At 35.5% G+C, this 135,849-nt stretch overlaps 1 protein-coding gene across 3 annotated transcripts; it reads left to right on the top strand.

Annotated features, from left to right (window-relative positions):
* Nucleotides 1-12,708: 12,708 nt before the first annotated feature.
* Nucleotides 12,709-71,950, top strand: LOC143230534 (uncharacterized). Of its 3 annotated transcripts, XM_076464276.1 has the most exons (3): nt 12,710-13,251; nt 59,541-59,677; nt 64,996-71,950. In XM_076464276.1, exon 3 carries the CDS (start codon nt 65,957-65,959, stop codon nt 69,221-69,223), a length of 3,267 nt encoding a protein of 1,088 aa, XP_076320391.1. In that variant the 5' UTR covers nt 12,710-13,251; nt 59,541-59,677; nt 64,996-65,956; the 3' UTR covers nt 69,224-71,950. The 3 variants fall into 3 exon arrangements, with proteins under 3 accessions (XP_076320392.1, XP_076320391.1, XP_076320388.1); XM_076464277.1 differs by lacking the exon at nt 59,541-59,677 and having other exon boundaries at nt 12,709-13,251; XM_076464273.1 differs by lacking the exons at nt 12,710-13,251; nt 59,541-59,677 and adding an exon at nt 39,412-40,379.
* Nucleotides 71,951-135,849: the final 63,899 nt, after the last annotated feature.

Genomic DNA, 135,849 nt, shown 5'->3' on the forward strand with positions numbered 1-135,849 from the left:
GGAATTGGAAGACAAATACTGGAAGCTAATCTCAAAACATTATGTTTCAAAATCATGAGACGATTATACTAAGTAGAGAAATTGATACTAATGCAGTACTACCATAAGTAAGACATAGCTGTACAAGGGATTTAATAGCATAGAGTAAAAGTGGATAATTCGATCCCCAGTAGGTCCCAAGGAGTCGTCACATGAGATTAAATCTTTTAAAAACCTCAAAGTAGATGACAATAAAGTTGGCTTTTCAAGTGTGATGTTTATCAAAGGTAAAGCTAGATATTTGACAGAATCAGAAAACGTAACGGGAACATTATCACGATGGAAGTTGAAGAGTCGAACATCACGACAAAGACTAAACTTCAGATAGTTTAGACCAGACAGTATAGCTTTACTTTAGAGCCGTTAGTTAAGATGTCAGAGCTTACATCATTGGAAAAAACGATCCATAGCCTGTTGAGAATAGTACTGATAAGACAAGTGGCAAGTAGAGTTGCGTTATTCATATACTGATAAAGATAGACGAGATAGGACGATTGGTGATAAAACAGAATCTTGTAGTACTCTTGCGGAAACGTATAAAAGTCAAGATACAGTTCTTCAGCCAGCCTTTAGGCCCTGATGTTCATAAAGAAAAGAAGTTACAAGCTAAATACGTAGTTTCATGGGTCAAAGTTCATTGATCATTCCACGATGTCAAACGTCATCAAATTTCTTTTTATAGTAAAAATAGCAGAAGATAGATGATTGGTATTATAACAAAGTTGCCACCTAATGGCACAGCGGAATAACTGCCAACTCATATCGCTAGAAACCGAGTTTAGATACCTGTGGGGGCGAAGCACAGATAGCCCATTGTCTAGCTTTGTGCTTAATTCCAAACACTCACACTCAGTATGACGAAGCGAAGCAAAAAAATTAAGTAGTTTCCACAAGTAAACATTTTATATGCAAAAACGGCTCGTTTGGGTTGAGAAAATATTTTACATAGAAGAGCGAACAACGTTTCGACTTTCTTTGGTCATCGTCAGGAAGAAGGTCGAAACGTTGTTTGCTCTTATATGTAAAATATTTTCTCAACCCAAACGAGCCGTTTTTGCATATATATTTCTCTACAAGTGGGTTTTCTCGACATCACTGAAGTAAACATTTTGTTTGAATTCGATTCATAGATGTTTACTCAGCACTAACAGTATAAAATGCTTTAGAAATTCAGATAACACGTGACACCCCGTTAGAGCTAGTAATTCGTTATTATTCAGCTGATTACTTACTTATTTATTTAGTTGGAAATTTATATCGTCAACGTAATTTGAATCTCAGTGATGAAAAACGTTGACAGGTCGTGGCTACACGTGGGCTTCAATTTTCGACATTAAACCATGGTTAAACGGTAAACATTGGTTTCAGTTTTTAATATCAGACCATCGTTAAACAGGGGTTTAAGCTTGCGATATCAGGCCGTGATTAAAGATGGGTGTTAATTTGAGAGCATATCAGATGCGATTGTTACAGAAAACAAAACAGAATAAAAATCTGTGCTTACTGAGTGACGCAAGAAATGGCTCCTCTCCCATTTTTCAACCTACTCTAGTAAAACTCTGTTCTGGCCGTAATGGGCGCGCACAAATTCCATCGTTTCGCTCATTGAAATAAACGTTGCTTCTGCACTTTTAATTTGCCCCCCATGACTCTGTTGGGGGAAAACTAGATATACCCACTGATAAAAAATACCCACAATTATCTCAGTTGATTCTTCTTTAAATTTACTAACTGTTAAATAAACAGTCATATAGGGTGTTCATAGGTGCAAAAGTATTAGTATTATGTGTTTGTTTGTTTGTTTTGAATTTCGCGAAAAGCTACACAAAGGCTATCTGCGTAAGCCGTCCCTAATTTCGCAGTGTAAGACCAGAGGGAAGGCAGCCAGTCATACCACCCACCGCTGACTCTTGGGATACTCTTTTATGCCAACGAATAGTGGAATTTATCGTGACATTATAACGTCCCCACAGCTGAGAGGACGAGCATTTTTGGTGTGATTGGGATAGTACTATGTGTTTGAGTTGTGGTGATCTGTTTTGGTAAATGTTTTTGTCATACCGTCGAATGCATCATTGAAAGATTCACTACAGTAACCGTTACATAACATGTAATTTCGTGTGTTACCTAATTATCAATACATAGAAACGTTTCACAGGTATGTCAATTATAAAGAGAGCTCTTCCATATGTCAATCGAAAATTTCAATAGACCTTACACACAGAAAACTAATATACATTTTAATATTGGTTGACAAACTAAATCAAATTATTAGTTAACAATATAAAATAAGTCTTAGTTTCTAGAATTGAAAACAGGATTAATTATTATTACAAATGAAGATTTAGAGCATAAATAAATTAGGTCACCTGGTGAACATATTGCAGTAAATGTACTAATTCATCATATCTTCTTCTTTACTCTTTCACATACTGCGGGAACATATTGGGGTATACAGACCATGTCCTCCACCTTTCATATTAATATAACTTTAATTAAATTATTGATAATTTACATTTATATTTTGTTTCTTTAAGAGCAAAGCGACTTTGGATTATCTTTTACGTCCATCATGGGAAATCGAACACCAAACTTTACGGTCACTTAGTTTCCACACTGTCATGGCGGACAACAGTTGTTCCAAGATGTCAAATATTATATTGTTCTAGTCACTTCAACTCTCTGTTCTTTTGTTAGATACCATCTTCTGCGCACAAGGATATTTCAGTTTATTTGGAGTCTGCACTAAAGGTACTTAGAACTGGTGTATAGTGTGATGTCAACCGCATCTGATAGTTGACCGATGCTTTCAGGGAACTGAGATCACGAGGTGACGCAGTTCGTTATACAAAGAAACCTAGCTGATATATGAAATCTAAGCGTTTTCTTTTTATCGGGCTACTAATGGTATTGATCGTTGGTGGCAGAGGTTTGTACTAGAAACACCTGCTGTTCTTGTTACACGTTTCAGTTGTCAATTATATGGACACGTGGCAACAGCTTGAAATCTATCCCACAGTTTGTGGGTTGTGGTGCAGAACATAACAATTCATAATTTCCTAGATAACAACTGTAAGCAAGAACAATCAGCAAAGTACAAAGCATGCCAAAAATATAAGGACATCAAAACACGAACATACAACGAACAAAATAATAAGCACAACGTAGAAACAAACATACAACAGACAAAAGACGTAATACCAAAAATCTAGTAAAGGAGGGACGAAAAGGTTTAAATTAAACCTGGTAAACGAGATAATAAAAGGTCTAAATTAAACCTGCTATAGGAGGGAAGAAAAGGTTTAGATTAAACCTGGTAAATGAGGAAAGAAAAGTTTAGATTAAACCTGGTAAAGGAGGAAAAAAAAGGTTCAGATTGAATTTGGAAAGGAGGAAAGAAAATGTTTAAATTGAATGTAGTAAAGGAGGGAAGAAAAGGTTTAGATTAAACCTGGTAAGTGAGGGAAGAAAAGGTCTAAATTAAACCCGGTATAAAGAAGGGAAGAAAAGGTTTAGATTGAATGTAGTAAAGGAGGGAAGAAAAGGTTTAGATTAAACCTGGAAAGTGAGGGAGGGAAGAAAAAATTTAGATTAAACCTGATAAAGGAAGAAAGAAAAGCTTTAAATTGAATGTAGTAAAGGAGAGAAGAAAAGCTTTAGATTGAATGTAGTAAAGGAGGAAAGAAAAGGTCTAGATTAAACCTGGTAAAGGAGGAAAGAAGAGGTCTAGATTAAACCCGGTATAAAGGAGGGAAGAAAAGCTTTAGATTGAATGTAGTAAAGAAGGGAAGAAAAGCTTTAGATTGAATGTAGTAAAGGAGAAAAGAAAAGGTCTAGATTAAACCCGGTAAAGGAAGAAAGAAGAGATCTAGCTTAAACCTAGTAAGGGAGGAAATAAAAGATCTAGATTAAACCCGGTAAAAGAGGGAAGAAAAGGTCTAGATTAAACCTAGTAAAGGAGGGAAGAAAAGGTTTAGATTAAACCTGATAAACGAGGGAAGAAAAGGTCTATATCAGACCTGGTAAAGGAGCGAAGAAAAGGTTTAGATTGAATATAGTAAAGGAAGGAGAAAAAGGTCTAAACTGAACCTAATCCTTCTAGGTCAACAAAACCCAAAATACAAACTTACACCAAACAATCACACTACTTCCAAAAATTTCGAATAAAAATACCTTACTAAGTGCACAGACATGATGAAGATAGACCTAAGTACCTCTCACCACTGAATTTAGTAGATTCGTCACGTAATTAATGGTCACCTACTTCTGGGCAAACCTGCCGCTAGATATAGTATTAATTGTATTTAAAATAATTTTTTTGTAAAAATAACGTTAATGCTCTATATTTTTCTATCAGTATCTAAGGAACAGTTTGTATGAGCAGGACTGAATGTTTATAACGAACGAAAGAAAGCAAAATATTTATCAGAAAATAAGAAAATGTACTTTTATTTATCCACAGACATGGCCTGAAAAGAGCCATTCGCGTGTGCGATAACTTACATGCAGTGGCTACACGTTGATAAAACGGAATTTCCTAGCTATCAGACAAAAACATATTGAAGAATTGGTTTGTTTTGAAATTCGCGCAAAGCTACACGAGGGCTAGCTACGATAGCCGTCCCTAATTTAGCAGTGTAAGATTAGAGGGATGGCAGCTAGCCATTACCACCCACCGCCAACTCTTGGACTAAGCTTTTACCAACGAATAGTGGGATTGATCGTAACATTATAACAACCCCACGGCTGAAAGGGTGGGCATGTTTGGTGTGACAGGGATTCGAACTCGCGACCTTCGAATTACGAGTCGAATGCCTTAACCACCTGACCATGCCGGGCCTATTGGAGAATTAACGTGGGCTTCATATACTACTCTAGTAACAAAACAACTGTCAATGAAGGGGGTAGAGAACCAGAATCACGTGATCAAAGAACGATCAAAGAATCAGCTTAGCTGAAGTAAATCCCTTTCAAAGTCTACATAGTATTTTGGTGTTAAGTAGTCGAACTCGTAGAAAGAAAAACCTTCAGTGCTAATAGTTGACTAACTCGAATTGACTACTGTCTCAGCTTTTAGCTTTTTTGTATTTATAATACATAATAATTTTGATCATTTTATCTCACTTGTCCAAACTCTATCGCTTCCACCATTTTCGCACCAACTCCAAAACACTCAATCGGACATTTTTATATGGAAAGTTTACTTCAATTAATGGGTCGAACCTGCAGTTACACACAACTATTTCTATAGGAAAAGTTTGTCGAGAAATCAGTCTGAATTGAAATTACCACAATATGTCACTTCTGTACGCACATACATTGAGCACACCATAACCTTTGATTCACCCTAGAAAAGTACGACACCAAGTAAATGTTATGAGAAACAGATATGCAATGAAATTAATGTTTCATATTGATTCACGCATAGCTGAACAAAAATGCAAGAACATATAAGTTACTTACCATCAGTTCAGCACCCAGTGACACAGCGGTACATCTGTGGACTTACAACGCTAGAAACCGGATTTCGTTACCCGTGGTGGACGAAGCACAGACAGCCCTTCGTTTACCTCTGTGCTTAATTACAAACAAACAAAATCATCAGTTAGATATTTCAAATAATTGTCTGTAAAAATCATGTTGGTATGACAAGTAATAATCGAGATATAAATAATAATAAAAATACCACACGTGTTTTCAGCGTATATCTCAAAAATACGCCTGTCACTCAGAGAGTTTGAATCTCTGTGTCTAGCAGTGAGAGATTTAGTGATATTCTAAATTGGAAAGTTTCTGACATACAATTTATTGATGACAATACATCAGCCGAAAGGTTGGCTACACTCGTGTCTGCAAAGTAGGCAGATTGTTTGTTTAGAATAAAGCACAAAGCTTTATAATGGGCTGTCTGTGCTCTGCCCACCGCGGGTATCGAAACCTGGTTTCTAACGTTTATGAGTCCACTGAGGGGCAAAATAAGCAGTTTGCGCAGTATACACCGAATGGATCAAACCCCGAATTTTTGCATTATAAGCCCTCACGCTTACCTCTCACTCAGCTTTAAGTTTCTCTAACAGTTTGTAATTACTGAGCACTGTAGTACTTAGTACGTAGGGATGGGTCTGAAAAAAAATGGCTGACGCATAACGTGTATTACTCATCATAGCCTCAAATCTCTCTTATAAAAATCTTAGAGATTTTATAAACACCTGGTTTAAGTTTTCGAACTTTTATATAGCTGTTAAAACCATAGCTAAACTAGAGCACCGGAGAGTGGAGTAACATTCAGATGTTCTACTGGTTATTCTGGTTCAGACGTCAGAAGATTTGGATATTTATATAGATATTTTTGTATGGTTTTGTGTATTGATTCCTACCACGTTTCTAAACTTTTTGACATACTCATTCTTATTTTTTAAAAAAGGTTATTACTTTGTTTTTATATTACCACACTGTTTTTAAGAGACATAACGCAGATAAACCACTATGTATAATAACACATGGACTGTTCTCCACGTTAAAATTTTTTTTTTTTAGATGCAAGCTTTTGGCCCTTTTCCCGCAGCTGATATACGTCAACAATATTCTCTAATTTTGCCTGATGTGGCTTAAGTCTCTTTATTAGAGTAGTTAAACAGCGTGAGTGTTTTACAGTGTGGACAATACGATAGTTACATTTTAAAAATTACAGTGTATTATTTCCTGGATGCTTTGTATTTGATCTTTGGCGCTAAGCCTTACTTTGGTCTTTATGTTTTGACTCGTGTTTGCAATTCTGTTGAATTTGAAAAGAAATTAATTATAACTTTGACCGAAAATAAACTACCACTAAACGATCAAACTGAATGTATTTTATTTTAGTGTCATGGGCTGATAATGGTTTATAAAACGAGAAACTCTGGATTGCAGTCATAACTGAAGTTCAAGTTGGAAAAGTTTAAGCAGGAAGTATCAGTCTGAACGTTGTTATTCAAGTTGGCAGTTGTAAAGTGGATGAAACTTTTTATGTCTTCCAAATGTATCATGTTACGATATTTTAAGGTCATATTCTTAGGTGAAGGCTTCCTTTCTCTGCATTTTTTATACACATCTATACATATATATAAAATCATAATAAGTACTTTTTATGATTTTGGTTGACAAACATTCTGCAAGTCTTTCGGTGTTGAAGCGACACCTAGCGATAAAATGCATTTACCTAATTCAACCTATACGTTTCCACTAACACAAGTAAACTTGTCAACTCGATATTAACGGCTGCACTTACTACAAACAACTATAATTTACGATATATTAATGAATTCTGCTTTACTTATCTAACATTATATCAGTCGACCAGCTGTTTAGAGTTTTATATTATTCTGCCTATTATATAAGTCAGTTTATTTTAAACCAATATGGCTGTAAGTTCAATTACTAGACAACGATATCTGGGAACACATAAAAGCGTAACAAATGAACGGCGACGAAAATGGGACAGACTAAATAGTTTATTGTAAAGTTAAATAGAGTCGGAAAAAATATTGAATCCCGTGTGAATTACAAATAACATTTTTGTTGTTACTCGTTTAGTGTCTATTTCAGTTACACTACTGTCGTTTAAAACTCTATTCCATTGATGAGAGTATTGTTTGTAAATACCAGTTACAAGTTTCCCTCATTCACATATTTTAACCAGACCTGTAATGATCCATAAAACGAATGAGGGCGTGAAAAATATTTGACACTTGGTTTCGCCACCCATCATTCAAAGGCTACACTCGTGTGTTGTATTGTTACACGAAAGGAAGGGTTAGTCACTTGTTTAGTACAGTAACAAAATAAACACGAGGAAAATTGTCGAGGTTGGATTTTCACGTGACAGGATGGGCGAGTTTTGTGTTTTAATCTTTTTTTTATTTTAAATTTTCTGTGTTTGGTGCTATTCCTCAGTCAAAACTTTTAAAGTTTCTTTGTTCTTGGAGTAAAACCGCATTAAGCTATCTGCTGTTTTACATTGCGGGGAATCGAACATCGGATTCCAGCATTGTCAGTCCGCAGGTTTACCGCTGTCTAATCGGGGAACAAAACTATAAAGATATACACAAATCTTATTACAATACGAGGATAATGGTGCTTCGTAATATTATCAATCGATTTAATCCTGTTGACATATGTACTTTATAAGATATGTTCTAATTATTTTCGATGTATAATTTATCGAATCCTAATTATTTTTTATCACAAAAAATTGTTCATGTTTTCCACTAGTCTTTAATCTATACTTCAAAATATTAACTTGTATATTGTAAGATAATTAGCTTTTACGTAATTATAATCAATACCTTTTATCATTTTAACTTCTTTCTCACCTTCTTTGTGGTCAGTAGTACCGAGCGGTTATCATTTTTGCAGTTATATTATCAATTATTCTACTTTGTTAATTTTTTAAAACAAAATATGAGTACTAAAACTCTGAACACATGTAATCTAACATTTTGACATGTTTCAGCTCTTAGCGGGCTCGGCATGGCCAGATGGTTACAGCGCTCGAGTCGTAATCCGAAGGTCGCGGGTTTGAGTCCCTGTCACACCAAACATGCTCGCCCTTTCAGCCGTGGAGGTGGTATAATGTAACGGTAAATCCTACTATTCGTTGGCAAAAGAAAAACCCAAGAGTTGGCGGTGGGTGATGATGACTAGCTGCCTTCCCTCTAGCCTTACAATGCTAAATTAGGGATTACTAGCGCAGATTTGGATGAAATTCAAAAACAAACAAATAAACAGTTCTTGAAACAAGTTTTCATGGAGAAATACTCTCATACGGTCCCTTGCGCCACGCCCTCTATTCGGGACTTGTTTTATTACTAAATTTAAAATACTAATCTGTTATTTCCCTCGTTTTTGCTGACTAGAAACGAATATTCAGCTGCGCTTGTGAAAGCGATGTCACGTTGTTTATAACAAACAACTACCGTTACAAAACTGAGATAAATTTTGACAGATGCATTTACATGACTCTGTGCTTCAGTTGCTTCAAGGTATCTATAGAACTATATATTCCAGAATGTTCTGACGGACAAGAACTTGCAGTTCTTATCCATTTATGTAGGTTAAACTAACACACTGATATTTATCTGTTTTCGAATTTCGCGCAAAGCTACACGAGAGCTGTCTGCGCTAGCCGTCCCTAATTTAGCAGTGTAAGACCAGAGGAAAGACAGCTAGTCATCACCACCAACTCTTCAGCTACTCTTTAACCACCGAATACTGGGATTGACCGTCACTTATAACGCCCCCAAGGCTTAAAGGGCGAGCGTGTGTAGTGTGAGACGGGGACTCGGACCCGCGACCCTGAGACTGCGAGTCGAGCGACCTAATTACCTGGTCGTGCCGGGGCCAACCCACTGATATTTTTAAAACAAATACAACCAATAAAAGAATACTACACCGAAATTTGCAAATGCAATGTATTTATTTAGCGTTTTTTTCTCTTTTTTTTAATACACAGTACAGTATCGAGAGTGAAGGAAATGCTTCTTTGCTTTTTGTTCTGTAAGTCTTGTAGATGCGGAATAAGATAACAACGAGAGAAGTAGATTGGACATTGTAAATGGACGCACACAGACAGTGCTCTGTCCTAATGTACTGATCAAATTGAAATGTAGGATAAGATAATCGTATAAATTCAGTGTTTCAATAATCGATTAATCGCTCAGCGATAGTTGTTAATATGCAGGCGATCAATCAGAGAGTCTAACGTTTGAATTCGGTTTGTTTTGAATTTCGGACAAAGCTACATGAGAACTAGCCGTCTGTAATTTAGCAGTGGTAGACTAGAGGAAGGGTAACTAGTTAACAATACCCACCGCCAACCCTTGGGTTATTTTTTATGAACAAATAGTGGGATTGATCGTAACGTTATAACGTTCCCATGGCTGAAAAGTCGAACATGTTCGGTGACAAGGATTTTAACCTGCCACCCTCAAATCGCGTGGCGAGTGACCTAAGCATTGGGTCATGCCGGACATATGAAAAAAAAACTGTGCCATGGTTGACTTAACCATTACAAAATTTTAAAGATGTCTGTCCTGATCATTTAATCCTCGTGCGCATAACGTGGCTTTCAGGTTGAAATTTCCAATCTACGTTTTGTTTTCATATCAGAGCCGACTGGATAATTAAATTATGATATTTAGAAATGATTAAAAGAAATAAGTAAACATAGATATTAAAACACATTCAGTATTACAAATGAGTGCGAATTTATAAGGGGTGTGTACCATAATTTTAATACAATCACGTCGAACTTACCTGTGCTCTAATATATCAGCCACGTTGTAAATGTTAATTGGAACATTGATCAGGCTTTTCGTCCTATTTAGAAAAACACTCCGATGCAAATCGGTCGCACGCGTTTCGTTGATTCGCCTTTGGCAAGGAGTATGTATTATTATACAGTAAAAAATAGATCTGGTAAACTTTGTAAATGCTACATTTATATTTATTTTCAATAACGTTTTTAACTTTAATCATCGTTGTCCGATGAAGGCCTGTAAGGAAGCTGATAGCTCGTAATAAATGTATTTTAATATCTACAAAAGTTCGTTTAAAATTCTAGATAATATTTTAAGATTGTTTCTTTGAATCTCGCGCAATGCTCCACGAGAGCTATCTGCGCTAGCCGTCCCTAATTTAGCAATGATAGACTAGAGGGAAGGCAGCTAGCCATCACCATCCACCGCCAACTCCTGGGCTACTTTTTTATCAACGAAAGTGTGATTCGTCGTCACGTTATAAAGCCCCGAGGCTGAAAGGGCTAGCATGTTTAGTGTGACGGAGGTTCGAACCTACAACCCTCAGATTGCCCTAACCACTTGGCCATGCAGAAGTCACTAATTTATGTACGTTATTAGTCTCAAACAACAACGAAAATATTTACGTTATGAAAACTGGAAGTAGCCAATGGTTTAAAGCTATTTATGTAAGTACTTATCTTATCGTCTCTGATATAAACAATTTTGCCCAGTATGACCAGAAGACGCTTGACTTGTACTCTGAGGGTCGCGGGTTCGAATCCCCGTCACACCATATATGCTCACCCTTTCAGCCATGGAGGCGTTATAATAATGACGATCAATCCCACTATTCGTTGGTAAAAGAGCAGCCCAAGAGTTGGCAGTGGATGGTAATAACTAGCTACCTTCCCACTAGTCTTAAAATGCTAAATTAGGGACGGCTAGTGCAAATAGCCCTCGTGTAGCTTTGCGCGCAGTTAAAAAAAGTAATGAGTATTTTGAATGTTTTTACAACTGCTAAGTTTGGTATAGAGGTTCATTGATTCATAAGGACATACAGACAAATTATCAGTCTTGCATTTGCGTTTTGCGGTGTTTTTGGGTATTTTCGTGACCTTTAATCACTATTTCGTCTGTTGTCGATGGATCTTCACAAAATTAGGCATGAAGATTTATTGGGCATATGGAGATACATGCAAATGTGGGGTTTTACATTTTGTGTTTTCCAGTTTTTAAGGGAAGCAACTTTTCATGTCCTGAGATAACATTTAAGTAATCAGGAATTTACAGAACTTCTGTCCAGGAAACTGTTACTCCATCTAGTGATAAATAATTTTGTATAAACAGATTTATTTGTTGTAATTAAGCGCAAAGCTACACAATGAGTTATCTGTACTCTTCTCACCACGGGTATCGAAATTCGCATTTTTTCGTTTTTAATCCCTAGACTGTTCAGTGAGCTACGGGTGTACGTTTGACGGGAATGAACGGGAATTGTTAAGTTGGGAGAAAACGTAATAAATATTAATTTCGTATTCAAGAACTGTTCATCTTAGCACGAAAGTTAAAAAAAAAAAAACATGACATTTTGTAAATAAACGAATATAATACCGTCTGTATTTTTAAATCAATAATTGAGGCATTGGAATAGTTCGATAAAGGAAAGATAAACAGTTATATGACAAAGTCGAAGTTTTATCATCTCATGGAATCTGAGTCGGTAACAGAATTATAATAAGTCTGCAGTAAGTTCATTACAACTGATAATCTATTTCAATATTAATCTCTATACGCAAGTAATAACTCAGTATTCCATACTGAGGTTCAAAAATGTCTAAACTCCTGTTATATTTTACTTTAAGTTATGATGTACTTGTTGTAATGGTGTTGTATGTTCTATTCCAAGATTTTGAGGCCCGACATGGCCAGGTGGTTAGGGCGCTTGATGCGTTATCTGAGAGGCACAATTTCGAATCCCCTTCCCAACAAATGTACGCGACATTTTTAGCCGTAGAGGCGTTATAATGGACGGCCAATCCCACTATTCGTTGGTAATAGAGTAACCCAAGAATTGGCGGTAGGAGGTGATGACTTCCCTCTAGTTTTACACTGCTAAATTACTGACAATTATCTGCACGAAATTAAAAAAAAAAAAAACAAAGCAAAAATCAAGTCTTTACTTTACCTCAGTCATTGAGTGTGAAGTATGTATGGTCCTTTATTCCAGAACTGACTGATGGATTACTTTTTTATCGGAATTAGTCCTTTATCGTCTTAATTACGTGAGCGTGAACGTGAAAGGTTGCCAACAAGAAACACGATATTTCAAGCCATATTGTACATTGGTGAGTCAACACCAAACACAAATAAGGGTCACGTGACAAAATGCTGTTTCTACGAGAGCACATGTAACACACACACTGATCACTCAACCACCGCCTGCAAGGTAGACGCCATATAATAGGCTAGGCATTCACATGCATACTTTTACAGCAGTTTACCTACTCTACGCACGTATTCGCCTGAGGCTACCCTACCGTACGAACTCACACCCTCCAGCTAGCTCGTCAGTAGAAGCTTGAACTATTCCCACCTATTTCTCGCGTTTTCAAACTACCAACACCAGACACCATAAATGTGAATTCGTTTTGTCTCAGTCAAAGTTTAAAACCCAAAAAGTTGTTTTATCGTTATTTTGGTTTTTGTCACTGTGTCGTTCAGAGGGTGAAACAATTTTTGTATTTACAAATGTCATGTGTGTAAGTGGTCTGAATATAGGCGTCAGTATAACTGTGTTGTTGCCTCTTCAAGACACGAACACCTGTGTCAGTGGCAGCGTTTCAAACCCCACCAGGCTACAAGAGCCGGCGCAGCCAGTCCATCTTTCACGGAGCCCTGGTGTTTTCAACTTCAGTGGATTTTATAAAATAATTAGGTAAGTATTGACATCAAAAGTTACGCACGCGCGCAAAGTTCTTCCCACCAACCAAAATATTTCATATATGTTTATGTGAAATTATTTTACTTTCAAGACTTACTTATCAGCTATAGGAGAAAGCAAGTCTCATTGGTTGGGTTAAACGTAAAGCTGCACAATAAGCTAACTGCGCTGTGACCACAACGGGTATCGAAACCTGATTTGTAGCGTTGTACGCCTGCAGGTTTATCATTAAATTATGAGGTTATATATTTTTTCATTATTGCTCTGTTTTTCGGTTTGATTGACTTTTAAAACGTTTTCTAAGATATCATGACCTTATTACCCCTCTTTTACCAGATTTATAGTCCTTTTGTGTCAATAAACTTAGTAAGGTTCGACTTGAACTCAAACAAAATACAAACTCGGTTTCATCGTCATTATTTTGTGTAGATTTCCTTACATAATAGGGAACGTTATAACGTTTTAAATACGTAAAAACGAACTGGAGAATGTCCATTTTAATTAGCGATGGAATTATATCAGTACTTCCAGTTAAATGTAAACAGTGATTAGGTTCTACTAGTTTACTTCAGACCGCTAGGGCGCAGATACCGTAAATGATACCTGAACATAATCATATCCAAGTTTAAATTGTAAGTGAAACAAACTAAAACTTCTGTATAAACTGAATCCTTCTAGGCTTCCATTCAAATAATCTTACCTTTCTGGATTCAAACTTGTAATCGGTTGAGCACTCTTGCGATATTTTAAGTAAATTGTACAAAATTGCACATTTTACGGACTTACAACGATAAAATCCGGGTTTCGATTCCCCGCAGTTGACGCATCAGATAGCCTCGTTTAGCTTTTCTTCTAAACCAATCAAACAATCAGAATTGTACCAATAAATACGTAGTCTGTAACAGTGGTGTAACTAGGTCCAATTGAATCGCAAGTTGAATTTTCTATTCATCGTGACTATCCATTATTTATTGTACTTTATACACATGAGTGGCCCAGCATGGTCAGGTGTGTTAAGGCGTTTGATTCGTAATCTGAGGATCGTGGGTTCGCATCCCCGTCGCGCCAAACATGCTCGCTCTTTCAGCTGTGGAGGGTAATAAAGTTACGATCAATCCCACTATTCGTTGGTAAAAGAGTAGCCGAAGAGTTGGGGGTGAGTAGTGATGACTAGCTGCCTTCCCTCTACTCTTACACTGCTAAATTAGGGACGGCTAGTGCAGATAGCCCTCGTGTAGCTTTGCGCAAAAGCTACACACCAAAACAAAAAAACTTATAAACTCGAATATATCTATATACACATAGCAAGTCTTTAACAACATAAAGATTGAACAATGTAAAAGTAACTTGCGACACAGTCACCAACGAATCACATTATTTGAACACACATATGCAATATTAATACTGAACAGTCAAGTAAAATGAAACAAAATCAAAGGAAGGACTGCATTAAAAACAGTAAATCCAAACCTCTGACAAATGATAATTTGTTATAAACTAAAACGAGCCTCAATGACACTTAACTGCATAAACACTAGGCAATGTAATGGAAAACATGAGCTCCTGAGAGGTTTGGTTTCGCTGTTTTTAACGCAGTCCTTCATTCTGATTTAAGCCCAGCATGGTCAAGTGGGTTAAGGCGTTCGACTTGTTATCTGAGAGTCGCGGGTTCGAATCCCCGTCGCATCAAACATGTTTGCTCTTTCAGCCGTGGGAGCGTTATAATGTGACGGTCAATCCAACTATTCATTGGTAAAAGAGTAGCCCAAGAGTTGACAGTTGGTGGTGATGACTAGCTGCCTTCCCTGTAGTCTTACACTGCTAAATTAGGGACGGCTAGCGCAGATATCCCTCGTATAGCTTTGCGCGAAATTCCGAAAAAAAAAACTTGACTGTTTAGAGTTAATATTCTGTATATATATACACACACACAATGCATTCTAATTCACAAGACCTAAATGATTTTAAGTATCAAATTCTGAGCTCATAAAAGTTATTTTAATGTTCAACGAAACGTTACTGAATTTTTTGATACACAAGTGGTTCGAAGTTAAGGATAGAAATGTACATGCAAAGAAGAGAAAAGATCGCGGATATTTTAGTTCCACATGCACGTGCTGGTTTAAACAAAATACGAGAGTCGCAACCGGAATAACTTGTCTACACCACAAATCCACGCAACTGTTTAGAGTTGTTACGGATTTATTTGTCTATTTAACATAGATTACGAGATAGTTATTGATTATTTTTCCTGTGACATTTCGGTTCACATACGTCTGATTTTATTCAAATACTGCAAGGTTCTAGCTGTGACAATACCGTTAGCCTTATATAATGAAGATATAGCACGTTATATTTTTTAATATCTTTTTTATAATAGCGAAGTTAATACAGGAGATAGCTTGAAAAAGCAGAATTATATAAATTATGATAACTAAAATTTCTACAGTTTGAAAGGCGAATAATAATTTTTGCGTGTTTCGACGTGGTAAAGTTCATGTTATCGAGAGTTTTTGTTGAGTTTTTCTGTTGTTTTTTTAAGGTGAAATAAACTAATTAATTTTAACAATTACGTGCACAAAAAAGTTTATTTTAATTTCTAAGTTTACAGAGTAAAGAGAATCCACAACCAGTTCCTCGCTTTATGGAAGAAATATTAACCATTTCACATATAAAGTCTGTGGAGATTATTTGGTGATCCCAACAATGGGAGCCCCAGTGCTAGGATTTGGCCTAAATTCCAACGTATACAACATGAAACGTGTTTCTCATAATAAATAAATAAAAATCGTGTAATATCATTACCATTATTCATTGTATGCAAGCAACATTTCGGACAGCATTTAAAACTATTTAAACAGCAAAATGTTGTTTTTTAAAAGGTTATTATTATATTAGTTATTATTTATTAATTTATTTCATTTATCGCTGATGCATACATAATTATAACCTGAAACTGAAAACCATAGCGCATAAAACCTGCTTGGAATTACATGATTTTTATTTATTTATTATGAGAAACACAAGCCATTTGTCATAAACTTAGCGCCCTCTAGTGGTACAGTTGTATGTCTGCAGACTTATACCGCTAAAAATCAGGTTTCGATACCCACAGTTGGCTTAGCACAAATAGCCCTTTGTGTAGCTTTATGCTTGTACCAAACAACAACGAACAACATAAACTTAGCTGTTTTATCCCAGGCGGCCTGATCAGTCCTGGTGTTGGGCAAAAATATGGTCAATATGGAATGCGGCAAATGTAGTAAGCTGACATATTACCGAATATTCTTCTTTTCTTTTACTCATAACTATTGTTTCTTCATGGCCTGGTACTGGTAATTATGGCGCTCGACTCACAATCTGAGGGTTACGGGTTCGAATCCCCGTCACCTACCATGTTTACACTTTTTCAGCCGTGAGGGAGTTATAAGGTGTCGGTCAATCCGACTTTTCGTTGGTGAAAGAGTAGCCGAAAAGTTGACAGTAGGTGGTGTTGATTAGCTGCCTTCCCTCTAGCCTATCACTGCTAAATTAGGGTCAACAAGCTCAGATAGTCCTTGTATAGCTTTGTGTGAAATTTAAAGTTAGCCTACAAAAAAAAAAAACTCATAATTTCTTAGAATTTGTCTTACGCGAACTAACATCCAATCGACTAAAAATTAAAACTGCACTGCCCTGGTATGAGAAAGCTAGAGATACTGATTTTCTGGGTTTTTAGTGTACTTACTTATTTATATTCAGTTTTGTTTCCTTGTCTGTTTATATAACTTATATATATATATTTCTTTCTTTCAAAATTATCAGAATGGCTACGTTCAATGTAGAATACGAAGTAGGAAGTAACGAAAAAACAAATTCTTATTATATACCGAAACAAAACACGCTTTACCTTAAATAAAAATATAATTGTTTTTTTTAGAAAAGCAAAAGCTATTAGAAATACTTTAAGCGCGTGTTAGCAATTGGTATAAGTGTTTGGCAGGTTAGTTCACGTTATAGGCACAAGTTGGTCTACGAGAAGATGCAAATTATTTATTTGTTTTATTGAATTTCGCGCAAAGCTTTGCGAGGGCTATCTGTGCTAACCATCCCTAATTTAGCAGCGTAAGACTTGAGGGAAGGCAGCTAGTCGTCACGACTCACTGAATCCCCGTCACACCAAACATGCTCGCCCTTTCATCAATGGGGGCGTTATAATTTAACAATTAATCCCACTATTCGTTGGTAAAAGAGTAGCCGAAGAGTTGGGGGTGAGTAGTGATGACTAGTTGCCTTTCTTCTAGCCTTACACTGCTAAATTAGGGACGGCTAGCAAAATAGCCCTCGTGTAGATTTGCACAAACTTTAAAACAAGCAAACAAACCAAGAGTGCGGAGAAGCGCGTGCTTCAATAATTAAAGTGGGGACTCGAATATCATTACTTATACCGATAATTTTGCTGACATGAATTTTTTAACATCTTTTTCCTGTGCAATCGGTTGATCTCTCCAGCCAAAATGAAAAGAGACTTCAGCTCTTGGGTGAATTCCAAATATTACGTTATTAGCAACTATTTTAGTATGCATATAGTACATATGCTAGTTAATATCTGAAACATTATTTGTAAGCACTAATGAATCCAGATATTTCCATGGAGGGGATTTGAAGATGGGGTTGAATTAAAATTAAAATCCAATAACATAGAAAATACTTGAATTAAAGTATTCGACTCATACTATCTACACTGATATGTTTTATATTATTAAATTACTTATGCATAGCAATTATAAGGTAATTCGAGAACGTGCATATCCAAGCTTTGTGACGTCACACGTCAATCTATCTGTGCACATCAAATAATGTGATAATTTCTTCTCTCTGTTTACAGTATAACTAACCCTAAATCTTTGTTTGGTAGGTCTAATAAGATAAGTTTAGCATGTCAGCAGTGCAAACAAAAGTAACAAAACAAGAGACATGACGAATAACTCAAGGTGTAACTAAATTTTAAAGTTTTTAGAAAAATATTTAATATATGCTTTAAATTGTAATGTATAATAAGTGTTTCCCAGTGTGTTTGTATGGTGCTTGTGTTTAGAATGTTAAAAGTAACCTGCTTACTGGTTAAGTAAGACAGCAACTTGGAATGATAGCAAAGGTTGATAGATCCAGTAGTAGGTCAGTAGAACAAGAAACAAGTGATGGTTTTAGTCTATCTGTTTATAACTGAAACTGTTTCATTTGTTTGTGGTTTTATTTTTTATACCAAGTTCGTATAGTATTTTGAGTTCTGTCCTAGAGGACGAACACTAATTGTAATAACATATGTAAAAATGCTGAGGTACCCGTCCTTCATTTGGGTCGTGAGCTTTTAAACAAATGTGGGGATTGGGGGTGAATGCCGTGATAAATAGCATACAAATCATAACTTTCACACAATTTATTTATGACATAACATGTTATTACAATAATTATTGTTACCTCACCAAACGTTTTGGTATGCTTTAAGAACTCACTACTTATCTGCTTAAAAAATGGTATATACACTGTGTGATGGTTAATGTACTTCCACTCTGTTATTAATTGGTTAGGTCCCCGCCGGTACAGCGGTAAGTCTTCGAATTTACAACGTTAAAATCATGGGCTCGATTCCCCCCAGTGCACTCAGCATATAACCTAATGTGGCTTTGCTGTAAGAAAACACACACATTAATTGATTAACAATCATTGGCCGCAGAAGTGAGTTACAGGGTGAAATTGTAAGGTCATGGATCAAAGTAGGAACTCAAGAAATGGCTCTTCGTGTCAGTGTTATGGTGGTTGTTGTAGTATAAAACTTCATCTGAGTTTGTGTATTATTACAATAGTGGCTGCCATTTGTTGTCATTTCACTCCTTCATAAAGAATACTATCACACTCCGAGATATATAAGACGTTTGTATTCAGTCCCTCCACTTCATGTTTATTATAGTAAATTTAAAGTGCATTTCTATTTTTATATCAAAGCCACATCAAACTATTTGCTGTGTCAATCGAGGGGAATCTAACTCCTGGTTTTAGCGTATAAATCTGAGGACTTACCGCTATCCCACTGGAGGTAAAAAAAAAAATAAAGTTTTTGTAAGAACATGGCGCTATACACGAATGAATTTATCATTAACTTACGTCAAAGATAATTAATGCTCAATAATAGCAATAATGGGAGTGGAAGGGATTGTAAACCCCATATTAATATGTCCTTTATTCCAAACTATCACTTCTCGAAGTTTGGTTGAAGTTGGTCCAGTGATCTAGGAATAGTTAGATAAAGGACAAATAGACTTATACACAGATGGCATGGCTCTATTCACGTTTATTAGTATTAGACACCAAAGAAATACAGTGATAGTTAACAAAAGTTAAGCAACTGAAAATAGAAGGTTCTAAAAATAAGCTATAAATTTAGCTTCATTTATATTTGCTTATTTTTTTAATTTTTTGCCAGGTAGCAAGCCGTTAGGAGCCGCCTCGCGTGGCGTAGCAGGCAACAAGTTAGATAACCAAGTTGCATTTAAATGATGGCTTAAAATAATAAACGGGAAAGCGTTTTTGTTTTCCAAATTATGCTAAAATAGTTGTTTGATAAGCCTTATCCACCAAAATATAAAATAATAATAATAATCAAAACAGAATATCGGCTTAAATAAATCAAAGAATGAACATCACGCAGGAGTTTGTGCCAAGGTGAGGCCTTAAAGCAACGCAGGATTTAGGTTCCTTACGTGTACACGTTCCTGTTATGTAGTGTTATTCTATATCTTGGTAGACTTTGGAACACTAAGTAAATTAAGAGTGCATTAAAGTTTAGAGACGGCTTGAATGGGTAATGAACAAAAAGTTTATTATAAATGTACAACATTTTGACAATATGTTACCATAAGTTACAAACAATTTATGCAGACACTTATATTTACAGAATGGAAGAAAGAGGTCAAATGACCGAAGATTGCTTACGAACGTAATAAAGGTATTTTGGTTTCATCGGGATTTGGTTTAGGCTGTTTTCTTGAATTAAGATAACTTTCCATATTTTGCGTTTTTTGATGTTTTGTTCTTTGTTTAAAATTATACTGTTTTGTACAGATATGCTGTGGCTTTTAGAGTTGTAATGGTGGTAAACATAGAATAGGTTTCTTTTTCTATTATGTTTGGCTAATCTGGTTTCCATTTTTTCGGTTTCTTCGATGTAGGATTCTTGGCAATTACTGCACGTTATTTTATAAATGGTATTGTAAGATTCTACATAATTTTCATTCAGTAGTGATATTAGTTTAGGGCCACGTTTTGGGTGAATTTCTAGTCAACAGGAATTCTGTGTTTAATGGCAAGTCTTCTAGAAGTGTTGATTAGTTTTGTTAAATACTGTATGTATGTATAAGCATTCCTGTGTCTGTGTCAACTAATTATGCCGGATAATGACATAATCTTGGCAAAACGTTATGCATTTATAATAAATCTTTCTTCACTACCCGTTCAAGCCGTCTTCAAACTTTTATTTTTTTGGAAAATGATTTCTTCGTTATCAAAGGTGTAAGTGCCATTATTACTGCCCACCTCAACCTCCAAGATGTTAAAGTAAGAATGTTCAATTTTTAGCCGCGGCTCATCAGCTCATAGAACGGCTGAGTTTTTTAAATACAAACTTTTAGTTCATATCTCCTTCATCTCTTGACCGATTTTGGACTCGTGAGGTCAAACCTTGTTGATTGATGTGTTAAGCATGTCCAAGGTTTTATAAATTAATTTACTATAATACTGCTTAAAAAATTTCAATTTAAGAATAGGCTGGTAAAGATCCTGATGAGTAATAAGCTCGAATCGGGAAAACGCGCACCCCACGCTTGGTATTGCAAGCACAAACATATAGCCAATAAAATCGAGGAACACTCTCATATATTAATTTACTCTAATCCTGCCTCAAAGAATTTCGAGTGTCATAGCTGTAGAGGAGTTTCTATTGTTTTACTACTTTTTATAACCATTCCTCAATTTTGTTTGTTTTTTATGACGTGATAAACTAATTGTTGCTGTTGTTGAAGTTCGGTACAAGTGAGAATTTCAATGTATCTGTTTTCACCTATAGTCTGAGATAATCAAGAATAGTTCTGAAGTGAAATCATTGAATTACTTTTATTTCTTCTGAAGTTTGCTCTTTAGTTACCTTCTGCTGTGTTTAGGGACATCCATCTTTATTTTCAAGTAGTCATACTTTACTTTAGTTGTTTGTTTTTGATAGTGGATATATTATCATCCTCATCTATCATTAACAGGTAAGTCTTAACCATGAAGTAAGTTACGTCTTATAATTGTATGCAAACATTTATTTCAAGAAATACAGTTTACATGTAACAAGTGGTCAAGAAAGTCATTAAATTAGTTTTGCTCAAACTATGTATTGTTCCGTGTGATTTCATTGAGATAATAACTTATCTGGCACCTTGTGCATAAAAGAATTGTTTGTTTTTTTGGAATTTCGCACAAAGCTACTCGAGGGCTATCTGTGCTAGCCGTCCCTAATTTAGCAGTGTAAGACTAGAGGGAAGGCAGCTAGTCATCAACACCCACCGCCAACTCTTGGGCTACTCTTTACCAATGAATAGTGGGATTGACCGTCACATTTTAACGCCCCCACGGCTGGGAGGGTGAGCATGTTTGGCGCGACTCGGGCGCGAACCCGCGACCCTCAGATTACGAAGCGCACGCCTTAACGCGCTAGGCAATGCCAGGCCCCAAAAAAACAAACAAACAATCATACAGAACCTATTAAATATACAAGAAATAAAGCTCGTTCGCTGCAACACGGAGATAGGAAAACATAACGAACTTAAAAGGAAAACAACACGACTAGATGCCTTATAATAAACATATATTTAAGAAACGAAAAGAAAGAAAATTAAATATAGCTAGAAAACATGCAGGTAGATATAAAACATGATAATATATATATTAAAGAAAGAAATAAGCCAATAGAAACCCAAAAAGCAGGAAATGACTGAAGTTAGAACAGCAAGAAAGAAACCAATATGAACGTCTGTTGTTTGTTTTTTTTTAAGTACAAAGTTAGAAAATGGGCTGTCTCTGCTGTGCCCATCAATAGTATGAAACTCAGCTTTCAGCGTTATAAGTCTTCAGATTTGTCACTGAGCCACTAGGGGTGGAGGTGGCTGTATGGAAATCGAAAAAACAAATACTTCATAAATAAAAATATAATTATAGAACAATAAACAATTAAAACAATAATAGAAAGACGTAGCAGGAAAAAGACATTGTTCATCGTACAGTTTTGTTTGTTTGTAATTAAGCACGAAGCTACACAAAGGACTACGTGTGTTCTGCCAACAACGGGTATCGAAACCTGGCTTTTAGTATTACAATTCCGCAGACATATCACTATGTTAGTGGGGGCGACAAGTGTATCGAAAACAGATTACTTGAGTTATAAGCCAACAAACTTACCACTGTGTCAGTGGCGACTTATCCTACAATACGAACATATATAAGCAATTATTTTAAACAGCTTTAAATGTGTTAAATAACTGGTGCAAATATCGTTAAAAAATACAAGTAGCTTTCTACACTAATTGAAATGACTAAATTAGTAAAACGTAATTTGAGGGGATATAAAGATAGGTAGATCATAAGTACTTTTAAGTTAATACATAATGATTAAACATGTTTTGGTGAGCTATCACCTTAATAATTGCAGTTATGAAACTTAAGATTCGTTATAACGAAAGTATTAACGATGAAGCCTAATAAAGCGATCTTTAAAAGTTTTGAAAATCCTGAAAGATTTAGCATAAATGTTACAAAACATCATTATATCTAGAATTGTTTGTTTGTTTTGAATTTTGCACAAAGTTATTCGCGAGCCGTCCCTAATTTAGCAGTGTAAGACTAGAGGGAAGGTAGCTAGTTATCACCACCCACTGCCCACTCTTGGGCTACTTTTTTACCGTCACATTATAACGTCCCCACGGCTGAAAAGGCGAGCATGTTTGGTGCGACCGGGATTCGAACTCGCGATTACGAGTCAAACGCCTTAACACACTTGGCCATGCCGGGCACATCTATAATTGTCAAATGTCACATATGGACGAAGTTTATACCGAAATTTATTTAATTTTTAATCGTTACTTCTGGTTCAAGCAAATAGAGAGCGCAAACAAAATCAAATTGATGTACCTATTTAAGTTATTAATTTAAGTTTAATTTTGATTTAAGTTATTAAATAAAAGAAAAAAAATGTTTGGGGTTTTTCAATAAATACTACCATGTTAATTCTTTGGGAGTTTGAAATAAGAAAAGAATAAAAATAATAGATGATATATGTTTGCCAAACTATATAAAAACGCAATATTAAATAAATAATATTTGAATAAATTATCTAACTGAAAGGTCGAGCATGTTTGGGTGCTTTAACCACTTGACCATGCCGGGCACACAGCTGATGAAGAAGAAGAAAAGATAGATGTTTTCTGTGGCCCATGTTTTTAAACATCAAGAAAAGTTAGCCAACCTTTAGACGCAGTTTTGTACTTTATTAGTGAAGGACTTTAGTGTCTATTTCCCTGACTGAGTTTTGTCGAAGACCTGGCATATGAACAGCCACACGCAGTGCACATACCGCCCGATTTAAGCGGACCCATTCCTACACAGAGGCGCTACCGTACACCCTGAAAAAAGCTTCTCAGAATTTAAAAAAAACTATCTGTTTATTTCATCTGTAAATGTACATAGTAATATAAAATCGTATCATTTGTCTTCTCACCAATAGAAATAGTATTGAACGCAAAAATTTGTAAAAAACCAAAAACAAACCAAATAGCCACCTACTAAAAAGTTTGTATTATCCTTCGTGTTTTGGCGCACGTGATACGTTGTAAGTAGATCATGCGTGATAATAATCGACCAAATTACCATCCAAGTTTGGTCCGGAATCCATATCTAAACAGAATTTTATAAATATACTTTTAATTTCATTACTGACAAGAAACTAGGTTCCCACGGCAACACGTATAAGCTCCAAATGTATGGTGAACAGTTGAATACCAGTTCGCGAATTGAGTGATTGACTCCTGAAGGGTAAGGAGAAATAAGAATTATGTATCTATCTAGGCTTAGTTTATTTAATACGTCGTCTATGCCCAGAAACTGTTTGTTGTAGAGCCATATCTCTAATGTGTGAGATTACATTTTAATTCGATCACTTTGATATATATTACTATTCCCACCAGCTGTAAAAATAATTTAATTTTTGTGGTTTTTAAATGTGTAACCGTAATTAAATTTCACCTTAATACGCTGTACTGCTGTTCAATTATTACTTTAAAATAGTTTAGGTATAAGGTAGAATCTTGTATGATTGAAGGTTGTCACACAAACATCGAAACGTTTTAAGCTTCTTTAGATTTCTAGACAGACGAGTTTCATACAAAATTTAACAGAGGTTCTATAGGACGAACACTTACTTTACAACCAGCTAGGCCTTACTTTACTGGACACTAGAGTTTCAGAATATCGTATATCCATGATAAAACCTAAATAGTATAGTTGATTTAAAACCAGTTCATTCAGTTGGCCTGGCATGATTAGGTGGTTAAGGTACTCGACTGATAATCTGAGGGTCTCAGATTCGAAACCCCGTCACATGAAACATGCTCGTCCTTTCAGCCCTGGGGGTGTTATAACGTGACGATAAATCCCACTATTCATTAGTAAAAGAGTAGCCTGAGAGTTAGCTGTGAGTGGTGATTACTAGTTACCTTTCCTTTAGTATTACACTGCTAAATTAGGGACGGCTAGTGTAGATAGCCCTCGTGTAGCTTTGCGCGAAATTCAGAAACAAACAATACCCATACCAGCCGTCTGAAGGAAGAGGTCAAAGCGCACCTGACCCTCCAGAGTACATAAGATCACCCAAATTCCGAGAGAGAGAGAGAGCCGTTCTGTGATTCGCTGAAAAGTTTAGTCACGTTATGTCATACGCATGCGCAGTGTTGCCAAAGTAATGGAATTTGGTAGTACAGCGTCATTCGTCGTATTTTCGCACAAAAGTCTTTGAAAGATGTACCTCTGTGTAGGTTCAGTAAGGTAACTGCAAGTTCTGCGGTAATCACGTACTTTACACTTCTTTTTCTGCTCATCCGGTTCTATAGAATGATCTATTGTATAATTTCAAAACACCTACGGAGCAGCGAGGTGTGCTTTATGAAATACGAAATATTCCTTTGCGAAATTAGGTGTTTTTTGCGACCGGTTTGTAAGTTGCATAATGAAAACAAAAATGAAAACTCTTTTCATTAAACACTAATATAAACTTGAGATCCAATCATCCCAATTTTATTCTTTTGTGCTTCTTCTTTGGGATCCTGAACTAACCGAAGAGATCAAAATTCTTTTCGTGAACGATACTGTACGCGAACCGCTCGTCCTGTTTATTCCTGGCAAACATATACGCATAAATTTATATTTCAGTGCTTATGAACAAAAGGACCTCTTCCAATTTCCGAAAAACTGGAATTGCTTAGACCTAATCTAGAAGGGTTTATTGTTCGTTGTTCAGAAGTTTGATTGTTCGCTGATGATATATCCGGCGTGGCCACGTGGTTATGGCACGGGTTCGAGTCCCTGTCACACCATCAGCTGTGGGGGCATTATACTGTAACGCTCAATCCTATTATTCGATGATAAAAGAGTAGCCCCAGAGGTGGTGGTGGATGGTGATGACTAGCTGTCTTCCCTCTAGTATTACACGGCTAAATTAAAATTAGAGACGGCGAGAGCAGATAGCCCTCGTACAACTCTACTCAAAATCCAAAAAGACAAAAGTATATCCTGTTATCCTGTGTATATACTGTTACTTGGTAAATTGTTTATATGTATCACAGAATAGACCGGGCACGATCAGGTGGTTAAACCACTTCAATCGCAATCCGAGGGTTCGAATCCCCGTTACACCAAACATGCTGCCTCTTTCAGCCGTGGTGACGATCAATTCCACTATTCGTTGGTAAAAAATAGCGAAAGATTTGGCAGTTGGTGTTGATGACTAGCTGTTTTCCCTCTAGTCTTACACTGCTAAATTAGGGACGGCTAGCGCAGATAGCACTCGTGTAGCTTAGCGCGAAATTCAAAACAAACTAAACCAAATAGTTGAAGAGCGTGCAAAGCTGCGCTAGACTGGAGGAAACGTAGCGAGAAAACAACACTTAGTAATAACTAATAGTCTACTCTTCTTGGACTAAATAGTGGGATCTGACCGTTACTCTTTTAACGCGTTCACGGCCTCCAAGTGCGGACCGTGAACCAAATAATCTTAGCTCCACAGTCTAGCACGCTAACTACTGGCACGCCCTTCTAAGTTGAGGTAGAGAAAATAGTAACTTTGAAGGATTTAATAAAGTGTCTCCTGGTCAGATGTTAAATAAAAACATAAACTCTGTCGACAGAGAGGACTAGAAATAATATATTTTTTTAACAGTTAAAAATCAGTTATATTCGAGAATGTTCATTTTACAGATGTCAAGGTTCGGTATTTTGAACATTTCATGTACAAAACAAAATATATTCAATTGTTGCTAAAGAAAATGTAACTTTTTGCGAATGAAAATAATTACATTTTCAGCATGAAATGTAAACAGAGTTACTGGGTGCTTTACTGAACTGTATTTACATCAACCATTTTATTATTTTTTGTTTTTTGTTTTTATTTGTCTGTTTGTTCAGAAACCCTGATTCTAGCGTCGTAAGTCCGCAAGTGGAGAGCATTTTATAATAGACTACGTGAAAAGAGTAAGGCTTAAATTATAATGCTTACTGTGTACAATGACATTATAAAGAAGTCAGCGAATGTATTTTATTCTAATTTTTTTTATATGTGGTTCGATATCTGGAAGTGGCTTCTCCCCCTCCTTTTGATACGTTATAAAGTACAGTATTATATTTTGTTTGTAGTATATTTCACACATCAATGTCATAATGTGCATATGACATCACCTCCATAAAGAAAAAGATTAAATTTACATTAAAGCAAATTCAGCATAATATCTCATACATATTTAAGTTTTGAAATTTTAATATTTGAGGTGGGATGACAGGGGATTGGGGGGGAAATAAGAGTTAGCGTATTCTATTTGCCAGAACTGGTTCTCATAAGAAAATCTAAATATTTATTCTCTATAAGTGTCTATTTATCCTTGTCAGTTAAAGAAAAATAAAACATCATTCAGGTTTGTAGTTTAAATTCAAAAATCAAACTCAAGGTTGTTTTTTCTCTATCATAAATTCACAAAATATATTTTACTTATCGAAATATGGAACAATGAAAATAAAAAGAGAAGGGCTTTTGGTTGTTGTTTGTTTTGTTTTCCGAAACCCAGGCAACGTCAAGTAACTCTGCTAGTAATTAAATACTTGCAACTAAAACTTTGAATTTTCGGCACAGTTTAATGTTGGAAAATCTGCGAATCTGTTTGTCTGTCTATGTACCAAAACAATTTTCTTTATAGATAAACATTTTGATAAGTAACACTTTTAGAGACTATTACATTGAAGCCTTAAGACATCTTCAGCGAAAATCGAAATATTACATTATTGCATCGCCGAAGGCGTTGGCTTTGCTTGAGGAATTTAATCTTTTTTTAATTCGCTTACCTGGTAAGGCATGCATGGTCTATCTCTGTTCCTTTAGTTATGACCACTGAAAGTGATTACGTCGCATGGATTAAATAAAATACACAATTTGTGAGGAAATACAGCTTTATACAAGGGAATGTAATCTTCCTGACAGCTTTGCCAAGAGTGACTGTAACCTGATTTTATTATTCATATCCCTGTTCAGCGTGATGAAGAAACTAACTCTATTAGCTGTAATTTGTTATGATCTTTCACGTACTGGTGAAACTGGATGCACCAATGTTGAAAACCATGTAACTTTTGTTGTACTGGTGAAACTGGATACACCAATGTTGAAAATATTGTGACTTTTGTTGTACTAGTGAAACTGGATATATAAATGTGAAATCCTTATGATCTTCACTGTTGTGCTGAAACCGAATACATCAATGTTGAAACCGTTATGATCTTTACAGTACTGCTGAAACTGAGTACATTGACACTGAAATCCTTGTGTATCCTTGTTTAGGAGCGATAGTAAATTAACACTTTCTAAGTTTTATTACTTCACCTTCTGTGTCATTGGACATAGCTTTCAAAATCCTAATCCCATATTATATTACTTTAATTAAACTTATTATAATTCGATCTAATGTATTAGTGACTATTTCTAACGATCTTTATTTTAGTTTATTTAATTGATAAGTTCAACCAATTGAGGGAGCCACTTGTGCGAAATTTAAATGTGTGTGTTTTTTTTGTAGTCTTGTTTTTTGTTTGTTCTCATTTTGTAATATTCCTGAACAAAATAAATATTATTTTCAGAGTTTTTTGTATTATTCATTAATGTGTTGCTATTTATTTCATTTTTCAAACATTGGAATCATACTTGTATATGAATAGAAGAGTGCTCAATACAAATGTGTAAGCATTTCCGGGGCGCTTCACTCGCAATCTACTATCGCGGGTTCAAATCCTACCATCAGTTATACCCGCCCTACCAGTCATAGACGGAGAGGTAAAACGTAAAAGTCAATCGCACGACTGGTTGATAAAAAAAAAGAGCTCAAGAGTTGGTGGTAACTGGTGTTGATTAGTTGTCTTCTGTTAAAGCACTTCAAATTTAGGGACGGCTAGCTGAGATAGTCCTAGTGTAGTTTTGTGCGAAATTCAAAAAACAAAAGTCGGATTTCAATATCCGTAGTGGGCACAGCGCAGATAGCCATTGTGTAACTTAGTATAAAATTAAATACATAAATAACCATTCTTTCAGGAAGTTATAGAAGTAATAACTGTAGTATTTAAAAAGACGTTACGCAAAATTAACTGATTGTTAGAATACCTCACCTCGTGCGTTATCCTTTACGAACGACTAGTGTGGTAGATCTTCGCCTTATAATGTCCCCAAGCCTGAAAGTCAAATATATTTCATAGCTGGGTTCAAACCCGCGACCCACAGATTTCAAGTCGAATGTCCTTACTACCAGAATGTGACGGACGGATTAATAAAAAAAGCAAAATTTAGAATTGTTATAGGTTACAAAGCAATACACTTGTTTATTTGTGTTTTGCAGTTCGCGCAACAAGGGCTATCTGCGGTACCCGTCCCTAATTTAACAGTGTAAGACTAGATGAAAGGCATCTAGTAATCATCACCCACCACCAACTCTTGAGTTACTATTTTCCCAACGAATAGTAGGATTGGCCGTTACATCACAACGCTCCCACGGCTGAAATGGCGAGAAAGTTTAGTGTGAAGGGGATTCGAACCCATGATCCTCAGATTACGAGTCGAGTGTCCTTACTACCTGGCCATGCTAGGCCTATAGCAATAAAAAGAAGGACACTTGCAAGTTGAGTTGAAGTGTCGCGCGAACCGAAACTCTTTAAATAATTTCCGGACTTTTGTTCGCGTTCCACTATTACAAGACATATTCCACACTTAGTAAACTTGGTGTGTTATAAGAGTAATAGTAAAGCACCACTATTCGATTGAAGTATCCCAAGAGTTGCTCTTGGCTAGCTGACTTTCGTCTAGCATATCAGTTCAAAATTAAGTTTTGCTTCTGGAGATAACCCTTGTGTACTTCCGTGTAAATATCAGAAACAAACAAGATTACCAGTTGAGTTCATTTTACAAAATTCAAGATCGACACACACCTATCAACTAGTACGTTTTGTTGTTCTAGAAGTTGAGTAGTGGTTATTACTTTAAGTGTCGCATTTATCTGAGATATTTCGCAGCATGTTATTTTTTCTCTTCGGTGAATGTTTGACATTTTTCCTAGAGAATCACCAGATATTAAAGACAACTTGTACATGTAGACATGTTTAATGTTGCTAGTTGCTTACTGTCACTATTATAACGTTGAGAATGTTTGCCATATTTCTTCTTAGCGACCTGTCTGAAAATGGAGATTTGTTTGGTTTGTTTTCAATTTCGCGCTATCTGCGCTAGCCGTCCCTAATTTAGCGGTGTAAGACCAGAGGAAAGGCAGCTAGTCATCACTACCCATCGCCAACTCTTGGGTTACTCTTTTACCAACGAATAGCAGGGTTGACCGGACATTATAACGCCCCCACGGCTGAAAGGGCGAACATGTTTGGTGTGACGGGGATTTATTATCATGCTGATGGGATAAACACGAGGAGCTCTGAGATCATGCCCCAAGCAACGAAACAACAACAACGCGACGAAATTTTCCCCAACTTAACTGAAATCCACCCACCCTGGTCACGAAAAAACACGTTTCTGAGGTCAGTGTACTATTATTTCCCAACAAAGTTAAGGAAAAATCAAATTTGAATATCAGTTCTGACTGTTTCTCTCTCTCTGTTGTTGTTAGATGCAAAGCTGCCCCAAGGGCTGTCTTTGATTTTCTTACTGCGAGATTCGAATCACCGAGTCACCGGAGGGGCAACACTAGAACTGATGAAAGATGATTGAAATGTTTCGTTCCTCGTATTAATATATGGAATTCCTTTGTTTTACGAACTTTGTGAACTACATTATGTGAATGGGTGTTAATTTACAGTTGGTATATACACCGACGAGTTTCTTCCATTGAGTGTAGCTCGGCATGGTCGTTGGTTTAGGACGTTCGACTTGCAACCTGATGAACGCGGAAAATACTCGTTCCACCAAATATGTTCGCTCTTTCAGCCGCGAGGACTTTAAAAATCTCAGTCAATCCCACTATTCGTTGGTAAAAGAGTAGTCCAAAAATGGTCGGTGGGTGGTGATGATTAGCTATCTTCCTTCTAGTCTTTCTCTGATAAATTACGGCCACTACGAGGAATCGAAACGCAGATTTTATCACCAGGGGCTCTGTTTTTTTGAATTTCGCACAAAGCTACTCGAGGGCTATCTGTGCTAGCCGTCCCTAATTTAACAGTGTAAGACTAGAGGGAAGGCAGCTAGTCATCACCACCCACCGCCAACTCTTGGGCTACTCTTTTACCAACAAATAGTGGGATTGACCGTCACATAATAACGCCCCCACGGCTGAAAGGGCGGGCATGTTTGGTGCGATCGGGATTTGAACCCGCGACCCTCGGATTACGAGTCGAACGCCTTAACACGTTTGGCCATGCCGAACCCGCCAGGGGACTCTGAAGAAGTAATAAACGGAATGAAACATTCACGTGTGGGAATCAGCGTGAGTACCTCGAATTTTTTTTTATTTTAACATGGTATCCTGAAGTTTAGCGTTATAAGAATTTTTAAGAACATGCGCACAAAGTGGATATAAAATGCCCCTCCCGCAGTAGCACAACGGTATATCTGCGGTCTTACAATGCTAGAATCGGGGTTTTGATGGTCATGGTTGGCAAGGCAAAAATAGCCCATTGTGTAACTGTGTGCTTAACTTCAAACAACAATGGCCTGACATGGTTTGACTCGCAATCTGAGGGTTGCGGGTTCGAATCCCCATCGTACCAAATATGCTCGCCCCTTTCAGCCGTGGGGGCGTTATAAAGTGACTATCAATTCCACTATTCGTTGGTAAAAAGTAGTCCAAAGTTATCAGTGAGTTTGTTTGTTTGTTTGTTCGTTTGGAAATTTCGCACAAAGCTACTCGAGGGCTATCTGTGCTAGCCGTCCCTAATTTAGCAGTGTAAGACTAGAGGGAAGGCAGCTAGTCATCACCACCCACCGCCAACTCTTGGGCTACTCTTTTACCAACAAATAGTGGGATTGACCGTCACATAATAACGCCCCCACGGCTGAAAAGGCGGGCATGTTTGGTGCGATCGGGATTTGAACCCGCGACCCTCGGATTACGAGTCGCACGCCTTACGCGCTAGGCCATGCCGGGCCTATCAGTGAGAGGTTAGCTAGCTGGCTTCTTTTTAGTCTTTCTCTGCTTAAATGAGGCACGGTTAACGTAAATTGCGACTGAGTAGATTTGCGTGAAATTCAAACAGAACCAACAGAAATTTAAAAACATTTTTTCCCTTTTTTTAAAAATTATTCACCAAGATCACAAGTTTATTCGTTTTGACCTTGGTAGAACAGGACTGGACGACACCATCTATCGGATAACAATCTCCACAGTCACAATTATGACTTGTTATTAACTCACTACAACTTCCTTAACACAATTATTTTCCCTTTAAGATTTACGAGCTTTTCCATTGAGTTATTTTAATTTTACGAGTGTTTGCTGGAGGGGTGGAATGGGCTAAGGTATAATACTTTTCTTTTAGACGTTTTGGTGTGCATGTACTAGAATTGTCATTGAAGGTTTGGAACACGATCGATTATTAGGAATTATGAAATCCTCATGTTGACAAAAAAGACGTAATTCTTACGTATCACTAGACCAATTTATAAAATGAAAGCAGTTGATAACGTTTGACTTAATGTTTGTTTGTTTGTTTTTCTGTGCTGTCCGTATAGAAATATCCAATATACATATTGTTAAGATGAAATAGTCGTATTTATTCATGCGAAGAAATAAGAACTTTATAGGACAGGAGCTTCATTAATGTTCCAGAAATTTCTCTCACCTTACTCGAGAACCTATCACTTGTCCACTGAAAGCAGTTCAAAAAGTTTAAAATGGATAGAATTGTTTATGATAGATCTAACTTTTTTTTTTTCAATACTGTTCATCTCTAGTTTTGTTTAGATATTATGGGCATTACAGGAACTCGGAGAAAGTCATGTTTTTTTGTTTGTGTGAAAGGTATTCGGAAAGAAACAGGACTTTTTTTCCATGCGCTAAGTTAGTGGTCAGTATCCATCTGCTGGTAAGATACTTATTAATACAGGTCTTATACTGCCCAGAAAAGCATATTTTATGTATATGAGACGAATGTTTAAAACGTAAGGTTTGTGGAAATTGCGGCTAATAAGTAGTCACAAGAGATCAGCATCCATCCGGTTTGGTATTCCTTTTCTACTGTGCATTGTTTAGACCCTGTGATTTTATTCGTGTTATTAATTTTGAGAACAGTTTAGATGGACAACACTTCTACCCAACTGATGTTCATTAAAACAGTTATATTGCAGCTAATAGATAGTTTAGGCCCGGCATGGCCAGGTAGGTTAAGGTGTTCGACTCGTTATCTGAGGGTCGCGGGTTCGAATCCCTGTTGCACCAAACATGCTCGCCCTTTCAGCCGTGGTGGCGTTATAATATGACGGTCAATCCCACTATTCTTTGGTAAAAGAGTAGCTCAAGAGTTGGCGGTGGGTGGTGATGACTAGCTGCCTTCCCTCTAGTCTTACACTGCTAAATTAGGGACGGCTAGCACAGATAGCCCTTGAGTAGCTTTGTGCGAAATTCCAAAAAACAAACAAAACAAACTTACACTGCAAAATTAGGGACGGCTATCGCAGGTGGACCTCGTGTAGCTTTGCGCAAAATTCAAAAAACAAACCATCTGGTTTGACATTTCTTTTCTCTTCTGCATTGTTTAGACTCTGTGATTTTATTTTTGTTACCAATTTTGAGAACAGAGTAGAATGGACAACACTTCTACCCAATTGATGCTCATTAAAACAGTTGTATTTGTAACACCATGCTCATATTTTATCAAACTAGTGTAGTGAAGTTTACAAAACTATGAAAACAAATTTGTGTTGAGAAGAGTTGCCCAGTTAACATTTGTTTTATAGTATGGTTGGCATGCGGAAATTGAAACCTCGTTTCGATTGTTTGTAGTTAAGCACAAAGCTACATAAAGGTTCCCTGCCTATCACGTGTATCGAAACCTGATTTCAAGTGTTGTTAGTCTACGAACATACCATTAGAGGGCCCACGTTTTAAATCATACTTTTTTATTTAGCTAGAGAGTTATATATATATATATCTTTTACTCTTAGAGTATGTGTTTTCTTATAGCAAAGCCACATCTAGCTATCTGCTGAGTCCACCGAGGTGAATAGAACCGCTGATTTTACCCTTGTAACACCTTGCAGACTTACTGCTGTACCAGCGGGATCTTTAGCCTAAGAAAGATAGAGATTTTCAAATAATTCCCGATTCACTCGTGACATATTTAGATTGTGCGATAAAGTTTTTTTTGTTAATAACTTTTCTTTTTCACTTTAGTCATACAATGTTAAATTAGTGTAAATCAGAAATAACTTTAAGTACTACCCGATGATACGCGAAAAACAATTTAAACACAAGAGTTAACAATGTAGTTATATGTATTTCCTAGCTTCTTTGTATGCTGGAAATTGCAAATCGTTTTTATTTACTGCGTTGCTTTACGTTGTTCTGTCCTTTGTGTAACATTACGGTCTAATTCATAAACAAATAAAATAATAAAATTAATATAGTTAGGAATTTCGAACACAGAAAATTGACTCGAGGTCAATTTACGCATGTGGAAAATTATCAGGGTGTTTTTGTTAAAGGTGTAATGACAAAATAACTGGATCAATAGTTTCTTTGACCTTTGTGTCAACTCAAACAGATAACGATTAGTGATGGCTGACTGTTGATTCTGTTGACGTCAAGTGGGTCTCTCATCATCACGAATGACTGTTTTCAACCTCACCTGGGGCAAATATTCAAATAATTTTACTGCCAAATAAGCCTTCTTTACTGGAGGCTGTTGGCTGTGTGCCAAACTACCTGCTTTTTTTTTTTCGGCAACTTGCCAAGAAGCTGGTTCGTTATGTATACAATTCTGATATTCTATGACGTATTCATTACTGCAAAAATCGTAAATGTATACATACAAGTATTTCCAACATATATTGTGTGGTTTCACTAAACTTCGCTCGACACAGATTCGTCGCCAACATTCATTTCAACTTTAAAGTGGTTGTTTCTTTTCACTTGTAGGCTTAATTTCATACGTAAACTTCGTAACTAAATGTAGGCCTCACTTCAAAGACAAAAGTTTCGATGTAAACTACTATACGTACACCTATCTTTCATAGATAAACAGCATATAACCCACCGAGTCTCTGAGTATCAGAATAGGCATAATAATTAACCCCGAGTAACTAACTGCTCATTAACAACCAACTCGCAGGATAATTAGTAGAATACTTATTCACAACGTATTAACTTCTGATTGTGTCGTACTTATATCTTGCATTCTCTTGTCTAAATAATAGACAAAATTATCGTTTGGTACATCATCAGGGTTAACAAATCTTTCCAACAAACAACTAAATTATGACATCGAAAATATAGGTTACAAATATACTCTTCAAAAAAAGAAACGCAAAAGGGATATTTTTGTTATTTTAAAGAGAAATATATGTAATAACGTTACAAGCTCAGAGTATGTGATGTTACACGTATTAAGGCACTGATTGTCAGACCAAAATGACAATAAAAGTTGTGCACTTTGAAAACGGAGGAAAACATCGGAATTTTCGCCAAAACACATTCTTGTCCAATAAATTTGTTTCAGAGATCTGCATGTTCTGCAAGTGCAACATGTGCAAAATCCCTATACAAGTGACGGGTTCTCAGTTTCCATAGCTCAGTGTTAAGCCACCGACACGCAATACAGTTACGCCAAGACTGACTGAAGCACAACGCAACCACGCCATTAGTCGCTTGGAAGCAGGCGAATGTCAATCAGATGTTGCCAGAGCTGTGAATGTCCACCCAAACATCATCACAAGGCTATGGAATCGTCACCAACAACATGGATCAACTCGAGACCGTCCACGATCTGGCAGACTTCGTGTGACCACGCCCGCACAAGATCGCTACATCCGGTTACGTCACCTTCGGGATAGGACCACCACTGCGACGTCTACTGCCTCAACCATACCAGGACTGCGTAGGATTTCAGATCAGACCGTACGCAACAGTCGACGAGATTCTTAGGCCCCATGTGCAACCCATCATGGTGAACGTCAACGACGTTTTTCAACATGACAACGCCCGTCCTCACACAGCCCGACTCACCACTGTCTTCTTGAGACACCACAACATCAACGTTCTTCCCTGGCCCTCCAGATCACCAGATTTAAACCCCATCGAACATCTTTGGGACGAGTTGGACCGACGTCTGCGACAACCTCAACCGCAGACTCTACCTCAGCTAGCAGCAGCTTTGCAGGCTTAGTGAGCAGCCATTCCACAGGATGTGATTCGTCATCTCATCGCTTCCATGGGCAGGAGATGCCAAGCAGTTATTGATGCTCACGGGGGGCATACTCGTTATTGACGTTGAGTAACGTTAAACTTCAACTAGTGAGCGTGGACTTCGCCTTTGCAAAGTTTGGATGTTCAGCAGTGAATGTGCAAAGTTTCACACATGTCATATGAAACTACCCGGAATAAACTTGTTAACAATGTGTTTCAAACTTTGCCTTTTGCGTTTCTTTTTTTGAAGAGTATATATATGTGTGTGTGTATGTGTGTATTAGATAAAAATAAAATTGCCACAGCATAGAACCGTCTATGATCCTGGAATTAGGCCAGTCACTTTTAGTAATCATAGAATTACAATAATGAGCTTTCACAAGTACACCCGAGTTAGTTAAATTGTAGCTTTATACTTAAACAATTTAACTTTAAATGTCAAATTCGATTCTGTATACTCGGACTTAGTTTTCATATTATTTCCTCGTCAGTAATTAATGTCAGATTGTCACTATTCTATAAAATCGAGCACTTAACTCGAAGCCCTTAAGTAACCCTTCATAACTCGTAAGAGGGCTTTGTTGTAGGTCGTACTGGCATCTTTACCTTCAACATTGTTTTGATGGTAGGCATATCTCTTGAATATCTGATTGCCTGAAAAAAGTGACTGTTACATCAGTATACGTTTTACTTGTTTATGAAGAATCATCTGAAGTCAGTCACGTTGTTGTACCGTGAATCTGAAGTTCTATCAATCAATTTCCCATGGTGAAAGGAAATGCAGTTACAGGAAAACAGTCACAATTTTGGCGAGGAAAAAGTGTCATTTTATTTAAATACCATAAATAATTAGAGTAATAAAACAAAAATATTTTAAATCGTTTATTTACTGATAATACATGACTTCTACACTTTGACAACACAAATTGTGTGATGGCATCAGACATACACAATTGTGCAAAAAAATGGAACATTTAAAAAACGTATTTTAATAATAAAAATTGGTTTGTTTGAATAATATTAAAGTTGTTTTATCACTATGACATTAACAATATTATGTTCTTTATTTTCGATACAGTACTAGTTTGCAGTCATTGTAGATTTAATGTACAAATTCTAGTTGTGCAAAGCAATGGAACAAAAATTAATTATAATTACAATCATGTTTTCACGAAATTTCCCGCCTTTTTTTAAATATACCTGTAAATTTCTTTCTTGTTACTTATTTCCTGGGTTTTCCGCTAGTACAGCAGTAAGTCTACGGATTTATAATGCTAAAATCAGACGTTCGATTCCCCTAGGTGGACTCAGTAGATAGCCCGAGGTGGCTTTGCCCTAAGAAAACACACACACACACACACACACACACAGTTTTTCCTGGATTCATTGCCGTATGCTGTCTGTTATTGTGTTTACAACGTGTCTAGCTAGCTTGTTTGCTGTGTCCTTCAGTCTATGTGCTTCACTTTTAAAAGAAAACAATATTTAAACACCAGATGGCATTAAAATCCACGTGACTTTGAAAGCCACAATATCAAACTAAATTTTAAAATGTATAAATTTAAGTGATGTTTCGAGCCGATCTTAGTTCCGCTAACTTACACAAACAAGTTTCAGAAAGCACGTGCACCAATAACGTAACTTGTCATCAAACAATACCATTACACAAGTCAAGATTAAATAAGATATTAAAATAAGTAGTTGAATTCCTACTTCTTGTCACCCAAACCCAATTATCTTCATTATCGAACGTGATTAAATAATAACAGTTATCTTTTAATGTTTCCTTACTATCACTAATCATGTAGTTAAATGTTAACTCACGTTAGTAATGCTTATAATATTATCGAATTTCGCCCAAGGCTACTTCGAGTGCTGCCTACGTCAGATATCCCTAATTTTGAACCAAAGCAGCTTTCTCAGCCGGATTTGTCAGACGACTCCACTGTCTCTACAAGGATGAAAAACTACGGCACGTTTATTTATTTAAATAAAATGTTTTAGAAACACTGCACTAGCAGGAAAGTAACTAATGAACACCACCCACATCTTTGTATAAAAGAACTATGTATCATTTTACACGTTATTGGCTAATATTACAGTAGGTCAAACGTTTTAACTGTGTATTTATTTATTTTGTGTCTATTTCTGTGTGATCGTATGTGACATTTATGCCTATAAATTAAAATGTTTTAGAGAATGTAGTGTTATATTGTGTTAGTGGAAGTAGTATTGTATTCTTACAGAATGCTATTTCACAATTCTCAAATTGGGTAAAATATGAAAAATTAATAACATTTAAGCTAGCTATGCTCTGCCCATTGCAGGAATCTTAACCCCATTCTTAGTGTTATTACCTCTCAATCTTGCCGTTTAACCACCAGGAGACGCTGAATTAGTGAACCTTTTGATGTAATATAAAAACGCTAGCTGTACAAAATGAAGCGAAAGGAAAAACATTCAGTTTCTAAAATATTATTGGAAAAATAAACATAATAGTATTATTACTCGCTAAGCACAGAAATATGAAGAGTTTGCACAGTTTTCCGTCTTATTTTAACTTTTATTAATTACTGTACCAAGTGTCACAGTGGTATATTTACTGAATTACAGTTTTGTATAGTAACTGTGTGTTGGCCAGAACTATGTGTATTAATGTTCCATCGACTGAATTGCATCTATTTCTAGTCGAAACAAAAACAAACAGCAACAAAACCAAGAAATAACCTGTTACTTCATTCAGATAAAAGTTAGCTCGCTATCCACCCAATGAAATATGTGACCCAGTTTGATGTCACGTGCGTATTTGATATAGCTGTTAACCTATCATCCGTGGCATTGCGTTTCCGACCCGAGCGCCATCTGTAGACAAACTTCGATCTTGACTATATTTGCCATTTTTTGAATGTGTAATTTGCTGCCGCTTGGATCAGTAGATGGAGAAATATTTATATTTTGTTGTTGCTTATTTTCATTTATGTTGGTTAACAGCTTTATTGAATATTTAAAAAGCAAATATTTCAGTGTATAAGTTAAGTTGTCCATAAAAGTCGTCATGGACTACTGCCTGGTTCTGTCAAACCCTAGGGTCACCAACCATATAATTAGTCAAGATACAAATCAGTAATATTTGATGCAGAAGTGCTACAGTAGAGTTGGGGAAGAACGTTTCGTTTGAATGATTTCATAACGCTGGCAAGACTTTTAAGTATAAGGCTAAAGAACGCATTATTTCTGAACGTTACGTGCCTAATGACGTATGTTTTGTTCAGATGTGCTCAGTACAACAAAGCGTTTTTTTTCCTACGAGTTGTAGAAGTGTTTTAAATAATATTACAAAACAACCGTAGTTGTTGTTACGCGTAAAGATTCAAAGTGCGTCATATGTACTGTGCCTACTGCAAAGATACAACCCAGGATTTTAACGTTATAAGTTCTCAAATTTACGGCTAAGCAGTTTAGTGGTTGGCAATAACAAGTTAATAAATCGTTAAATAACAATTCGAAAATTTAGTTTAATTATTTTCAATAGAGCAGCCAGCGTATTAATCCTCAGTACCATAATCCACTTGGGAAAAGATGGTATTAAGTTTTTGCAAATATGTCAGTTACAATTGTAATGAAAGCACGTGCCGAATGAGCCTCGGGAAAAAGACTATATAATACGACCTACTGAAGTAAGCTGTTACTTGCCTACAGATCTGTGTAATCGATTGAATATAGAATCCTAGTGTGTGATACTTCGAACAAGCACGAGACATAAGTTAGGTGCGCACTCTCCTTAATATCACCTGTGAAGTACAAGTGACGGGAACTGTCCAAACCTCCGGTTCCCATGGGTTTTGTATGGAAGCCAGATAACTCTCGTTCCCAGGCACTAAAGCAACCGTAGCGTGAAAACGAAGGGACGACAGCGTAAGTAGTTTGTTAATGTGTCCTAGGTGTAAGGTACTGTTGGGTAATAACTTCCCCCAAGGCTCATCTAATCATTAAACTATGAGTATCCTCTTGAACCCTAAGAACTTTGCATGGTATTGTTATAGATCACGTGAAAGGATTACATAAAATAAATAATAAAAAATAGTTTATTTTCTCATTACCTAGGGTATAATATAAAATATCGTCTGCAGTATTATAAATCCAGCGTTTCATTTTTCAGTTTCACTGTTTTTAAAGCATGCATATATGTATATGTATATAAAGATACAATGAATACATTTAATGGAGTTAAATAAGCAACATATTAATTGTTCCTAGGCGATTAAACTCAGCACTATAAACCAAAAATGAACTTAATACAATACAGAAACTTTACTAGAATTGTATCTCGGGAGATTTTAACTTCAAGTGGAGCTCTCGTCATCACGAAGGTCGAAACGTTCTTCAGTACTTTATTTTAATTAAAGTGTTATTACCCATACGAGCGCACGGTATGGCCAGGTGGTTAAGATACTCGACTCGTAATTCGAGGGTCTTGGGATCAAATCTCCATCACAACAAATATGCTTGCTCTTTCAGCCGTGGGGGCGTTATAATGTCACGCTCAATCCCGCTATTCGTTGATAAAAGAGTAGCTCAAGAACTGGCGGTGGGTGGTGGTGACTAGCTGCCTTCCCTCTAGTCTTACACTGCTAAATTAGGACGGTATTCAAAACCAAACCAGACTTCAAGTATTTTTCGTCATCACAAATATAGAAAAATTGAAATTCCAAATTATACCTCCATTATCGCACTTTGTAATTCTCAAGACATTACTCATCATTACTTAAAGTTTACTTACAGAAAGACCAATAGTTTTCTATACAGATTTTCCATTTATAGTTTTAACATCATATTGTGTTAGTGCTTTTTAAACTGTAATTACTTTCAGAAGAACAAAAAAAAAAAGCTACACACAAATAGCCACTAGCAACGTTCAATTGTCCCCCGCTAGTATAGCTGTAAGTCTATGGATTTACAATGCTAAAATCAGCCATTCGATTCCCTTCAGTGGACTCAGCAGATCGCTCGATGTGGCTTTGCTATAAGAAAACACAAACACAAGTTCAACTTGTTTTACTCGCGTGCAAGACAATTTATATTTCACAGTGTAGGGCCAGCAAAAAGGGAGGCATCGAAACGAGATTACGCGAAATTTAATTTGAAAATAAAATAATCGATTTTTCACAGTCTCGTTAGGAATACGGATTTAATCTTTACGTAGTTTATCAGAGTGATATCTTTTTAAATCGCATAAAAAGAAACTTTACACCCTTAGATCTTAAACTGTTTAATTGTTTAAACTTTAACCACGAAAAAATAAAAGGTCAAATTGCATTAAACCAGTTAATTTATTTTATGTGTTCAGGTTTCTAACGATCTTGTAAAAATTTATAACATCTGACATATAAAGGTTAAGATTTACCTTTCTCTAAGATAATCTCATATCCTTGATTTCTCCGTCAGATATTTTGGAAATAAAGAATTTTATAGTTGTGGCATGAACAGATGTCGCTCGTGTAATCTTCCTTCGATTGCGCTACGTGTAGTTGTTGAAATACTTACTTTAATAGTCTATTTCTTACGCGGTTCTTGTAGCGCTATAAAATCGCATCTGTGTAGTCATTCTAATGGTTGGGTGTTTGAAGACCAACCAGAAGCGAGGTGTATTTAATAGATGAGCTTTTCTCATTTCACCAGGCTTCACTGCTCTGCTTTTTATTGCTTGTTCATTTCACGATCTTTCCTTGATTAATATATGAGACAAAGATAGATAAGTAATCTCTAACCAGTGTTTTTTATAACCACTTTCCTTTTTCTGATACTAAAGTACATGATGGTCAATACGACATTAACTTTATGGCATGAGGGATAGAGAGGTACCTGATATTTTAGCTGTTGAAAGGGCTTCAGTTTCGTTTGATACACAAACTTTCCTTTGCTGGCCCGACATGGCCAGGTGGGCTAAGGCGTTCAATTCGTAATCTTAGGGCGTGGGTTCGAATCTCGGTCGCACCAATCATGCTCGCCCTTTCAGCCGTGGGGGCGTTATAATGTGACGGTCAAACCCATTATTCGATGGTAAAAGAGTAGCTCAAGAGTTGGCGGTGGATGGTGATGAGTAGCTGCTTTCCTCTAGTCTTATACTGCTAAATTAGGGACAGCTAGCGCAGGTATCCCTCGTGTAACTTTGCGCGAAATTCAAAACAAACAAACTAATTTTAATTGTACCATACTTACTCCTTTCTGCTAGTTTTTGACGAACCAACTCAGATGCTTCTCTCATGATGCTTTTTTCTATACGAGAGAACAGACCGAAAATCTGAAAAATTCCCATCAGTAGTACTGAAATCTGCTCTATTCGTCTTACTGGTATTCCACTTTTTCATTCTGTTTCTATAATAATAATAATATTGTTATTATCCTTATGATAATTTTGACATAATTTTTCAAAAGATCAGATAGCTTTAATAACAGGTTACAATAATATAGATCTCCGGAATGATTACATGTACACCAAAAAATGTTAATGGATCGTGTCCCTAATATAACATTGTATACATACTATTGTTTATGTAATATAACATATACCGAATGAATATTAGGCTTACCTGTATAATAACTTTTTCATTCAATTTTTTGAATATCGGCTCTTCGGATCATTGAGTTGTTGTTTTCCTCTTTTCCTCTTGTATGTTTTAAAATGCAAGGTTTATCACAAAAACAAAATATCTCTAGGAAAAGATGAATGCATCCTGCCATCTCTCCTATACTGGTTCTTTCTGTACTAATTTTAGATTTTGCCTCACTATCCAGCAATTTTGACAATTCGCGGCGCTGCAATCGGTTTTAGTAAGATTTCACTCAGATTTCACGTTGTTTATTTGTTTTAAAACAGAGCTACATTGGACTATCTACTGTGTTCACTGCGGAGAATCGAACCTTGGATTTTAGCGTTGTGAATCCGTAGACTTACCACTGTTTCTGTAGAATATTCTAACGCACTGATCCTAAATTTGATATGCTCGTATATTTCTTATCTCCAGTTTTTACCAAATCATTACAGTAGGTGACAACACATGAGGATATGGAAGGTACAATACGATTTTTATTATTACGTGTTTTAAGGAAATAGTGAACATGAAATTAATGATTTATATATTGTTGTATGTTTTTTCTTGTAACTGGCTGTTATCTTGAGCTCTCGCGATATGTTACACGAAATACAGAAAATAGATGGCGATGGAATTCCAATTATGAGCATGGTTCTGGTTATTTTATAAAATTCTCTCAAACAAGAGTGATGTTCGGAAGATTATGGGTTATTTCATCATCTTTTGCACTTATTTTTAACTTTCTAAAAGCTTTTTCCCCTTGGAGAGAAACATTAACAAATGGATCCGCACCTCGTACAACGTTTATTTTATTGGCTTGACTTGAGTTGCCTGCATTTGTAGTATTCGCTGCCAGACTCAATGCGTCGGGCAATCAACAACGGTATACAAACACGTATAACACTATAAATGTTTTTGTTTCTATGGAGTTTTGAGTCCGTTTCGTATGTATGCCAAATACGCATTGGTAGCTGCTATATCATGTAAAGCAAGCGACAAATGAAGCGAAATTTTCGAGTATGAACTGTTTGTGAGTCTGTATGATAAAAATACACTATCGTTTTGCTTTGTGGCCAAAAAACAACCTGCAGGACAAACCGTGTTTTATTAACAGGAGTGATGGGTTAGCGATTTTCCAACTTCTATAGTGGCCATCGCACTAAACATGCTCGCCCACCCAGCCGTGGGGGCGTTATAATGTGACGATCAATCCCACTATTTGTTGGTAAAAGAGTAGCCCAAGAGTTGGCGGTGGGTGGTAATAGCTAGCTGCCTTCCCTCTAGTCTTACACTTCTAAATTAGCATGTTTAGCGCGACGGGGATGCGAACCCGCGACCCTCAGATTACGAGTCGCACGCCTTAACACGCTTGGTCATGCCGGGCCCAGTACTGTTAGACAAAACAAATTAGATTAACAGTTTCTAGCTGAAGTTTTCAAAAAAATCATATGAGTGAACGATTAATATTGATCATTAAGTGTCAACTTCTCAGCACAATTTACAAGTGGATAAATTTTATTAAATTATCCTAATTAAAATGCGTCTAGCATCATGTGATATTAGCTTAAGCAATTAACATAAATAATGATGCTTAATAAGGTTGTACCAATTGCATAGGAGAGATGGCAAGAAACTGTTAACCTTAATTCCATGGCGTTACTAGAAAGGAGGATATTAACACTGTTTTATAGAGGAAAACTACCACCGTATATTTTAAAGAATCTGATTGGTTCTGTAAAGTAAATTATGTTCCGAATAATAGGTTGCGATCCTAAAGCTAATGTTGGTTACTATCTAGTGTCATTTCTTTATTTGGTGTATTTGTTGATGTGTTTCCACAAAAAGTCATAATATCTAATAACAAAATACCGTAAGTGTGAAAAAAGGTACCGCCAAAAAGGATTGATTGTGCGACTTCAAGGAATGAAATCTAAATTGATGTGAAAATTGGTAGCTACACTTAAGTGTTTATTACTTAGCTAGGACTCGTATTTTGTTTTATCCACCATCCTGCCCAAATTGAACAAAATGTGTGGCCTGGCCGATCAATGAATGATTATTTGCTGTAAATGTTTTATCAATGGTGTAAGTGTAGTTACCAGTTCGGCCGCCAGTTTTAATTTCATTCCTTTAAGCTGCACACTAAATCCTAGTTGGTCCTCTAGTGGCACATCGGTATTTCTGGAGATTTATAACTCTAGAATCTAGCATTCGATACCCGTTGTGAGGAGAGCACTAATATCTCATTGTCTAGCTTTGTGCTGAATTACAAACAAAAGAAACCTAGCGGAATTCTTTTTAACAGCACCTTTTCTCGACAACTAAGGTGTTTTTGATTAGATTAAGAGAAGAGCAAGGTTGCACTGAACGCTACAACAATACTATTCAAGTTCATGACCCTGAAAATATCAAGAAAAATCAGTGTTTATACAGTGTAATACGCCATATAAACCTTATCCAAGAGTACTATCTATAGCATTTGATAAAGTATTAGTAATAGTCATGGAGGGAGGAAGAGATTTGCTAAGAACCTGACCCATCCACCCCCAACGACTGAACATCATGCCAGCATAGACGATAAATAAAACGTTCTGATATGGTATGAGGCAGTTACATTAGTTCTAGGGTGTGAAAGGTGTGTTTTTTCTTGTTTTTAGAGCAAAAAATGTCAGAGTTTGAAGTAGTGCGTTTCGTTTCGACATGATGGTGATGTTTTTATTGAACTTCGCGCATAGCTTCTCCTTAATTATGAACTGATAGACTAGAAGGAAGGTAGCTAGTCGACACCACCCACCGCCAACTTTTGGATTACTATTTTGTTTTCTATCAGCGAAAAAGTGAGATTTTCCATCACATTAAAATGCCCCATGGCTGAAAGGGCGGAAATGCTCGCTTACGGGATTCTAACACGCAGCCCGCTGATTGCAAATCGAGTGTCCTAACTACCAGGCGAAATATAAAATGGTTTATGGAAATATTACTACATTGCTCCTCCCCCTCTCTATTGTATGAGAATGTACTGCACCAAAGTACAGTGACGTGTTCATATAAGGTATAATATGGTTGTCGACTATTCAACCAGTCAGATACAGCTACGTCCCTATAATGCCTATAAAAGTACTCTTCCCAGTAGTAGTGTGGTCAATGCACTCTTGAGTCTCAGTACTGAAACCAAAGTTTTGGTTGATGTAGGATACTTCATGCGACTTATTGTATGGAAACTGCATGATTCAGCTGCAGCTGTATGGAAATTTTGATAAATTGCGTGAATTTAGTTAGAGTGGTTGATATTACAAAAAAGGTGAAAGTATAAAAGGTGCAACACTTCAACCGTGGTGTCAATTAATTCGAGGTTTGTTCACTATGTTATACACAACAATCCAGTGGAGAATCTTGTTAGCATCTCTTTTAACATTTCTCATCCCATATCCCAGGATATGGTAAATGTGATGTAGTTTACATAACATACTATTCTCTCTTTTCATTCATTGGTTCTCAGAATTACAATACTCAATAGTCTTTGAATGTTTTAATTTTTAATCTTCAGATACCGCTAAAATAAAAGCATAAAATGTTTCAAGTTTGTGTTCTGTTGTAGCAAAGCCACATCGGGCTATCTGCTGAGCCCACCGAGGGTAATCAAACCCCTGATTCTAGGGTTGTAAATCCGTAGACTTTCCGTTGCACTAGCGGGGAGCAAATATTTCATGATGAAAAAGATTATATAGCTATCAGTCAGCCTGGCAGCAATAATTAACATTATCCATAACCAATTTTATCCTTTTTATTTTATTTTTGTGGAACGGAGATTTTGTATAGAATACGGATTTTAATATAAACTTAATTATATGTTATGTGAACTTTAATAAGGTTTCTTTATTACAACTTAAGTAGTAATCCAGATTGTACTTTAATAATTTTTTTAACAAATTGTTAAACTTAATTAGATATGATTCTTTGTTCAAGCAGACGCTTTAAAAATAAAAAAAAATGTCATATAGTAATGTAGATTATATTGTAATTACACAAAATACATTAAGCCTGATTTGGTGTAGCTATATAATATTAATTCAGCTTTGTATTAAGTATATATGCATGTCCAGAGAACCTCTTCCATTGTTCTGGTTCTGGAACTAGCCAGGTCAAATTTTACAGGTGAACTTGGGGAGTGTCTTTTTTATTTACATGGTGTAATCTTCCTTGGTAAGGGAGCTAAAACGCTCACAGGTCACCCAGACATGGTGAGAAACTAAAATTGAGATTGTTGAAAATTAATCTGGCATCGAATTTTGTGATCCTGGATACCTCAGCATCTCAAGACGTCAGGTATAAACTGTATAAACCTCGAAGTAGCCTTAGAAGTAATTCAGTATAATGAAGGAGCTTGATTCGTACACTAGAGAGCTCTGTAATCGCAAAAGAGCCTTTGAACTCTCTGTTGGCGCACGGATATTTTACGGACGCTATTATACAAGACGTGTCTGCCACGTTTTTTGAAATAATTATTAAGCAGTAACCTTAACTATACTTAATTTGGGCAAAAAAATCGCTAAGCCTATTCAGAGTGAGATTACCTATATAAAATCAATTTTTTGTCATTAAATAGGAGCCGAGATTATCTAAGATATATTCAGGATAAAACACTAGCTTAATTCGGTATACTTATTAATATTAAAAACATGATTGCCAAGTTTTCATTAATATTATTCAATAGTAACGTTGACTATATTTAATTTGGGCAAAAATATCGCTAAGCCTATTTAGGGTGAGATAACCTATATAAAGACACGTATTTGTCGTTTAAATAGTAATATGGATTATGGCCATTTTATGTAGAAAAAAAAATTAAACTTAATTCGGTATACTTATCATTATTAAAACATATTTATTATTATTATGGCTAAGTTTAATTTAAGTTAGACCAAAACATTGTCAAGCTTAATATGACTTTGATAAATTCAAACCCAGGCTCTAACTTTTGATTTAAATGAAACACCATTCAGTCTTTTCAAAGTGCAATTTTCTTATCAGCAACACGTTTTTTCAATTAAAGAAATATTAATAAACAGCAAGTGATCGTAAACAGAAAGAAATCGCATTAAATAAGATAGCAGTAAGCTAATGTTTCACTCGACATAAGACAGTATGTTATTGATAATACTTCGCCTCAGTGCACAAACCCAATCTCAATTGAGAAAGAAAATAAATGCAAGTAGCATGAGCACACAATAAAACTGAGTTTAGTATAGCTTAGGTTCACTTTACAAGTATAATACAAAATCTGAAGAGCAAATTCTATTGGACGATTGTGTATGGAATGTCAGAATTGGCTTACGTGTTTATAGCACAAAACAAAAGTTCAACCTATTTTTCTTACGCTTAGCTATAATTATTAATAACACTTTTTGTGAAAGCAAAGTGGAAAACACAAGAATTTTGGAAATTACTTTTAAACAAGAATCATTCTTCACTAGAAAGCTTTGTTGAAGCTTATATATAACACATACAAAAACGTTGTATGTACGTTTAAAATTTGATTGACAAGTTAACATTTAGGGACCATTTGTGAATTGTGGTTTGGTTTGTTTTGAATTTCATGCAAAGATACACGAAGGCTATCTGCGCTAGCTGTCCCTAATTTTGCAGTGTAAGACTAGAGGGAAGGCAGCTAGTCATCACCACCCACCGCCAACTCTTGGGCTACTCTTTTACCAAAGAATAGTGGGATTGACAGTAACATTATAACACCCCCACGGCTGAAAGGGCGAGCATGTTTGGTGCAACCGGGATTCGAACCCGCGACCCTCGGATTACGAGTCGAACGCCTTAACACGCTTGGCCATGCCCGGACCCCAGAGGGCTTTTTCACATGAGCATTCCCTAATTTCGAAATCACAGACTAGAGATAAAACAGCTAGTCAACAACACCCACCGCCAACTTTTGGGTCACTCTTTTACCAACGGATAGTCGGATTGATTCTTACATTTTAACGTTCTCATGACTGAAAGGACGAATGTATTCGATGAGAGGGATTCGAAACTGCGATCCGTAGTGTGCAAGTGAAGCACTCTAACCACCAGGTCAAATATCTGGAATGTTTCCTATATTATCGAATTGTTTTTATCTCGTTTACTACCGGTGGGGTCCCAAAATACTGAATAACTTTGTTTTTTTCCTTCTTACGACCTTCAGTATAAAGAACGAAAAAAAAACTAACTATATGGTCAATTCACTTATTTTCCGTATAAAAAATAGGACTAGCACCGCCTGATAAATAGACCACATGACTCGCAATCTTCAGGTTGAAAGTTCGAATCCCATCACCAAACATGTTCGCCCTTTTAGCCATGGTGGCGTTATAATGTGACGGTCAATCCCACTATTCGTTGGTAAAAAAGTAGCTTCAGAGTTTATAGTGAGTGGTGATGACTAACTGCCTTCTCTCTAGTGTTGCACTGCTAACTTAGGGACGGCTAGCGCAGATAGTCCTCTTGTAGTTTTGCGCGAAATTCAAAAAACGAACAAACAAACATAAGTTTAGTATGAAAGAGTTGTGTGTGAGAAGCAGAAGAAATCAATATTATAAAACGATAGTTTACTGTCGCTGTAGTTAACACTATAATACTATGTAGCTTTTTCCGAATTTTCCATTAAAACCTGAGGCTATTGGAAATGATTTTATGTCAACCAATTGATCTCAAGTGTCGTGTGAGCATTCACTTGTTCTTGGAACTTCGAAATTCTGAACCAGAACAAACGTACATCGCTTAGACCAAAGGCGTGAGTTCAGATAGGAAAGATATATATGTCATACGTACGTGCTAGAGAAGACGGGACGACAGGGTTGTTTTTGAAATACTCTGGCCTGCGCATATGGTCAGTATATATCACCGCCTTCGCAGTTCGTGCTGTAGTTATGTGGCGTGTTCTTCACCAGTTGGATTTGTAACCATGGTCACGGTTTTCTTACTTCATTCATTAAGCTACTTGCTTGTACTACACCGTGTACTTCCGTTTGCTAGAAGAAAGAAAAAAGAACACGCTTCATGTAAGACACGAAACATAAGCCTAATTGTAAAATTGCACGAAACGTACATTTATAAATTTACGAGCTGTCAGTTCTTGACTTACGTCAAAATGTGTCGTGTTGTTATAATAAAGTGATTTATAACAAGTGCAACCTAATCCACATCTGTTTGTAGGGCGCTCTGGTTCCATCAGTTTACGGATCAATCGTAAGATTTCGGACTTGTTTTTATTCCATTCACAACCTATGAGTACCAAATTATTTGTTAACTTTCAATATGTCTTGGCGTATGTGCTTATTCAGAATTTCGCGCAAAGCCACGCGAGAGCTAATTGCGCTAGACGTATCTAATTTAGCAGTGTAAGACTAGAAGGAAGGCAGCTAGTCATCACCACACCCTGTCAGCTCAGGGGCTACTCTTATAACAACGAATAGTAGGATTGACTTTAACATTATAACACTCTCCTCGGCTGAAAGGACGGGAATATTTGGTGATGGGAATTCGAACTCGTGACCCTTAGGTGTTTGCGCTCAGTGCAACATGTCTCAAGGATAGAATGAAGATCGACAACAGCGCCCCCAATGTTAATATTCTATTTGGATGTTGGATATATTTTTAAAGTTTAGTGTGGGTTCTCTATATTCTGATTAACCTCTCAAGTACTTTCAGGCTACAATGGAGGTATGTCGTTAGTTTTTTATTGTATGCTGTTTACTTCACTGAATTAGCTTGAACCAGACTGAATAATTCCTCAGGGTAAGATTGACCACCCAGTCTGAAACGTTCGGGACCTTTAAAAAATACGGACAGGTCGAGAAATGGAATTCATTCATTTTGGTTTTTAAAAAATCATTCAGCTTTAACTATGGTATCCCTTACCAGTGTAATTTAAGTCAAAAGCCAAGGTCAAACATGTTTGATTGTGCCCCAGGCCAGAATCTTAATAACACGATATTTCTGAAAAGTCTGTTTTGTTTTAGAATTATGCATAAAACTACATAATGAGGTATCGAAACCCGGTTTTTAGCGGTGTGAGTCCGCAGACATACCCGCTGTGTCCCTGGAGGAGCTCTGAAAAGTTAAACACATTGTTTATCAACGTTTGATGATAGTTTTGAAACTTGCTGACTATCACGAAAACTAAAACTTATGTTAGTACTGAAGTTAATATGGGGAGAGGGGGTATATCTTAAGATATTTCACTAGCCGGAGTTAGTAATAAGTAGTTTTTGGCAAATGTGGGCATCAGCAAATACAGACTTATTAAACATTTACTAGTAATTTAAAAGCTTAGTTTGGAAAATGATTTATGCAAGGATAAGAGCATTAATAACGAACTTTAAACCTTTTTTTACAGCAAATGATTGAAAACGAAGATATATGAAATTATAGTGATAATAAGAACAACATATAAACGATTTTGAGTCGCCTCGGAAACCACTGTTCGACGAAGAGCATATGTGTGTTGTCAGTTCGTAACTGAAGAAACGCGTTACTGATTTTCACCCTACCCTCACCCCCTAGAAGCTCCTGTATTTTTATCCTTGCGTTGAACACGTACGTCACTTAGTTAAAAATCAGGCAAAGAAATTGGAGTTTGTGATCACGTCTGGGGTTGGTTTAGCCTTATTTTCTCCTTAGGTTAGTATATCGTTTGTGACTAGTTTGTTGTTGTTTGAAGTTAAGCACAAAGCCACACAGTAGCGCGGCTATCTATCTGTGCTCTGCCCACTACGATTATCGAAACACGGTTTATAACATTTTAAGTCCGTAGGCATACCGCTGTGCCACTGGGGGGCGTGTGTGATCATATCGACAGAAAAGGGTGAATAGAAGAAGAAAATAAATCCATTTTCGTAAAGTCTTTGGATCTAGGGCAGTCAATGCTTTTCTTGTCATCCCTATGGAAACTGCTTTTATTAGCGCACGTGAAAAGTGACAAGGTTTTCAACACAGTTGACGTACAAGCGATAAAGATGTAACTACATTTTAGTAGTAGAAATCAGAAAAAATATGTTCGTGGAAATGTCTTACATCGTTTGTAATAGCGAGTCAGAGAACACTAGTTTTATCATAGTGTTATCTTTTAGCTACAAAAGATTCGTACGAGTGAACTTAACTTGTTTAAACCGAGACACATCGTTAGAATACCAGATTAGCTTCGAAACAAAGTTTGTAGAAAGCTGTGATAATTTGTGATTGGATCATAAATAACAGTTTTTGGTCAGAACAAGTGACGTACTCATAGATAAATTAAAAGTCAACCCGGACATCAGTATAATTAATTAAGTATATTTATAAAGATTATAATACGTTGTTTTATCGATTGCAAACCGTTTCTGTTAACGATGTTTTCGGCCATAAACCCAAACATGATGTTCAATATCACTGTCTTTTTATATTACATAGATGAAGTGAAGTCACATTTTGGTTTTTAGAAAACTGTACAGAACTAATCACTGACTGCCATTAATATAACATTGAAGTTGACTGCCGTGTCTGATCTTAGTGCTCTGTTTAAAACCAAAACTTGTTGTCATGCGGATTGTAATATAAATTAGTCACCTCTTTATTAAAAAGGTCAGCATTCGCGAATGAATACAGTGCTACAAAGTCTCAAATCAGTCCGCCGATAAATGAAAGAATAGTGGTAGAATGAAAAGTGTTTGGAATAATAAATACAGGAAGAAAAATAAATAATGGAAAAATAATATATCTTTTAATGCGGAGACCTTATAATTTATTTTGAATCATACTGTTCAGACCAGACGGTGTGTTATGTTTGAGAAAAAAAAAAAAAAAACTACTCTTTTTCAAAGTGACAAGCATGAATTAGTGACTATCCTGGTCGGATTAAAAACCCGAGGGTTCAGAGTTTGTAGTCCGTTGTCGCAAAAACGCGCTCTACACTTAATGGATATAAGTGCATTATAAGAGTGAAAATCTAACCTCGCCACTGTCAGATAAGTGTGCTGGGTGTTTCTGACTATCTTTCTTCCCCGTAGTCTCAATTCAAAATTAGGAGACGGCTGTGTACAGATAGCCCTTTGTGTAGCTTTACGCGGCAAAATTCTGAGACTATCTTTTCAAACCCCACAACAACAGGGTATAACTTGGGAACGCGGGTGTTCGTGGGTTAGGGGGAAGACAGAACTCACGGGCGTACAGTAGACGATAAGGCCAGCTCTGTAACAGGCGACCTCTCCAATTACAGACGCATACTGTAAACTATTTCACAGGCTGATGCATCATTCATTCTCAGGAAGACAAAAACGACTGGTGATAAAGCAGGCCGTCCCAAGTAAAATTTATATGTACGTAGTAACATTTAAGATTCAAGAACGAAACATAAAATGACTGTATATGACTCCTTGGGTTATGAGAAATCCACAAATCAGCAGCGCAATAACAATTTCAGTGGCGACTGAGGTTAAACAACGTTTTACTGGATTGTGACAGCGTGCAATAACAATTTATTAACACCAAACAACAAAAAGATTGTAGTTTTTTTTCCAGTCGTTTAAGAAGAAAACATGTCTTCAGCTGCATGGAACGAGCCAGTTTTAAACGAACTTAGCTGTACTTTCTTCAAAAGATATCTATGGCTTCAGTACACGATATTCAAACATAATAAGTAATGGAAAGAAAACACATACTTCTCTTTGACACTTAATTTATTTTGCTACGGTTCGTCAACAGGCTCACATAGACACAATTGAATAAAACTATCAAACAAGGAATAAATTCATTTCATCAGGCCTAGCGATTGCATTTAAAACAGCGTCTGATTGAAGTTGCTTAACAGAGTGTTTCACATCCACTTTTCTCGTGGCACAAAGTGTATGTACCAAAACTCTTCGGTATTATCGTCCACAATACTTAACACAATATAAATATATACCAAACTCTTCGGTATTATCGTCTTTAATACTTAACACAATATACATGAACTAGAGTTCTTCAGTATTACTGTGTATAACAAAAACTCGAGTGTTTTCGAGGAGTAGAAATTTACTTATTACTAGCTCCCCCTGGTGAAGAAAGGTGCATCTTTCGAAAGCACTTGGGTTAGAGTGTTTTGTATTTTTGTTAAATTGATTTTCGTGTTAAATTTACGTGTTTTCCTAACATCGTGAACTACATTTAATACTGTACATGGTAAAACTGAAGAGTTCTGTATATACATTTAAATTTAATGAAAACATAATCAAACCTTGAAGAAATTTGAGTGTGATCATGCGTAAAGTTGAATACCAAAACAATATAACGTAGAAATAATGAAAAACGTTACGTGCTTTACGGCAGGTTTATTGGAAACTTAGACTTATCAATAAACGGGGATGAACGTAAGCAATATTAATTTTCAGTCTTTAATTTAAAATAAATACTCAATATAAAATTAATCAAATTATAGGAGGAATTTGAATGTTATTATGCGTAATGTTCATTAATTAATTTGCTTACAGATCGTAATGTGAAATGTTGAATACTGACAGGGACATTATAAACTGGTTAGATCATTTATTTATAGAGTATAGTGTAAAATATAGAAACATTCTATGAACATTTTTAACTGTTTCATATCTACGACCATTCACCAAGTTTAGCGTCTCTATACTCGAAGTTTTACTTTATCAGACTTTCGTTAAAGGAGGAACCGATACCACGTATTAGGCTATATTTGATCAAGCGAAACGTTGAGAATGGGAGTATTTCACTTGGTGATTAATCTTACTGATTGACAGTTGTCTCATTAAAAATATAGTTTACAAGATCATTTACTCGTATTCGTGTTAAGTAAACGGGTAAAACGACACATTCCAAGATGTATGAGCATGTTGAAAAATCACATTATCTTTCATTACGTCGAAGTTATATGATCAAAGAAATTTGATTAAAGACTTGAACTATCAGTAAACAAAGTTATAGGTGAGCAAAATTAATTACTAAAGAGTATTTATTAATACTAGAAATAAGCAACCTTATAACACCGAAATGTTGTTTTTATTTAATTAAACACTCAACGTTTCGTTTAGGAACTTTTTTAGGGCGTCCACTAAAACAAACTGAAATTGACAATACAAAGCTAAAAATAAAATTTAAAATATATTATTTTGTGTTATTAGTATGTCTTTTATATACCAATATGTACTATAGAGATTAAGTAAATGTTACTTACTGAAACATACTTTCATTATATACTTGTTTCACCCACTCTAAAGTTCAGGACTTGATTCCCCGCGATAGATGCGAATTTTAGCGTATACCGTATTTCTACCAGTAACTCCAGCAGTTTCGGATTGTTCCCCTTGTTAAAGGTCGTATACTGCCTATAACATTAGTTATAAGAATTCGTTTGGTTTGAATTTCGCACAAAGCTATACGAGGGCTATCTGCGCTAGCCGTCCCTAATTTAGCAGTGTAAGACAAGAAGGAAGGCAGCTTATCATTACCACCTACCGCCAACTCTTGGGCTACTCTTTTACCAACGAATAGTGGGATTGACCGACATTTTATAACGCACCGACGGCTGAAAAGGCGAGCATGTTTGGTGTGACGAGGATTCGAACCCGTGACCCTCAGATTACGAGTCGAGTACCTTAACCACCTAACTATGCAGGGCCGAGTTATAGTAACTTTCGCCTGTAAGGGTCTGTGTGAATGTGTGTTGAATACTAACAGATTAATATATACGAATGTTTTACACAAGATGGGGAGCCGGTATGAGACAGTCTTTCCCAAATTTGGCCGGAATTTAAATCCGGATTATGGATTACTCTGAAGGATTTTTTTATAATGGAAAAATATGGCATTTTAGCGGTTTTCTGTTAATAACTCTGTAACTTTGATCGGATTTGTTTCAAATTTCATGATCACATTATGGTTGAGACATCATCACACAACAGAGTGCATTCTGGATCGTTGATCATTCGAGATTTGATAAAGATTTTCTGAGTTCTCGAAGATTGAATTTTATGTTATACAATAAAAACGCATGTACTTTCGAAAAAGGCGTGTCGGGAAGAGATTGTGTAATTTATCTGATTCTTGTTGTTGTTAGTTATTATATGCATTACATTTCACTAAATTGTACTCTGCTTTTATATTTTCTATTTTATTTCTTTCAGGGGATTACTTCAGTTTTATGTAAATTGTTTATACACAGTACGCTTCTCTTTCTTCTATAACCCCCGATAGAACAGTAATAAGGTTACGGACTTAAACCCCTAAAATCCGGGATTCGATTTCCTGCGATGGACACAGAAAATAGTTCAATGTAGTCTTGCTCTAAACAGACTTTTTTTCGATAGTTCCTCCCATGGGATAGCGGTAAGTTTACGAACATGTAACGCTAAAATTCGGGGTTTGATTACCGTCGTTGGACACAACAGATAGCTCAGTGTGGCTTTGCTCTAAAAATTTTTTTTTTTTTCTATTCGAACAGTTTGATATACACCCGAACGTTTCTATCTGTGCGCGAACAAATGCTGTTACGTTCATACATTTCGACCAGCTGTATTCACAATTTCTCCTCTCTTCTCTATCAAGTGATACAAAACAGTTGTTCTGCTTGGGGCTATTTGAAATAATTATGAATCCACATGAACGTCACCTAAAGATTTCTTACAAACACTTCGTTCTTTCAGTAGTCGTATAACTTTTCTGTGTCAATCGGGAGTCTGCTTGCTACTTCGTTCCACCGACGGGTCTTATTGTAATTTCTTTTCTTAAATTGTTTATTTATTCACGATTCTCACTGCTGCATCTTTATACTGCCGAACAACGATGTGATTCCTTACACTAAGTAAGTGCTCTAACCCCCCCCCCCCTCCATTTTTCTTCGCCCTAACAAATTCCGCTCAACGATTCTGGTGATAATCTCTGGTATGTTTTAATAATGTTTTTCTTCTCAGAATAGTGGAAGGCGAATCATGGGTTTCAGGAAGGCTGGTGTGGGTATTAACACTTTTATTAATAAAGCTAGAAGATCACCTAGGAAGATCGAAACGTTGTTCTCTGCTTTATTAGTAAAAGTGTAAATATCCATACCAGCCGTTGTGAGATACATTTTTATTGCAAGTGGGTTTCTCGTTATCAAGAATCATTGGTTTATTGGGTCGTATTGTCAAAGTCCAAGGTCCTATTTACCTCAAGAAAGTGTTAAACGCAAGTCTTGTGTGTATTTTTATGGCACCGTTGATAATGTATTCTGATTAATCAAACTAACATTAAATAGTCGTGTTTCGCTTTAAAATTCAAAGGTCCTAGGACAATTCACAAATACTCCAGTATACCGAACAAGCTTCTATATTAGCGTCAGTCACGCCTATAATTACTCCAAGGGGGTTCGTACCCGAAAAACAAAAAACAAACTTTAAGACCCCCCCACATACCTGTAGTACTTGAGTAAGTTGCTAAGTTTCATTCGTAAGTACAGGTATTAACACAGCTTCAAACATGGTACTCCCCAGGTTCTGAAAGGGGCCAGCATCTGATGTCATCTATATTCGGGGTTAACTACCCTTCAAACTTACTGCTGCATTTTTACAATGCCTCGATGACTTTCTGGGCGCGTTTTTAGCCCACTCCTACTTAATAGGGAAGATATGCCACATAGATAAGGGCCACCGGCCACCCGATTTCTGATGTTACTTTTTATGCTGCTATTATTTTCAAAACTGTGCGAGAAGTTTGGGGACAAACAAACACACAGCATGAATTATTTAATACAGGACAGCTAAATAAACTTTCTTTAATTATTTTTCTTCAAAGCGTGAGGCGTACTTTAAAGTGCTGGACGATGGTTCAGAGAGCCCATGTTTTATGCTCTTTTGCCGCAAAAAATAAAATAAAAAAGGTCGCGCTCCGCACTTTTGGGGCCTTTGGCGAGTTATAAGAGTGACGGTCAAATCCAACTAATAGGTCACTTAAGCGTTGGTGGTGGCTGCTCTTGACAAGTTGCTTTCCCTGAAATCTGTTAGTTCATAATTAGGAACGACTAGCCCAGATATCTCCGTGTGGGTTTGTGCGAATACCCAAATCAAACTGTTACCGTAAACATTAAACGTTGGATCAGTCTTTGTGTACCAATATTGAGGACCAATGACCGAATATCTGTTAGTTAGTCGTTACTTTAAGCAAAATTTCGACAAGAAATTTTAATATTTTGTTAATGATTTTCAAGGTGAAATATCGGTGTCTACAACTCTTCAAATAGTGTTTAGAGTCTACTGACAATAGCAAGATGAAGAACTTGTTTTCTCTTTATAATATAATCATATAAGCCTTCATAGGTTTCAGTTTTTAACAGTACAAGACATTTATCTATATTTAGACTTATTTTCCAAAACCCCATCAATGGCACAGCTACAAACCTCAGGACTTGTGACGCTAAAAAGAAGGTTCTGATAACCGTTGTAAGCTACGTATTTTAAGATTAATAAACCGTTTAGAATACTGATTATTTTATTTATCTAAACTTACTCTCTAACTTACATTAGACAGATAATGAAGATTACATGTAATTAGCTCTACCTATTAACTTACATTAGACAGATAAAGCAGGTCAGTTTAAGCAGTGTATATTAAGTTTAATAAACTGTTTATAATAATGAAGATTACATGTACTTAGCTCTACCTATTAACTTACATTAGACAGATAAAGCAGGTCAGTTTAAGCAGTGTATATTAAGTTTAATAAACTGTTTATAATAATGAAGATTACAAGTAAAATGAATGAAGAGTAAAGTAATTTAAATCGTTGAAACTATAACAAGAAACGTTCAAATATAAATTTAATGATTCAGCTATAGCTATACAGGTTAAATATACTGGTACTTATCGAGAGAACACGAATTATAAATGTGTAGTTTTCTCTCAAGTGTCGTGTAACTTGGATCGTGTATTATGTGTTTGTGTGTGTATATATATATATATATAGTGATAGCGCACGTGGTGTGCAACTTACTTGATATCTAATGTATCGTTTTATCGCTTTTAATAAACATCTCTTCTTAATAACTTATTGCACATTCTAACTCGCCTCACCTTTGTATTACCAAATGATCTGACGTGTATAACAGCAGATGAACAGATTGGTTCTTTCTGTCTGTTACATACTGCATTCGACGAAGTTGCCATATCAGTTGAAAGTTGTTTTTGTTTTTTCCATTTCTGGTTACGTTATATCTCAACATTCCCAGTGATCATCTTGAGATTTTATACTTCTAAAATTCAGGATTCGATATCTACACAGCCAGATCGTCTATTGTACAGCGTTGCGTCAAAATACGAGCAGATCCATCTAAACTTGTAGTCATTGACATTAATACAATCACTAAAAGTGACTATTTATAAACATCTAAAGGTCTGATTTATAGTTTTTTCTGTCCCTAATAATATGTATATTATATTGTTTATTTTCATGTATTTTCGATAATCTTTTCGCGGTTAGTTTGATCCGTCTACGTGTGTAACGCCCAATAGAAGAGCTGTTGAACCTTGTTACCTTATGATTTTGGGCTAACCCTAAACACACTACTTGCAAGAGACGCCTTGTTTGATTCCTCCTTAAATAACTCGAATATTTTAGTAAGTTATTTATTAACGCCTTTAGAAATCACTAAAGTTGAAAAGTTTCAGTAGACATTTGTTTTATGCGATGTTACTCTATCTGATTTCACCAATCTTTATTATGAATTAAAACGTGTATTTTCTTTCATATACAAAATATTAAGGTTCAAAGAATTATTAACAAGATGCAAAACTTATTACTCATAAACTAATTAACGAAAATTAAAATTTACTTCTTTTAAAGACAATATTAGTCCAACATGGCCAGGTTGTTAGGGGTGATTGACTCGTAATCTGAGGGTCATACCAAACGTGCTTGTCCTTTCAGCCATGGGAGCGTTAAATGTGACGGTCAATCCCACTATCTATTTTTAAATGCGTAGCCGAGTTGGAAATGGGTGATGATGACTCGCAGCCTTCCCTCTAGTCTTATACTACTAAATTTATGACGGCTAGTGAAGCTAGCGCTTGTGTAGCTGTGCGCGAAAGTAAGAAAACAAACAAATTAGACGATATTGGTGTGGACCGAGCTGTAAGAGCCCGGCATGGCCAGGTGGTTAAGGAACTCGACTGTTTATCTGAGGGTCGAGGGTTCGAATCCCCGTCACACCAAACATGCTCTCCCTTTCAGCCGTGGGAGCGTTATAATGTTACAGTCAATCTCACTATCCATTGTTAAAAGCGTAGCCCAGAGTTGGAGATAGGTGGTTCTGACTAGCTGCCTTCTCTCTTGACTTACACTACTAAATTAGGGACGACTAGCGAAGATAGCCCTTGAATAGGTTTGTGCGAAATTCAAAACAAGCCAAACCGAACTATAAACATGGGGTTACTCCACATTTGGTTTAAGTTTACAAGCACTTCGGTTTCTTAAATATTTGCGTCTAATATCAGGGACGAACTGAACTCGTAGAAGGGGTATCTGTCCTAGGACATGTTCTCTAGGGTTGTGGTCTGAAAATAATTTATATCAATACCGTCGTTCTTTAAAACAAATTTGGGTCCAGTAGTGCTAGAGTAGGAAATCAAAATTTTGTACATAAAGCGCAACATACAGCGCATCTTCCTAATAATGTTCATCAGTGGTAACCAGAGATCGCATTTTTTGATGGGAAGTGTCGATGACAAAAGTTTGGGAAACTCTGATGTTCACTTCATTACGTCTTTCGGAGCATATTCTTCCTCACATCACCAGAGGGCGCGGCCATCAGCACTACTCGAACCACTTGGGATCAGTTATTGTGTAGCTTTCTCTAGATTTGTCTTGTTTTCCATGATGGCGGTCCAGAATGGCTATGTGGTTAGGGCGAAATATGAGGGTCGCGGGTTCGGATTCCAGCCACACCATACATGCTCGCCCTTTCAGCCATGGGAGACTTTATATGTAACGGTAAATCCTACTATTCGTTGATAAAAGACTTGCCCAAGAATTGGCGGTGGGTGGTGATGACTAGCTACCTTCCCTCTTGTCTTACACTGCTAAATTAGGGACGGCTAGCGCAGATAGCTCTCGTGTAGCTTTACACGAAAGAAACACACAAAAACAACAAAATATCTTCCATGATTGCTGTCTTGCATCTGTAAAACATCAAGAACCATGGAGATCATTAAAGTTGTTCCCAAATCCCACAAGGTGTCGTGGAACAGCATCCTGTTAGCTGCTTGGTGTGTTATGATTTTGTGTCAAGAAGACAATTTTTATTTTAAGAGTTACAGTTTATCCACTTGCAAAATACGCGTTAATAGCTTGTTCATCTTGTTTTGTCCGGTATTTAGATGTTCTTTGGAACTGTTTATTGCATGCTCTGTGATTATCTATATATGATATGTGTGTTGTTTCTAATTAGTTACATAATAATATTTTGTGAATCTTTGTACTAATTGTTTGGCGACACAATAAGAAAGAAATATTTAAACTATAACATAAATTACTTAGCGTATTAAAACATTAAACATGTTTACTTAACACTAACCAAGAGGTGTCCCTATTGGATTGTAACGTTAAAAACCGGACTTCGATGCCTGTAGTAGGCACAGCACAGACAGTGTATCTTTGGGATTCACAATAAACAAACTAGTCAAGAGCGAATTTTTCCCCATTCCAATGGCACGGAGGCATGATTGCGAGCTTATAACGCTAGAAATTGGGTTTTGATATCCGTGATAGGCATATCATAGTTAGTCAATTGTTGTAACTTTGTACTTAATTCAAAGCAAACAAACAAGATCAAGTGGCAAGTCAATGTGATATATACTTTTCTTGCATACGACCTGTCCTATCAACATCAAAGTTAAACATGTTGCTATAAGGGAAATGTTAACTGGAGAAAGATTGAATAAACATTTAGAATAAAATAAAATCGTGACCCCTATTGCAATTCTACAAGCACATAGGATAAAAAATTTGCAAAGTTGGTGGTTGCACATCCCGTAATAAAAGGTTTTCTTCCAGTATCATATAAGCAAGAGTTTTATTATTGTATGATGATACAGTTTACAGTATGTGAGACCTTGAACGAAATGTTTTAAGGGATAAGAGGTACCACTAAACTTCACGCAAAATACTTATGACTTCCCAGATAATCATAAAAATACAGTGTATTTGTATTTGGAGAAGGAATTTGATACAGCATCACATTAAACATTATTAGGTAAAATGCAAACTATGCAGATAAAGGCCTGCCTTATGTGAAAATTGTTTGCATCTTATTTACATAAAATAACACAAGTTATAAAAATAAATTTGGCTTGTTTTAACTTTAGTGCAAAGCTACACGAAGGCTATCAGCACTGGCTGAGTCTGGTTTTGCAGTAAAAGACTAGAGGGAAAACAGTCAACACCACACCGCCAACTCTTAGGCTAATCTTTTACCGACGAATAGTGGGATTGACCGTAAGTTTAAAACGCCCCACGGCTGAAAGAGTGAGAATTTTCGATGATAAGGATCCGAACCTGTGACACTCATATTGTAAGTCGGGCGCCCTAACCACCCTAAACGTAAATAACATTAGTGACACGAATGTTATAAAACAAGAAAGTTCTCTACTTGGGATTTTTTTATATCCTGTATGATTTAAATGGTAAAATTACTATGTTTGCTAATAATGTAGCAGTTCCCCACTGGTGCAGCAGTAAATCGACGGATTTACAACGCGAAAATCAGGGGTTCGATTACCCTCAGTAGACTTAACAGATACCCCAATGTAGCAATAACATTTAACTCTGCTAATATAGAAAAGTTAAACTTTCAAATTAAAAATTATTTGTAAACGGCAGTAAATTGTTTTATAAAACCGTATCTATTGATTTAATGAAACAACAAGTATGATTTTTTTTTAAATTATAGAATAAATTATTTACATTATATGTTCATAATTATCGATTTACAACAGTAGTTGTAAATGTGTAAGTTTACAAGTCGATAAAAACTTTAAACTGGAAACAGCACGTTAAAAATTTGGCCAAACACTGAAGCTGATCTCGAACCACGATATTTTTCATAAATAAACAAAACCGTAATAGAATGTTTGGGGCAAAAACACTTGAATTGTAAAGATTCAGTTTAAACAAAAACTTTGAAACCTTTATAGCTAACGTTGCACACACAACAATTTGCATGTCAGACTTAGAAGGAAAACAAAATCTCTCAAATTGGCCCATTTGTTATCTTCTTGCCAGACTACAATAAAAACAACTTGGTGTATTTCACCCAAAACTGTTGTATGGAATACTAAATAAGGCACTGTGAAGGACGTAATGGTATTAAAAAGTAGATCTGTTTCTTTTATATTTTAAATAAACCATAAAATATCATAATTCTAGTGTAAACGATGTTATTATTATTATTCCTTGAAGCTAGCTTTATTATAAACATCTGGCTTTTCTTCAAAAAGGCCAAGCGTGTTAAGGCATGCGACTCGTAATCTGAGGGTCGCGGGTTCGCATCACCGTCATGCCAGACATGCTCGCCCTTTCAGCCGTGGGGGCATTATAATGTGACTGTCAATCCCACTATTCGTTGGTAAAGAGTAGCCCAAGAGTTGGGGGTGAGTAGTGATGACTAGCTGCCTTCCCTCTAGTCTTACACTGCTAAATTAGGGACGGCTAGCTCAGATAGCCCTCGAGTAGCGAAATTCAAAACAAACAAACAAACAAACAATCCTTTAAAAAGCTTAAATGCAAGGTGAAACAGACGTTACCAGCTAATAATAGATAAATATTATATAACTGTAACATGAAGATAATCAACATTTTGTACACTTGACAGTTGCTGTATTTTTATGTATCAGTATGTGAATCATAATCGATGGATTATTTAACCCAAATCATCAATTTTTTTTGGTGCCCTAATCAACATAATTTTACCTTTACACATACCGAATTTCTACTGATAGTTGTTGAATAATGTATTTACTAACAGTATATAGTGTGCTTAAATTTGAGCTGATACATTAGAGGAAAGACAGCTAGTTAGCAGCACCCACCGCCAGCTCTTGGGTTACTCTTATCTGATCAAATAATACTCTCATCCTTCCCCCTAAATAAAAGAAAATACAGAACGAATTTGTGCGACAATGAACAACCGCGAACTATTCATCCTCAAATTTAGAGTCTGAACACACAAATCTCTGGGCCACACCTGGGTCGAATTAAATATTTGATATAATAACGTAAACTTTAAATTCAAATTCCTAAACTTAACTGTTTTAAATAATAATTTGGTGAGAGATCAAGGGTCCTAAACTTGATTGTTTTAAATACTAACTTGGTGAAAGTTCAAGAGTCCTAAACTTAATTGTTTCAAACACTAACTTGGTGAGAGGTCAAGGGTAATAAACTAAATTGTTTTAAATACTAACTTGGAGAGAGGTCAAGGGTCCTAAACTTGTTTTAAATACTAACTTGGTGAGAGTTCAAGAGTCCTAAACTTAATTGTTTCAAACACTAACTTGGTGAGAGGTCAAGGGTCATAAACTAAATTGTTTTAAATACTAACTTGGAGAGAGGTCAAGGGTCCTAAACTTGTTTTAAATACTAACTTGGTGAGAGGGCAAGAGTCATAAACTTGATTGTTTTAAATACTAACTTGGTGAGAGGTCACGGCTCCTGAATTAAGTTATTAAACTCACGCTGTAATAGGTCAGAGCTACTACAAATGTACTATTTGTCAGATTTTTCCAGATTACTCTAATATATCAGTAGATAAGTTTATGGTTTTTTAAACAATTGTCTATTAATTTTAGAGCATTATTGATTTGGAAGTTGTTTGTTTTATTAAGAATTAATGTGCTCAATTTCACATATCGTAAACTTATTGTTATTGTTTTTATTTCAGAGAAATCTTGCAACACGACGTGAAAGCCAAAGAAAACGATTTTCTAAAAACCCAAACATCTACATTTTGTGACATTTTCTAAACCATGATTTCAAGATTCCTTATTTGCTGAAAGTATTGTATCTACAGAAAACAAAAACAAATATTTCATAGCAATTTCACCAGTATTTTAAAATTCTGAATAGAGTTGAGATAATAAACGAGCACAGAGAACGAGATAAGATCTTGGAAACAAAATAAGACTTACTTGTAGAGTAGTTTTTTTTGCTTAAACAAATAAATAAAATAAGAAGAAATGCAGCCAAAAACTGAGTTCCAGTATGGCGGCCAATGTATCTGAATGTGCCCTACTGTATTTCTGTCTATGTGATATTTATTTTCGTCATAAAAAACGTCCAAAGAAATAATTAATCTTCAGAGGTACTGTTTAACAAACTGCCATTTATGCTGTTTTAATTGAAATTAACAACGCCCTCTAGGGTTTACTGTGGCAACAACAAAACATTCTTTTTGTCTCAAACTTTCTTTCTGTCTTTTTTTTTTAAATTAATACACTAATGACTATATTAAATTATAATTTAATTACTAGAAACAAACTTAAAATTCTCTTGTTCAGTTCTCTGTCTACTGTATATGATCGCGAAATAAGAACGTAACAGAAGTGAGACTGGGTAGTTGTTAAAAAGACTCATTGTTATTGAGATTTACCGCTTCGATGTTCGAAAACACAGATGTTGTTGTTCAAGCAAGACGAGTAGAAAAAATTATCCGTCAGATTGTTTTGAATATTAACGTTTGGATAACGTTTCAGTTGGTTATTGGACAAAATGATATTTCGTCATATCTAATCTGAAACGTAATGTTGTTTCACTTAAAGTGATGAATTTCGAAAAGAAACGTCGGCAGCAAACGGCGCATAAGACACAACCAAACGTTGGCTGACGACGACGTCGCCCAAGAAATGCTCGACGAGAGGGGGAGGGGGGACATGCAGGTTACTCTTGTAAATCCTAGTTCCATTATTGAATCAGTGTTTGTAAACGGCAAAGTTAGCGGGGGTGGCCAGAGATCGATGAAGACTGCTGCTTCGTCACCCAGTGCTGGCGTTAGCCAGGACTCGCAGTCTAACCAGCAGGACGGCCACACCGAGGAAAATGTTACATTCAACTGTGAGTTAGGCTTCGCAGCGTCTATTGTAAGGGATGATAGTGTTAAGTCTTCGCAAGACGCGCGAGCTCGCATGGAACGCAAGTCTGGACTGTATCGGATGTCACAGCACGAGGAACAGCAAACGGCCAGTTCTGAGAACAAGAGTTGTGTTTCACAAGTTCACGAGCTTGCGACCAGTGCGCACGAGCTGAGTGACGGTTGTTCAAGAGATTGTGTCGAAACGAATCAAACTGACTCGAAAAGAAGAAATACTCGTAGTGAGAGTGGCATCACAATATCTTCAGAATTTATTAAACTTGACCCAGAAGTGAGGAAAGAAAACATCACAGATCCAGAGACTGGGAACGTGTTTAGGCCGTCACTGACCACCCACATGAGTGCAAACGATGACCAGGTAGTGCCGGCGAAAATTAAAGAGACAAGGAGTGCTTCCAAAGAAAACAAGGGAAAGCCTACATGCCAGTTTTCTGTAAGTGATTCATCCGATATACATTATGAATCAAAAGAGCGCATTTTCAGTGACGCTGTGTGTAGTCATGTAACTAAAGGTGAATATAGTGTTGAGAACAATTCGACAGAACTTACTAAAGATGCAACGAGACACGTTGTAAGACAATGCGAAGTTCCCGGTAGTGAATGGGAAAGAGAAGTAAATAATTCTAAGTCGGATCAAAAACGTAAAATGTCCAGGTCTTTATTAAAGAAAAATTCTAATCGGTCCAAAAGTGAAAAAATGCGAGTTAAGTTTAGTGAGACTATGACCGTGTTTTCAGAAGAGTTCTCGAAACCACAGCAGGTAACTATGCAATCAACAGAATTGTTCCTTAATTACGTGTCTCCAGTGCACGATCCACCGCCTCAGTATCAAAACTCGTTGAATCTAAAAACCCCAAGTGAATATAGAGACACACTTATAAATCGAGAACCTTGTTCAACACTCGTAGAACCGGACTCATTTTTGGCTTCCAAGATCAAGAATAATTCGGAGACGATTAATGAGAACCATAAGGTTAAAGAGGAGTCAAGAATGGTAAGTAGAGCCTCTCGAGCGTTAAATGTAGTGGTGAAAAATACAAATCTGGTTGGTATCACAGGTGACAATAATGAGAAGTCTGCTTCCATGAATAAAGAACCACTTTGTGATCTGTTAAACAAAGACGAGGGAAAAGACGAAAACGTGAGAAGCTTTAGTAGTGCGATTGAATACTTACAAGATATTGCTACTTTGTCTTCTAATAGCTTAAGCACTCATGGCAAGTTAATTGAAGCATTAGACACCAGGCCCGCAGACTTAGGGCTTAGCACCATGCCTTCGGCACCAGAGAGCCAGCTTCCCAGCCTCTCACCTCCACTGAATCAATTCAGTGTGGACCTGGTCCATCATAGAAAGGAAGATGAGGACTGGCAGGTACAGCTAAGTCCACTTAGCTCCATTCAGGAAACGGACAGTGACTCCAGTGTTTCTTCACAAGACACCATAATCATGATGACTTCAGAAGAAAGCAAACGTAATGAAAATCATGTTCGTGGAAGCTTCCGACAATACGAGGAACTTCGGAAGGAAATTTTAGGCCAGCATACGAACAACAAACTAAATGAGATATTGGTCTGTAGTTCTCCTCAAGACAGCGAAGACAGCAAATCAACGGGCTCTTCTTCATCTCTCAGCGATGACAGAGGACCAGAGGAGTACACCACTAAACAATGTCAGGGGATTAACAGAAGCAATTCTCAAATCCGTCGAGCTTTAGAAAGAAGTGCGTTGCGTCGAAGCTTACAGAAGAAAACTGAAGTTCGAAAAAGAGTTGTGCCATCTAGTAGTGGGATGAATCAAAGAGTAAACTTGGGATCACCTTCTGACATTTCCTTGATGGAAAAAATCAGGTGGCTGACAACTGTAAACTCGGAGGAATACAGTAAAGAAGTGAACGAAAACGGAAAAGAAGATAATGCTGAAATTTTTCAGTCATCGAATCTTCATTATGAATCCCCATTTCCCCAACAACTGAGACGCTGGGACATGCTGGACGTTCCTTACTTTAAGAAAGCAGAACAACCAATTCCTGCCATTTTGGGGAAGAGGCAACTAAATATACAAAAGTGTTTGCCTATGAAACATGGGAAGGAGCGGGAAGACCTTTCTAGCCGGGAAAATAAGTTAGCATCATTAGTCATTCCTGATGACCTTCGCGATTGGAAAATAGGATCTCAACTAGCGAAAAACAAACTGAAATCATCAATAACAAATTGCTATGATCGCTCCCATATGGTATCTCAAGACAGCGCAAATCGTGACGTCCACAAATCACGTATACCCCCTCTAGTGTCGGCTCAAGGTGTTCAGAATGGTGTTTTCATCAATGGTACATCAGATGAATTAGAACTTTTTGTAAATCAAGATTTCAATAGGATTGAGCGGCTCCGTAAACGATATAGCTTATCAGAGGAAGACTCAGACCCAACATTTGGATTTTCTCGGAGACCATCGGTCAGAGGGATTCGACCCCGCTTTGGTTCCACTACTGAAATTTTGAAACAAATGCAACTACAACTTCAACCACCTGAATTAGCCAATCCAAAACACACTGGCAGTCATGTCACCTGGCCATATATGGATATTGAAATCGCAAGCCGATCAAAACCGTCAGCACAAAGACAGACACCAGGGGTGATTCTGCTAAATGTTAAACATGAGGAAAGAATCAATGGAGTAGGATTGATTCCTAAGTTGTATAGCAGTTTACCGCCAAATCCTGTAAGGCGTGACCACGTGTATAGTAGTACCAATAACCTTGCATCCCAGCTACGTACTCCGAAATTTCAAGAAAATACATTTACCGAATTGTCTGAAAACAGTGTTGCGACTGACAACCACAATAGCAAACCAGCGATGAAAGAAAGGTCGATTTCTTCCTCTAAAGGAGAACGAGGTACACCAGAAGGAGCTAGTTCATCACCAAAGGTTTCTTCGGACTCTGTGTATCATAGGGCGCCCTCTCGTGGAAAATCGAAACTTGTCAAACAAACCGGTATAATATATTACACCATGAATGTGTAAAGTGTGAAAAAAGGAAGACTAGTTGCAAGGTTAAAGGTTAACTGTGATGTAAAGTGACGTAAGAATTATCACCTTTATAGTGTACTCTCGTAAATTTACAAAAAACAGCATTGTTTGTATAAAAGTGTATATTATGTAGCAATATAACTTCAGTACCAAATTGTATGGCGACCATTCATTTCTATTCTCAGTACATAAATATACATATATAACTTTTGGGTTTTTGAATTTCCAAAGACCTATCGGAACTGTAATGTTTTCTGGGTAAAAATATATTCAGAGTGTAAACCTAAATATTTTCTAGAATATTCAAATGCCAATGCATCAATTAGTTGGCGTAATTTCACTGGATTGCGTGTTATAGTAATGTTTTTGTCGTTTAGGTAAAAGTTGAATATGTCTTATATACTGAAATAAATTGTACACACACGTATATATGTATATATTTATATACATAGGTTTTATCTTCACAGTTTATAGGTTTCCTTATATATGGGTGTATATATAAATGTTTGAATGGAATGGCTAGTCTTTCATGAAATTTATGTCAATGTATTTGTAAACTGATCAAAATAATGAGGCCATATTTACGTTAAGAGCTGGTTTCACCTCTAAGGGGCCTCTTCAAAAGTTTTGTTAGGATTTTTCTTGTTTTGAGATAAGTGTCACGTGAAGCATTAAAATGGATATTAATTTCTTTTTAACAACTGCTCCGTGAAAAACAGATTAGATGTTAATAAACCAAGAAAACATTTAACTTCTATAAAACAAAATATCTAAAATTTTTCTCTGTGATTCAAATACTTACACTTAAGTTTTGTAACAAATTACCTATAAAGTTGTAAGCTCCTCAAATAGCATAACAGTATATCTGCGAATTAATACCGGTAGAAACCGGGATTCGATACTCATGGTGGATAGAGCACAGATAGCTCTTTGTGTAACTTTGTGCTTACTGAAACAGCGGTATGTCTGTGGTTTTATACTGCTAGAAACCAAGTTTCGATACCTGTGGTGGGCAGAACACAGATGGACCTTTGTGTAGCTTTATGTTTAATAATAATAAACAACTACAAAGTTAGAAATGCGTAAACAAAGCTTGTAAATGAGCTTCTGCGCAACTAGTAGTCCAAAATAAATTGAATTCTGAATTAAATTTTTAATGTGAATGAAATAACAACGTACGACCGCAGCTGACGTCAAAAGATACAAATCCTGAAGATGAACTAAGAAAGTCGAAACGTTGTTCTGTACTTTATTTTAATTAAAGTTATAATATCCATACTAGCCGTCTTGAGAATATACTTCAAGTATGTTTCTCGTCATCATGAAAAACAAAAATTGCTAGGTGGTTAAGGCGCTCACCCTGCAATCTGCTGGTCGCGGATTTGAATCCTCGTCACACCACACATGCTCACCATTCCTGCTGTGAGGACGTTATAATGTAACGGTCAATCCCTCTACTCGTTGGTAAAAGAGTTAGCCAAGAATTGGCAATGGATGACGATTACTAGCTTCCCTCTATTCTTACCACTGCTAAATTAGAAACGTCTAGCGCAAACAGCCATTACGTAGCTCTGCGGAAACTTCCAAACAGTAACTTAATTTGGTCAGCTTGGAATTAAAAAAAAAAAAATATTTAAAGTAGCAAAATATCACTCATTGCTGTCAGGTTCGAGTGCAAAAATGTCTTCATTTCACTCAGAAAATTATAATTTTATCGTTGGCTAGGAATACTAAAACACTTCACTGACGCAAACAAAATATCTGTTATTTTCGTCGTCTCAAAAGCCAACAACAAAAATGATTTTGGCCCAGCATGACTAGGGGGTTAAGGCGTTTGACTCGTAATCTGAGGCTCGCGGGTTCGAATCCCGTCATACATGTTCGCCCTTTCAGCCGTGGGGGCGTTATAATGTGACGGTCAGCCCACTATTCGTTAGTAAAAGAGTAGCCCAAGAGTTGGCGGTGGGTGGTGATGACTAGTTGCTTTCCCTCTAATCTTACACTGCTAAATTAGGGACGGCTAGCGCAGATAGCCCTGGAGTAGCTTTGCGTAAAATTCAAAACAACAAAAAATGTTTATTTCAGAGAAACAAATTATCATCTAAAAAGAAACATAACCCGTGCGATTCCAAAAACATATTCAATTGTTTGGCTGTTATTCGACATATTTAGGCCCGGCATGGCCAAGCGCGTAAGGCGCGCGACTCGTAATCCGAAGGTCGCGGGTTCGCGCCCGCGTCGCGCTAAACATGCTCGCCCTCCCAGCCGTGGGGGCGTTATAATGTGACGATCAATCCCACTTTTCGTTGGTAAAAGAGTAGCCCAAGAGTTGGCGGTGGGTGGTGATGACTAGCTGCCTTCCCTCTAGTCTTACACTACAAAATTAGGGACGGCTAGCACAGATAGCCCTTGAGTAGCTTTGTGCGAAATTCCAAAAGAAATCGACATATTTACGAGTTCATATTTTTAATTCATTTTTATTCATTATTTCTGGAATTGGAGGAATGTGTGTGTGTGATTTTTTATTATGAACTAAAGTTTTGACATGCGTACTTTGAAATCTCAGGTTGTAAGTTCCTTTTACGCATGCGTAAACTTGTTTATGGATCTTTATCATTTTATGAGCTTCTGATATCATTTGGAAAGAAAAAAAAGTATTCATTTAAATAGTATTTAATATGATTATATACATTTCTATACAAACATTTTTGTATTTGGTGGTCTTGCCGAACAATAAAGTATCGTATTTCACGTACGTTTCCATAGTTGCTACTGAAAGTTATCGCTACTGTGATTTTAAAACTATTAACTTACGAGAAGCAGTAAGTTTAGTGGGATACAATTTCACTTCTATAACCCCACATGAGGATGAAACAATGTTTATAACAAGTTTGTTCCTCTTTCCCTGTGAATCAGCTGTCAGATTATGGACTTTCAACGCTAAAATTCAGGGTTTAGTTCCTCGTGGTGGACCGAACGGAGAGAGCCCATTGCTTAGCTTGCAATAAACCGATAACGAAAAGTTCGCATGATGATACAATGAAGAAACTAGCCCTAAAGATATAATGAGTCGGTATAAATCTACAATTTAGCCTGTGTGTATTTTGGTTTCGGTTTTCTTATTTAAAACCGGTATTGTTGATTAATATTTAAAAAAAAAAAATCAACTATAAATCCTTTTCTTTTTGGAACACTATTTGCTAAGCCTAAAACATAACTAAGTTTCAAAAATACTAAAGTTACGTTTGCTGTTTATCTTGTAAATCAACTGATTTCTTTCCAGATGCTGGAATATTTTACAGAGATATAACATCAATTTTTCTATCTATTTTAATTATCTGTATTGAATATACGCTCCCTAAACTACATGGGCTTCATTGAAACTCCGAGAGGAAGTAATAAAAGAAAGTCATTACACAACTCGAGCGCGTGCGTAAAAATAGCATTTTCTCGGATTCATTAGCACAACCAAGTAGTGCACTCTATAGGGTTTTCGGTCATTTTGTATCACTCGTCATATTAAGTTATTAAAAAGAAGAGAAAATCTAGGGACAAGTTTTAGAGTTCGTAAATGAAGTAATCTGTACAGTATTTTTTTCAATTCAGGGCAGATACAGATTGTCTTGGGCTAATAAAACTAGCACGACAATACCGCAATGTTTTTCTATATCTAATTCCATATACGTAATTTCACGGAGGATATGTCCCCCGAACTTTTGTCCAGTAAATGAAGTAACCTATACAATTTGTTGCCAATTCACGGAAAATACAGATTGTCTTGGGCTAGTAAAATCAACACGACAATACCAGGATATTTCTCTAAATCCAATTCTATATGCGTAGTTTCATGGGGATATGTACCCCGCAATTTTTTCAAGGATAGCATGAATTATTTGAAAAGGGCCTTATTATCTTAGCTTCAGAAACTGTTCCCCTTTCCTCCACTTTCTGGCAACCCGGTATGTCCAGGTGGTTGAGACACTCGACTCGTAATCCTAGAGTTCGCGGATTCGAATCCCAGTCACACCAAACATGCTCTCCCTTTAAGCCGTGGGGGCTTTATTATGTGACGGTCAATCCCACTATTCGTTAGCAAAAGAGTTGCCGGTGGGTGGTGATGATTAGCTGGCTTCCCTCTTGTCTTACACTGCAAAATTAGGAACGGCTAGCGCAGATAGCCCTCGTGTAGCTTTGCACAAAATTCAAAACAAAACAAACCACTTCCTGGCTTATTATTTTATATAGTGGATGATCAATACAATTAATTCTTTAATTTATTTATTTTTTATTTTTTATTTTTTATTTTAAAATTTTAAATTTTATAGATTGCGAAAACAGAAATGAATAAGAATTGATTAAAACGATTTTAATTCCCTTTGTTTAGCTCTCGCTTCTCTGGGAAGCTGGTGATATTTTTGAAAATAAGAACTCATTCACTGAAATCATTTTAACACTTAGTTTTAACTTTGCTATTTTCCAAGTGGGGAGCTAATGGTAAGCCTGAAGACTCACAATGATAAAAACTGGGTTTCGATACTCGTAGTGGGGTCAACACAACTAGCACAAATGCAACTTTACGCTTAACAACAACCAAACCAAAATGCAACTATCAATACGCATATGCATATATAGAATTTTCGATTGAAAAAAACAACACAGCAAAGAATATTCACAATAGACGTAAAACACGTCCATTGTTGGCACGGTATCACGCGCTAAGCACGTGCCACGTTCTTATTTGCAGGAAGTTTGACTCAAACTTCGAATATTGTTTAAGTGTCGAGTTACCGGCTTATTTACACATTTCTCACAAACGGTCGGGTCCATGTGTTGCATTATACAATTGTTTTATTTTTCTGTTACAACATTCTTTGCAAAGACGTCTCAGACAACTGGGTAAAATAACCCATTTTCTATCTAAAATGCATTATAAAGAAACCCAACAGTAATTAGTGAAGTTAATGTAATATTGTTAGTATTTCTGTTTATTTCTTATACTATTTGGGCGTAACAGAGATCCTTCACCTAACAAAGTCATTATCCATAAGCTATTTCGTGCATAAACAATTAAAAAAGCGAGATCTTGGAATCGATCATTAATTTTGGGGTTAAACTTTCACCCCTAACTAGTCCAGGCTACCTCAAAGAAAACTGGCTAAGGCAATCGGATCAGCAAAGGTTGAGAGAGGACTGGATAATTCGTTTGTAGATGGTGAGATGACAGAAGGGCCCTTATTATTAATGGAATGCTTCAGGAGTTAGTGCTAATGCCTTTGCATTGTATATACATATCAATTCTAGTAACAAAAGTTAGCATAAAGGGTCACATGCAAAAGATGCAATGAATTAGAAATAATAATAATAGCCAAAACTATGGCGCTCTCGAATAGCTGACTATTCTTCTGCAGATGAATAAATTGCGTTTGTCTTCTGAAAAATAACAATCAACTATTCGAAAGCGCTCGAGAGTTGGACCTTTTTTTTGAAATTTATTCATATTAATAATATTGATGGGAACATAACTAGCTAGATGACAATAAACTTGCTTCCCAGTCGCACAGTGATATGTCTGCCAACTTATAACGATAGAAACCGGTTTTCGATACCCGTGGTGGGCAGAGCACAGACAGCCTATTATGTAGATTTGTGCTAAATTATAAACACTTTTATTTGCATTTCTAACTGTGATGAAGATATTGATGTATTACAGAAGGACTTAGATTAGTTGGTAAGTTGAGAAAATATTTGGCAAATGTCCTTTAGCTGCAGTGATATCTGGACTATCGTAACATGAATCATACGTTTATTAAAGATGGGGACGTATTCAACAGGTAGCATGACTGAAAGGAAAAAAAACTATTTGTTACTAGTGATGGAAGAAAGAATAAAATTTTATGGTGTATTTATATAAGTATAGATTACAAGTCAAAAAACATAATTATTCCTCTATACAAATCACTAGTTAGGCCTCACTTGGAATACTGTGTGTATAGTTTGGGTCTTCTTACCTAAGAAGGAACTTTGGCTTATTGGAAAGGGTCTAAAAGAGGGTTACTAGCAATAATCTATGGATAGAAGGATTATTTTATAGAGGTATCTTATAAAATAACTTATATTGGGAAAAGAAAGGTAAGATGTGATGTTATTGAAGTCTATAAGATTAACCGGAATATCGGTAGAACAGAGGTCTGTGATATTCTTGTGCTGTAACCTGAAAACAATAGTACAAGAGGACATAAAGCTTAAGATCTAGGAAATACAAGGTAATAAGCTCCTGATAAGAGAGTTATGTTTTTCAAACGGGTGATAAGCTTATGGGATGAGTTGCCGTCGCTTGTAGTGGATATTAATACTTAATTATAATAATAGTTTACGTAAGTTTGGAAAGAAGAATAAATAACTTCTGGAAAAAAATAAATGCGGGTTTCAGTTTGTACTTTCTCAAGGATGAGTGTACAAGGACAGTTTTAAAAGGTCGAATGACCTCTTGTTGTCTGTATGCTATACTTATGTGACTTTCTTGTAAAAAATGTATTTCATAATAATACAAGTGAACCATGACTAGACCTTTCACTATTAGATCTTGCTAGGTCAGACAGATTATAACAACCTGGTGTTATATAGTTGTTTATTAAATATTAGTTATTCGGTTTCTGATGTCTAACAGATCTTGTCAGGCCGGACAGGTTACAAAACTCAGTGTCCGATAACTGAAGTGTTAAGTTGTTTATGAAACATGGCATATTTGGTTTCGAGTGCTTACACTTAACTCGGGTGATCTTTTAACAGGCAATGAGGTGAATAATACTTTTCGTCAATCCTAACGTATTACATTTACATTTCGTTGCATGTCGCTGCCAACGAGGCTTTACGCCAGTGCTCATTAAGCCTATTGAGTTACAAAAATCCAGAATTCATTTAGAGCTCAGTTTAACGATAATTGTTGTGAATTGAATCGTAAATTTGCTGAGCTGTGATATTCATGAAAAAGGTACAGAAATGTGTGTATGTTACGTACTCTTAACAGTCACTTGGAAAGCTCGTATCAATGTTTTCATAACAATAGATTGTGTCGCTATTTTCGTAACAATAGTTCGTCTTTTTCGTGAGCCAACAATACGAATGTAGCGTCAGAACTGAAACCACAATATAAACATCACCATACAAGTGCAGACCAACTTTCAGTCGACCTAAGTTGATTTTCATTGTGTGCTGTTTTTAATTTACTACAGTTTTGCTTTCTATTTTCGGAACTAAAGAGGAGAGATATAGTGTTTGTATATAGCGTAAAACATCAAACTTTTAATTCATTTTCACAATTATAGTAATGAAAATGGGTTTGTCTGTTTTATAGTTGCAATTAGGTTATACATATATATATATATATATGTGTGTGTGTGTGTGTGTGTGTGTGTGTGTGTGTGTCCTGTAACTAAATCAAATCACAAAACAAAGCTCCAGTGTCTATCATCTGAACATTTTAAATTTTAAAATTAAAACCTAAACTTCCATAATTGCCACGTATATTAATATCAGTCTTTATTCTACAGAAATCACGATGAAGTCTGAAGTATCACTGGAATAAACAATGTGTTTGTGTTTAGGAAAGCCTGTAATTTAACCTTAGAGATATTATATATTCCTTCTGCGCATTGTTTACACATTATTTCTTTGTATTTCACCTTCTGTGTAGCTGGACAGTGGACAGTGATGGATGACTTTAGTTAGAAGTATCACATTCTTGCGTACAGTTTTACACAGCCTCGTATCAGTTACAACTGCAGTATTGATTTTATTAGTCCTTGCTGCACTTGTTTCAAGCATTGTACGAATATATAGAAAAGGCAGAGAACATTACGAACGGAATACGCCTACAATAGTTACAATAAAATTCTTTCAGAGGACGCTCCATAAATAAGGTTTCATGTTCCGCCGTTAATTTTTAAGAGAACATGATTAGTTTCTAATATTACTCTACTTTTGGCTTTTTACTGTAATATTTACTTCAATCTTTGAAGTATACGTACGACGATAAATACTTGTGGATATGTTTATAGTTCTTGCGTGTTATTATTATACACTCTTCTCTCATATCCTGAGGCAAACATAATTGTACCAATGTAATTCTTACTTCTTCAAAACATGCAAAACGACCCTGCACGGCCAGGTGGTTAGGGCGCTCTATTCGCAATCTTAAGGACACGGGTTCGAATCTCCAAAGTACTCTATTTCTTATCTCACAATAAGGCACAGAGCCTTCTAGAACAAATTTCAGTCATCACAAGACATTTGATAGTTTGGTTTTTAATAGGAGCTCAATAACACAAACAATGGAGGTGGATGGGTGAATACAAAGAGTCTATCTGTGTTTTAAAATATCTTATCTTGGAAGTTTATTACCTTATTTGGTAAAATCTTATGAAGCGTGTAGCTGTCATTGCGGAGAGCTACCCTACAATTCGGTGTAACATCACTGATGTCTATGTTCTTATCTATATCCAATTACACGAAACATGCTTGCCCTTTCAGCCGTGAGGTGTTATAATGTGACGATCAATCCCGCTATTCGTTGGTAAAAGAGTAGCCCTCTAGTCTTAGACCGCTAATAAGGGACGGCTAGCGCAGATAGCCCTCGTGTAGCTATGCGTGAAATTCAAAAATGAATGAACAAGATTATAAAAATGTAACTGCTTGTCTAACAGGTCTCTCACGACCCAGTGGGGGACATTTTTGTTGAGAAAAAAGAAACTACCAAATCCTCTTGTTTTATTAATTTTAACTGAAATGTTTTCGGACATTTTTATTGGCTAATAAGATGATATTTTCCGCACTATCTTGGCGTTGTGGCTACGAAACGTGATTTAAAGAGGTGGGGTGACTGAAATACGTCAGCACATCATGAGCTTAACGACTAAGCACAATAAGCACAGAAGTCTCCAAATGACACTCAGAGGTATTCAGGAACCGCTTAGAACCACTTTGGTAGGTATTGTGCAGCAAGCTGAGTACAGTATTATGCCTGTAGCTACTTTCAATGTGTTGCTGTCTACTCATCCTACTCCTGACTATCGTGATGATTCAAATTTCCCTATCAAATGACAGGCGCCATCTTTCGTATCTTAGTTGAAAACTAAACGTAAAAAGGTGGTAGCAGAAGTACAAACAGTTGGTAATAGCTTAATTAATGATGCTGAGAATGTGGCTTTATTTATATAAAGTATGTACATTTGAAAAATGCTGTATTTCACTTTAAATATTATCAATTAATAAATAAAAACTTGTCTAAAAAGATATAACAAAACCACCTTTTTCTGGGAGTTTCTATATTGAACTTACTTTTAATACTTAACTTCCAGTGTAAAGAAGGACGTGTTAAAATTAGAATTAAGCTCTAACTCACTCTAAGATAACCCTAATAGAAGATGTGGTATAGCTTGTAAAATGGACATACATTTGCACAAGTTTGTTTCTAATTAAACACAAAGCATTACAATGAACTATTTGCGCTCTGGTCACCACGGGTACTGAAACCCGGTTTCTGGCGTGATAAGTTTACAGACATGCCGCTGTGCCACTGGGGACCGTCTGTACAATTTTATTTGCAAAAATGCAGCACATGATATCAATTCTTTTGAGGGGTAGGGAAACAGCATATGAATTAAATATTTTGGGGTAGTTAGGAGACATCATATGGTATCAATTTGGAAACAACCCTTTCAGAATAATGTTACTCTTTCTTTCAGAAACATTAATAAAATAACGACAAACGATTTGAGGTGTAAAATTGTTTTCAAGCTGTCTCTATAAATGAAAATTATTTCATAATTATTAATCCTTTACTACGATGTCCCCTTCTTTTAAGAACACGAAAACAGAGTTTGACCTAGGCTTACAAGAGTGCCCTTAAAAGTCTGTGCATAACTACAAATAAACCCAAATTCTCTTACTTTTTAATAATTAAACAAAATTCCAAACATATTTTGTTTTTGTAAATTGGTTAACATTGTTATGTGATTATAAGTATGAAAACACCAAACTTCGAATTTATTTTGTCCAATCTTTTACAAAATCCTTGTAGTTTTTATGTTGTTGTTTTTTTTCAAATTGCTACTAAAACGAAGGTCAAGCATGGCCAAAAGGTTAAGATGTTTGACCTGCAATCTGATGATCGCAGGTTCAAATCCCCGCCCCACCAAACATGTTCAGTGTTTCAGTCGCAGGAGTGTTATAGTATTGTGATCAATTCCACTCTTTGTTGATAAAAGAGTAAAAGAGTGGGTGGCGTACTAAATTAGAGACGGCTAGCGCATATAGCCCTCGTGTAGCTTTGCGCGCAAGTCAGATCAAGAAACTGAATTTGACTTTTGGTATGATAAGCAAGAATCTGTTTATACAATTTTTATTTTTGTGATATAATTGTATGATAATAAACAGCTTTATTAAATTATCCCTGGTGGGACAGAGGTAAGTCTATAAATTCGAGGTTCAACTCCTCGCGGTGAATACAGCAGATTGCCCTATGTTGCTGTGCTATAACAAAACACAATTTATTGATTTTACTTCGATAACTTTAATAAATGTAAGTATTATTTATATTCTTAGGCTTAGATTGATATCTTTTACACTAGCAAAAGTACCTGGCTTCGATCGGGTTATTAAGTTGATAGCGTGTGCATTCTAAACCCATTTTATAATAAAAGTATAACCTATATATTTTTGTTGCTAAGCAACATGACATGCAAACCATTCTTTGGAAGCATCGTTACTAAAACGTACTAGCTTTTCTATTTATTAGAAGTTGTTATATCAGGAACCATTTCTTTTCTATGTGGTTTATCGTTAGCTTGCCTTATTAAAAAAAAAAAAAGATATGTTCGAGCTCGTGGATAAGATGAGTGATACCAGATTCATATCCTCAGTGTCCAGTCAGTAAGTGTGCAAAATTTCACGTTTCTAGGTTCTTTCTTCTTGGAATTATAGCAGTCACACGCACATAATTTAATAGACATTCCCTTTTGTCATTGTAGATTATACTATTAATTTCCTTTTTAAATTTTACCTTAATCATTTTCTTAAATTTACGTAATAATAGTTTACATTAATAAACATCAATAAGAAAAGTGTTGTTCTAACGGTTTACTTTTGTTTGTTTGTGAATTTCGCAGAAAGCTACACGAGGGCTATCTGCGCTAGCCGTCCCTAATTTATCATTGTAAGACTAGGGGGAAGGCAACTAGTCATCATCACCCACCGCCAACTCTTGGGCTACTCTTTTACCAACGAATAGTGGGATTGACCGTGACATTATAACGCCCAACGGCTGAAAGGGCGAGCATGTTTGGTGCGACGGGGATTCGAACCCGCGACACTCGGATTACGAGTCAAATGCCTCAACCCACCTGGCCATTATTTTTGTTAAATGGAATTAAGAATTATTCGACAACAACAATAATGCAATGTTCATTTCACTTAAAGATAACGTAGGAGATTTATACAAGCCTGAGAGAGTCGGAACTGAATTTATATTGATAGGGAAAGGTATTATAATTAAATAGAAACTCTGCTTAACATTGAAGACAAGATAAAAATGAATTTTAAACTTTTTTCTACTGATTTTATTGGTGAACAACAGGGTCACGGCACCATAAAATTTGATAAACCTATACCGATGCTTGTAAAATGCTGTATCACATGCTTTTTGTTCATTTCCACTTGCAATATAAGTGTTGTTGTTTCGAATTAAACACAAAGCTACACAATGGGCTCTCTGTGCTCTGCCCACCACTGGTATCGAAACCCGGTTTTTAGCGTTGTAAGATACAAGTGTCAAAAGAGGCCTAAACATAAACTAAACAATATACAAAATTACAATCGTATAGCGATATATTACCGACCAATAAAAATGCACTAAAGTAGGGAAGTGATTTTCGTTACGTGCTAACAAAACAAGCATTTTCATTATGTTTCAGTTTATATAACTATATGCCTATTAAGTCCATAGTTGAGTATCTAATTTTTGCCATATAATGAGCGCGCGCAACACTTAAATTAGCAAATACCAATCGCAGGACCATTGCTTGGCTTATAAGATCTCTAACAGTCGGGTAGTATTGATAAGGCATAACATCTTTCAGATCTTTATACCACTTCAAAAGAAGTTCCAGATAAAAACTTTATTTGCCAAATTATTGGTGAGGTGAATACCCCACCAGTTTTGGCTCTCTGGCCTGAAGTTCTACAAATTAGCTTAATTAATGTTAACTGCTAGGCCTAAATTCACAATAGATGCTAATACCACAGTTTCACTTACTTGTTACTTACTTCCTGCTTTATCACTCAAAATGAGAACTAGTCAAGATGACGACTTCTGAATAGTAAATCAGGTAGTCAAGTGGTGCCAAAAAAAGACTCTCCAACATTAGTCATTTTTACTATTGTGTAGTCGGAAAATAGTCAGGTGATGGTGGCAGGGATAACTGGCAGGTAATAAATATGACTGCTCTATGATAGTCATTATGACTTTCGTTAGGTAGTCATTCTGACCAATGCTGACTACCTGACAATAGTCTCACTGCTTACCTGCAAACCACTACAGAGTAGTCATGACATAGTCAGTATGACCCTATTCGTCCAAGGAGCGGTTGTCATTATGACCATCCATTAACAATGGACTGTTGTCATTATGACTATCCAGCGACCATGGAAGATAAGTCATGTTGACCCGGTCAGGACCACCTCTGCAATGTCACTGTTAGGCAAAGAGACCGTCTTCAGTCAGTTGTGGTCAGCAGAACCACCACTGAGCAGTCAATCCCGCAGCCATCTGATGATTCAACCTAAGTCCCAGTAATCTGCCACCTTCCTGAAAAAATATAAAATGCATTTTAGTAGCACCATTTTTATTTCAAACTGAACACAAGTGTACATCAATATACATGTACCAAAATAAAATTCAAAATGCAGCAACAATTTGAAAATAAGCAACTGAACTTTACACTTGGTTATTGAAAATTCACCCTGGATCAAATACAAGACAAGTTACTATTACCAGATCTAATATAACCTTATGGCTTTGAACACTTTCCTCTTCCTTTACCTTTGGATGTTTTGACAAATTTCCAGCTGCTATGTTTTTTGACATTAAAGAGATCAAGCAACTGAAGAACACATCTGTCTGCATCTTTTTCAGATTTGGTAATTTTCCTGGACTCAGAGCTTCAGAACAACTCTTTCAACAAAGGTATAAGTTTTCTTGAGTTTTGTTGAAAATGCAGAGTTGAAGACATAAAAACTCCCTATATACATAGTGAATGCTTCCACAAATCTTTAGTGGCAGAAATATCAAAGCCATCAACATATAGTTTGAATTCCTGATCACAAAACAGAGAAACCGAACCACATTGAATGTATATACCACTCTCAGCAAGTTCCCTAATTTCAGTACCCACCATGATACTTTCACTTTCTTTTAGAAGAAAAGGGATACCAAGAATGGCAATACTAGATGTAACATCAGGCATGTGTGAGGACTGTTTCATAAGAAATGCTAGCAATGGATTATTTTCTGGTGATATGTTTCTGTGCCGCAGGTGAGAATTTACTGAGTTCTTATATTGAGAGAGAAAGTTGGACACTCCTTTTTCTGCATCATTTCCTAGCCGCTTAAATTCATTCAATAGCTGTGCTGGTGATGCCACAAGGAAAGGATAATACTCTATAAGTTCATTGACAAGAGTGTTGTCAATGACCAGTTTCCTACGATCATGCAGAGTTTTGTCCATAAGACAGTCCACTTTACAAATATCACCCTTTTTTCTGCAATGCAGACGAGTTTTCATCCATTCCTTGTGTTTTTCGGTGGAAGTTTCGTCCTCCCCAACTGGCTTTTCACACAAGTATTGCTTTAATCCATATAGCCTCTGTTCTGAGATGTGGATTGGAGATGGGGTTTCATCTGTTGCAGTTTTCGTCTTTTTCTTTCTTTCTTGGACAATAGACAATGATGAATTCTTTGGCTGTCTATTATTCTCAAAATTTTCACGAAGCCTCATCCTCCACAGCTCCTGCAATTATAATTTGACAGAATTAGTTCTATTGAGAATGAATATCAAAACTGCCCTGGTATAATTATAATTGTTTTAAACAGTATTTCTTTTAAACCATTTTTTTTATTTGGCATTTTGGCATTTTTCAGGTTTAATCTGAGAAACTGAAAGCCATACACATACTGGTTAATAAATCAGTTGTACGAGTTCATCTTGACAATGTATTCTCTTTAGCGTCAAATTTGTTGAGTTTCATTAGTTGAGTCATGTTACATCGTATACAAATAAAACAAATATTTCAAAGTATCAAAATAGTATTTTTCGCCCCTCCTTGGTAGATATATGTACTTGTGTGTATTTTAAAAAATATACAACTTCCCACAAAATTTTCATTTGTTTCTTCACTAATATTATGCAACACAAAAAATGCCATTTAAGTTATTTTGTAACTAATGAACATATTTCTTGCAGAATACATTTACATCCTTACAAGTGGTGATATGGTCATGCACTTTAGGACGAATTTTATTGGGCTCATTGGCTTTTGAACTTATAAAGTCAAATGTATAGATAAAAAAATATATTTCACAACAAACATAACATAATGCATATGTGGATAGTACTTACACGAACACCTTGGGATATTATATTTGGATCATCTGACAGCTGAGGGTAGCGCTTAAATATTTCATCCACTACTTGGTCATACTGCCTTGGCGTGGGATATTTGGAAAATAGAGGTTGGGCAGGCTATCAAGTACAGATGAAGGCACTTGAAGAGATATAATTACACGCTTGTAATTAGAACTGGTACACATGGTATTCACAGCACAGCACTTACTAGGTATAGTTGGAAACCTCAGTGTAGACTGCATCCAGTAAATGGAAGCGACCTTCTTTCTCAACAGGCTTCCCTTGCGACAACAGCAAAGCAGTAGATCAATGCAGATTTGACAAATTTTCCAGTTTAAAAGGTACTGGCCAAGGCTTGAATGCTAAGATGCTGACCAAATAAAATATCAAATAGTTCAAAAGACTTACAAATTGGGGTTGACTGATTGCCTAATTGTCTCAAATGAAAGATGAAACTATTTCTCCAACAGATTGAAAGATCTATTTGACATTCATTAGAACATATCCTACCATGATTATATGGACTGAATTTGTTCAGTACTGGGACCGGGTGAAGATGCACTCTGCTTGCTTGAAGGCACTTCAGGGTTCGGTAGATTCTGGTCAAAAAATAAATTTTTAACGGGTCTAAATTTGTAATAAAATATTAACAACAGTAATTGTGCTGTGTTGAATAATGTATATTGAACAATTTTACTTCTTTTCTTCGGAATAACGTTTCCGCAGGATGATTTCCAATGACTACAAAAATGATTATAATCACTCAAGTTTAAATAGGTTGCGCATTCTTACAAACAACTTACTACAACAGCTATCTATCCATCAGAGGCCCCAGCATTAGAAACCAGAGAAACGCGCAACTTTGCTCGTGGTTTTGGAATGTCAGACCATTGAACATCCACCCAGTCCTGCTAGTCTTCCACGTACACTTGAGCCGACAAGTTGGTAGCATCTACATCCAGATTTAGGTTGTCAGAAATCTTACTGGGCAACAATCCCAGATCATCCACTGACACCACAATTTTTCTTTCAGTGTAGGTAATGTGGTAGGATAAAGCCATCTCTATGGAATCTAAAAGTATGGTACTGATCAAAAATGATTTATATGTATACACATGCAGAAAAGTTGTCATTGAAGAACAACTACAAAACACCAAAAAGATATGTTAAATTTCCATAAACTTAACATCAGCAGGACTGGTATAAATCAGCTAAATAAGTAATTTGGTTTTTCCCAAACAAACAGTAGCCTTTAAAAGGTGAAAGCAAATATAAGTAGTCTGACCTCGATAGATGGTAATGATAGTGGTGATTTTGGTGCAAATATGCATGATACATAGTAATATATGACAAAAGTTCTCTCTGTTTGAAAATTTTGATGAAATTTATCACAAAAAGGCAGAAACAAATTTACATAAAATTTGTCAAATCTTTTGATGAAATTTGTCACTGAAAGGTACACACCAAGTTACATAAAATAGGTTAAAATTTACCACTGATTACCGAGTTTTGTTTAAAATTTGTCATCATTCAGTCGCCACGAATGTAGTGATGTAGGATGATCATATTTTCACCTTTGTTCACATAACAAAGCAATGGGTAATGATCATAAAGATCTGGAATGCTCAGGAGTTCATAGTTTCTCATTGGCTCTACAATGTAAGCAAGAAGATGCCTGTGATAAGGTTTCGCTCTTCTCCGAGTGAATTCACAGGCAATCTGACAGGATTAGTCAGGTCAAAGGCATCTATTCCAAGAAATCTATTGCTTTCCAAATGTGAACAGAGTTTATACTGATGTCTCATTGCCATTGCTTTGGCTAGATTCCTCTTGTTTTTGGTACGTCTTGCAACATCAACAAAAACACCATATATAGCCTCAAATCTCATGGTCCACACATTCCTCAGTGGACCAAATCTGCGGATCATCTCTGGGTAATACAAAGTAAAATGTCCCTTTGACTTGAAAGTTCTATCTGGAAATTCTTTGTCATAAAGAGAATGGAACTGTTGTATCACATCATTTAAGAATTCAATGCTTGCATATGACATTGATGGACAAATTATCAATTCTACCATATCCAGCAGAGCCAACAGAACTTCCCATTTGTTGTTGCCTTCTGGCACTGCATCACCCACCAGTAATGGAAATAACCTTAAGAGACACCAAACTTCCATAGCTTTTTGCTTCATGTGTACAGACCATCTCAAAATATCAAGCTTAGGCCTATTCATTTTATCAGTTTCTTTGTAGTGGAACTCCTTCACTCTGCCTGCAAAGTACTGAAGGCTGAAGTATTCAGACAAGACATACTGATCTATGAGTAAAACTAAAATATCTAACACCAAGCCAGATTCAAAAAAGGTCATGTAATGTATAAGGTGGTAGAGCATTTGCCACACGAAGTTGCTGCAGAACGTTCAGGGGCGATCTTTTTTTTAACCCCATATGTACTTGACAAAGTCGGTTCAGTTTCGACCATTGTAATAGATCTCTCTGGATATTTTGGAATATTAGTCAACTTTCTTAAATCATCCCAAGTTACCATGCAGAATCTATATGATCTGAGAGCAGAAAATGATTCAAGAAATTCTCCAATAGCTTGGCTTCCCAAATTATCTGCAACAACAACAAGAGGTGCACCTCTGAATTTGAATGTTCCTTTGGTCTGACAATGTCAATACCAATGTTTTCAAGAACAGATAGTTCTTCATTCAAAGGTCTCATCACTGTATTTAGCCCATGTTTTTTTTTACATTTTGGCTCTTCACAAAGATTGCTAAGAATACACAATGAAGCTGAGATCTCAAAGCAGGTTCAATATTGCCTAACTGATAGTAGAAAGTAGCATATTTGTAAGCAGGAGCTCGTATTCCAGCCTCGTTCACAGCTGTAAACTCATCAAAATAGAGAACGAGTTGAAGGACAAGGGAGTTTTCTGCCAAAATAGATGGTTTTTGAAATGTTCACCATCAACGACATCTCTAAAACAATCATCAGCTGACTGGCGAGGATAAACAACCTGGCTAAAAATGTCATCATGTTTAAGCAAACACTTCAGAATATCTAATAAAGAAACATACTGCATTGTGTCATGTTTCCCATCACCAGCAATTCCCATGTCATATTCAACAGGTTTTACAAATAACAAATTATCTTCAATGTAAGACTGGAAATTATTGTGGTCAGTGAAATTTTCATGGAATGAAAGTCAAGACTTTCTTTCTTGCAAGCTTCCATCACTGCAACTATACTATTTCTAGGAACCCCGTCACTGATCAATGTTCTTTTATGGTTTGGAATAAATGTTCATCTTAGGCAGCCATAATAGAACAGGACAAATTTAAAAAATTGCTTGTAGGTTTGTAAGTATTTTTTCATTTTCACGCAGCTGCAGAATTATTTAAGTTAAGATTCTTCGCTTGTCTGTGACAACCATCTCCTTATTAACAACCCTCATCACTGTCAGAGTTTTATACCTCTGTTACATGCTCATTCACCACCAGCTTCATTATCCTGATACTGGTAGTAGCAAAGCAATGCTTTTAATTATATGTCTTTTCAGCAAAAACCCACATGTAAAAATCCAGAAGTTTGCTAAAATGCCTAACCTGATAATTACATTTAGTTAGTTAGTTGCGGATTCTTCAACAGGTATTTAAGTGAGTAGATTGTTAGCCCACTGCATCGAGCCGTCCCTAATTTAGCAGTGTAAGACTAGAGGGAAGGCAGCTGGTCATCACCACCCACCGCCAACTCTTGGGGTACTCTTTTACCAACGAATAGTGGGATTGACCGTCACATTATAACGCCCCCACGGCTAGGAGGGCGAGCATGTTTGGCGCGACGAGGTCGTGAACCCGCGACCCTCAGATTACGAGTCGCACGCGTTACGCGCTTGGCCATGCCAGGCCTATAATTACATTTAATGCAAGGGAAAATATTGAAAACTTCTGACTGTTCTGCCATGTTTAACTCTTAAAATTTACCAAACTTTACAGTGTCTATAAATAAACATCATGCAAGACATGCATCCAAATGTCACGGGTTTTCATTCTGGAACGTAAAATGTATCATTTATTTGATTAAATTTAATGATAAATTTCAACAATAACAACTAGCAAATGTCAGTCGCCCGCGAACTGACGGTGTATCCTCGGACTTGCCCTCAATCTAGCGAATAAAAACGTGCTTCAAAATGCAAATTCTTGCCACACCTCCCGGGGGTGGCCAAAAATATTCATTGGCCAGACCTCAACCTGACTAACACATTCACTAAATTGTACAGAAATCCGAAATGAATTGTGGACTGTAGAGTGAACACAATGAAATCTCTGCAGACGCATACGCATGCTGATGCGTGATCCATAGTATCCCCTGATTTTCTTAAGGGTATACAATTCTTATTTTTTTAACTACACAACTCGGTTGCTCATGACTCGATGCAATATCCCCCGGATCCTACATTTCTCTCACCGGTATGGATGTGGTATGGATTATGGGAGGGACCCAAAGTCTGAGAAAGTTCCCTGGGAGCAAAGAAGGGAGAGGGTTTGGGGGAATATTTTGCAGGATCACAGGCCTTCTATTCATAGCGTACGGCCTGACGCTGGCTCCTATCTCGAACCATTCTATTTCAAAGTAGAGTTTAAAAATTTAAATTCATTTTGTACCTAAAGAGATTTTTATATAGTTTGTAACATTAAATTAAAGAAACACACATTAAACACAACATATTTCTTCTATTGATAATTCTTTGGTTTAAATTTCTTAGTTTCTTAATAGTGTACCATTAACAGTACACGTTCATACGATCGTTAAGAAACTAAGAAATTTAAACACAATATATGTTTCACATTTTCGCTGTTTTCAGATGATTTGTCTTGCCGTCCCCATTTGTAACTCCATTGTTGGCTGTGTCAGTGGATCCCGCCATAATACACACGTCGCATAAAGTGTGTACGCTTTAGCATTTATAGCTCTGCTGATTTATTAAAAATAAGGATTTATTATTTACGTATTATCGTATGTCATCTTTGATTATCAAAGGTCTATAAAATAATAACAGACGAGGTCCCTTTTAATAAGTATACAACTTTCATCTGTGTAACGGTAGCCGTAACAAATCTTTTTAGCAGCGATGGAGTTGGCGCTAAATTTAACAGAGCAGCAACATGGATCATTGCGGGCTTTTGATTCTACCACAGGATATGCATTCAAGATACCAAATACGTGCATTTGTGATGTCAAGACTGGGGAATGTTTTCGATTTCATACTTGCTTCAAAGCATTACTAAATATAAATATTCCTTCTCTACTACTACTAGACTACAGTAGTACAGACATACACAATGTAACCAACCATCCTTGTTCACACATAACGAGTTGTACAAAAAAATACGGATGGATTCACTTCAGCTAATCTAGAAAGTTAAACATTCGTATATTCTCACATTGTTTTATTGAAACATAGTATTGGAAAATAAGACAAACGATTAATATTTACCTGGATTTCTTCTTTCCGTCATCTGCGCGGTTGCATGGCAATTGTGCAATGTCAATACAAATTTCGGTTATTATAAATTCTATAAACGTCATATGTAATGTGCGACAAATTATTGCTGTGTGTGATTTCTCCCCTCCCCTCCGTCCCCTTTGGGTTTATAGTGTCATCCCTACCTTCGGCTGCCGCTAAGGTGTGGATCGTACCGTCTTCACTACCCCTGTGTATGTATTGTTGTATGTGAGCCCCTAAATCCCCCTCGACCACCTTGAGGAATGATCAACCTCTCTCCACAAAGAACACCTACAGCTCTCCTTGCACAAGGAACTCCCGCCTTCAGATAAACTCGACCTGGTACACCTCTATGGAAAAAGAGATAGTCTCGCTAGCGCCTACTCTAGCTGCTTTCCATTTGTACTCGATTTGCGCTCGGACCATTAGACGAATCGGATGCATTTCCCGGTCGTGTAGTGTCAGCGCGAGTGTTAACCACGTGGGAAAAGCTTATTTCAGTCATAACTTAGATCTTTATGGATTGCAATAATAAATGTATTGATTATTGGACTTCATATTCGAATATTCCAACACACGCACACAACAATATAAAAACACAATTGTCAAATAAAACAGTGAAAAAATAGTCGTGATCGATAAATAAGATTCATTAAGGTAGGATTTATTTTGTGTGAAAGAAATTTATTCTCCCCCAAATAAAAGTAAATAAATAAATTCTTGCAAAGTTTAGCCCTGGTTACGTTTCAATTTTTGTATTTATGGAACAAAATGCATGTATACAGTCATTTGCCTGAACTGCGCCTTAATGCTATAAGAAACATCAAGAGTGTCAATTCATGAGTTAATGCTGACTACGGTGTTGGTCTTCCTGACCACAAAGTAGTCCTGAAGACCAGCATAGCAGTGCTGCTATGAAGTAGTCAGGGTGACTGGTAAGTGGTCAAACAGACTGGGACATGGTCATTCTGACTGGGATGTCGTCAAACTGACTAATTGCTTAAATTGACTAAGAGTCACTCAAACAGACTAGTAATAGATCATCGTTACTAGTTAATAATCAATTTCATATCCACGACTACAAAATGATAGTCATCTTGCTTATTGATACATTTTAGATAGTCAATTTGACAGCGGTCACGATATCTCTAAAGCAGAAAATAGACGTGACTATGCCCTGGTAGTCGAAATGAACAACTTTTATTTAGAGTGTTACAACGTACAGCGTATTTCTTATTACTTCGTTGAGAACACAAACATAACATTCCAAAAGTGGACTAACCAAATGATTAACAAACATAGTAATAACTCCAAACTTCATACTCAGTGTAACTTAAAAAATCAGTAGTTTTCTGCTCTAGCTTAAAATACTGTTATAAAACGTAAACTGTTGGAAAATTCTGAAGAAAATTCCATTTTTAAGCCATACGCTCATCACGTGACGTCAAACCGCCCTCTGGCCAAACAACAACAGAAACTCCTAGATTGGAAAAATCGCCTGTAACAATATTATCAAATCCACATTCTTTGTGTTTCACTTCATATAAATAGAAGTGTTAAGAACGAATTACAACTAAGCTGTTAGATCTTCGCAGCTTTCACCCATTTCTTCATGTGCAAATGAGTAGAGTGTAACTAAAAGAATATTACTACTTAGTCAACTTCCAACTTGTCAGTATTTAAACATAAAGGTTTACAACGTACACTCGTAGTAGGTGACGCACTTTTTATCCAATCTCAGTCCAAGTCCAATATTGTTATTTTACTGGCTTGTTTCTTTCAAATTGGTTACGCAAATCTATGCAAGGGCAAAGATTCGTCTGAACACATCTTTCCCTAGTTTCAGACTAATAAACTTGAGGTTTCTCAGTACCGCTCACCGCCAATTTTTGTACTGTTCTAATGCGGTCGAATAATCGAACTTCACCATCACCTTTAGAGTGCACCCATGACCTCGAAGTTTGAAGCGCGTTTTTGTGGCAGACGGAAGTAAGTTATTAACTCACCTGCGGGATTTTGTTGGGGGTAGAAAGTTATTAGAACTATATAAAAGATACTATCATTTTTAAAAATTAATAACACTACTTGACGGACACTGGTCAGTATTATTTGGCGGATACCAGTTAATGTTAGGGATTTGTTTGTTTTGTTTTTTAATTTCGCGCGAAGCTACTCGAGGGCTATCTGTGCTAGCCATCCCTAATTTAGCAGTGTAAGACTAGAGGGAAGGCAGCTAGTCATCACCACCCACCGCCAACTCTTGGGCTACTCTTTTACCAACAAATAGTGGGATTGACCGTCACATTGTAACGTCACCACGTTTGGGAGGGCGAGCATGTTTGGTGCGACGGGGAGTCGAACCCGCGACCCTCAGATTACGAGTCGAACGCCTTAACCCACCTGACCATGCCGGGTCCGTTAGGGATTTAGTAGTTCCGCTTAAATGATAATGGCTATTGTTAGGGATTTATTAGTTGTATTTGACGGATTCCAGTTAGTGTTCGGTATTTATTAGTTGTATTTGACGAATACTAATCAGTGTTAGGTGTTTATTAGTTGTATTTGACGAATACTAATCAGTGTTAGGTGTTTATTAGTTGTATTTGACGAATACTAATCAGTGTTAGGTGTTTATTAGTTGTATTTGACGAATACTAATTAGTGTTGGGTGTTTATTAGTTGTATTTGACGAATGCTAATTAGTGTTAGGTATTTATTAGTTGTATTTGACGAATGCTAATTAGTGTTAGGTATTTATTAGTTGTATTTGACGGATTATAGTTAGTGTTGGGGATTTATTAGTTGTATTTGACGAATACTAGTTAGTGTTAGGTATTTATTAGTTGTATTTGACGAATACTAGTTAGTGTTAGGTATTTATTAGTTGTATTTGACGAATACTAGTTAGTGTTAGGTATTTATTAGTTGTATTTGACGGATTCTAATTAGTGTTAGGGATTTATTAGTTGCATTTGACGGATTCTAGCTAGTGTTAGGGATTTATTGTGGTTAGTTGTTGGATACTTATAGTGTTAAATATTTAGTGGCGCTATTTTACAGACAGTCGTCAGTGTTAAGGATTTAATGGCATCTGAAAGAGATTTTGTTGGCCATAGTTTGAGTTCAAAGACTCGTGGCTAAACTTGACAATCACGACTACAAAAATATGATCTGTAAAATGTTTAATGTAAACCTTTATTAATTATTTATTCCAGAATCTTTAATGATACGTGATAATGAAGAAATGAAGCTAAACAGCGTAAACCTGAGCTGGAGTAATAAAGAACACAATTAAACCAACGACGAGGACCTATCAGTGCTATTTTTATTGAACAACTAAAAGAGAGAGAGACTATCTCAGAGATTTGTTCCTTATTAATCATAAATGATTCTGCAATCCGCACACTTATTACAGAATGTGGGCGTGATTATGTTGGCGAAGTCGCCTTTTCAGTCTGGACAAGCTGCAGTACAGAAACACGTACCACGATGTCAGAGTTTTTGTGTTTCTATTCTGTTTGCCACTTTCCTTTCTAAGATAAGAAAAGCCAAAATATAACATTTCTTTGAGATAGAGATAGTTTAGACTTTTTCTAAAAATTTATTAAACGCAAAGAAATTTCGACATCTTTTATTTTCAAAAATAAACCTGGGGTGCTTCGATTAAAGAAAAAAGAAAGAAATACGTATTTAATAAAAAACAACAAGTTTATCACCTGTTAGTAACAATGGGAACTATCACATATTTCTCTTGCAATTCTTGAATCTTATTTTTTAATTGATGAAATGATAAATCTGTATGGATATTTCTTTAATTTTATACGGGATAATTTAAAATTTTATTTTTTAAGTACATACAGCTTCCGTTCCAGAAACCATCTAGATGGATAAAATGTAATAAAGTTACGTTTTAAAATATATTCATCAATATTGTTTTCAACAGGTTTTAGAATATTTTTTATAACTGTAATTTTGGCATCACTTGTGAAAATTATACTAAAATAAATCAATAGTATACAAAGATTTAAACTTATTAATAAATCCATAGATACAGTAATTAATAATTTCATTAAAGCTTATAAAAAATGTTATCCTAAATAATAAACTATAATAAACTCTATCATAAACAAAATTCTTATGTAGTTGTACCTTTTCTATATGCTATTCCCAAAGTGCATAAATCTCCGATTAAATTTAGTTGTTGTTTTTTTTCTAATTCAGTAAAAACAATTATTAAACAACCGGCCATTTTATTAAATAAATTACTTAATATTTTATCTTATAAGATTAAAGATATAAGTGTTAATAAGAAAAACATACTGTTTTGGATAATAAAAATAATAAACCCATTTTAGAAATTGTGAATGAAAATAATCTTCAAACATTTGACTTCATCTTACTTTACAGCACAATTCCATTAAAAGGTTTAATTCTTTTTATAAATTCATTAACAGAAAAGTTCTGTTACGCTTTCACAGAACTGGAAAAAAAATTTTAGTTCTAAAAACATAAAAGATATATCAACTTTCTGCATTTACAATAATTATATATTTTTCAATAACCAGGCTTTAACAGCTAATAGGAGTTCCAATGGAAGTTAACTGTTCTACTTGTATCGCAAATTTATATCTTTACTATTATGAAAACAGAATTATTAAGAACTACAAAAAACCTATATAACTTACAGATATATAGATGATTTAATTAGTATAAATAATCCTGAAATAAATAATGTTATTAACACTATTTATCCTGTAGATTTAGAAATTGAAAATACTTCAATATCTAATACAGAAGCACATTATTTAGAATTACAAATTAAAATAATTGATAAGTATATAAATAGAAATATTTTTGATAAAAGAAAATACTTTTTATTTCCAATATATGGTTTACCCTCTTCTGATAGTAATATACCATATCCTTTTGTTATAAGAATTATAACTTCATAATTATCCACATTTTGTAAAATTTGTAATAAATTACCATATTTTATTATTAATTTTGAAATACTGATACAAAAATTAATATTTAATAGATTTAATGAAGAAACTTTAAATAAAATTACTAAAATATTTTGTAATAAATATAAAAATGTATTAAATAAATATAAAGAAATAGAAATTAAAGAAATTTTACCAAATATTTCTGATAATTATTTCTAGTTATGAATAAGTTTATTTAACAACTTAGCATTACTTTATACAGATAAACACCTTACCGCATATAAAGACTTCTTTAAACAATGAAAATTTGTAGTTACAGTATACTTAATGGGTAGTGGCTGGGAATTATACAAGTTACTAGTGGATAGCACAATTGTGGCGAGCTCGAGGATCGGAATCAACTTTTTCCTTCATTTGTATTTTATCGCAAATTTGGTAATCAGCAATTGCACTACCTCACGCCATCGCTTATGTCACGCGCTTCATCACTGCCACAGACTCCGCCCTTTCTGTAACATCAGTGTGATTTAGATGTTTGTTATCCAATGTGCGCTGTTTTGTATGCGCATGAAAACATATTTTTATTTTGCAACTTTCAAGTATTTAAATATATATATTTTTTAATCCCATAATATGGATAAGTGGAAAATTCGAAAACGAAAGAATCCAAATGATGCTGAACACTCAGAAAATAAAGACAATTTAATTGATTCTGGTATTGCTGACGAAAAGAGAATGGCGCGTGACTAGAAAAACGTGAAACAAGAATTTAATGAAAGTTGGGAATTGAAATATGTAGTGATTGAAGCAAATAATAAACCAGTGTTTCTTCTGTGTAACAAAGTTTTTAGAAATAATAAAGTATACAACCTTAAGCAACACTTTAACAATTTTCACAACAAATTTGATGTAAAATTTCCAGTTGATAGCAAAAATAGTACGAATGAAATTAGCCGTCTGAAAGCACAGCTTCATGAACAAAAGGGAGGCCTAAAAAGAATTGTATCATTGATAGAACTAGTTACGTTAGCTAGCTATAAAGTAGCTTGGATTCTAGCTTTAAAAAAGAAATAATTTTCTGATGCTGAACTAGTAAAAGAAATATTGATTGTGGTCATTAAACCTCTGTTGGAGAATTATGATTTAAAAATAAAAGATTATATTCTTCAAAAGGTAAATAATTTGCAATTAAATCAAAGAATAATTGTCCGTAGAATGCTATAGATAGCGAAATACATAAAAAATTAGTTGCTTGAACAACTAAAAGACTGTTTGTATTTTGCTTTACCACTAGATGAGTCAACAGACGCTAATGACACTGCACAGTTGATATTTTGGATTCGATATGTGGCTTCAGATATTCAAGTGAGGGAAGAAATGTTTGGCCTTTGTGGATTACAAGATCGAACATGTGGAAAAACATCTTTGAAAAAATTCTTGAAATGTCAAAAAATTCAATCTGGATAAAAACTGGTTTCTGTCACAACAGACGGTGCTTCCGCCATGACTGGGGAAATTAGGATTTGTTTCTCTTTTTAACAGAATTTAATTGAAAATAATGTGAAGTCCACGCTGCCATCTTTCCATTGCATTTTGCATCAGGAAAATTTATAAGCTCAGATGTCTAAACGTGATGAATTGAAAAATTTGATGGACATTGTAAAAATTGTGAATTATATTAGAGGTGGAAGCTCTCTCATCCATCGACAGTTTGTTGAATCTTTGAAGAAAAGCAGTGACTGTACTTTTGATGATATTACTGATTTTTCAAGTGTGAGATGGTTTAGTAGAAGAAGTCTTGAAACTTCCTTATTTCCTAAAAAAAAAAAGAGATAATCTTGTTCAAAAAGGTAAGATTGAAAATTTCCCTGAAATTGAAACTTTGTTTTGGCAGTGTGGTTTGTACTTTCTGTGCGACATGATGGCTCAAATAATTTGAATACGAAGCTTCAGGGAAGAGATAAAATAATAAGCGAGCAATCAGAGTCTATTCATGAATTTCATTTAAAGCTAAACATCCTTGCTGAACAAATACAAAAGAATGATTTGACACATTTTACAAAGTTGAATAGTTTTTTTAGAAAATAATAAGGACTATGATTTCTCTGATGCTAAAGAAGATCTCTATGTAAACTGGAATAAAAATCTATCTCAAAAATTTGAATCACGTTTCCCCGAATTTAAAAATTTGAAATTGATACTTGAATTTTTGCATGATCCATTTCAATTTGACTTAGGAAATTTCAGTAAGGAAATCACACATTTTTTGTCGTTGGATAAGTGTAGATTTGCTTACCCTGCAAAGTGTAGAACACATAAAAGGTAAACAAAAATGTTCTGTCAGAGAGATGTGGCTCACTATTCTGATAAATGAGAATCCTCCAAATTTAACGATAGTAATTTCAAAATTATTCTCCATGTTTGGATCGACATAGGTGTGTGAGTCAACATTTTATACGCTAGATTTCCTGAAGTTTAAATACAGGTCTCGGCTTACTGACATAAATTTAGAGACAGAGTTAAGATGCTCATTGAGCATAGATATTAACCAAATTTCACAAAACTTGTTGATGAAAACCCCATCAATTTTCACATTGAAGATTAGTTGAAATGCAATCATTTTGATTAAACTAATAACTTACTTTCTTTTTTTTAATAGTGTATCCAACGCTGTTTTCACTAGTCACAGTTATGGGCACTATGAAAAATAAGTTGCTCACCCCTGCTTTAGATAGTTGGTTGGGACCCTTCATACTAGTATAGTTCGTTTAGTGGGCTATCAGTTAATGCCTTTTTACTATAATAGGGGTTAGAATGATAACTTCAAGAGGTAAGTTTACTTAATTTAATTACTTCCAAAAGGTAGTGCCTTATTCTTATTTTTTTCTTTTTCTTCTTCTTCTTTACTTTAAAGAGCAGTCACCTTTCCACAACTGTCTGCAGGCAGTGAAGGGTGATGTAGATGTGAAATGTTGTGAGCTTTTGCACCCACATCTCGCTCTCATACTTCTAATTTCTATTTATTTTAATTTTATTTTATTCCTTTAATTTATTTTATTTCTTTATGTGAAACTGGCGAATAGAGATTAAGATTGATAGACAGTGTATCCCCACCTCTATGTGAGTCCTATATCATCAGCCACCTTCAAACCTTAGGTTTGTACACCGGAATCTTTTCAACTGGTGCAGTTTTGTGGGTTTTTTTTTATATCAGCTTGTTTTTGGTTATAACAAACTAACATTAGTCAGAAGTTTGGATTTGAAGTTTTTAATGCGGTTCTTCCTTTTAATTTTGTTTTATTGTACTTAACTCCTACTGTTAATATTATCTTTAAATATATAAGCTGAGAAGTCTGGGTTCTAATCTTACTTTAAGTACGGCATTAGTAACCCATTCTACAGCCTTGTTCTTAACAGAAAACAAACATACAAAATTTCTCCTAAGCCCATGCGTGATTTTATTTCCCATAAACAAATTAAAGTTTTTTAACCGTCTACACCGTTGTAATGAACTATCATGAACAAGCAAGTTCGTATATTAAAACATATTAAACAATTGTTTAAAAGAAATAATGATAATTTTGTATTCATTAAGAGCATTTCCAGTCGAAGCATGAAGTCACATTTTATGATAAAATAAATTTATCTTTGGCTGTTATAGAATAAACCCACATTGGGTAACTATAGAGAAATAAAGTTTTTGTTTTCTCCTGGGGTTTGAAAGATGTTTTAACTTAAGTAACTACCACAAAGCAGTTGATTGATCACTATAAACAAATACTTCCAAAATGACTAACCTATTGGAGAGATAAGAAACATTCTATTTTATTATTTTACAGTCCTTTTACTTATGAATATGCATAGTTCCAGAAAGTTGCTAATAAAGTTAGTTGTAGCTCAGCAAACATGATTGCTGAATGGTTGGATTGGTTGTAAAAAAGGAAAAACTAGATATTTTGGGATTTTCAACTAGGAATCACGGTGGTAGGTAATTGTTGTAACTAACTGCCCATTACATCTGTAATTAACAAAGGGAGTTTATACACCTTTATTTACAGTAAAAGTGATACAGTGTGAGTGTTGAGGTTTGAAATGCATTTTATGAAAGCATGTGTGTCAAGCTGAGAGGTGACAACTTTTAAATAATTCAATCAACATGTTGTAGATATTTATCATAATGCATTTAAAGTTGTCATTTCTGTCTTTTAAGGTTGGAAAGGGGATTGTTAAGTATGCAATGAAGAGACTGTTAAAAGCATTTTTTTAAGTGGAAAGACAAATAGGAATATTAGTTTGTATTTACAGTTATTGGATACAGTTCTAAAGAAGTTTAATTTTATTATATTGGTCACATCTGGAGTATTATGTTCAGTCTTGACTTCCTTACCTAAATAACATTTGGAAGTACACCAGATATTTTGCAGGAGCATGTCATCATCTCTCTCCTCCTTCTCTTCAAATAATGGATTTGTCTGTTCTATATTTTCATCACATGCTTCCCCAGTTTCAGAACAACACAGATGTCAATGCAATTGAACATTGTTTTTAGCATCATGACTTAGTGCAGCCACAGCAAAAGGACTACAGATTTTATTACTGGAAGTTCAGTGCTCATGGTTGAAACCCACTCTTCCATCCATACATTTCTGATTACACGACCTCACGGTTTGCCATGATTTCATTTGCATTGAGGGTGATACCTATGAGTCCACCAGCTACTTTCACAAAATAGTTAATATGCTTCAGTTTTAAATGTTGCAAACTAGTGATTTGCTTTCATCACAAATTTTCCATGAGACTCTTTCTCATGGAATATTTTCCCTAGCTATTGCTCTTTGAAACTGGTTGCTTTCAGATATGGTAGAAACAGTAAATGTATGGGAGTTTAATGGAAGGCTTGATAAATATTTTTATAAAAGGGATGGCTTTACGTTATTGATTTTCCTTATTATTATTACTATTGATTGTTTAATGAATGGAAGAGCCTTGTTGGACCAACAAGTATCTTGTTTCCCTTAAATATTATGTTGTGAATAAGGGTTTGCATAACCATTTTTGTTGCAGCATATCCATGCAAATTGTCACATCATCATTTTGTATTCACCAACCTAAAAGTTGCACGTTATTTATCTTTTGTATATTGTTGAGTTTTACTTGTTTTTATTGCTTTTTTAAATGGTTTTGCATTTTTTTATTTCTTCAAATTAATATTTAGGTATTTCATTTCTATAAACATATTCCATAACCTTGTATATGTTTCTAGAGGTTGTTATTTTTCAACAAGATACTAAGTATCTGGCAAGGTGATTAAACATTTGGATTTAAGTAAGAGTCATATTTTTATGTATATTTTCTGTAGTTTCATGAGACGCTGAATTGAATATTGAACTATTGAATATGTTTGTAACTATAAAAATGTGATTGATTTTGTTTCCTTTCTTGTCTTTTTTTTTTTGAAAAATATCAACAGATTAGGTTAGATGCAATAATATTTTTAACAAAAGATCTTGTATATTTCCAGGTGAATGTGTTTATACTGCTGTTTGTTATACTGTCTAGTATCTACAACTGTAAGTAATACTTTTTACAGATATTAAAGTATTTTACTGACAGCTAATATTGTATAGACTATTTCAGCACTTTAAATTTTAACCTGTGTATTGCTCTGCATATGTAATTTATAACATGTCAGCAGGCTTTGTCTTAACAAGTCAGTCAACAAAACCTTAAAAAACCTGTAATTTACAGTATACACACACACACACACACTTTTCTGAGAAGTTTTTAGTTGAATATATCTATCAGTGGCTAAATGTTATTCAGTGACAACCTCTATTCACTGATTGTTACAAATGATTTAAAACTAAAAGAATTCAGAGTGGGATTACTTTGCAGTAGCTGATTTTAAAACAAAAAGCAATTTACAATTATTTAAAAAACAATAAGCATGGTGAAGACTACTGAAATGCCTACCAAAAAACAAACCATTCAGGATTGTTAAAAAAAACACCAAAAAACTGTGGAGTATTAAAGATTATCTTCCTAAAGAGTTGCACTATGCAACTGATCAGATTGTTGCAGTAGATAACTAATCATATTTAACTGTTACTGATGATAGGTTTGTTCACTTGATGAAAAAAGTACGATTTAAATATGAATAACTAAGCAAAATTGTTTCTGAAAAAAATTCCCCTCATATATATGAAAGTGTAAAACTACATCAGCGATCAGAGTTGAAAGATGAGTGACATTTCTCTAACAACAGTTACTAGGTAATGCACAATAATAAACAACAGTTTTACTGATTTCACAGGACACTTGGATTTGCTCGTAACCTCAGATTACGAGTCGCACGCCTTAACACGCCAAAACAAAGGAACCATAATTACTTGTAACATACAACATATAGAAAATATTAGCGTGCTTCTATCAGAATTTTCGAAAAGACTAGACATAAATATTAGGTTGTCCAGAAATAAATTTCGGAATTCTCACGATGACATTTAGAAGCTGAATATCAAGTAACTTATCATTGGTTGGTTGGTTTAATCCAATGTTTGTCACTTACAAGGTGTCTTAATTGTCTGCTGTTTCAACTTTACTCAGAGTAAGTTTCGCAATCCCCATGGCAGCATGGACAAGAAGGACTTTCATCTGATTTTCTTCTACGACTTCAAACGTGGACGAAAAGCTACCAAAACTACACGGAATATCATCCAGGTATTCAGCCATGGATCTGTTATTACAGAACGTGCAGTTCAGCGTTGGTTCCAAAGGTTTCCATATGGAAATGAAACTCTTGAAGACCACTTAGGTCGTGGAATGAAGCTATTCTTAGATGAAAATTCATTAAGGGAGACAAACCCTTGCATAACAGTACGTGAGTTTGCATAAAAGCTAGGCACAAACAAATCAAGTATTGCCAACCACTTGAGTGCGATTGGAATGATGAAAAAGTTGGATAAGTGGGTTCCGCATGAGCTGACTGAAAATCAACAAAATCAGCGTTATGAGACCTGTCAAGGATGACGCTTCAAAAATTGAATGAATTAGGAATAGAGTTTCTGCCATATACACCTTATTCCCCAGACCATTGCCCTACAGCTTCTCGTTTTTTCAAGCACTTTTAAAACTTTCTGAACAATAAATGTTTTCAAGACCAGGCAGCTGCAGAAGCTTTAAGGGAGTTCATTGACCACAGAAACTCTGATTTCTACAGCAGGGGCATAAACAGCATCGTTACACGTTGGCAAAAGAGTGTTGAAGAAAATAGTGCTTACTTTGATTAAAACATGTTTTACAACACTGGTTTATACTTTTCCAAACTTCGCAGTTCAAAAACATTTATTTTTGGACAACCTAATACAACCTTAACACAACGTCGAGATTTGTTTTCAATCCTAAAATAAAATTTAAACATACGTTGAGAAAACTATATAACGAACCTACCCCACCAGGAAACATTTACAAAATACAGTTTAAAGTTGTCCAGCCTCTCACATACGTTACAGGACGTAACTTGAAGACCAGATTAAAAAAGAACACCAACAAATTCCTTCCCAAGTCCATGAGCATATGGGTAAAAACACTTTTTTTTTTCTGAACAAAACGTCACAGTACTAAAACATGAATTTGATAGTAACAGAAAAAAAAAATCACAAAAGTTTTATTAATAAAATAAAACAATCCCACAATTAACAAATTGTTTGTTTGTTTTTTTTAATTTCGCACAAAGCTTCTCGAGGGCTATCTGTGCTAGCCGTCCCTAATTTAGCAGTGTAAGACTAGAGGGAAGGCAGCTAGTCATCACCACCCACCGCCAACTCTTGGGCTACTCTTTTACCAACGAATAGTGGGATTGACGATAACATTATAACGCCCCCACGGCTGAAAGGGCGAGCATGTTTGGCGCGAAGGGGATACGAATCCGCGACCCTCAGATTACGAGTTGTACTCCTTAACACGCTTGGCCATGCCGGGCCAAATTAACAAAATACCCAGGCACACCTATATATGATCTTTAATCGTTATTTCTCCACACATACTTAAGCGTATGCAGATATTTTGCATAAAATATTCCATAGTTTGTTACATTTATGCATCTTTCTCTTGATTTTTTTTAGCCATACATAAATAAACTGTAAAATTCATGTACATTGATATTTACATAAGTAAGTAACCACAATCAATTTTAGAATTTAATGTTGGATTTCGAATATTTATTTAAATTCCAAAACGTTCTTTATTGTTAAACCTTGTGTACTTCATAACGATCATACCAGTGATCGAAACGTTGTCCCTGTTCCATAAATTAACCGTACTTACTATTAAAGCTGTGAATTGTAATGTAATAGCATGAAAATTAAACGAAAATACTGGCAAAATTATATTGTTTAAGATTGTTAATTCAGATTAAAATTACACGTTATGAAAACTAAACCTTACAACCTTGTGAAAGTTTCCTCGTGAAAAAACGCCACCTTCCTTTTTATATTATTTCATCAGAACATATAATATTTTTTGTCGGTGGGAGAAAGTGATAGAGGGGAATTACGGAGACATTCTGACTCTTTATGCACTCCAAATCTCTGGCAACGGTTTGATTTGTTTGGAATTTCGCGCAAAGCTACACGAGGGTTGTCTGCGATAGACGTCCTTAAGTTAGCAGTATCTAGAGGAAGGCAACTAGTCATTACTACCCACCGCCAATTCTTCAGCTACTCTTTTATCAAAGAATAAACTAAACTAAACTAACGTGGCAGGAGTTCAGTTTAGAGAGAGAGAAATCAGAAGAGTTCTCTCTCCAACCGGGGTGTTCAGGAACGTTGTGGTTCCTCTTCGTCCCCTTTCGTGGATTGTTATTAAGATTAAGTGGTAATTTTTTTTTTTTTATTATTATTTTATTTAATAAATTAATTATTGTTATTATTCTTGACTTTTTGGGTGGAGGATGTCTCTCTAAATGTTGTTTTGGGTGGAGGCAAAGGCAGCAGTGGAAAGAAAGGCCGGGACCTGTCCCGAAAGGAAGAAGTTGGGCAGATGTGAACATGAATATAATTCATTCAAATCCAGATCAAATCAAACGGCACGATTCAGGGTCTGGCAAAAGAGTTGCCTGGGCTGGGATCTAGAAATCCAATGCCTAAAGATTTTGATGTTGGGGGAAACGGGAGTGTCCCGAGAAAACCCACTTTCACACGACAGGCGCCGAAAGTTTTGCCTGTCGTGTGCCCTGTACCTGAAAAAAAGGAATTCATGTTAATAACATGGATTTTATTTATTTAGATTCTTTGTTGAGTGGATTGTGATTCTTGAAATATGTTGTAAGGTGATATGTATTTTGTTGGTGCACTTGATAATTTGTGTAGTGATGCCGTTAGTTTGTTTCTATTTTCTGCTTTTAGATAATATTTGAGAGAAAGTTCTGTTATTCTATCTCTTATAGTTGGTAAATTACTAATTTGGTGTAGATAATTTGTTGGTGTAAAAGATGGTAAACTGAATGCGGATTTTAATATTCTGTTTTGTTGCACTTGGACTTTTTGGAGTGTGTTGTTTGACATATTGTATGTTACTTGACATCCGTACTCTATTAGTGGACGGATTAAGCCTTGTATATTTGTATAATGGTGTTCGGTGCGCATTTCGATTGTTTACCAGTTATAGTCTTTAGATATGAAATCCTTTTTCTGATTGATGAGTGTATATTGTTTATGTGTTTTTCCATGTTAGTTTTGTGTCGAAAGTGACGCCAAGGAATGTGATGTTTTGCTCATGTTAATGGTTGTGTTTCCAAGTGATAGTTTTATTTTTTCTAGATTTTTTCTTTGCTTCTTTAGTTTTCTATAGAAGGTGATTGCTTGTGTTTTTGTTGGATTTAACACGACCCTCCACTTGTTGCTCCATGTTGAGACGTTGTTTAGTGATTCTTGTACGCGAGACATGGCCATTACTGGGTTTCTGGAGGTGCTCCATATTGCGATGTTGTCTGCGTATTGTGAATTGTGTGTGTATGTTAGATTTGGAAAAGGTATGTCACTGACGAAAATTATGTATAGAAGTGGAGAGAGGACTGATCCTTGGGGCACTCCTGCTGTTATATTAAATAATTTGGATATGGTTTTATTGACTTTTACTTGTGCTGTTCTATTGGTTAAGAAATTTGAAATCCCATTTGACGTGGGATTTATTTGTAGGTGATTTAGTTTGTATATGATGGCGTTGTGCCAAACGCTGTCGAATGCTTTTTTTACATCTAGGAATACCCCGATGGTTACTTGATTGTTGTTGTAAGCTTTGTAGATTGATTCGGTGAGTCGTGTGAGGTGATCTGTTGTTTGTCTATTTTTTCTGGAGGCATTTTGAAATTCTGGAAGGATGTTGTTTGATTCGCAAAAATGGAGGAGACGGTTGGAGATAATTCTCTCTATCAGTTTGCCAAGGCAGCTTAACAGACTGATGGGGCGGAAATTATCTGGATTTGTTCTATTAGTTTGTTTCTTGGGAATCGTTGTTATGATGGCTTTTTTCCACGTGTCAGGGTAATACCCGATCGCTAGTGAAATGTTCATGATGTTTGTGAGGTGTTGTAGTAGGAGAGTGGAACTTTTTTTCAGAATAATATTTGGTATTTGGTCATGTCTGGGGGAAGTGTTCTTCAAGTTTTTGATATTAATTTTTAGTTCGGTTATGGTTATTTTTCTATTGATTGAACTTGAGTATGCTTCTAGTGTCTCGCCGGGGAATCCTGGTGAGAATGTAGCTTGGTTTGTATTTATGAAGTTGTTGACATGGTGTTGTGTGTCGAAATCTACTGAGTTTAAATCGCTAAAAGAGGATTTGTAATAGTCAGCTAACAAGTCAGCTTTCTCTTCGTCCGTCCTTGCGATTTTATTGTTGTATGTGATTTGTGCTTTTGTCTGAAGCAATACTCTTGAATTTTTTTCAGAATGCTTTTGGATTGTTCTTGGTTTTTTCTAAGTTTTTACAGAAGTTATGCCAATTATTTTCTCTGACTTTTTTAATTTCTTGTTTTATTTTTGTATTTGTTCTATTGATTTCTGTTTTAGTGTGTGGATCGTGTGTGACGTAGTGTGTTCGTCTTAATTGTCTGCGTTTGATTATTAGTGCGTGAATTTCTGGTGTTAGGGTCCATTGAATAAGTGATTGTTTTCTCTTTGATTTAGGAATTGTGTTTTTTATGGCTTCTGTAATTTGATCAACATAGTTGTCTAGTTCTGTTTTGTTATTTACATGTTCGATTTGATGGGGTAGGTATGAGTCTAGAGAGGCATTAAAAGTGAGCCAGTCGGTTTCAGTGTAGGTGTATGCGGAAGGAGTCACGTACGCCACAGCAGGGTGGCGCGGGTGAATCATACATGACATGGGGGAAGTGGTCACTGGTGATTTCATCATGCACTTTAAAGTTAGATATTCTGTTGACCATGTCCTTGGGTGCGATGATGAAATCGAGTACATCGTATGAGCCGTTAGCGGCTGAGAAGTGTGTAGGTGTATTGTCATTAATTAGGTGCATTTTATTGTTAGAGATAAAAATTTTTATGCACGATCCTCTGCGTGTGTCTCTGTTACCCCTTAATTCTGTGTGTGGTGAATTAAAATATCCAATAATAATTGGTTTGGGTTTACGATTAACACATTTTTGAAGGAAGTTAATGTCGATATCTTTGGTTGGTGAGCAATATATGGCTAGAATCGGAATAGTTAGCCGGTTGTTAAAGTGTATATTACAAAAAATGGTTTCATTGATGTTAGATTTAAAGGAATCTTCTATCGAGATTAAATGCGATATTTTCGTACTAAAGTAAGCTATTATACCTCTGTTGTTTTCTGAGTGAGGTATGCTGTGTGTGATGAATCCGGGGATTGTGGTGTTTTGTTTCTCTGTGCAAAGTGTTTCTGAAACGATGATTATGTTGGCGTTTATATGTTTGTTTATGTTGTATATTTCTATCCTTTTGTCTTTGAGATTTCCTTGGCAGTTGATGTGTAAGATTTTAATGTGTTGTATCATTGTGTTGTTTTATTTCCCTTGCATGAATTTTGAGTGAAAGATGGTGTGGTTTGAGGTGAGGAAGGTTAAAATAATAACTTGCAAGGCTACAAACAACCTTGAGTGACTCGTGCCTCGATTCGAATGAGGGGAGATCACTCAATTCTATCAGCATTGCTAGCAAGTTTGTGGTGAAATCTGTGGGGTTGAATGCTTGTGTTGTTTTCGGGCGTGTTACGTCCGCGTAAGTAGGTGTTGGTTGAGGTTTGAGTGTGTTTGATTTGCGAGTCAGTTGGAGTTGGTAGTAAAGGTTGTTTGGTGTTGTGGGTGCCGTGGGTTTGATTATTATTGTTCGTGGTTTTGAAGAGGAATCTGTTGCGTATTTGGGGCAGCCTTTGTAACTGGCTGCGTGGGGGCCCTGACAGTTAGCGCATCTCACTTGGTTACGCTCGTTAGGACACTGAGCGACCTCGTGAGATCCGCCACATCTAACACATCTGTCCTTGGCCATACATTTAGTTTTTGTGTGTCCGAACCGTTGACATTTGTAGCATTGGATAATGGGTTTTTGGTGTGTTTTTTCCGGTTCGGTCGTGTGTCTTTGGAAAAATAAAAAGCAACCGTTTTTTAATAATTTGTCCTGATCGTCTTTTTTGTTGACGGTTACCTTGATCAGCGGCGTTTTTTGTTTCGTTGTGAATGAGATAATTCTGTTTGATGATGCAATGTCAAAGCCTTGAGTTATTAGTTCGTCAGTGATTTCATGATCTTCGATGTCGAAATCGACACCTCTGATTATGACTGTTAGTTTTGGTGTGTTGGTTTTTGGTGTAGTGATAGTGGCTTGAACCCCAAAGGCATCCTTGGGCCAGTGGGCCAAAATATGTGCAAACTCTTGCGGTTCGGAACATTTAAGCATGATTCTTCCATCAGGAAGACGTTTGATGTCTTTAAACTGAATGCCCGGGTAATAGGCCCTCAGTTGTTTGACAATCTGTGGAATGCGTGTTGTGTTATTTACTCCTTCGATGAACAGAGTTGGGATTCTGCAGTTAGGAGAATCGTGTGTTTGTGTGACAGTGGTGGTGTTCTTAGAATTAGTGGCGAACAAAGAATAATGGGATGAAGTCACATTATAAGGCCCCCACGGCTGAAAAGGAGAACATGTTTGGTGTGACGGGAATTCAGATCCACGACCACATGGACATGCCTGGCAATGGTTTAAAGCATAAATAAAGCAATTCTGTTATAAGAATATGTTGTGGGTTTTAAATTTACGATCATGTACATCTTACTAAAAATCTCAATTCTCTTTGGTAATTATTGTTGTGCTATAAATTCGCTAAAACTCTTCCAAGAAACATTTGAGAGTAATTGTAAATGAATCGTTCTAACATTTTTACAAAATCAAAAGGTAAAAATATCATTAATTGAAATCACTCTATTTGGTTAAAAAAAATTGCAAATATTCACATCTTCTATGGTTTAATGAATAATACGCCTGTTGGTGCTTCGTGATTTTCTATATCGATGTTTATTTTTAACACGAAATTATTTTTACCTGAAATAATTATAGTATTATTCATACAAATCTAAAATTTTAGAATTGGAGTTACGTAAATCATTATAATTTCGCCTCTCTGTCTTAACTCCACAAACTCGATGTATTTTCCTTTTTAAGTTTACCTCACTTTACTGTACGATCCCTCTCCAATAAGTCTTCCTAATTTATATCCATGTTGTAACAAAATTTGTGCCTCAGGCATTATTATCTGAGCAAAGTTTGTTGACGTACTAGGTTGATCGTTAAGTAATTTAACCGGCCATTGGTCCATAGCTAATTATTTGTCCGTTTAACTAATTTTGAGATATTTAAAAACGACAGAATATTTCACGCGCTAATCTGAACTATTAATCAGTATAATTTTTGTTCGTGATTTTAAATTTAATCCTCGATCAAAAAATATTGTCATGGATACAGTATTGTGCTTCAATAATATAAATATCGTCTTCGTCTTCGTGGGGCCCGGCATGGCCAAGCGCGTAAGGCGTGCGACTCGTAAGCCGAGGGTCGCGGGTTCGCGCCCGCATCACGCCAAACATGCTCGCCCTCCCAGCCGTGGGGGCGTTATAATGTGACGGTCAATCCCACTATTCGTTGGTAAAAGAGTTGGCGGTGGGTGGTGATGACTAGCTGCCTTCCCTCTAGTCTTACACTGCTAAATTAGGGACGGCGAGCACAGATAGCCCTCGAGTAGCTTTGTGCGAAATTTCAAAACAAAGAAACAAACTCGTCTTCGTGGATCTCCACGTCATCGTGTGATAAGCATTATTGGTTGGTCTTCTGCCAGAAAGCTTTATTTTGTTTACTCTTTATGTATAGCCCAACCATAAAATACTTTCGATGTTTGAATAACATGGGAAATAATGTCACAGTTAATTATCTATTATTAATCAGCAGCTTAACTGTGCATGTATTTAGTTGTTAATTTCTCTTATTCAGCAAAACGTGAATTTTATTGAAAAAAATGACATCGATGCCTAATCTATTTACTGAGTCACTACTTCTACATAACACCGCGAATACTAGGGGGTTCTCAGAGTGCAACAGTACACTCCTATCATATATGAGGGGTTTCGATTTTGTTTAGTGGTTTCCAGGTCTCCTACTGCAGAAATTATTCTAGCGTCAGTTGTTATCGAAATACCCGTTGCATTTTAGGTTAGTAGCGATGAGTACGAGGTCTGTTAAAAAAATACGCGGACTGTTTGAATTGCGCGGCTCCAGTTGGTTCCAGGGGAATCCGCTTGGTGTCGCTAGGTTCACACAGATCAGCTGATTACGACGCCATTTCCCGATTGCAGATATCTTCATTTGTGAATTAGCTACGCGGTTTTAAGTGAAGTGCGATTTTTTCGTTTGGCGGATTTCAGAATGAATGACCTGAAGGAGCAATGACTTGCTGTGAAATTTTGTGTTAAACTTGGAAAATCTGCGACTGAAACTTTTGCTATGCTTAACACGGCTTACGGTGATGTTGCTATGAAGCGTACGGCATGTTTCAAGTGGCATGAACCTTTTAAGGATGGTCGACAGTCCATTGAAGATGATGAGCATCCTGGACGTCCTTCCACATCAACTGACGACCCGCACATCGACAAAATCAACACCCTGGTGCGGGCAAATCGACGTCTGACTGTCAGGGAGCTTGCTGAAGAGTGTGGGATATCAGTTGGATCTTGTTACGAGATTTTGACCGAAAAATTGAAGATGCACCGCGTTGCTGCGAAATTTGTGCCACGCCTGATGACGGACGAACAAAAAGCCCATCGCGTCCAGGTTTGTCAGGAACTGCTTGATCGTTCAGAAGAAGATGAAAACTTTTTGTCAAGAATCATAACAGGTGGTGAATCATGGGTTTATGGTTATGACATTGAAACGAAGGTCCAATCGTCCCAGTGGATGGGTGAAACATCCCCCAGACTCAAAAAAGCTCGCCAAGTTCGATCCAAGGTCAAGGTGATGCTGACAGTTTTCTTCGATGCTAAGGGTGTTGTTCACCACGAGTACCTCCCCGAAGGCTCCACAGTGAACCAGACTTACTACATTGAAGTTCTGAAACGTCTGAGGGACGCCATCCGTCGCAAAAGGCCAGAAATGTGGAGGAATGGCGAATGGTTTTTCCATCACGACAACGCTTCAGCCCATTTAGTCCTCAGAACTCGTTAGTTTTTGGCCAAACACTCGATCACTGTTCTTCCCCACCCCCCTACTCACCTGACCTTGCTCCTTGCGATTTTTTCTTGTTCCCGAACTCAAAAGACCCTTGAAAGGAAGAAGATTTGAGACGATTCCCGAGATTAAGGCAAATGCGACGAAGGAGTTGGAGGACATTACAAAAGAAGCGTACCAGAACTGTTTCAACAAGTGGAAACACCGTTGGGATAAGTGTGTGCGTTGGGGAGGAGAGTACTTTGAAGGGTTCCCAGACCTGTAACTTCTAAATAAAGTACTTTTTGTTTTATGACGTCAGTCCGCGTATTTTTTTTAACAGACCTCGTACATCACAACCAAACTGCTCACTGTACGAGGCCTACTTTGTTTCGCTCTTTCAAGTAGCACAGATGAGCTGTTAATTCAGCGAAACTAGTCTACTGCAGTAAGAATAGCCAATTGAAAACTAGATTAGCCCTTTGCGTCATCTTTTCTTTTCCAAAATTCACGTTTTGTTGAGAAAAAAAGTAGCTAAATAAAATGCTTTATTATAAAAGGATGGTAAAACGATTATTTAGTCTCTAGCTTTCGGAATAACGTTCATCACTTTAGTAACCCAAGGTTTGATGATACGGAAATACAAATTGATAATGTGGGATAAAGCTCTTTCGTTGACAATATATATTCCCAGGATCTAGAAATTCACACACGAATTTGGTTTTTTTCATCGGCATTTCAGGCGGGCTTAAGTCCCTCGTATTATCTCTTTGTGGCAAAACTAGTAGGGTCTATCTGCCGCTACTCCTAATTTTGAACTGCCAATCAAAGGCAAATGAACTCTTGGGTGCTGTTTACCAACAAATAGTATGACTTACCGACAACCTTAAAACGTTCCCACGAATGAAAGAGCGAACATTTTCGACACCAGGTTTCGATTCCTCGACTTGTAGGTTATGAAGCGATCGTCCTAACCATCAGGAAGGAATACTGATATAACGCTATGGTTTGAAGAACACACACAAAACCTTTGGAGCCTCGTACTTCAAGTAACACTGTGCATTGAACGATTTGTTTTTAAACACAGTACATCTGGCAACCAAAACGTTTTTCTTGAACTACTTTTTCACAAGCATAAAATAAATAAATTATACGGTCATAAAAACAAAGATAAATTGCTTTATTCATTAAGCGAAAATCTATATAACGAACTGCCTGTGCTTTCCATATCGTATGGATAAAACCCTAATTTTAGTGTTCAGAGCACAGAACATACAGGTTAGATACACATTTGTACAATTTTGTTTTTGAAATCTTTAAAATGCAACCATGTTCTGTCTACCATACGAGTATTAATTAAAACAGATATACACATATATATATACCAAGAATGGATATAACCGTCACTTCTAATTTCAACAAACTGAGAATTTCCAAAAGCTTTCAGAATTTCACGAAGATTAATCTGATTTTATTTCAGTGTAAAGTTTCACTGTCTCAATCTTCAGAAATGAAAAAGTGAAATACTATTATCCACAAACACCTATACCTACAATATCAGAATCTTGCCAAGACAACTACAGATTTCTATAATAGCCGTCCCTAATTCGCTTCTTCTTTGTGGGTATGTTGGATTTTAGATACTTAGGAGGATCAGGTGCAACAGACCTCTTATTATACCAGTTCTAGGCGTCTAGTGCATGGTGGCCAGCTTGATTTATATTTCTTAAATATATATTCATAGGAGAGGTACTTAGGACTATGTTGTTCATCACGTACGTGGTATCTGTCGAGATCACATAATAAATCATTTTTATGCCAAATTTAAAAAAAATAATTTAGTGCATTATGCAAGAGTCTTATAGATATTGTCTCTGTGTTTGCATACTTGTGCATAAATGTGAATGAAGTACTGCGGGGTACTTTATAAGCTGAAGTTAAGATTGAATTTTGTATTATGTCTATCCAGGCTGGACATGCGTATTCTATTATATGTCTAATGTATGTTTTGTAGATTTTAATTACATTATCAGGTGATGTACCTTGATTTTTACCTGACAGACTTCTTGCACAATTTGCTTTTTCCAGATTCTAGTCAGGATATTGTTAGTATGTTGTATCCACGTTAATATGATATCGTAAGTTAATCCTAAAAATTGAACCATAGTAACAGTCTGTAAAATTGATCCATTCATGTATAACTTTGGTGGATCTTTTTTCAGTTTATTTAATCTGGTGAATGGTATTACTTGGTTTTTCAGAATATTTATTTTTATTCTATATTTCTGGCAGTATTCTTCTAAACTATTCAGGACTGGTTGGAGGTTCGTTGCTGCTATTGGAGGAGTGGGGACACTTTTCCAGACCGCTACATCGTCAGCAAATTGTGACGCAAAACCTTTAGGTCCGACAGTGGTATATTACTGACATACATGATACACCCTTGTGCTAATTAATTGTAACAAGACGGAAAATTACGATTTTTTCAATTTTTTGCATCTTATTTCTGAGAATCCAAAAATTACTCACAAATTACTACATGATATGACCGCCTTTATTTTTCAGATCATTAATCCGCTTTGGCATCGAGTCCACGAGTTGTCTGCAATCTTTACTAATTTTTGATCGCGGTTCCACACCTCAATTATGACCTTAATTAGCTTATCTTTCGTAGTACAGTCTTTTCCCCGAGGCCTCGCATGGCCAAGCGTGTTAAGGTGTGTGACTCGTAATCTGAGGGTTGCGGGTTCGTATCCCCGTCGCGCCAAACATGCTCGCCCTTTCAGCCGTGGGGACGTTATAATGTTACAGTCAATCCCACTATTCGTTGGTAAAAGAGTAGCCCAAGAGTTGGCGGTGGGTGCTGATGACTAGCTGCCTTCCCTCTAGTCTTACACTACTAAATTAGGGACGGCTAGCACAGATAGCCCTCGAGTAGCTTTATGCGAAATACAAAAACAAACTTCGTAGGGTGTGGATATACGAGTGTTTGTTTTGTTTACTACAACTTCGCCTCTGTTGATGGATCTTCACCAAATTCAACATGAAGATTTGTGTTTCCATGAAGAGATACATGTAAATTTACAGTTTCATATTTTGTGTTTTGCCTTTTCTATGAGAGTTCTCGGTTTTAAAAGAATATATATGTAATTTATAAATATAAATAACTTTCATGTCCTAAGATAACTTTTTATTAATCATGAATTTACATGACTTCCATCCACCTAGTTTCATTAAATGGATAGGTTGGTTCTTTGTTTTTAATTTTGTGCAGAGCTACAAGAGGGCTATCCGCGCTAGCCGTCTGTAATTTTGCAGTGTAAGACAAAAGGAAGGCAGATAGTCATCACCACCCACCGCCAACTCTTGGGCTACTTTTTTATCAACGAATAGTGAGATAAACCGTCACTTTATAACGACCTGACGGCTGAAAGGGAGAACATGTTTTTTTGAGAAAGGGATTCGAATCCATCATCCCGAAATTACGAGTAATAAGTATCATAAATTTCATACATATTAATATTTAATTAAATCCTAAATTAAAATTTCCCATTATTTCAAATTATAATACGTAACAATATATCAGATGTTAGTATCGCTGTATAAGTTAGCGTAAAATGAGAACAGCAATTGTAATTTATACATTGTTAGACGCACGTTACCACAGGCTCGAGAGATAGAACATTACAGGTAATGAATATTCTAATATCATACAGTTGTGTATATTAACCCTAATGAAGCAGTAAATTCGAAAGGTTTGTTAAATCTTAAAATACCTTCATATGTGTGTACTTATATATATATAGTAACATCTCTAATATATAGGTCGTTTTATTTTCTAGAGTTAAATAAATTCAAAGTTACTGCTGTTCGCTTATTTGAAATTGGTAAAATCAGTTTACTAATATTGTTTAGATATGAAAGCACTATCATAGCATATTATTGCAATAAATATTGTCTACCCTACAACAATACTCTCTTATTAACCGTTAGTAACGGATTTGTGCAGAATGAGTTCAATTTGAAATAGTTCGAAAGCCAAAAAGAAACACTTAACATGTCGCAAAACGTTTGTTCCAAAACTAACATCTTTTTCGGAGTTCTTCTGGTGTGTCTGTTTGTTGTTATTAAAACAGACACCCAGGACATTATATTTAAAAAAAATACTTCAACGAAAGGAAAAATCTATGATTTAGATGAAAAGAACAACACTTATACTTTGATGACTAATTCCCAATGGCGTGTCTTCATACGGAAACTGACCAACACAGGTAAAAAAACCAATTCTTTCTATATTAAATCTATTAGGAACCAGCAGTGTTTCAGCCAACCTGACAATCAATAATGATTATATTCTTTAACTCTCACATGATTTCAGTTTGGTCTGATTGTGCGTCCCGTTATAATATACATATATACCGGCCCCAGTGGAACACAAATGTCTTTGAGGACTTAACACTAGAAATCGGCGTTTCACAAAAGTATTTAGGCGAATAAATCATACAGTTTAGTGATATTATCATTAAGTTTACCTATATATATTTCACCAAAGTAATTTATATAACACGTCAATGTTACTGTTTCGTTGGTGATAGCATGAACTTTCACTATTTTTGTCAGTGAATTGAAAAATATTAACTTATAAGATTTTAAAATATATTACACTGATCATTGTTTGAGCGTTTTAATTATATATCGATATACTGAATAACTCAACTTCATTCGTACTAAATTAGGTAATTCGTAACCAAGACCGCATTATCATGGTTTATAACAAAGTTGGTTTATCAGGTAAACATTCTTCTAAGGATGATACGATACCTTCCAACTGTAGATGTTGAATAAATTATCATACAAGAACCAATACATATTCTTGTTTTGATCTGTTCTGAAATGAAAAGCCGGGGGACTAACGTGGAACTTCAATAAAAATGATTGTGAGAAATAGATCAGTATTGATGTAAAGTTGGCCAATGATCTGTGCAAAAATAAAGAAAATTTAATAATCTTCAAATATCCTATCGTTAACCGTTTTCTTGTCTTCTCCATTATAATAAACCTTTAACTCATTTATTTTCACCAACAATTATTAGTAGCTTGTGCAGTAGTTAATTTAGCTGATTTGTACGCAATATAGTTTAGATGCTTTTCTGGATATGATTAAATCATTCAAGTGGAAAAGTCTAGATGATTTCAACAGTACAAAACTAACTTTTTAGAGATGATGCAGTTGAAGATAATTTTTATAATAGCTTTCACATATACTTTCTCTTTCATTAATTCGATGCGTGTTTTTTTTGTTTTTTTACAGAACGTGGTAGTTCGATGACAAAAACAACACTGTCATCTCGTGGAAGAGATTTGAACATAACAACATACGAAGAGGAGCTACCAACGCTGAAGGAAGAAGACAAGAACAGTGGATACGAAAGAGAAAATAATAGAAGGAACATAATTCGTTTGTTTGAAAATGCATCATTATTTAAATTTATAATTTTTTTTATTGCTTTTATGTTTGTGATGATTCTAATAAATGCATGTTTTAAGTATTATCGCTTCGTATTTTAAATGTTGTTGTTATTTTTATCACTTTCTGTTTTAAATGTTGTGTTATTTTTAGCATGTTATGAGTGTATTTTATATGTTGTTTTTTTATCCCAATAAACTTTTAGGTGCACGAAAATTGTATATAATGTAGAAGAACGTCACAAAGTGAATGGTCTCTCACACCCACATAGATATGAAGATCTAATGATTTATACTAAAGAATGAACTATCCAATCATGTCCTACTGTTGATGTTGAATAAATTATTAGTAGCTTGTGCAGTAGTTAATTTAGCTGATTTGTACGCAATATAGTTTAGATGCTTTTCTGGATATGATTAAATCATTCAAGTGGAAAAGTTTAGATGATTTCAACAGTACAAAACTAACTTTTTAGAGATGATGCAGTTGAAGATATTTTTATAATAGCTTTCACATATACTTATTTCATTAATTCGATGCGTGTTTTTTTTTACAGAATGTGGTAGTTTCTCTTTGCGATTGTACTATTTTTTTTCAAGGACTATTTGTAACCATCCTTTATAAAATTTTAGTCTTTATATATAACATTATTTTACTAATTTGCTTGTATTAAAACTGAACATATTTGTATATTAAAAATATTATTCTCATAAATCACAGAGAAACCTTCAGCTATAACACCCCTTGAAACAGTTCATGAAGCCAAGGATAACAAAGAATTATTCTCGAAAGAAGAAAGACATATCACAACAACAAAAACCGTAACTTCATATGAAGACATTTATCGTGCGATGACAAACACAAAACTGTTATCTCCTGGAAGAAAAATCAACATGACAATATACGAAAAGGAACTGCCAATGGAGAAGGAAGATCGGAACAGTGAAGACGAAATAGAAAATTATATGTTCAACAATACAAGCAGCATAGTTCATATATTTGAAAATGCATCCTTCTTTAAATTTCTAATCCTTTTAATTGCTTTTCTGTTTATCATAATTCTGATAAATGCATGTTTCAAGTATTATCACTTTGTATTTTAAATGTTGTTGTGTTATTTTTATCATTTTATCACTTTGTATTTTAAATGTTGTTGTGTTATTTTTATCATTTTATCACTTTGTATTTTAAATGTTGTGTTATTTTTATCATTTTATCACTTTGTATTTTAAATGTTGTTGTGTTATTTTTATCATTTTATCACTTTGTATTTTAAATGTTGTTGTGTTATTTTTATCATTTTATCACTTTGTATTTTAAATGTTGTTGTGTTATTTTTATCATTTTATCACTTTGTATTTTAAATGTTGTTGTGTTATTTTTATCATTTTATCACTTTGTATTTTAAATGTTGTTGTGTTATTTTTATCATAATAAACGTTTGTGAAAATCATCATACAGTTAAAGTGCACGAAAATTGTATACAATGTAGAAGAACGTCACAAAGTGAATGGTCTCTCACACCCACATAGATATGAAGATCTAATAATTTATACTAAAGAATGAACTATCCAATCATGTCCTTTAAAGATAAATACAAAAATATATTTAGTCTAAAATGAACCACAAATAAGATCTGACATCTAATGAAGTGAATTTTAAATATAAAATTATTTTTAAGGTGTATTAAGTTGATTGTTTTTCATTTTTTAAATGATATACTTCATCTTTAACAATTTTCAAAGTGTTCTATATGTAAAGCATGCACATTACTTACTACACTAACAAAACCAAAGTATTTTTGATATGAGCAGAAAAGCTATGTCTGTTCAAAGTGGGAGGGTGTCGAACTTTAACCCTTAGGCGGCATTTGTTTTTGTAAATTATGTAACCTTCACATGTCAGTATAACTTACAGATCAGGTAACCGTTATGTGACTCTTTAATTTCCGGTCATCTGGTGTCCTATAACTCATACGATATACCTTGGGCACGATAACTACTGTTGTGTCTTTGAGCATAACATTTTACTCAAATTGTTTTTGTTTATCCAGCTGAAATTTCAGCACTGACTCCTATGAACGGTATGGGCAAACGATGTATATTTCACATGTAGCATATATCCCAAACTAGAATACAAACCTGTGTACATTATATGCGTGGTCTGTATCCAAAATTAATATACATGCCTATGTAAATTAAATACACATTTACTAAATTACTTCACATTTGAAAATTTCAGGTCAACATGACATGTACACTAGACTAAAGTATAAAGAACAGGGGAAACTAGCCTACTGTAGATATTACATCAATAAAACTTGGTAATAAATTGTACTAATCATTACTCTTGATCACATGTGTTTCAGTAGTAAACTCTGGGCCTTAAAATGTTACAAGCTACTGATTGAGCACAGAAAAGGTTACTCACAGTGTAGATCTGTGCTTCAACATGAACAAGTAAACTTATGTGGGACAAGTGTGATCTTGTTCTTCCCACTGAACGGTCAGGTTTCCTTTAAATGTGTTGTTGTGTCCTTTACCATAATACTTTCTGATAAAATACGTCTTTTGAATCCAAAATTCAGCCAAAGTATTCCATCAATTGTAACACAGTGGTTCCTTAAGTTCACATTTGAACCTGAATTACTAATCTCACAAATTATTTATTATGTATATAATACAGTTTTTATGTTCTCAAATTGTCGAAGGATTATCAGCTAATGTTTTGCAAGTGGAATTTCTCTGTTGTTCTTGATGAAATTTGTTACTGATTTATGTATTCATGTTCTAGAGTTACTACTCCCACAAATTATTTATTTATGTATTTATTCTTTTTGTTTTAATTCCAGGGTGCAACACAGCTCCAGCATCTGGTAGTAGATCAACATACTATCTATGAACACAACACTAGTATTAGTGACTTCCAAGATTGTATGGCAGAAGTGTTGAGAGAAAATTTAAAAAACAAACTAGCCAAAAATGAAAAATTCAGCGTCATGATTGATGAAAGTACAGACATTTCAGTAAAGCAGAATCTTGTCAGCTACATCCGTGTATTAGAGATGGATCAGTTCGGTACAGTGACACCACAGACCTATTTCCTTGAAATCTGTGTACTTTACAAAGCTAATGCTGAGAACATTTTTACAAAAGTCATTAGTATGTTATCAGAGAAAGGTATTGAAGTGAAAAAGTTATGTAGTGTCAGCTCTGATGGTGCTGCTGTGATGGTTGGGTCAAAGTCTGGGGTAGTTACTAGACTAAAGCAATTTGTACCAGGTGTCCTAGCCACACACTGTATCACACACAGACTAGCTTTGAGTTGTGCCACAGGAGCTGACAGCATACCATATCTTGTCAAGTACCAGGATATTATGAATTCCATCTAAGTTTTTTAAGTACTCGTCAAAAAATATGGCAACTTAGACTGCAGTGCAGAGTATTATCAATGCAGAAGAAAAGAGGTTTAAAGAGATCTTTCACACCAGGTGGTTAAGTTTTGAAGGTGCAGTAGATGCACTGCTTTCCAACTACTCCAGCCTTGTGTCTGTATTTATGGAAGATACCTCTGATAAAGCTCTTAGCATGTATAAACCCATCACTTCATTCAAATTTCTGTATGTGTCACATTACTTAGCTGATTGTTTGAAGCCATTAGCCATTTTGTCAAACACATTTTAGAGGAAAAATCTTAATTTCTCGGAAGTTCACCCACTGCTTACTTCAACTATTGAGTGTCTGGAGGAAATAAAACAAAACAAATGTGGTGAAATGCTGTCAAAATTTCTGAACGAGGTCCCAGCTGAGCCTCAGATTCAGATGGACTGTACACTTTTCAGTTTGGTGAGAAATAAATATACATTATCTACGTCTACTCAAGCTATTGTTATTAACTGTTGTATGCCTATATGTCTCAGAAGTCTGGACCTATGGGAAGAATAGACATTATATTATTAAAGTTAAACATTCCTAATGTCATATGTTTATATTTCAGGAAAGAAAATACCAAGCACTGATATTTAGGGTCGAATTATTATTGTTTTTTTTAATTTTGCGCAAAGCTATACGAGGACTACCTGCGCTAGCTGTCCCTAATTTTGCAATGTAAGACTAGAGGGAAGGTAGATAGTCATAATCACCCACCGCCAACTCTTGGGATACTCTTTTACCAACGAATAGTGGGACTGATTGTCACATTATAACGCCCCAGGACTGAAAGGACGAGCATGTTTGGTGCAACGGGGATTCGAACCCACGACCCTCTGATTACGAATCGAACGCCTTAACCCACCTGACCATGCCAGGCCACGGATTATTATTAGGCACAAGAGGCACATTTCCTAGGGCCCATGAAAATTTGTGAACCTACAAAAACTATGGGTCCAAGAAAATTTCCCTTAAAAATCAGTTTTAGAGGACCAAAAAATAATAAGCATAATAACATGAAACATTTTACTGTAAAAACTTTACGTTATACGATATATTTTTTGTATATATGGATTAGCTTGTGTACTAACATTAACATAAATATATTTCACCAGAAAGGCTTTTTTATTTCATAATTTATTTCATACTAAGCCATACTAAGGGTATTAGCGTATTATTGATAAAGATGTTAATTCGTTCAGCGTTTGCGCAGCTACGACATTGTATACTTAAAAAAAAATTATAATTTATCCACCTTTTGGTTTAACTTATACAGTTCGTAGAGCCCACCAACAGAAGGTGACTAGACCATGGATCGTCTTGATCCGTCACTGCTGGTATGCGTATGGCTATTAAGAATACATATGTATTTTTCTCTACGAGTCCAGATTTCTGAGACTCACCATATACTTTAACGCTGATAATCCGATTTTTTTAAATGCATATTTGTAAACGATCTCTGGAACACTGAGGGCTGAAGTAATATAATAGCATGAGTAAGTACGTCACGTGGGGTGTGAAGTACATAAAAAATTGGAGATGAGTCTGTTAGCAGAATATTTAACCTAAACGTGGAAAAACGGTTTATAGACACAACGGTGTCTCAGTTTTATCTCTTTTCAGATGGTCTGGACGATAACTTATCTTGGTGGAACCAATCTGCAGTCTCCTTTAATTTCAGTGTTTAAACGATATACTATTTTAACATCTTATAAAATGTAACCATTAAGAGCGCATAACACAGTTTTGTATCAAAAGTAATATCTTAGGAGACCTTTTTTTTTAATATAAAAACGTTTTTCGCTTCAGAAACTGATTTTCGCCTGACAGTAGTGCGTCATAGAGGGTTTAATGATTGGGCTTTTCAACTCCAAGATAAACAGACGGACGGAAACAAAAATCAAGAGAAACGTATGTGTGTGTGTATAGTAAGACACGTACAACGTACAACTGCCATGCCTAAAGCACTAATATTACTGTTCTTTGCGCATTCTCAACTGTAGCACAGAGACGTGTTTTCTTAGAGTATACTTTTAGTTTCTGTCGTCTGAAATTGTTTGCACCAGTCACGTTTACTTACTTTGTTTCTGTCAAGTTTGTTTTGAAATTGAGTTTTATCATATTAAATAAATATATTTAAAATGAATAAATACTGCGTTGCTTAATAAATTGGAAGACTTGTTTAATTATGTTTGGTTCGTCTAAGATGTCAAAAACTATTGTCTTAATATTTTCAAATTATCAATCAACCATAAAGATTAAGGAAATATGTAGATGTATAATACAGCTTGTGAAATGTTACAGAAATGAGTTAAATCCGAGAAACGTTCAATTAAACAATGAAAGGTATTGTTAGTTTATTTTCTAATATCAAAACCACAACGAGTTTCCTGGTGTGTCACCGGGGTGAATCGAACACTAAATTTTTGCGTTGTAAATCCGTAAACTTACCGCTGTACACAGAAAGTATGATCTGAAATGTTGCTAGTCTTGTTGGGTTTTTTTTTATATTTTTCAAGTTTGTTTGTTTTGAATTTCGCACAAAATTATACGACTGACCGTCACATTATAATGCCCCCAGGGCTGAAAGGGCGATCATGTTTGGTGTGATGCGGATTCGAACGCGCGACCCTCAGATTACGAGTAGAACGCCCTAGTTTTTCACAAGAAGAAAATAAGACAGAAGAGCATATGTTAGAGACCCCTGTAAAAGTGCATTTTCTGCATTACTTCAAACAAACTGAGTTTTTATTAAGAATCTATCTCAAAACTGCTTACCACCACTAATGTTTGTAAGCGTGCAGATTAAAAGAGAAACTAGAAAAAAGATTTATGATACATAAGCATAACTCTAAAACAGTTGGGAAATATGAAAACCACATTAAGTTAAAGTGTAGAAACCCTTGACCTAATTTACTTCACTACGAACATTAGTGCTCTAACTGTCCATTTCAGCAAAGATGATCTCTAGGGGGTGTCGAACGATCAGGATAGAGTCAATATTTAAACAATTTATTGTTGAGCGTTTTAATAAATTTTTATTAATAAATATGATACATAATTACTACAACACATATAATATTTTATTGCATATACATATGCAATTTTTTGTCACTTAACTCACTCTTTCACTCACTTAAAAAAACAGGGGGGGCAACCATAAAACCGTACTTATTAAACGGGGCGTGGATGAGAAAAGTTTAGGAAGTATTGGTCTATTTATTTACCGTTTAGATTGCATAAAACTAATACAGGGTCCGCCAAAGGAAGTGTGGGGATATCATATAATTATATTTTCTAAAGTATTATTGAAAAACATTGTCGTTTTCGTAATGAAAATTAAATGTTCGAAATGTAATGATGAACAGGTGGACCGTCCAACATCTTTCTCTAATTGTTAAGCTTTGTTTCAAAAATGAATCTCCATTATTGCTGCTCAGAAAGCATTCTTGGTGCTACTGTTGTGGTTTCAACCAGGTAGAGCTACCTGTCATAAAGCATGGGCAACAATGGTAATGTCGCATAAGCTATTTCCAAACAGGACAGTTTCTCGTAACGAAAACACACTAACCTCTTCGAACTCCGAATATGTAAACAGCAGACTCCCTTTTGTGGTGTTACTTGAAGGACACAACGTGTGTCTATAAGTCAGGGTCACTACAGTATCTTAAAGATAACATAAAGGTAGAAATTAATGGCATTACACGTGAAACTTTGACCTCTGCAATGAAAGATGTCATCCTTAGATCACGCCCTTGTTCGGCGTTTTGTGATGAACACCTACTGGAGATTATTCGTCATACTTAATGGTTACAAGTAATCTTATTCAGCTAAAATTTCATAAATAATAGACACAGATTACACCAACAGATGCCGCTGTTGATCATTGTAGTTTTAAATTCCTACAGCTTTTTTTGGTGCGCCCTCTATTCAGACAATAAAATGCTGCTTAATTTTTGAGAAGTGCCAAGTGTATAATTGATAAAAAAAACTTAACTTCATTTGAAACACAGCAGAACAACAAAGTTTCCTCCAACTATTTGGGAGTAGATCTTAAAGTGTCGACATGTTTGATTTTTTGTTGTTGTTTTTGCTATTTCTGCATCTTACGAAATATTTTGTTTCTAATTTATTTAAACAGTGTTTCTCACCTCGATCGCAAAAAGCAGGATTCATCGTTGCTTGCATGAACAAGTAGACAGTTAAGTAGTTAAATACATAGATAGATACTGCCAATTATATTGGTAGCTAGTGTGGTAATAATATTCATAAAGCAAATAATTTAGTTAAGTTTAGACCGACAAATAAATCGATGGGTTGCAAATGAAATAAAGATTTTTATTTGTTCTGATTTTCGCGAAAAGCTACACGAGAGATAGCTGTCCTTAATTTGGCAGTGATAAACAAGCGAGGGTAAGCAGCGAGTCAATGTCAACTCTTGGACTATTTACCAACGAATTATGGAACTTAGCGTCACTCACAACGCCTCCAAGAGTTAAAAGGAGCGAGCATGTTTGATGACGGAGATTCAAATCCGCAATCTTTAAATTGTGAGTCCATCATTCCATAACCATCACGCCTTGCCAGGCCCAAGATGAAGGCAATCTTTAGTTTGTTTATCTGCCTTTTTTTGCAAAGGATTTTTTTCTTTGCCTTAAAGTGATTCACACTCCAAATTTTAAGCTGTATACAAAATATTCGTTATCCAGGACCGTATTTTTTGAAGCTTAATGTTCAATTTTTCCTACTTAAAGAAAATATTAGTTTAATTAACATACTACATCTGTCGACACTGAGGTCTCTTTTTAGTTATTTTTAGAACAGGGAAGTAAATAAAAAGAAGGCACTGAAAACGTTGTATAATTTAAAGTAATACTTTAAATCGAGAAAAACACCAATGTTTACATCTTAAATCGCTAACGCTAGGACGATTTTGTTAATACTTAACACTTCGGAAAATTTCCACAATAAGCGCTTTTGAATCAATCATAGATATAAAGGGTAGTCCAAGAATAATATTTCTTATTTTAAAATTTAATAATTAATTAATTAGGGAAATATAGCCATACCATTATCAACATCTTGTAGCCAAACTCAAAAAAATTTTATGGACATGCCGGTAGACTTCTAGTTGTGCACAAATAGCGGCTTAAGGCACGTCTAACCCATATTCTAAATCAGTTCATGTTCGTTGCAACAGGTGGACAGTTACAGCGTGAATAGCATCCGTTATCCCGAACTTTAGCTCTATGATGTTTAGTATAGTTGTACAATCCACGATGTTCTTAACATACCCCCAAAGAAAGAAGTCTAGATGAGTGATGTTTGGCGAACGTGAAGGCCACGGATTGGCCCACCATGACTAATTAACCGCATTGAGCCATTTTACAGGGTAAACACTACACACTGGAGTGAAAACAAAAACATGACAATAAAAACCGTTTGAGTTCAGCTACAAAACGTTGAAAACTGCATAGCTGTATTTCTTTAGTTACTTAAATATTAAATTTAAAAGAGGAAAGATAATTTTAGACCACCCTGTAGTTTGGAAAAAATCAACCAACATCAAGTTAGCAAATAACTTTTCGTTTTCTGAAGGATTTGAACTAACTATCAGATAGAATATTGAACATAATTTTGTTTCATAAGCTGTTTTTCATAGTTTTTACTCCTTTGCGCATCTAGTTGAGTGATTCGTCTTCACGTCTACATGTTCTTCAATTAACGCTCATTTTAATTAACCCAATGAGACAAATCTCCAATCAAATGTTCATAACTGTGAACAAGATTACTTCCAGTTATCATTTTAATTCTAAATTTGTTACTAAAAGTGTTTCATTTAATGAATTTGGGGAAAAAAAAAGTTAGTCGTTATCCTGGTACCAATGATGTGAATCGTCTCTCGAAGGCGTTGCTACTAATTTATGCTCCTAAATACAGACATTTTTGTCAAACTCAGAGCAGCAGATGATCAATATATAGATATACGCAGATATCATTTTATCACGAAAATAAAAATTACTATCGATTAATATTAGTCTTCATGTATTCGTTATAAATTATATTTTATTTTTCAAAGAAGTAAAGAAAATCCCTTTTCAACAGCCAATAACAAAAACAGCTCGGTTTACTGAATCTTACAATGACTGATCTAAATTCAATATTAAGTGTTTCCTATCGAATAAGGCCCGGCATGGCCAAGTGTGTTAAGGCGCTCGACTTGAAATCAGAGAGTCGCGGATTCAACTCCCCGTTATACCAAACATGTTCACCTTTTCAGCCGTGGGGGCATTATAATGTGACACCAATGTGCCTGCCCTTTCAGCCATGGGGAAGTTATAAAGTAAGAGTCAATCCTACTATTCGTTGGTAAAAGAGTAGTCTAGTCTTACAGTGCTAAATTAGGGACAACTAGCGTAAATAGCTCTCGTATAGCTTTGCGCGAAATTCAAAACAAACCTATCGAATAAACTGCGTAGTGTTAGGTCGCTCGACTCGCAATGTGCGGGTCGTGGACTCATATTCACATCACAAGCCCAGGAGTGAGCGGTGGGTGGTATTGACTATTTGTTTTCCCTCTAGGCTATCACTGCTAGTTAGGAACGGCTCGTGTAGACTTACTCCAAACTAAAAACACATATATCGAATAAAATTTATAAACAGGGTTAATTGCTCATTTAATTTTTTTTTTTAAATCTGCATTTCTTAAATCCAAAATGTTAATTAAACAATTTGAACTAAAGAGAGAATATGAGAAATGATCGTTCCACCCACTGTAACTAACTGACTCATTTATTTACAGGTTGGATCAAACGTCAGAAATCAATTAGTAAAACAGAACATTTGCTCCGCACTTTAAGGCTACAAGTACGTTATAAAAGTGACAGTTATGTCCCACTAATTAAGTACTGTATTTCAAGAGTTGATGATTTGTACTGGGGACTAGTTTTCTTGTTTGTTGTTTTTTTCTCTCTAATCTATCAGGTCAAAAGTAGGGACGACTAGTGCAGATAGCCATAAAGTAGCTTTGAATGAATATCCGATACAAATAAATAAAATGTATCAGAGATTTCAGTAGTGAGCTTTTATTACTTTCAGTAATTATATTGAACATTAATGATCCACATTGAATAACTAATTAAATGAGATAATGAGTCAAATTATGGAGCGTTTTGTTTCAAAATTCTGTACTGTTTAAAAGGTCATTAGCTGATAACCAATGGCGTTCACTTGCGCCCTTTATATTGTGGTACGAAATCTAGCTTCTGATTTGAACAACATTAAACTGCATTCATTTTACATTATTAACAACTCGTTAATTCAACAAATTATTTGCACAAGTAGAAATTGCTTTGACTAAATATGCTGCAAAATAGTTAATCACGCGGTTTATCACATGAAAAAGAACAATATAATATTAATCTAGTTGCGCAATTTATCACCATGCGGCGTACGGACCATAATCGATCGTAAAAATAATCAAACGATATGTTGTCTTAAGCGTGACGAGTTGTTAAACGAAACGCCAAGAAAACAAATATGCTTTATCTTTAATTCGAAGTAATGTTATCACAACATATTTATACTATTACTAGTGTTAGTAATGACCTTTTAATGATGTTCGGATTTTATTACTAATTGGCATCACAAGTATAACATGGGGAAAGAAAAGCTGAGCTAGTCTTAGCTTGTCTTTCCATCCGGGCATGCTCAATAAAATTATACTTTCACAGTTAATTACTTTTTACGAACCAAGAGTAGCACACTTTGTATATAAATATATTGTCCGCCTTCGTGTTATATTTCCAATTTAGTATTAAGTTTATTTGTGTATATATGTGTGTGTTCTTGATTCACTTTCATAGGGTTTGATTTTATATTTAAAGGGATGTTTTATTTCACATTCTATATTTGAAATCTAAAGACTTGTTTTAAATATTTTTTGGTATTGCCTTTTTATTTTGCATTATTATGTTGTTTATTTTCTTAAGTTTTATTTGCTGTTTTATAAATTTTGTATTTAATGTGTTTTTCTTTGATATTGGGTGTGCAGTACTAAAAGGTTATTTTAATGTTTCATAATGTGATTTTCAAAGGGTTTATCTTGTTCTAATTATACTAAAGAGTTTGATTTGGTTTCATTTGGGTTTAATTTGTAATCACTTTGTTTTAAAGGTTATATTTACTATTGTATTCGTGCATACTGTGACGTATATATTTTGTGGGAGTGAAATAAGTCATTATTTCCGACAGATATGCAAAGTATTTTAATTACTTGTAAGTTTTACAGGTATGGATAATCAGGATAACCTGATGGTAAAGGGAATAGGAAAGGCATGGTATACAGATATACCATGTATATCTTGCACCCTTGACTATAATAAAATTTTTCAAAATTTCTTTACGTATGTTGTGTGTAGTTTTAATGTAGAATGTCAATCAAAGAAGCCACTAAGTTCTTCTCAACCTATTTATTCTTGGAACTATATCATTCAGGTAGTATCACGTTCACTATCTTGCCGAAAAGTTTCCTGTAATTTAGTAGACACTGTATAGAAATAGACAGTACTCATTTTCACTGGCAGGCTAGGTGATAGTATTATTTTAAAAAGAGTGACTGTGTGAAAGGAACGACACTGTTATTATCAGTATATAATGCCATGTTTTCTCAGTCTGGACATGATTTCACAGAACATATGACGATCTTACATACATTCTACACAGTTATTGTCTGAAAACTCTTTAGTAAATGTGCTACATAATACACTTGCCTTTGTTTTACATGCACTCTTTTTACAGAATGCTAAGACGAAGGTTGTTTCTCTGTGCTAAACTTATGTATAGTTTTTCTTTACTTCTAGCTCATCAAACTCGAATAATTGAGATTTTAGTCGTAAAATGTTTTATAGCAAGTATTTCTGTCATTCTCCTTTTCCTACCCTTTAAAGGAAATCAGAAAAAAAACTTTAGCGCACCACACTAATATCTGTTTGTATTTTACACAGAAAATGACAAATTTGTTGTTTGTCTTTCGTCAGTTTGTTACAATGAGGTTTATGACAGACAAGAACATAAAATGAATCACAATACCAAATGGTAAAAAACGAGTAAACACTATGCTTACAGAAAGAAAAATGTATCTGAAAGTAAAAAAGCAGGCTGACTCACAAATTAAAGAAAAGCATCATGAATTTCAAAAATTTAAATTGACTGGTATTATGAAATACTTAGAAAATTATAGAAGGCCAATAAAGTTGGTAAAATAGGAAATTAGGACATCCATAAAGATGTCTGAAAAATTTAGTTGAAAACATAAAACTTGACGAAAGGGAACTTTTAAAAGTACATTAGGGATAAATAAAGTGTTAGGATCGAGACAGAACCCTTGAGGGATAATAAAGAAAAGCCTGTATACGATGATTATAAAATGGCTAAGTTGTTAAATTCTGCTTTTTCTTCAGTTTTTACTAATGAAAACTTAAGCAGTATTCCTCATCTTGAACAACTGACAGAGGAAACCAAAGTTGAACAAGACAACTACATAAATTCCAAGTTTCTTAAAATAAAACTGGGAAGTTTAAAGAATGATAAGATTCCTGTGTCAGATAATATTTCCCCGGGGTTTTTAAAAGAGGTCAAGAATTGAAAATTTGAGCCACTTGTCACAATTTTTTGTAAGTTCTTGAATAGTGAACAAGTACTAACAGAATGGAAATTAGCTAATGTCACTCCCATCTTTAAGGGAGATAATATAAGTTGTCCCAGTAATTATAGGCCTATTAGTCTTACATCAGTTGTGGGAAAAGTTTTGGAAAGTCTGATAAAAAGTTATAATTTTATCGGATAATTAACATGACTTCATTAAGGAAAAATATTGCTTTATAATTCTTTTCAAATGCTTCGAAAATGTTACTGCACATGTAGATGGGGAAAGGGTTGTTGATTTTGTGTACTTGGATTTTCTGAAAGCGTTTGACAAAGTGCCACATAAATGACTTGTAAAGGAACTTATCTTTACAGTTAACTAACTGAATAGAAGAGTGGCATGATGGAAGAAAGCATAGGGTTGTTAAAATGGGGTTCAATCAGACTGGATTAATATTGCAAATGATGTACCTCAAAGCTTAGTCTAAGAACAATTATTCTTTTCTATTTATATCAATAACATAGGTGAATGAATGGTCAATAAATTACTTGAATTTGTCACTGATATCAAGATCTTGAGTGCTACTAATCGTGAATAAGATATTTTTGCTTTAAAATGAGTTAGATCATTTAGTGAGTTTAGTAAATAAACGGCAGATAGGTTTTAATTGTTACAAGTTCAAAACAGTGCACGTGGATTATCATAATTTGAATTATATGTATAATTTGGATGGGAATAACCTTAACAAAATCATGAAAGAAAAGGATCTTGGTGTAATGGTTGATCAGTCTCTTAAGCCATTCAAGCAAGGCCAAGGCTTGAATGCTAAGATGCTGACCAAAGAAATTATCAAATAGTTCACAACTTACAAACTGGGGTTGACTGATTGCAATGAAATACTAACTAAGGCCTAATTGTCTCAAATGAAAGATGAAACTATTTCTCCAACAGATTGAAAGATCTGTTTGACATACATTAGGACATATCCTACCATGATGATATGGACTGAATTTGTTCAGTACTGGGACCGGGTGAAGATGCACTCTGCTTGCTTGAAGGCACTTCAGGGTTCGGTGGATTCTGGTCAAAAATAAATTTTTAATGGGTCTAAATTTGTAATAAAAATATTAACAACAGTAATTGTGCTGTGTTGAATAATGTATATTGAACAATTTTACTTCTTTTCTTCGGAATAAAGTTTCCACAGAGTGATTTCCAATGACTACATAAATTATTATAATCACTCAAATTTAAATGGGTTGCGCATTCTTACAAACGACTTACCACAACAGCTATCTCTCCATCAGAGGCCCCAGCATTAGAAACCAGAGAAACGCGCAACTTTGCTCGTGGTTTTGGAATGTCAGACCATTGAACATCCACCCAGTCCTGCTAGTCTTCCACGTACACTTGAGCCGACAAGTTGGTAGCATCTACATCCCGATTTAGGTTGTCAGAAATCTTACTGGGCAACAATCCCAGATCATCCACTGACACCACAATTTTTATTTCATTGTAGGTAATGTGGTAGGATAAAGCCATCTCTATGGAATCTAAAAGTATGGTACTGATCAAAAATGATTTATATGTTTACACATGCAGAAAAGTTGTCATTGAAGAACAACTACAAAACACCAAAAAGATATGTTAAATTTCCATAAACTTAACATCAGCAGGACTGGTATAAATCAGCTAAATAAGTAATTTGTTTTTTCCAAACAAACAGTAGCCTTTAAAAGGTGAAAGCAAATATAAGTAGTCTGACCTCGATAGATGGTAATGGTAGTGGTGATTTTGGTGCAAATATGCATGATACATATTAATATGACAAAAGTTTTCTCTGTTTGAAAATTTTGATGAAATTTGTCACAAAAAGGCAGAAACAAATTTACATAAAATTTGTCACTGAAAGGTACACACCAAGTTACATAAAATAGGTTAAAATTTACCACTGATTACCGAGTTTTGTTTAAAATTTGTCATCATCCAGTCGCCACGAATGTAGTGATGTAGGATGATCATATTTTCACCTTTGTTCACATAACAAAGCAATGGGTAATGATCATAAAGATCTGGAATGCTCAGGAGTTCATAGTTTCTCATTGGCTCTACAATGTAAGCAAGAAGATGCCTGTGATAAGGTTTCGCTCTTCTCCGAGTGAATTCACAGGCAATCTGACAGGATTAGTCAGGTTAAAGGCATCTATTCCAAGAAATCCATTGCTTTCCAAATGTGAACAGAGTTTATACTGATGTCTCATTGCCATTGCTTTGGCTAGATTCCTCTTGTTTTTGGTACGTCTTGCAACATCAACAAAAACACCATATATGGCCTCAAATCTCATGGTCCACACTTTCCTCAGTGGACCAAATCTGCGGATCATCTCTGGGTAATACAAAGTAAAATGTCCCTTTGGCTTGAAAGTTCTCTCTGGAAATTCTATTTCATAAAGAGAATGGAACTGTTGTATCACATCATTTAAGAATTCAATGCTTGCATATGACATTGATGGACACATTATCAATTCTACCATATCCAGCAGAGCCAACAGAACTTCCCATTTGTTGTTGCCTTCTGGCACTGCATCACCCAACAGTAATGGAAATAACCTTAAGAGACACTAAACTTCCATAGCTTTTTGCTTAATGTGTACAGAACATCTCAAAATATCAAGCTTAGGCCTATTCATTTTATCAGTTCCTTTGTAGTGGAACTCCTTCACTCTGCCTGCAAAGTACTGAAGGCTGAAGTATTCAGACAAGACATACTGATCTATGAGTAAAACTAAAATTTCTGACACCAAGCCAGATTCAAAAAGGTCATGTAATGTATAAGGTGGTAGAGCATTTGCCACACAAAGTTGCTGCAGAACGTTCAGGGGCGATCCTTTTTTAACCCCATATGTACTTGACAAAGTCGGTTCAGTTTCCACCATTGCAACTTGATAATTATAGGATGTAATAGATCTCTCTGGATATTTTGAAATATTAGTCAACTTTCTTAAATCATCCCAAGTTACCATGCAGAATCTATATGATCTGAGAGCAGAAAATGATTCAAGAAACACTCCAATAGCATGGCTTTCTAAATTATCTGCAACAACAACAAGAGGTGCACCTCTGAATTAGAATGTTCCTCTGGTCTGACAATGTCAATACCAATGTTTTCAAAAACAGATAGTTCTTCAATCAAAGGTCTCATCACTGTATTTAGCCCATGTTTTTTTTTTTTTACATTTTGGCTCTTCACAAAGATTGCTAAGAATACACAATGAAGCTGAGATCTCAAAGCAGGTTCAATATTGCCTAACTAATAGTAGAAAGCAGCAGATTTGTAAGCAGGAGCTCGTATTCCAGCCTCATTCACAGCTGTAAACTCATCAAAATAGAGAATGAGTTGAAGGGCAAGGGGAGTTTTTGCCAGAATAGATGGTTTTTGAAATGTTCACCATCAACGACATCTCTAAGACAATCATCAGCTGACTGGCGAGGATAAACAACCTGGCTAAAAATGGCATCATGTTTAAGCAAACACTTCAGAGTATCTAATAAAGAAACATGCTGCATTGTGTAATGTTTCACATCACCAGCAATTCCCAGGTCATACTCAACAGGTTTTACAAATAACAAATTATCTTCAATGTAAGACTGAAAATTATTGTGGTCAGTGAAATTTTCAATCATGGAATGAAAGTCAAGACTTTCTTTCTTGCAATCTTCCATCACTGCAACTATACTATTTATAGGAACCCCGTCACTGATCAATGTTCTTTTTATGGTTTGGAATAAATGTTCATCTTAGGCAGCCATAATAAAACAGGACAAATTTAAAAAATTGCTTGTAGTTTTGTAAGTATTTTTTCATTTTCACGCAGCTGCAGAATTATTTAAGTTAAGGTTCTTCGCTTGTCTGTGACAACCATCTCCTTATTACCATCAACTGCCTCATCACTGTCAGAGTTTTTATACCTCTGTTACATAAAGTACTCGGCACATTCACCACCAGCTTCATTATCCTGCATACTGGTAGTAGCAAACCATCCATGCTTTTTAATTATATGTCTTTTCACACATCTGATGCTTTTGAATGGTCTTTCACATCCACTAACCCCACATGGGACAACAAATCCAGGCTCATGCTCATGAACCAAAAAAAAATGTGAAAGAAGCTTGCTAAAATGCCTAACCTTATACTTACATTTAATGCACGGAAAATATTGAAAACTTCTGACTGTTCTGCCATGTTTAACTCTATAATTTACCAAACTTTACAGTGTCTATAAATAAACATCATGCAAGACATGCATCCAAATGTCACGGGTTTTCATTCTGGAACGTAAAATGTATCATTTATTTCATTAAATTTAATGATAAATTTCAACAATAACAACTAGCAAATGTCAGTCGCCCGCGAACTGACGGTGTATCCTCGGACTTGCCCTCAATCTAGCGAATAAAAAACGTACTTCAAAATGCAAATTCTTGCCACCCTCCGGGGGTAGCCAAATACATTCATTGGCCAGACCTCAACCTAACTAACACATTCACTAAATTGTACAGAAATCCGAAAGGAATTGTGGACTGTAGAGTGAACACAAGGAAATCTCTGCAGACGCATACGCATGCTGATGCGTGATCCATAGTATCCCCCGATTTTCTTAAGGGTATACAATTCTTATTTTTTTAACTACACAACTCGGTTGCTCATGACTCGATGCAATATCCCCCGGATCCTACATTTCTTTCACCGGTATGGATTATGGGAGGGATCCAAAGTCTGAGAAAGTTCCCTGGGAGCAAAGAAGGGAGAAGGGTTGGGGGAATATTTTGCAGGATCACAGGCCTTCTATTCATAGTGTACGGCCTGACGCTGGCTCCTATTTCGCACCATTCTATTTCAAAGTAGAGTTTAAAAATTTAAATACATTTTGTACCTAAAGAGATTTTTATATAGTTTGTAACATTAAATTAAATGCACACACATTAAACACAACATATTTCTTCTATTGATAATTCTTTGGTTTAAATTTCTTAGTTTCTTAATAGTGTACCATTAACAGTACACGTTCATACGATCGTTAAGAAACTAAGAAATTTAAACACATTATAGGTTTCACTTTTTCGCTGTTTTCAAATGATTTGTCTTGCCGCCCCCATTTGTAACTCCATTGTTGGCTGTGTCAGTGGATCCCGCCATAATACACACATCGCATAAAGTGTGTACGCTTTAGCATTTATAGCTCTGCTGATTTATTAAAATAAGGATTTATTATTTACGTATTATCGTATGTCTTCTTTTATTTTTATCAAAGGTCTATAATATAATAACAGACGATGTCCCTTTTAATAAGTATACAACTTTCACCTGTGTAACGATATCCGTAACAAATCTTTTTTAGCAGCGGTGTAGTTGGCGCTAAATTTAACAGAGCAGCAACATGGATCATTGCAAGCTTTTGATTCTACTGCAGGATATGCATTCAAGATACCAAATATGTGCAATTACTTCTCTTGCTTTGCTTTGAAAGATTTCTAATTATTTTTGTAGCTATTAATGTAAGGAAATTTCTTACACACATAAGTAACATTTAATTAAAGTTTTCGCCCAAGAAAAATTTAGCTATTCATTGCACATGTCCAAAGTTCGGTATAATATGTGTGCATTCCACCGGTCTTTCTAATCATGTTAATATCAGTGTTTATTGGAATCCATGTGGTACAGGATATTTTTGTTCAAAGTTTCACGTGTTAATAAATTTAATATTTTCTCTAAATATTTGTTCGTGGACAATAACAGAGATTTTTTCCAGTTCAACTCGACTATTAGATGCTGATGTTTGTTATTTGGCATTACTGGGAGTAAGGGGCTATTTGAAAATTGTCGTTTAATCCAAAATGGTTTTAAAGTAAAAATGAAGAAATCATGTTTCAGTCTCCAGTAGTTGGAATCTTTGTTTAAACTTTAACGGCTATTCATTTGAACAGTTTAATAAGAGTAGTTATATCGTTAAACTAAGAAATTACTTTGATACTTTGCACGGAGCAGAAAAATATATTGACTTTATCCATTTTAACTTTTTTAACTATACCTCTGTTTATATGTATAGTATGGTTTATGAATGTTCCTGCAGTAAACATGACAATCGTTTATGCGAGTTTTCCGGATTTTTCGTTTACATTTACAATTTATAATTGTTTTTTTTTTTTTTTTTACTTCTTAGCACTTTAACATTCTTTTGTCTTACCTCTATAATGGTAGATAATTGTTTGTTAGTCTAAATGCGTGAGCTTTAAACATCAGTAATATTAAAACCATCATATTTGGTAGTTTACACTATGTTTCTGTATATAACATAAATATCATGTTACCCCCACTTTGCATTAGCGGACATTGTGTTTTATTATACATAATACCAACCTGTTTAAGAGTATTCATACCATATACAGTACAGAAGTCATTGATCAATATCTATTTCAGAATTTCTAATTGTATGTCAATTGTTCAATGACTATTAAAAACGCATTCAATAGGAAATTAATATCGAGAAACAGTTGGTTAGTTGTCATGTATTTTAGCGCCATGAAGAGGATGGTAAGTCAACTTTCATGAAATTAAATTACCTGAACACATTTGTATTTGATTTTTTTTACTTTAGTAATGTCAATAGCAAATTAACGAAATACGTCTCTATTATCATGCAAACGAAAATGCTAAACGGTCGAATTGACGACCTTTCTCGACACCTTCGATTCGTCTGTTACTTTGAGGATACCAACAAGACTTCAATTGATTTTACACCAGTTAAAATCCTAAGGATAACTTTGATCTAAACCACGATTGAAATTCACACTTGAAGAATTGCATGGAAGGTGATCACTGTATAATTTGTTATTTTAATAATGAATAAATTGATTTTATTAAACTGAGACATCAATAACATTTCATAAATACAGATGTGTCAGTTCCATAAAGACATTAAATGCTTGATACATTGAAAATTAATTCAAATGTGTAGTGCAACCTAGCGACAAAAAGTGAAATTATTATTAAGTGTGGAAGTAATGTTTGTTCAAACTGAACTCACTACTGGGTAGTGGTTTTCCTTTTTATTATTTTCCAAATTTAGATACGTGCATTCTGAAAACAGAATAGCATTACTGTTACACATTAATTAATTTGGTTATAAATTCTGAAAAATAAAGTATTTTTTAATT

This window comes from Tachypleus tridentatus, chromosome 10, assembly GCF_004210375.1.
Source record: "Tachypleus tridentatus isolate NWPU-2018 chromosome 10, ASM421037v1, whole genome shotgun sequence".
Classification (NCBI taxonomy): domain Eukaryota; kingdom Metazoa; phylum Arthropoda; class Merostomata; order Xiphosura; family Limulidae; genus Tachypleus; species Tachypleus tridentatus.

Excerpts from the sequence above, each read along its gene's own strand:
- LOC143230534 (XM_076464277.1), top strand. The coding sequence starts at position 65,957 with ATGCTCGACGAGAGGGGGAGGGGGGACATGCAGGTTACTCTTGTAAAT.